Here is a 144,179-nt window from a genome sequence, read left to right as displayed (position 1 = left end):
GTATTGCTATTGGATTAAACTTTCTTATTGATTACAATTCATTAATTAGGGTATTAATGCAGTATTATGTATTATTAATAATTATAGTTTATTTTAATAAATATATGTTAATTATAATTTATGCTTATTCTGGTTGTATATTTTTGGAAGTGTATTATGCTTGTTGTAGTTCTACATTGTAAAGCATTTTGCAGCTGTTCTTAAATCTTAAATCTTTTTCAAGATCTACTTTCCTTACATTCAGGGTTCCATCCTTTCCTTGTCAGTCTCTTCTACTCTTAAATTACAAAAAAAATTATTTTGTCTTTTAAAAACACCATAATTAAGTACAAATCCTTAACCTCTGAAGTAGACCAGAAATGTTATTGACATGGTTTTTTACATCTGTCTGAAAGCAATTAGTATATTTTACTATCATATAAGGTATGCACATTAAGATCAAATTCAAATAGCATGTTACATAAGCTGGATTTTTTGTTTTAATTATTATTATTGTTTGCTGTGTAGTTTGGATTTCTGAACTAAAGTTACACTTCCATTTCCATGTAATTGACAAAACCAAAAATCTAACACCAAAAATTGACACAAAGACTCAAACAAAAGGAGAGTAAGCAGAGAAAAAATATTTCATGGGCCAAGCAAAATATTCTTAAAGATTGTGAGGGTAGAGTTCTTTGCTTTAATAATCAAAAAAACTAACCCCAAATTAGAACTTGCCTTCCATGACAGTTGGAAATACCGCTCCTTCTTATTTTTTTAATAATTTGGTTTTTACCCATTCTTTAAAAATAATTATGCAAAGCTTTATAGACTGTTCTTTTTCTGAGATTACGATAAAAATTGTCTGAAGTGCAATGTATTTTGATTATGTTGTTTGAAATCTCTATAACAGTCTTTGCCTACCAGATCATGAACAATCATGTTAACACCTCTTAAGAAGTTAATATACCTTAGATAAGTAGGACAGCCAGTGGATGTCTCCAGTTCATTATAGAATGAAGTAGTAGAGGTGGCCTTAGCCACTAGGTAAGCCCCCTCTGCTCTGCATTGCATCATGGAACGGGAGAGTGGTCAGTTCTGGCTTGGTTTCTTTGTGGCATATTGCAAGAAATTACTTTTTGTCTGTTGATTATATACTTAATTGGGCATCTAAGAGGCAAGAAAGAATGTTAGGGAAGTTAGATGCTAGCTTTTACAAACATTGATGTTCTCTTAGCCAGACTGATAGCAGTCTCTTTTGCTTTTGAGGATTAAGGCTATAGAAGACTGCTGTATATTATCTTCTGAAAAGAACAGGAATTTTAAAGCACATGTTTGTTGTTTAGCTTCCAGGAATCCATCTGAAATATTTTAATACCATTACCACATGCATATTTTGACATGCCGAATGAGATAATCTGCTATGGACACGCAACTTTTGCAATTTAAACAATAATGTGAAATATAATTACATTTTTCTTTTTTCTAGGCTGAAAGTTTTAATTGGAAGAAATGGACATTAAAGGATTGCAGGGAGAAGATAAAATGAAGATGCTACTTTTGCTAGCATATTTGGTAAGTTAACTCTCCCCCAGGATGACTTGAAGGAATTGTATTGGACACAGTCTGTTGTTTTACACATTAATGCTAATACTAAAACTCTTCAACATATACACAGGCAATTACATATGCATTTTATCAGTTTAAAAGTGAGCGTGGTCAGCTGATTTGTATGATTTCTTCGTGCTTCATATGTGCAGCTACAAAATTTTACCTCATGATTCTCTTTATGGAAGGCCTGGACTAGAGCAGAAAATAGTTAAAATAGAAAAAAAACAGTAAAAATAGAAAACTAAAAATAGTGCTGCGAAGATAATATTGCTTCATTTCAGAGAGACGTCAGGAATTCTTGGCTATTTGTAGTGGTCATTTTCTAGTACAGTGTTCTAAGATGTATAGTTTAGAAGTCTTAAGTATTCTATTTATCCACAGAACATAGCATAGTACACAATTGCATTGCCTACTAAATGTACTTCAACTCTGACTTGCAGAGACAAGCTCTAGAACTAATGGTAATTAATGCTTCGTAGCTATCAGAAAGGCTGTGGTCTTTTTGAAAAGACTAATACACAAAGTAAGAATTTAGTAGCAGTTGTGGAGAGCTCTTGCTGTCAGGGCAGCATGCTAATGTTCTTGGATAGGATACCAGTCATTATAGAGACTTTGCATGGCTGATATTACTGCTTATGGTATTTCTCATAATCTTAGTTTCTGGTTTGGACCGATGATGTATTTAAATGTCTTTGAAGGCAAAAATTGAATTCTCTCTGGTTGGGCCCATTAAAAATGAAGTTATAGTGAAATTTAGAATTAAAAAAGTATTCATGTTGGTTTGAGATATTTTTTAAGTTCCTAAGGGATTTAGTTGACCTTTTAAATTCTAAATATTTATGTTTAAAGGACAAGATTTCAGTTTATTTATTCAATCGTAATAGCATCAAGAAAAAAATTGAAAATCACAAATTTGACTAAACACAGCAGTATGATGGAACGTGATGTAGCTTACTGTCATGAAAACTGCAGCTTCTGTAAATGTTCATATGCATTTTTCATAATGTTGAGTAATGTGTGGAACCTAAACTCAAATGCAAACAAGTGTTTTGACATTATACAGTTGTCAAATATCAAGCAGGTGTTCTAAAACTGTAAAATGGTTGCAAGTCACTGAGATTCTTTAAAATTAAGGCCAAATCCATATTTGGAGATGGTTGGTTAATTTTATATTGCCATATTTAAAGTTTTCTATGAGGCAGAAAGGGTTTTTTAAGGTAGGAGTAGGAATTTATTTCTCAGATTTAGAGTTTATGTAAATTAAATTAATAGAATATTGTTTATATTTTAGTGAGTTTACATTTTTTTATTATTTTTTTTTTAGCTAAGTAGAGTAATTTGTGAGACTGGAGATTGCAGAGAACAAGAATTTAGGGACCATGCTGGAAACTGTATCCTCTGCAAACAGTGCGGGCCTGGAATGGAACTTTCAAAGGTAAGCAAATCATGGTTTCTTCAGTTTACTTCATTTTCAGTAAGTGCATTTATGTATGTGGTTAAAATAATAGATATCTATATTTTTGTGAAATATTTTGTTTATTATGTTGCCATTTGAACCTTGTATAGCTTTTCAAGCACCATGTTTTCCTGCTCTCTTTATTTAAAATATTTGGCTCAGAAAATTATGATGCAATACCATTAGAAGATTTGGGTATGGGCTTTCCAATTAAATTTTTTTAAAAGGTGAGCTAGTGCTACAAAGGGGGGAAAATACAAGGAATTTAGGCTAAATAACTTCAATGTGTAGAGGTCCAACTTGAAACTAATAACCAATGCAGATGACTGAAAAGGTGCCAACTTTCAGAATCAGTTCTGGATTTTAGGTGAAATAGCCACTATAGACAGTGTTTAAGTATCTTCTGTACAATGACTTGACTTAGCATAATTGTTTATAATAAAAATAATGGCATAAACACGTGAATACAGAATAGGATCCAAGTGATAATTGAGTTGCTTTTCTTAGAACAGCTGGGAGATTGGTGATTGCTGTGTTTTAACCAGCTTGGTGACTGGTGTTGGGAAGCTAATTTCTTGTGGGGATCAATTTCTTTGTTTTGCAACTTATTAAAAATGCCATAAACCTCATCCGTATCTCTATGCTGTCTAAAGTAATTGAGATAGTTTAGGGCAAAAAAAATATATAATAATACGTAGAACACCTGTAAGAAGTCCTTGTTAATATCACAGAGAAGGAATGATTGTTATAATGAGTTTTATGTAAATGTTTTTTTCTTTTTTAGAAGATCTGTATTTCATACAAAAGAAAGTCTCCATAAAGATTTTGGAAATAGCAGGTTTTTATGAATGCACAAATGAATCAAGGGAGATGAATGGTGACTGTAGTTATGGACTGGGCTTCAGTAGAAGTAAAAAATTAAGCTGGCAAAATTTCCAGTGAAATTCCAAGTCTGAATGCAAGCCATGAGGGGGATCTTCGTTGCTTTCAACACAGAGAAAGTAGGTGCTGTGTGTGAGCAAGGATTGAGAACAATAAAGGAAGATACAGCTAAAACAAGAGGGGGTGGGGGATATGGTGGTGTTCACTAACTTGGATCACCAGAGGTGGGAGAGAGAACAGAATGAGTTGTGAGTCCTGGGGAGATGGGATAGTTTGGGGGAGCACATGTGCCATGCTAGAGGTGTGAAGATGGTCAGGCAATAACGAGAGGGTGCAAGCTGCTATCATCAAGAGTGAGCAAACTCATGCATAAGGTTCTTTAGTGTCCAGCGAGTATGCCTCCATCTTGTCCAATGTTAGAGTGTAAAACTGTGGCCCAGACAAAACTTCCAGTCTGATGGAAATGTGATGAGTGGGGACATAATGCAAGAGAAAAGTAGCTGCCCTGCCCAGTCAGTGCCTTTACATATAAAAAGGCAAACTGTATTTTATGCCCTTACTGATAGTGATAAAAGGATGATAAAGATTGAATTTAGGGTATTATTTAGGAGGACTGAAATTTAATTTTCTGGGATGCTTTTGTAGGCAAGTATTTTATGTATTTTATGAAATTTGAAATGTTATTTTATACTTTTTTCATAATGAAGCATTACTAAGTCGGGTGTGTATGAGTGTTTAAACAACAGGGGGAAAAGAAGCTTTCAATTTGTGGCTTTGTATTTCTTACTATATCCAGCTCCAAAAAAAAAAAAAAAAAGCAAAAAGCACAAGTACTGTGGTTTTTGGTGGCATAAGAGATCTACTGAAATTGGATGATGTTTTCCCTCTTCCTTCACCACCTGTAGCTAGTGTTCATTACACTAACAAAAATAATTATTTTCACACTTTCTATGTTAGACAGTATTAGTTAAGGTTTAATCATTCAAACAATGCTGTTGAAGTAGAGATTTGAAGATGACTGATGATATGGATATGTTTCTGTTTGGAAGTTTTGGGTTTTTTTCAGATTGGCTTTAAATTTAAGGACTGAAAGGTTTGAAGGTTTTTTATTTATAAATGCACTTGTAAATATGGCACTTCATAACTGACTAAAGCAGTATGATATGCATTGATGTAGCATACTTACCTAGTTGGCAAATAAAACCCAAAAGTGTAAAAAATAATGTCCTAAGTAAATACATGGGTTTTTTCAGTTTAATAAAGAAATGCTAAAATAGTTTACAATTTGCAATAGTACACTATCCAGGTAATTTCTTTTACTTTGACTGTACTTTGCTTACAATCTGATAGTCTTGATTTTTAGGAATATTTTTTTCTGAAAATATGGTTGCTTAATTAGTTTCAACACGTAAGCAGTTACTTCTCCAGGCATGAATAGGCTTTCAAATACTATTTTTTCCACTGCACCAGAACTGAAGTAAGTGAACAGATTTTGCCCAAACTTAAATGTGAGTGGAAGCATTATTTCCTTTGTATAGGTACCATTTTCTGTGAATAGTGAAGGATGTGATGCTGCAGCTTTTGCTGAAATGTGGTTTAGAGCAGCTTTGCTAAACTACAGCTTGAAGCAACACAGTATGTTAAGTCAAAGGAAACACAAAAGGAAAAGGGATTTAATGATATACTTGAAGTCATTTGCAACCCAGGGGGAGTTTTGTTTGCTTGGTTTTTTTACGTGTGAGGAAGCAGTGATACAATTATGCTGTAGTTGAATAACAGGGAGGAGTATCATTCACTGGAAACACACTGGAAAATGTGGTAGAATCTCCATCGCTAGAAGTTTTTAGGATGCATTTGGACAGGGTGCTAGATCAGCTCAGCTCAAGCTCCATGTCCTGTGGAATGTTGGATCAGATGTTCCTTCAAGGTTGCTCCAAACCTGGGCTTTTTTATGATGAGTGTTTAGTTTTAGTTGCAAACTCATGCTCAGTCTGTTGGATTGACCTTTCTGTCTGCAGAGATATGCCACTTCAGACACCCTTTATAGCATGAATCACACAAACAAAAAAAGCCTGCCTCCAAAACCAAGAAGAAAAAACAACAAAAAACCCAAACCAAACAAAATACTACAAAAAAACCCACAGAACAACAAAGTTGAGCCTTATTTCATGTAGTTAGATTGAATCTAGACTATTCAGCCTTTGCTGGAAAAATAATATACCTTCAGCTTCTGCTTTTTGGTTCTCTGTCAACTGTTCTAACAGCAGCACTGCAGGTGTTGCATTAACTTAGAACTAAATTCTGTTGATCATTATGTTAATTGTATTTTTTATAAAGTACTTCTAAGATATCGTACTAAAAAAGCCTTCTTTCTTATAGTATCAACAATTTAGAATTGATGGGGAAGGGTTTGAAAGCTGTTTCTCCTGTTTGCTTCTATTTGTAAACTCTAGAAAAAAAAAAAAAGAAAAATCTGTTTATCCTTTTCTTCTCGTAAACATATGTTCCTGGTAATGTTTATGAAGCCTTTGAACTACTGAAAAAGCTTGATTTTGAGTGTGTGTGGGTTTTGTTTGGGGTTTTGTTGTTGTTGTTCAGTGTGTTGGTTTTTTTTAAGCGGGACTGTCTTCTGGGGTGGGCGACCAATTCAGAAGGATGTGTTTGCTTCATGTGGCTCAGCATTATTTATTTAATATGAAACACAATCAGAGGATCATAGAATGGGTAGGGCTGGAAGGGACTTGAAAGACCATCTAGTTCCAACCCCCCTGCATGGGCAAGTGGTTTAGTATCTTCCATTCTTCAAGTGGTCTCAAGTTGCCAGTGCCTGAATAATCACTGGTGTGGCTTGACAGTAAAAGCCTTTTTTGTCTTTTTTTACCAGTGATGTGTTTGTACAAATAAAACCTTTCTATGATTCAAATTGATATAAATCACAATTAATGCAGAAAAAATAAACTGGGTTATTTTGAGCTTCAACCTTTTCTTGAAAATGTTCCAGTACAAAAATTAGAGTCCTTCTAGTCATTTCATCATAGTTTGGTTTTTTTCCAAAATAAAACACCTCTGTAACTCTCTATAGTTTCCTTATATTATTTTTAGTCATATTTGAAAAAGCAATCCTTATCTCAGCCTCATCAAGCTAAGTTGCAAATTAAAATTTTTACTGCAATTCTAGGTTGTTTTGTCAACAGATCACATCTGAGGTTGTAGTTCAGGAACTCTGAAATGACAGCTTTGGCATCCTAAGTTCTTTCCACAGTGCCCTGCCTGTGCAGTTATGCTGATAGAGTAGATTTGCACAGAGTAGATGTGTACTGTGGAACAGATTACTGAACTGATGATTCTTAACCTGGAGCAGTCCTGTGATCAAATTTACATCTCAGTCTTATCAGCAGTTGTATCCATATAGCTGAGGACAATGTATGACAAGGAAGAAGAAGCAGAGAATACCTTAAGCCAGCATTGCCACCAAATATATGATAGATACTGTGACCAAGAGCCTGCTGCTGTACAGAGAGCTTGTGGGACAGAAGCAGCCTGATGGTTGCTCAGGCAGGGCTATGTGTCATAGGGTGCTGCCTTGCTCCAGGTATATGGTGAAGGAAAAGGAGACCTGCGTGTTGGCTCAGAAAAGGAATTGAGTTAAACAGGAAGGTACTGTTTGAATTTACTCCTGAATGTACCAGTTGTCATGCAGAACATCAAAGGTGGTGTCTCATGTCTGACATCTTGTCCCTGTGAAGTTACCAAGAGCAGCTGCTACCATGGTTAGCAGTCACTTTTTATCTCTTCAAGCTGCTGGGCAGAAAGCCTGCCCTACCTCATCTAAGGGGAGGCTAACACATGCTTCTGGGTCAGTCTTCTACATGCTGCATGTAGGCATGTCAAATCTTAGTGAGCATGAAACTTTTGTGACACTAACTTTGCACTTTGCCACAGCAGCTAAATCTGACATTTGTTGGATATTGCATAATGCATAGTGTGGCAGCTTCTCCTGCTCAGAGACTTCTGCTTATAGAGACAGATGGTTACTGGAGACTAGATGAGCTTGATCCACAGCCTACTGAACTTTTGGAAGCTAGAACTTTATGCTATTCAACAAGGCCATATACTCAAAGGCATTACTAAAAAGTTAATTTCCTAGCACCAGTGTAGTGCTGCAACCTGTTATATGACCTGACATCAGTTAAAAGTCTCAATGATGATTAAAAGTCTTAAATGTCTTAATGACTGGAAGGCTTTTTCTTGAGAATACCCAAATATTCTTGTAATCATCATGGCCTAAGTAGAACTTCTCTGTGCTGTACTGTCTAGGGACTTATGTAGGTTGTGGATAATCAGTGGAACTAGAAACAAATTTTAAACTGCACTTGCAGATTATGATCTTAATAATGCCTGGAAGTATTTCTTAAATGAAATTTGAGGTTATTTTAATTGAAAGAATGTTTAAAATCTAATTTACTGTTCATTTACTTGCTGCATTGCACTCAATTTCTACAGAAAAAACATACCATGTAACTCCTTTACCCTTTTTAGTCTACTATAGTTTTAGTCATCCTTTTTGAGTCAGTGTTTGTGTAGCATGTAACAAAAGAAGCTGTTAACACTGCCAAGGTAATACTTTAAGAGGTATCTTTATTATTGTAAGCTTTTATTATTTTCAGTTTGAAACAAAGCTCTGAGTTTAGTTTACTAGTTTGCTAGGGCTTCTTAGGTGGCTTTGACCAGTCATTTCACTTTATACTCTAGTGAAGGCCACTTCTGAACAAAAATGTTCTGCGTATACATACATAAAAGGTCATGGAATGTTATGATACTGTGATAATGAACATATCTAGAAATGAAAGGGCATTTATATTGTAGGTAACATTGAAAAGGGAAATTGGAAAGGGAATAATGGAAATGTTACTCACAATGTGCTTTCACAGTGAGAGAAATAAATATAGCATGTATTTACATGTATTTGTGTGTTCCTTTTTTTCCTGGAACAAAGATTAATTTATTTATTTTTTTTAATTTATCTCATTCAAATTGTAAGTTTTATTGTTGTTTTCTGCAGTCCCGAGGTGAACTGCCACAGGAGATGAGCCCTCTTTTTAAAATATGGGTGAAAGGGTAGAAGGGGTGAGAGGGCTTGGGAACTATTCAGATCTCACCAGCCATATAACTTGACAGCTTTGTAAATAGAGAACTAAGAAAACTGGTGCAAATCAGTTTTACACGTGTACTGATAAAAGATGACCATTGATTGGTTTTATCTTTGCTGGACTGCTATATTGTGAAGTCCAAGATTCTAAAGGGTTTGAACCCACTGTCTAAATCATATCCTTCAGTTTTGGGAATGTGGTTAATTATGAGTACAGATCTGTTCGAAGTTCTACCTGGTTTACAAGCTTAAATAGTTATTTGCACCTACCAGGCAGTTAACTACCTCAAGTATTACATGAACATAAAAAGCACATAGATAGAGTGTGGTTGTGAATTGTATCTCTAGAATTCCTGGCGAGGATTTAGAAGCCATCTTTGAAAAGTTTGGAGACTGTAAATTCCTTGGGCTGAAGGTTTCTTTACCTTGTCTACACTATTTTTATAGCTTTAAAGTAAACCATTCCACATTGTGAAGGACTTCTAAGATGTGTCCATACATCCAGCTACAGCAAAGCAGATCTGACAAAGGTAGAAACAACTTACTCAAGTAGTTTGGGCCAATGAGTTGGAAGATACTTAATTCTAACTTTATGATGTTTGCTTGTTTTTAATTGAAAACTTCAAAGGTAGTCTGGAAAGAAAAACTTGTAATTAAGTTAATTTAAACCTTATATTTGAAAGTTTACTAGGACTTGAGAGAGACTAATTCCAAGTGATTTATCAAAAGATAAAAACATATGCAGTTTGACTGTGCAAGGGTATTGTTTGGATGATCAAAGCAGGAAAAGTAGATATTTAGAAAGAATGTGTTGAGGAATAATGAGATTCAATGAAAAAGTTTATTTAGGCTTAGGAGGAGCAAAACCTTCTAGCAGAAGTTAGTCTGATTCCAGTCCCTGGTAATAATCATGGAACTTTGTATGGAGATTTAAAATTGCATTAATGAAATTGAGTGTAAATCTGAACACAGTTGGTATTAGATTACATAAAACAGAACTTTTAGAACCTCCATTGTTTTGGTGTTGGTTCCTATCAGAAAGGGGTACATTTGACATAAAATGGTAGAAAGTGTTCTGTGCCTGAAGTAAACACTGAAAAAAAATGAAACAAACAAACCTGAAACATTTGTATCCTCTTTTGCTTACCAGCTTTATTAATGTCGATATTGTGTCAATGTTAGTGTCCCCTTGCAGGAGGACAGTGTATGAAACTGTAGTTTCTTTTTTGTTGTTGTTGCTGCAATGTTCTGTCTGACTGCTTCCTAATCTGAATAGCATACATTACAGCTAAAAAACAAAACAAAAATTATATATATTTTTTTAATTCCATGTTTTAAAGACACAGGAACAATACTATTTTTAGTGTGCATTTGTAGTTGTTTTCTTAGCCTTGTTCATTTTCTGTGCACTCGAGTGCTTTTTCTTCAGAGGACAGTAAAGATTATTTTTAACAAAATGGAAAATTGAAAAATCTTAGAATGTCCAGTAAAATGTATCTGAAGCAATATGAAGTACATATTGGCAATCACAGAGCTTGTTCCATAGATGTTTTCTCAATGCAAAATGTTGGGGAGTTCTGAATGTGTTTCTTAGGTTCAAAGCTTTCTGTAAAGCAGATTTGCTTAGGTGGTGATTTTGGAAAAGGTTGTTTTTATATGCATTGAACATGCATGTGTTGTGGAGGAAAGTGGAGGAAACCGTTTCTTAAGTTGCTCCAGATGAAAATTTCCTTTCATTTTCCCACTGGGAAAGATGCCCTGTCCTTCCACTGAGACTTCCTGGACAAGGAGGTCCCTACATTGAGCATTTTTCAGCTACACTCTTCCCAGCAAGTCTCTAGCAATTTATTGTATTCTCATGCCATTTTGTTAAATTACTAATGTATCAAAACTAACTCCAAAGAACTGCAAAAAATTGTGGGGATATTCAGATGAGGAAAGGGAGCAGTAAATCTTACTAACTTGCTAGCTCTCACAGTGACATAAAAATGAAAATGATAGTTCTTGGTAATAAGTTTGTAGAATTCAGTCCCCAACATAATTGTTGGGTGAAGTGCTTCTCTTTGCAGCCTATCAGTTATGTTAGGTGTCCTTTTGCAAACGAATATAAAATATTTATTTAAACAGCTAAATTTTGGATAAATAACAAACCATAACAGTATTCCTTGTATTGTAAAATACCGTGCCTCTCTGTGATCCACATAGCTATTCAGCTTTTCCAGCAGTTTAAGAACTGTTAGAACTGGAGAGGGTTGAGTTTTTGGAATTCTTAGTGACTAAGCAATGTTTCATGCCTAGCTACTGGTCATTAACCAGCTCTGTTTTATTTGGTAACAGAAATTCTAAGCCTTTGAAGATCAGTGCACTCTCTTTGGCAATTAACTTTGTTCACCTTAGCTATGAACCTTAATATCAAAGTGCTTCTTTGCTGTTTTTGTAACCGAGCAAGTGCCTTTATACTTCCCTTGTCCCAGTTTCTGCACTTTCACATGACTGACCTAATTAAAAAACAGACAGCTCAATAATTCTACCATAAGCTAGTAATAATGAAACTGTGGGAGTCCTTGAAGCCCTTTATCATTCAAATGAACAGTGGTTTCTTGAATAAAGTGAATGACTAAGTATTACTTATACAAGTAAGGGAGATTATTAGCAGTGGAAGACACATTTGAACTTGCTGAAAGGATTGCTTTTGTCTCTAGAAAGACCTATTCTCAGTAATAATTACACTAGGTCTTCATTTTATCCCAGCATTCTTGTTCATGCTTTCAGTGACTGAATAGCTTGCTATTGCTTGTTAATTCCTACAGGAATGTGGATTTGGATATGGGGAGGATGCACAGTGCATGACATGCAGGCCAAACAGATTCAAGGAAGACTGGGGCTTTCAGAAGTGCAAGCCTTGTCTGGATTGTGCATTAGTTAACAGGTTCCAGAAGGCCAACTGTTCTGCAACCAGCAATGCAATATGTGGAGACTGTTTGCCTGGGTAAGTCCATTTTTAAAAATGAGACTTGAACAAATTAAAAACTAGTTTGCATTAATATTTGCTTGTTTGTGTTTTCCAGGTAAGTGATTGTATGCTTTATGTATGTATGAAGGTCCTAGGTTCTAATCTTGACCTTATAATCAATTGCTGTATGATTTTAGCACATAATTTTAGAACTGCAGTCTTAATTATCTCATCTAAAAAAATGGTTTGATTACCCAACTGATCTGTGAGAGTATTGTCTATATAGCACCTGAGCAAAATACTTCAAAGTATTGAGTGTTACTGGTGACTTACTTTATTGTATAAAGAATTAAACATTTGGAAACCTAATACAGTAACCTTCTTGAAGACTGATCACATTATTTGGTTGCTTATTTTCCCCTCCTGAGGTCAATGTTTAGTAATTTTCATACACATATGTATTTAAGTCAAAAGTAGTGGCTGTGGTTTATGTTCCTGAATTTCCTTCACCATGTTCAGAAATGTATAGAGCATGATCCTGGCTGAGAATCATAAATGGATATAAAAGAATTGTTTTGGAACAAATTATAACTGTGTGGAGACTCACTGAAACTACTGTTACAAATCAAGGCCTTAGTTTGTTTTTCAGTCTTCTCAGATCTCTGTTGCTAGTATTATGATCTCTAAAAGGCTATTATTTACATTTTGCCCAAGTTTCACTATTGTAAATACCTGACATGGATCTGTTAAAAGGCATTTCTGATGCTTTTTTGAACTATGGATTAGTAGTTTCAGAGTAGGCTGAGAACTGATTTGCCTTTGTAACAGCCTTTGTATTTTCATGGTGTATATTTCAGAGATGGTATGTTCATTTGGTTCCTATATATCTCAGACCTCTATGTATATATGTCCTTTTTTTGTTGTTTTTTTAATCAAATACCTGAACACTGAAGCCCCTACAGTTACTTGTTTCAAGCTAGAAGTGAGGTCTTTTAGTTAAAAAAAACACTAAAGCTTTGGTAACTAATATTTTAAGTCACAGTGTGAGGAGGTGCAGCCACAGGTGTTGGGTGTTACTCACAGCCACTTCAGATACTACCTGCAGCCACATGGTAGATTAATTTATGCTCTTACTGCATATATGGCAGGGCTCTTTCTTTTGTCAGTAGGGAGAAAAGTTTCTTCTTGTGTGTAAGCAATGTAAGCCAAATTTTGGAAGATGAGAAAGGAAAAAAGAGAAGCCAGAATAGAGCATGAATTAAGGCTAAATCTAAACTGAGGGACCTGGGAATGCTTCTCAGTATTGTAGTCTAGAATGCATTCTAGATACACAAGTTGAATACTTGTTAAAAAAAAGAGCTGTTGCCGTGATGTCCTTTTAGTGACAACAAAGCTGGAAACATGAAGAGGGAGGGAGTCATAGAGGATTCAGAGGTCATCTAGTCTGGACTTTTTGTGTAATACAGCAGTAGAACATGCCACCACTCATACCTCTCCATCACTTTAGCTGCTTCCTAAGCACATGGAGGATATAGCTAGCCAAACCAAATGATTTAGCTAATGTTTTACCTCTCAGTAATCATATTTATTTCTGTTGTGCACCAGTTTTCAACATGCCATTCCCATTGTTCAGCTTCAAAATGCTACAGAGGGAATGAGAGTTAAAAACAAATATTAACACATTTCGTTCAGAGTAAATGATCACAGCAGCCTCTGGGGTCTTGCAGCCTATGAATCCCTCTCTGTTCACATTGTTAAAGCCTGAGTTTCTTGAGCAGTTGGAAAGCTGTTTGCTTTAGCTGATACAGTGTCCACACTTTAACAGCAAATGCACTGCCAGCAGTATCCAATCAGTAGAGTTAGTACCTTTTATTTAATGTCCCACTACCACTACAGGAAAACAGTTCATGTACTCATCTTGAACAGACCACAGCTATTGATTGTAGCATGTGTACTCATGACTGATTAAAAGAAAAACAGACCTGCTTGATTAAGGAGCCATTATAGGCAAGTTCTTTAGAGGATTTCATTTCTCATAAAAAATTGATATACAACATTCTAAACTTCTGTTTTGTCATTTGGTGTTACTGTTGTTCCCTGTTTTAGGAGTGTAGGCTTCTGCCTCAGACTGTAGTCAGTAAACTTTTCAAACACAAGCTCAATAGTAAGGTTCCTGAAGGATCTTTAGAGTAAAATGCCTGCTTGGGCATGACAGACTTTTCTCCTTTCTCCTTTCTCCTTTCTCCTTTCTCCTTTCTCCTTTCTCCTTTCTCCTTTCTCCTTTCTCCTTTCTCCTTTCTCCTTTCTCCTTTCTCCTTTCTCCTTTCTCCTTTCTCCTTTCTCCTTTCTCCTTTCTCCTTTCTCCTTTCTCCTTTCTCCTTTCTCCTTTCTCCTTTCTCCTTTCTCCTTTCTCCTTTCTCCTTTCTCCTTTCTCCTTTCTCCTTTCTCCTTTCTCCTTTCTCCTTTCTCCTTTTTTTTATTATTTTGCATTAATTTCTTTAGGAATAAGTAGCTGGCTGGTTAGTTTGCTTTAGAGTTTTATTTTATCATTCATCTGTTGCTGTTTGTGGCCTCTGCTGTTATTTATCTAAACTAGATGATACTTCTGTTTGTGATACCTTTTTTTTTTGTCACACTTTGAAGTACTTATATTTAGAATTTTTAAATTACATGTTTAAATAAGAATATGAAAACTAAGTGAGGAATTGGATAATGTACATTGGGACTCATGTCACTTTGATAATTTGTCTTTAGAGCCCATGCATGTTGTGATTTTGGTTGGAGGTGAAGATCTTACTGAATGACAGTCAGAAAGAAATTGTGGGTTTGTTACAGTAAAGTTCTAAAAAAACGTTTTTACTGTTATTATCTTGTTTTCTGAACATCTTATCACACTGCATATTAAAATATTTTGAGGGGCATGTCCTTCTGTACAAGTACAGAAATGAACTAATTTATGAGTGACTTTTCCTTCTCCGAGTAAGAGGGTATCTTAGGGATTTTAAGTGAAAAGCACTGATGTCTGGTTCATTATGTATTCTTAGTGGTGATAATTACCTTGTAATATCTTGTTTCTTTTGGGAGACTTAGGTAGATTAATCTTGTTTGATATTTTTTTTAAGGTGTAAATAAGATTGGGTTCTTCATACTTGTATGTTGTGATCTATGTGAAACAGGATATTGATTTCTTCTGAAATCTGCAGAATTGTTTATTTCATTTGTGAATATAATATTATAGTGATTATGCAGTTGGACTAATAGACTTAGAATTTTTCAAGGTACTCTAGAGCTACTGCTGTACTATTAATATCTACTGTGCTTTTGCTTACTTTTATTTTCTGCTATTTCCTAGTAGTTTGTATTGGGACATAGATTGACAGAAGTCTGCAGTTAGAGGATTTTGTTAAAAGACCTGGTTAAGTTTGTGAGGAAAAATGACTGGATTTGATCAACTGTTTTTTTCATTCCTTTGTCTTCTAGATTTTATAGGAAAACAAAGCTTGGAGGGTTTCAAGACATGGAGTGTGTTCCTTGTGGTGATCCTCCTCCTCCCTATGAGCCTCACTGTAAGTGCTCTTTTCCTTCTTTTAGAGTGGGATTAACTTTTTTGATTTAGAATGTTTTCTTTTTTAACTAGAAAGCTTTAAAACAAAAGTCACAGTTATGAAGAATTCTTTTAAAGGCTCATTTCCTTGTTAGTATATTATTTTGTTAATATATTTCAGCAGGTCCAGTTGAAATTGCAAAATTCCCTCTATAAGCAGTCACTTGAGGGTAAACATTCCCATCTTACCACATGATAAGGGAATCTCCAGTCCATTTCTGATCTTGTCATATTAAAGTTCTGGTTTGTGTTGATGACAAAAGAAAGGTACTTTTTCTAAACCCTCTGCCTGCTATCAGATAGACCTCAGTGAATATGAATTCTTTTCTGACACCCCAAAGAGGTAATTTATTTACCTTTAAAAATAACTTTTGTGTAAAGGTTACAACGAGAGAGAACAATATAGATAAATATCTTTATACTGCTGTATACAGTAAGAAGGAAATGAGTAATCAGTTTCTCTATTTGTTTTTGGCCAAGGAGAGGATTAAACTCATTAAAAGCAGAGAACTGATATGAGACTACTATGAGTCTATATATGCTATATATAGTATATGATTCTACATCCCATCAAGTTTTTTAATCTAATCAAAGGATTAAATTATTCTTGTTGCATTGATTAGTGTATATTTTGTAATATGAAAAATATAATTGTTTCAAAAAAATCTTGTGGAAAACCTTGGGTTTACTTGTCTATTTCTGTAAGAGGGAAGTTATGGTTTGGGAGATTTTTTTCCCTTGTTCCAAACAGAAACAATTATCTACAGAAAGAATGAATTGTCAGTTTCCTGAAATGCTTTACTTCACACTAGTTTAATAAGGACACACTGTTTTTTGTAAACATTTAATTGTGCTAAATTAAAATATCACTACATAAACTCCTCCGTTTGTTAAAATTATACTTTTAAGTAGTTTAATATATTGTTAGATTTAATGAAATTATAATTCTTCAGCATTTCATATATTGCTTGGACAGTAATTTTCAAGGGAGAAAGTCTTTCTTGGTTTGGTTATAGTGCCTTTTGGAAAATAAACTTAGTAAACTAGATTCTCAGTATTTTTTATACATATCATAAAATAATATCGTTAATACTAGAAGGTGTTATAAATGTGGCTTCTCCTGCATTTGTCTTATGGTTTGAATTTCATTACATACCTCTGAATCAGAATTTATTTTTTTATCATGAAAGATTGTAACATTGAAAACTAGTAAATCAGATTTCTATTTTAAAAAAAATTTGAGTTAGTGTTTGTAGGAATTACTCCTTCCACTGTATAATGTAAGCCTAGAAAGTAAATTTAAAAAAATTTTAACTATCTTTGTAGTATAGAAAATCTTTTTTCTAGTGATTTGGCCTTTCTAATTGAGCTTGAGCTTGGGTCCTAAACTGAAATGTTAGGAAGCTACTACTAAATGGGCAACTGGCACTCCAGTGGAGAAAAGCATTTTCTCGATAAGAAGCTGCAATGGGAAATCCAGATTGCTGCATTTTTTTGTTCCCTAGTATCATGGCTATGACACAAAATGTTTTGACTAAATAACAGCAGAGGTGTTAACAAGTATTTTCATATTTCTAGTGGCAAATTATGATATTTCCATCTTTAACAGAAACAGTAATAGAAAGTTTGAAATCATTAAAATGTTCTTTGTTTATATACTAATCAGTCAATAAAAAATAACTTAAATAACAAAGAAATGCTACCACAGAGTACAATTAACATTTCACTGTGGTTTTCCAAAGGCTTTTGTTTGGAATTTGTGTATTGATTCTTCAGGTCAATTACAAGCTGTCTCGGTTTAGGAGAGTGTCCATGCCTTCCCCAGGGCAGCCTAGGAAGTGATTCCTACAATAGCATCAAAAAGATGCAAATATCCCAGTTTTAAGCATAAGTCAAAAACATGATTCTGCAAGGAAGTCTAAATAATGCTTTGCAAAAACAAGTATTTCCACCCAGTGCTGAAAATGTTAGCTGTTTATTTCAGTAATTAATATATTTTTATAGTTCAGATGTTTAAGTTAAATGGAGACAGACCTTTAGGTGTATGAGGCAAGTTCTCAATGGTCAGAGGACTTAAGTTCTAATTCTCTGCTTTTCTTATCCTTCTCTTTCCACTGTGAAACAACAGAAAGTCAAATATTAGTGCAGCTCTTATATTACAGATGAAAAGGAAAAGTTTAAATGTCCCGTGTCAATGAATTAATTGTCCTGTGAGGTGTGTGGCAATCTTTTGTTTGCTTAAGAGCATTATCATAAGGGCACAAAGGCTCACAGCCCCCTACCTGCACTAAAGGTTCATGGTAAAGCTGAGACATGGATGAAGCTCTTTCAGCTCTAGTAGCAGTTGATTATTACCCAGTTAGCTATAAATCTAAATACTTGCTTTTATCTTCTTTCTTTCTGTAGACATTTTAAAACAGATCTGGTTTAAATATTTACTCATGGAAAAATGAGTCTGTGAATTGCTAGAGGCAAAGTTGAAAGGATTCTGTAATGAACAAGTAAAGAGAGTACTACAGGGCAGGAGAATTGCTATCACCACCTTTGTGTAAACTTTAAGAGGACACAATGACTTATGTGTATTTTTAGGATGTCAAAAAAGTAAATACACACTGATACAGTTATATTTTAATTTTCTTAGTTCAGGTGAATAAACTGTAAATAGCAATCCTATACATAGGGTCAGCATCTAAACATTAGATTAGAAATTAAAGCATGTTTTTAAAATTACTATGCTCACTTTCTAAACCAAAGACATATTTCTCACCTGAAGACAATTTTTTCTCAACTGAATGACAGAAAAAGACTCCTTTGAAGTGGAAAATAGAGTCAAAACCCAATCAATCAAAGGTGTAATTTCTTAAATGGAAGGTACCATAGGATGTCCCACAATGGTATCTGTTCAGCACACAAAGTGTGACATAGATACAATTCAGTTCTTTTTTTCTCAGCACCAACTTAGGATTGCAGAGTTTTCTCCAGTCAGCTCAGGCCAGTGTTGTGCTGCCCAATGGTTATGCTTCAACTGTTATTGAAACTTTTCAGTAAAGAGATCATTATAAAAAGAATTACACTAAACCTTAAGGTTACTTTTAAAACTGAGAAGTTTAACCCCCGAAATACTTGTGGTGGCACAGCTGAAGGATAGATGTGGTAAAGGCTGGGTGGGATAAAGAGTAGATGTTCCACAGATATCATTGCTTTCTTTGATCAAGCGTAATTTTGATTATATTTTTAGATAGCCTGTCATATCAAATAAACTAAAAAAACATTAGAAACTATACTCTTCATCTTCTTTCAGTCATAAGACAATGGTAGATGACAATTCAAGCGAAGCTGATAAAATAATTCTATGTCAGCTGTTCTTCCACATGGTTCCTGTTGTATTGTTCAGTCCACTAGAAAAGAGGATTGTGACCTGTGACATTGAATTTTTTGGGACTGTATTAAAAAATAGTTCCTAACACTTCCACATGACTATTCCTTTCTGGACTAGCCTGCAGCCAGCGTGTTCCTCTGTTATGTGCAAAGTCAGCCTAGAATGTGGCTGTAGAAATAGTTAAATTTTAAATTTGAATAAACTGTGGGAGTTGAGATGAAATGAAGACCTAGGCAACCAAAGCATTTTACAGCCAAACCACCACCAAAGGAAGAGATTAGTCTTTTTTTTTTTTTTAATTATCTGCACTGCCATATTAAATAATAATAATAATAGCACAGTATGTCCAGTCAAACTAATTTTTCCTTCTCCAGGACTATTTCTGCTTGTCATCATGATATAAAGCAATGAGCATGGGAAGAGGGACAGGACTGGGATGATAAACCATTCATGTGGAGCTTGGGAAGCCAGCTTCTACATGTTCCAGGAAATAAATGCATTCTTTGCTTCAATGAAGCAGAAATGTTTTGTTGAGAAAGTCACAGCAGAGGAAGTATCTACAGCTGGATTGTAACATTAAGGGCATTTGAAATAAACCTGCACTTGGGAGTAAAATTGCTACATTTTGTCATGAGCTGTGTTTTGAGATACTGATTTCAGTGGTAGTGGTTTCAAATATTAAAAAATATCTCAAACTAGGCAATAAACAGTTTTTGCTTAGGTGGGGAACACAAGTGAAGAGTATGCTTGTTGAAACAAATACTTGTAGCATATGATAGTAAAAATACTAAATTTACACGTGAAAATTTTCATTTTCATATGTTACCTGCCTTAAATTTTGTTTGTTTAAGGAAGTTCTGCATCTCTTTGACTATTTCCACTAAGACTGATCACAGAGCTTCCTTTACGGTTTTCTTATTTCTGTATTTTTCAAAAATTAGTTTGCTTCTGTATGTTAACAGAATTGTTTCTCTGAGAATTAAATGCCAATGTCTTAGACTGTAGCTGAATCTCCCTCTTTAAATCTATATGGTATGTTGTTTCATTAATGAAAGTTGCTGTTTAAGGGATAAAATGTGTGGTGCTATTTCAGTCTTCCTGGTGTTAAAAGTATCTAGTAAAGGAGAAGTAAGATTTGGTATAAATCTTCTTATTTACACTTACAAAATTAGGATCTGTGATTATTTAAACTTTCCTGTGATTCTAAAGGGTATTTGCAGTATGCAAGGACAATACTTCAGAGCAAAGCCAATGAAATACTAGAAATCTGCAGGGAATTACTGTAAGGTGACAAAAGACATGATTGAAAGTAAGGAGGGGGCTGGAAGCTTGCTGGCTACGTGTGTATTCTGTAAAACACATTTGCTGGTGGCAAAAGAGAAAAATTCCCACTGTTGCAGCCTTGCTGGATTTTTTTGGGTTGGTTTGTTTTGGGGTTTTTTTTTTGCATTATTTCATTAAACAAAAATGTAGCATTTTAACTTGAGAGGAATTTTTGGATGACTTTCAGTTCCACATTAGTTCCTCTGTTTACATGGTGGAATTTTAACTTACTGGTGTCACTTTCTTCTTTCTGTTTACAGTATTTTGTTACTTGAAAGCTGTCAGACTCCAGATAATGTTTTTTAAGCTGTTAAGTTTTTATGTAATTTTCATTTGGTTACTTTATATAACAAACTTTATTACTAATGCAAAGTAGTCTTTGAAGGTGTATATGTGTATGAGGTAACTGGTAGCTAAACGTATATAAAAAGTGAAACCAATCCTAATTATTTGATTCCTTTCCAACATATATGCCCATCTTATTTCAGGATTTTTTCTGATTTGCAGTAACCACACAGCATCTCTCATAATCCTCTTTACCATTTTGGACACTGTGATAGAAAGCAGCTGGAATATTGTATAAACCTTTCACAAAAGTCTTAAGGAGTGACAGCTAATTTAAATACAGCTAATAGCATCACTAGCTTACAAATATCAGTACTGTTTTATTACAGAGAAATTAGCTTTCTGGCATCTCATGACAGAAATGTACACTTCTGTAAAAATGTAATAAGACAGTCTGATATTTTCCATATGTGACCTGATGGTAGAATTGCTTATCTTCAGGAAACCTGAAACAAATTTGACTAGGTGTTTCAGAGGCATGAGAATTGCTATTCATGTCTTGTAAAGTTATATTACAATATTATTTTTTTCAGTCATCACAGATCAAAGGGAATTAACCTAGAAAACCTAAATGTGTTCAATTCTTTGCCCTTGGCAATTGTGATGCTTCTGACCCCCTGGGGAAAGATTGAAACAGCTCCTTTTCTTTCTGCTCTCAAATTGCTTTACATGCTGGGCTCTCCTTCTAAAATGAAAAGTTGCAAGCAAACAGGGGGCAGGTTTTTTCTTCTATTAATACCAGAGATGTTGCCAAGAAAATCAGTTATAAAATTTCTGAAAAATTAATGAAGAGGAAATTTAGATTCCTTGTACAGTTTAGTCATGTTCTAAAACTTTCTCTTTTCCTAGCTCAAAATAGTCTTTTTTACATGAGCATTCCCAGCTTGCTTTCACTAGTTCCTGTAGTCTGTACCTTTGATTTCTGTGTCTACACTAATATTTCATTACGTATCTTGTTATCACTGAATTTGTATCATGGTTGATAGACCAAATTACTGAGTATGCCAAAACAAGAGGGGGAGGAGGGGTGGACACACCCAGCAAACCAACAAATTTTCCGTAGAAGAAAATTGAGCTTATAAATGTTGAAAGAACATTGTGAGGAGGTGCTATTCCCAAACCAAACATAATTTTTTTTGTAACCAGCCAGCCACTTTGCCAAGGAATCAAAACTTGGAGGCCAGATCTCTCGAACCTTCCAGTCAGTCTAAGCTGCTGGACTTTTGTCCACTTTCTTATACTATCCTTAAATATTGTGTTATGTGCAGTTTACTTTTTACAGGGGAAAATATGTTCTATCAGAAAGATTTCCAACGGCATGTGATGTAGCTTAGTGCTGCAAAGCTGCAGGTGTGAGGGCTTTCCTAATGAATTTATTAACTTACTAGTAACTTCTGTAGAACAGGAGTACTCAGTGTAACACGTCTGCTATGCTATGAAAGGTTTATCATTTGAGTCTAGAGTAAAAGAACAGTAACCTAAACAACTTCAGCAGTTCTAATTAGTGTTTGGAATTTCCAAATCTTCATTAAAACTCTTATAATGGCGGTAAGCAAAGTCACTTATTTTGTATCTGTTACTTCAAATCTAACTTAGATTTCTTTGCACAGTGAAAATTTATTTCACTAAGCATGTTTCAGGTAACACAGATCAAGCTATAAACTAAAAAAACTTGGCTTGTAGTGTATGCTTTAGAAATATACTACAGTATAGGCAGCATTAGCCTTGTCAAGTATTGAGAAGTATTTAAGGCTTAACTATACACGTACGCCCAGGATCCTGGCTCCAAAATTGCATCACCAGCTGTCCTGCTTGACAGATACCTAACTGTGCTAACACTTAAAAGCCCAAGGTATGTACAACCGTTCCTAGACCATGATTTACAGGAATATTCCATTGATTCTGGGTTTGGGTAGCTCAGATACATTGCAGCTCTAGATAGGCTAAAAGGATTGCGAGTCACTTGCCATTGAAGGAAACAGATGAACTGGGCAAGATACTCCCTATAGATCTCTAATCAGAGGATACAGACCCTGTTCTCTAATGACAGTCAATCCAAGAGGTAATGGAATTGGAATTTAAGGAGGCACCTAGGAGGTTCTCCGTATTCTTTAGTGGTCATCCCAAAATGTTTCAACATCAAGCAGCTATGTGCCCAGCTGGCACTGAAATGGTCAGGATTTACAAGCAAATCAGTCTGTTGCCCATCTCTGGACAATCTGTGCTATGATGTCTCCATATATACAAGATGAAGGTATGGTTCACTAACAGAGACCTTGCAGTAACAGTGCAAAGCCAAACAAAATTTGGATTTAATGCATATATTTTGGTAGTATTTCTTTATGAAGGCCCTACAGAAGGATGTGCTTTGAATCCTCCTTTTCTGTGTGCTATTTTTCAAGAAGTTAAGGCTTTCCTTTTATTACATATGATAATTATAGTATCTGGTTTTTCTTCTGGCAAATTGTGTTATGTTAGAGTGATTGCAAACATGTTACCATAATTAAGGCTGTGTGAGTTGGATTATGAAACTTTATTCTGGATCAAAATGTAGATATAAAGTTCCATAGCAAAGAACTTCTTTTGTATGCAAAAATCTGTCTGAGGTAGTACTTAATGGAAGAAGGAAGCCCAAACTGATACACCAAGAGTGAAAACCATCCATCTTTCAGTAAGTAAACTATTGAAACCTCACTTTGTCCTGGCAAATATAAAGGTTAAGAGTTTTTATGTGGGTCTGGAATACTTTTTTCTTCAATGTAAAGGCAGTCATATATATATACATTTTATGCAAAAAGTGCTGTTGGTGCTGTTAAGTGATAAATGAGGAGGTAGAATACCTATTTTAACAATACACTGGTACTAGTTAAGAGTTTGCATTTTACTCTTATGGCAGAAACTCATGAAGATCTCTGCTTCAGTTCCAAGCTGACAGATGAAGGAATGCTGTAGCTCTTCTAATAGAGAAAAAATACCAAACCAAAACAACCCTTTCTAGTTATGTCCTGCTGTTACATTGTGCAAACCTGTGAAGTAACACAGATGGGATATGCTGCCATAAAGTTTCTTTGTCCAGAATTTTTGGACATGTGTCCTGTTCTTGTGCTGATTGACCTTCACAGACATTCCTGAGGCATTAAGAGGCTATTGATGGGAAGTGGACTTTTTTATGCCATATGTTGCCTATCATTTTGTATCATTGCCATTTCAATTCTAGATTTGGATTGGGCTGAATTTTGCTTGTAGAGGGAACACCTGTCAGTGTGTTTGGTATTTATCTTTGAGCACATGGTTCATTTCTTCAATTCCTGCATCATACTAGTCTCTGGATCGGTGAAAGAATTTTCCTTCTTGGAAAATTCAGCATTCTTTGGGAGGAAACTCCTTTTTTCTTCCTAGCCACTGAAGGCCAGGTTTCTGAGAACAGATAATTTGTCTTTAATTGTTTTTAACTATTACATATTTGAAGCAAGCTGAATCATACCAGTGGCCCTTAGGTGTGACAGCTTTCATTTTTGTCTGCTAAAAATAATTTCAGAAATGTAAATTTAAGTGTTACTGCAAACATCATAGGATACATGACAAGATTAGAATTATGTCTTCTTCAGTTTGGTTTCCTAAGTGAACACAGTATGTACAATAATACTGTTGTAATTTATTATCCTCTTTAAATCTATTTGTCCCTGATAACTAATTCTGTCCATGCTGGCAGAGTAACAGAGACCTCAGACAAGAAGACTTCTGATTCTTACAGCAACAAGTGATCTAGTAGTGAACAGGAGTTACATTAGTGCACATACTGAGATGGATCCAGCATAGGTTCTTACCATATTCATCAACAACAGAAAGTCTACAGAAAGGAAAATAATGTAAAATAAATGGTAATTTCATAGAATCATAGAATTGGCTGGGTTGGAAGGGACCTCAGAGATCATCGAGTCCAACCCTTGAACCACCGTTGCGGTTTCTAGACTATGGCACTGAGTGCCACATCCAGTCTCTTTTTAAATACATCCAGGGATGGAGAATCCACTACTTCCCTGGGCAGCCCATTCCAATGCCTGATCACTCTCTTCGTAAAGAAATTCTTTCTAATATCTAACCTAAACTTCCCCTGGCACAACTTAAGACCATGCCCTCTTGTCTTGTTGAAAGTCGTTTGGCACAAGACCAACCCCCACCTGGCTACACCCCCCTTTCAGGTAGTTGTAGAGAGCGATGAGGTCTCCCCTGAGCCTCCTCTTCTCCGGGCTGAACAGCCCCAGCTCCCTCAGCCTCTCCTCACAGGGTCTGTGTTCGAGTCCCTTCACCAGCCTGGTTGCCCTCCTCTGGACCTGAAACATTTCTGAACATCCTGAAAGTACTTGCTTACTATGATTGGAGGAGGAACAGGAAAATCTGAATACTAGAAGTCTGTAAGTTTTAAAAATCATCTGCTCAAATATAAAATCTAGAACATCGATATTAGTAGTACCTACTTAGAAAGCTGCTAGCAATGTAAGTGTTAAAATTATTTTCAGAGTGAGCAGATGTCATGTAAATGGCTTCCATCATACAAATGGAGATGATAGAACAAATTAAGAACAGAAATGTTGTTTTTCAAAGCTATTTGTTTATGACATTCAGTAAATGAAAATGGAAATGTCAACACGTGACTTTAAAATAAATTGAATCAAATTTCATTTATTTCATTAATCACATCATAAGCTCATGGAACTGTTAACAGGAGTTTACATAAGTGGTATCCATCTGGCAGTCAAAAGGTTAAATTGAATCAGTATATCATAATGGATAGATTTTGTATCTTTATTCAGTTCAAATCTGACAACTCTTATCTGCTAGTCCTTGTGAAACCTTCAGTTTGAAATAGGAAACTACTTTTGAACTTGCATATCCTACATCCCACATTTGTCCAGTGATTTTTCTTTTATGACTCCTTTTAAATCAGGGAATGTGTAAGAGTGAACTTAGGGATTCATGGCCTGACAATGCAATAATCCTTAAATATACATTTAGGAGCTAGGAGTGACAAATTATTAGTTTTGCATAGTAAAAATTCGCTTAGAGACCTCACTTTTTTCTCAGGCTAAAATATTCCTGTATATAGAATGATGAAGACTGTACTTCACTTTTAGCTTGTTCATCTAAAATTTGAACAAGAATCTGCAGTTAGCAATCATATTTAGTTTTGTTTCTTGACACTGCTAAGTAGAGTTAGAAAATGAAATTCTTGTCTTAACTGTGGAGTATGAGAATTTCAATGTTTTTCCAAACCAGTTTACCATACTTTTGTTTCTAGTAGTAACTTGTGCAACCTTTCATCTTATGAGTCAATCCTATAATTAGTATCCTTCTTTGCCAGAGGCATACTGCATGTTTGTTTTAGGTACAGAATGTCTGCAAGAAATTTAACTTAATCATTACTTTTTAATGTAAGAGCTGGTTAGCTCAATTACACTAGATTAAAGTGAACTTGAAATTCCTGAGTTACAGAGAAGGGGCTAATCATTGACCTGTACTGAATAAATACTATTTCCTATAATTTTTTTCTTATGTGTACTTACTAATGTGGCTAGCCCTCTAGCCCAATCTTGCAGGGACTATAAGCAATTATTTGTTCTTTGTAGGAACTGGGTTTGCAAATTCTTACTTAACTTAGCCATTAGATTGATCAAAATTATTCCAGTATTGCATACATTGCTGCAAGGCTGCAAAATACATTTTCAGTTAACTTTTGCCTCATTGTGTTTGGGGATAATCTGAAAAAAGGAGTAGTAGTTACAGCTTTCAAGCTGGTTTTTGGGTTGTTTTTTTTTTTTTTTAAGATTCTTAAGACACTTTCTAATTACAAAAATGTGTGACAATTCTAAATTATTAATTTATTAACATGCTTTTCCTCTGTGTTCTGTCTGAAAATATTAGTTTACATTTATCTCATGCAACAAACCAGCTAATTCTGGGAATAGATGCATTAGCACTACTTCTATGGTATAAATACATGCTGACTGCTGTGGCTTTTGGGTACAGAGAGTCCAAGTTGTGACTGACATGTGAGTATAAAATACTGCTAAACAAATGCACAACAGTGGTTTGGGGTTTTTTCTTCTACTTTGTGCTGCTAGATTTTCTTTACCATGTCGCTTGGCTACAAAATACTTGGGCTGTGTTTCTATTAAATACCTTTTTTTTAAAAAAAAATACAGTAGAAAATGAGGAATCTGTATAAGCTGAAAGTTTCCATATTGCCAACTCTTTTAAGAAAACTATTGTCAAGCAAAAGGACACTGACATTTCACTCCAGAGGACTGGACTTGCCTGGAGAACTGGAATGTATTTGAAAGTTGTGATAGGCTTAAAAGAGGAGTTGTGCACTAAGGGCCATAGCAGAAATCATTCACTATAAACTAACACCTTATGAGCTAGAAACAGCCTAACAGAAAAAAAGCCCTACTGTTCCTACTGGTTACTTGTATCCTTCCAGTTGTTGTCCTTTGCTTTGCTCACCTTTAATTTGTTAGGTGATAGACCTTACGCGTTCTTACCCTTACTGGTTCACTTGTGCTTAAGTAGTGATAATAGAGCAATTTCATGTGTTATTTTGGGCAGTGACATGTGCCTTTGAGGTACAGGCTGTGACCGTTCCTTAGAAAGATTCACTCTTTGTTACAGCTTTTTTAACTAAAAGGTTATATCCACCAGTTTTAATAAAGTATCTTTCAAGTTCAGTGGTATAATTGTTCCGTGCTTACTACTAAAGGTAATTTATAGTTAGTGTATCTGCACGTAGAAATTTAAGATGCAATTTATGCAGTGTAATTTTGGCATAGGAGAGTGAATACTTAACACTGAAGTTGTGAGGCCAAGCTCCCACTGATTAGCAGTGCAGAGAATTAAATACCTCAAGAATTCAAGCAAGCCAGATAAGGTAAGCTTCAATGACTAGCACTAAGCAGCCTTTCAAGCCACTTCAGATTCATTACTTCTCTGAAGATTTCTATTTCTGGGTCTGTTTTAGAAAGAGAGCCTAAGGTGAATAGCTCTGATTTTTGTCTTTAGACCTTCTGACTTCTGAAATGAGTTTTATTTAGATGCCATCAGGTTAGATGAAAAGTACAAATTCAACATTGAATGACTGTATCTGTCTTCCTAAAATCTTATTTTCCTCTTACCTTTGAAGTCAATTTTGAGGAAAATTGAGTTTTAAGAGTATAGTTGGGGTTTTTTTTTCCCTCCTGCTACATAAGTAAAAAATTAATTAAAAAAAATTAAGTACAACACTTTTCATATTCTCTGAATTTCTTTCTCAGAAACCAAAGCCCTCTTTCTAAGAAAACTTGCCGAACTTAGAATATGTGGCCTTCAACAGAAATTAGATCCTTTCATCTATAGTCACTCTGATACAGGTTCTATTTACATTTGTTTTCATGTTATTTCCCACTGGCTTTTGTTCATTTAAAGCACAGGAGAACCAAAACCTATAATTCCATGTCTGACTTTGTTTGCTAAGTGCTGTTTTATCTTCCATGCAGAATGGGAGTTGCTAATTACCACTGGGCTTTTCTGTGGTTCTGACACTGTAAATCAGTAAAAATTTGCCAGGTGTTACTGACCTTACTTACAGTGAAGTCCATACATAAAATGTATGGAGTCTGTTATACAGTTAATTAACTGGAACAGAGAAAAGAAAGTCAAAATACTTGAAGGTATCCAGAACTCTGAGTCCTTACTTAATAAACCTGGAGTTTGATGCCTTCTTGACTGTGGATGTCTATATTGTCCCCATCTATAAGCTGGTGACTTTAGGCTCCCTATGTATTTGGTGGGGAGAAACAGTCAAAAGAGGGGCTTAAAACACAACAGAATAATTGCACCTTAAAAGAGAATTTCTCCCCCCCAAACACCACTGTGTACAAAAAGTTCAGGTGATGCCCTCAGAAGCAGATCTTTGCTTTGGTCAGAAGAATCTCACCAGTAGAGCTTAGCTTTTTCAAAGGTAACATTTCAAATGGTTTTTGTATTCTGACTTAGTTCCTATTGACTTCTCTTAAAGAGGGGAGATGCTGTGTTTCAGATTAGGAATGTAACAAAGCAAGGATCTTGTGCATGGCAGTCTCTTTTGTTCTGTGTGACTTGACTTTATCCTCAGAGCTTTAAGTGGTGAGTTAAAAACTCCTTTTTATAATCTGTGTTACTATTTTTGGTTTCAAAGCTACAGCTTCTTCATCATTATTATAGTTTCCATGTATGTGCTTATTGTTGCACAGTCAGTAACTGTCTTTGCAATAAATCATGACATTTACTTTGTTATTTGCAGATTTACTATAACTTGGTGATAAACATCCAGCTTCTGAAGGTGTTAAGGCCATATATTATGAAATTATGAAGATTTATATTTAATCCCATGTATTTAAGATTACCTCCCCCCAAAAAAGTGTTTTTAAAAAGTTGAACATTAAGAAATTAGAAAATACTAGTGGGGTTAGTTATGCAACTTTTAACTTCTACCTTAATTCAGGATCATAATTCAGTCCAGTTGTATGGAAGTATTATGAAAGAGTCTTAATTGCATAAATGCACTCTGTTTTCCACAGTACAGACATATTTTCCAATCAGTATGTGGAAATGGTTAGCAGTTACGTTTTTAAAAAAACAAAAAAACAACCACCAGTAACACTCCCCCCCTGCCAAAAAAAGAAAAAAAACAGTAAGCCAAAAATAAAACAAAACAAAAAATCGGCAACCACCCCACATTAAGAAGTAGTTCCATTGCCCATAGAGTTTAGCCTAAATTAGTGATATTTTAACATAATTATAAACAAGAAAAAAGTAAGTGGTGAGCAAGCCTGAGTATGGTTTCTGTAATTTTGTTGAATTCCACAGATGTATTTTAAGTGACTGTTGATTACATGATGAGGGGTCCTAACTGCTTTTGCTGAAGCTTTGTAACTTGACAAATTCAAATAGAGAGATAAAGTAAGCTTTACTTTGTAGTGTATTTGTAGTGTAGTAACTACAAAAAAAATCTCCGTGGATGTGGCAGAGGAGGCAACTGAGCCTCTTACCCTTCTTGGCAAAGGGCTCTCTCTCATGCTTTTACAAAAGGCAGAAGCTCCATTGTTATCTCCTCTTTCAATAGTTGCATCTGAAAGGTGTTACAAGCCATGCTTGTGGTTTCTTTGCCCTCAATTTAATTTTAAAATAAGGTTGTTTACCACTGCTGGAACATCTAGCTCTCTGGACTATATAGATTATCTTATATTGGGTCAGAACAATCTGCACTATCAGCACAGGCTTGGGGATGAGGTTTTAGAAAGCAGCCCTGCAGAAAGGACTTAGGGATGCTGGTGGACAAAAAGCTGGACATGAGCCAGCAGTGCATGCTTGCAGCCCAGAAGGCCAATTGCGTCCTGGGTTGCATCAAAAGAAGCATGGCCAGCAGATTGAGAAAGGTGATTCTGCCACTTTATTCTGCTGGTAAGACCTCACCTGGAGTATTGCATCCAGCTCTGTAACAGACACCTCTCCTAGGAAGATAGGCTGAGGGAGCTGGGGTTGTCGAGCCTGGAGAAAAGAAGGCTCCAGGAAGACCTAATAGCAACCTTTTGGTAGCTGGAGGGGGCCTACAAGAAGGCTGAAGATTGACTGTTTGCAAGGGCCTGTAATGGTAGGATGACAGACAATGTTAGAGAAAAATAGATTTAGATTGTATTTTAGGAAAAAATTCTTTGCCATGATGGTGGTGGAAAAATGGAATAGATTGCAGGGAGGTAGTTCCTGGGGATATTCATGGTGAAGCTTGACAAGGCTCTGAGTAACCTGATTTAGCTGTGGGTGTCCCTGCTTACTGCAGGGGGATTGGGCTAGATGACCTTCAGAGGCCCCTTCCAACCCAAATTATTCTATGATTCTGTGATTCTATTTGCCCAATTCAAGAATTCACTTTTTAAGCAGAATAGGCAAATGATCTTGCAAATAATTTGATGATCAAATATAGTATGTCTGTAATACATCACTCATTTATATAATTTTTCATTTGAGTCCACAATTCCTATTGCCTAAAACTATGGAAACTTTGTGACTGAAAATTATAACATATACCATGTGATTCTGATGACAAAGCAGGTATCCAGTCTGCAGACACAAGTGAGGTAGCTGAGTACTCATATTGTCTTTACAAAATGTTTTTAAAGCAAGAAAAAAAACCCACACTCTAAAGAAGATATTGCATAGACTAATAATGAAATTTGTCAACATTTGGATTAATAAATTAAAAATACAGGCTTGCAATTGTCTTGCAAGCTTTTGCTTTACTCCCTCACTTTTGTCACAGCTGAACCATGCCATAGAGGGAAATCACTGGAGTAGAAAGTGAAGTGTTCGAAGTTACTTCTCATCGAATCAGAGGGACACAATTATTTTCGACTGAGTTTAAATTCACTTCTTGGTTTACTGGGATTTATACAGACATATATATAGTACTTTAGTAACATCAGAAATTGTGGGTATACATGACAATTGCACTTGAGATAGATACAGTGTACCAGCAGTGCAGAGCTGGAAGACCACATATATTCACTGTCTGGGTGAGGACATGAAGTGTCATGGGTACCTTGCCAGCCCTTGGTGGTCCTGGTTACAGGATGGAGCTTTCCACACTGGAATGTTTCAGTCCATACTGGAAACTATTTCTTGTACCAACCTATAAGCTCATCACACAGCAGCTATAAAGTCTTGTCTGAACCTTTTGGAACAGATCTGTAACCAGTAAACATGGGATTGACTATGTTCAATTACACTGTTCATTAATGAAAGAGGGTTACTCTCTTGTTGGCTACTGAAACAGCCTTCAGACATGCTTATTCTTGTATTTACATGAATGCCATTGTCATTAAGCTAGTGAATATATCATTATATTCTAAGGGCTATATAGTCTTCCTCTCCCCTTTTAGAAAACAGGAAATGGCAGTAGTTCCCCACTTGAAAATGGTGTGTATTTAGGCAATGCAAACTCTTCTGCTTATGTGGGTAATGCCTTGTATAAGCATTTTGGAACTGAGAGTGATAGCATGTGTATACAGGCAGTAACTGCCATAAACAGACTAAATTGACTCAAATACTGCACCAGGTTGTTTTTATTCTGTAACTGAGTTGTCTGAGAAACAAAATAGGATTGCACATACAGAATACAAAGCAGATGGTTTCTACTTTCATCTACTTTCTACTTTCATCTACTTTCATCTTTCATATTCTGGGTGGGATGAATGCATTAAGTCATTGGATTTGAAGAAGAGAATATTTGAAAATATTGTGTTTCTGTTCCCAGAACATGTCTGGAAAATAACACAATATAGTTAAAAGGACAAGTTAGAAGTAAAGTTAGAGAAAAAGGTTTCCTGCTGTACTTAGCAATCTTGTATCTTCTGACACAAACTTAGTGATTTAGCACATGAAAACACCTGAGAAAGTGCATTTTCTGCACCATCATCTGTCAAGTGCAAAGTGAGCTGCTAGAAGCAAGTCAGGAACCTGACTGCTGACACCACCACAGTCACACTAACAGCAATGCGTGCTTTGTGCCACCAGATCATGCAAAGTATCTGTTTATGAAGGACAAACATACTGTCTTTACACCATGATAACCATTATATGCTGTGCTGCAGGGGGAAGAATTTTTAAGTCTGCAGTGACACAGATTTTATCCCACTTCCTCTGATCTTTTGCTTGCTTTCTTGTGTTTTTGTTTTGTTTGGTTTTTCAGGTTATTTAAGGGTACCAGTGATTTGTGCCTTTATTCTCATGTTGCAGTATTTTATATGACTAGACAGTTCTCAGGGGTGAAAGTTTTGTGCATGAAACAATGTCATTTTCTGCCTATATATCAATTCAGTTTAGGTGACAGTAGTAGCACCAAGAATTAACATCTCTTAATTACTAAAAGAAAAATGTGTTCCACAGGTTAATTCTGCCTTACAGACATAGTTGTATGTATCCAGTACATTTGAGTTCATACATATTTTAAATTCACATATGCAGTGTAATTTTTCTTCCATTTTAAACATAAAAGGCTGTCAGCACTTGGAGTCTGTGAAAGTGTGCAATGCAACATAAATGGTCTTAGAAATTATAAATTAAATGCCAAAGGTTTTAATTTATAAGCACATTTCTCAGGATTTCCAAACAATAGATAAATACTGAATAGTCATTTTCTCCCCTGGGGCTTATTTATTTATTAACAAAATAACAGAACCAGAAAAATAAAACAAAAAAGTTGTAGGGCACTAACTTTGAAACTAAAGGCTTTAAAGTCAGCACTTGGAGCACATTTGAAAAATGTGGTTTGACATGAATAACTTTTGGGTGTTGGCCATGCACGCAAATGGACGTCCTTTTACAGACACTGGGAGACTTTCCCTCTGTGTTTACCACAGTCTCCAACATTAATGTTTAATAAAGTTTCTTACCTCCTACTTAAAAGATGAGGGGAAGGGAGGCACTCTACTGCTTTGTAAAGAGTCAGAAATATACTCAAGATTTCCCCTTGATGTTAATGCTCAGTAGTATATATTACACATGTATTTTATATATATAATATATACATATACACACACAAATACATGTATCTGAATTATATGTGCACACATGTTTATACACAATACATTCTTCTGCATGTTAGGGACTAGGTTGAGTTACTGTCTTTGTACTTTTAAATTAACATAAACAGCTTTTTAACTTTTTAAAAATGAAGGGTTTTTAAGATAAGACATTACCTTGCACTTTCCGTGGATCAAGGGTACACATACAGATAGCCACTGCAATTCAGCTGACAGGCAGTAACTTGTTGAATTATTGTAACTCGAGGGTATGTCTGAGCCCTTAAGTCTTGTAAAATTAAGGCTGATAGCACTGGCTCTGACCAGTCAGCATAAAGGTAGTGGGCAAAGACTTTTTATAATATCCAAATGCTCCTTTCCCCTCTCTTGACCAGAAATACTCACATTCTAGTGAGTAACATAATTTTCATTTACTTTTGGGCTTTATTTTCAACCCTGGTCATAAAAGATGGGGCTCTGTCCATTGTTACCATGTTATCACTCTCTAAATGGAATTTTGATTAGCTTTGTTTTACTGATTAAACCTTTTTTGGATCAGCATTGAGTCGACATGATAAGAAAGAAACAATCTATATTTTATCCTCCTAGTAGTGGTAGTAATATATTTATTATATTCATGGAAAGAACATAAAATGTTTCAAGTTCTGTTTTCGTATTTTTAATTTACAACAGAAAGCTTTCTTTTAGGCATTCTGATTCCAGTAGTGATTGTATTAATCATGGTTCTGGGGGGGAAAAAAAAAAAGAAAAAAAAAAAAGGAAAAAAAAAGAAAGGAGAAAAAAAAGAAAAAAGGAAGATAAGGAAAAAAAGAGGGGGGAAAAAAATAAAGAAGAGAGAAAAATGGAAGGAAAAAAATGAAGAAAGAGAAAGCTAAGTGATAAAGAAAGTAATTTTGTCCTGTCTCCGGCTGTTGGGAATGATAGGCTGGAAATTCAACTATTCTGTTTATTGGCAGAAGATAGAGTGTTACAGCTTGGATTCACATGTACACTGTTAGCTGAGTTATTGCTTTTTAACATCTTGGATTAATAGAAACTTTACTTGCTTTTGAGAACCACACCTTTGCATATACTGACATTAAGAGGCACTGGCACTACTGGTTAATTATGGGAAGAATGTGTATTTAGGCTTATTGCTCAAAATTATGCAAGACACAGCTTGGTATTTTGGGTAATTTAGCACTAGTACATTTCCAGAATGTGTTTGAACTAAGAAAAAGAAACCTGTGTTTTAAATAAAAAAATTTTTTTTGTTATTTATGATGCATAACATGAACATGCTTTCCAAAATCATAAACCTCTGCCCTCCTTTCTTAATGTATCACATCAAATTCACAAAGTGTTTAATTACATATTTAAATTTCATCATGTAATCACATAATAGATGTAAATCCAGGGTTAAAGTTCAGAATGCACCTCCTTGCTTTACTGAAACGGGACCATTAAGTCTGTGAGCCTGAAAAGAAAGAAAGAGTTTATGAAAATGCATAAATATCTGAGTAACACTGAAAGCAGAGTTCAGCAATGCCCAACGGGCCACTTGTACAATAGCAATGTGCTTCTGGGCTGTGGGTCTCTGCAGGGAAGATCTCTATCATTATAATTAGAGCTGCACTACAATGGCCTGCACACAGTAGCTATTCCAAAAAGTTCTTTGAAGGTGAAGATGAGTGGTGAGCGTTCTCAGGAATAGAAAATTGCTTTCTCAAGGATAAAAAAAAAAAAAAATCTTAAATGACCAGATGGCTAAAATAAATATTTTTTTTTTTGCTATCCCCGTGTAAAATAAAATGGCTGTATTTCCAGTTTGGATGTGGCTGATGAGCACTAAAGAAATATGTGTAGTTTATAATTTCCCAAAATGTGAAATTAGACTTGCAAATAGATAAATTTTGTGAGGGGACCAAACTGTAACAGCTCCACCTACAGTGTTTTTGTTCTGTTTTTGCTTTCAAAGTTAACATTTTTCTACTAATTACGACAGTCTAATTTCTAAGAATTATTACTGTTAGGTAGGTACATTGATGCAGATATTTGTATTAAAAATATTTTTTAAAATATTCTCATAATTGTTTTTATTGTCTTTTTTTTATATACTTGTCCAGGCTGTATCTAACCTTCTAACCACTAGATCAGGACTAAAATTGAAAGCCTGTTATCAAAGGACAGTCCTTGGTTTTTCTCACCAAAGCCAGCACATACTGATGCAGAGAGAGCTTTTTTTAAATATGATTTCACTGTTTCCCACAAAGTTATGTCCTGGAAGTTAACATACCATGCAGAATACTCTGCAGTCTGTTAAAACTGTAAACTACAGCTCCAAGAATCCTAGAAACTGAGTGAAAAGTTTTCCCTGTGGACGATTGCAATGCTGCTGCCAAAAGCATTGAAGTTATGACAAAAAGATTATGACACTGGTTGATTTTTCTTTTAAAGAGCAATTAAGATCTGGAAAAGAGGTCATAGAACTTGGCTTTGTGAGAAGTAGGGATTATACAAGAACATAAAGAGAAGGACAGGTAATAATTACTTAAGAGGAAAAAGTACCTGAGACCCAGATTTGGAATTTTATTCTGTTATCTGGAATACAAAGAATAGACCTTATGCTATGATAATAACAATGATAAACCTCCAGTACAAGGACAGTTTGAAAATGTTTTTCTAGTTCATGTAGGAGACTTCAGCCTTTTTACTGACAAGTCAGGAGATCTGCTCTTTTTTATTATCTCAGGATCACTGAATGGTTGAGGTAGGAAGGGAGCTATGGAGATCATCTGGTTCAAGCCCTCTGCTAAAGCAGAGTCACCTGGAGCACCCATGCTCAGCACCATGTCCAGGTGGCTTTTAAGCATCTCCAAGGAGGGAGACTCCACAACGACTTAGATCAATCCATGCCAGTGCTCAGTCACCCTCACAGTTAAAAAAAGTGTTTCCTGACATTCAGAAGGAACATTCTGTGTTTCAGTTTGTGCCCATTTCCTCTGGTTATGAAGAGGATGTTCTATAAATTTACTCTCCACACTTCCAGTGTGACAGTGGAACATAACAGTACCAATCAAAACTAAATAGAAATATTCAAGCAGATGCAAATGCAGTAGCACTTGTTTTTCTTCACAGTGAAAGCAGGAAATTAACAACCAAACACTCTTTCTTCTGAATAATAGCTGTGATCTGACCTCTTCACTTTTTTGTATTCCTCTACTTATCAGCAATTACATGATATTATAATCCACAAATAGCTCTGTTATCTGTGTGTCGTTTTTTTTTTTCTTTTTCTTTTTAATTGTTGATTCTTTGTTTCTCAGAAGTTAATATTTTCTTTGGCATAAGAGGTCTGAAGTCTTAGAAGTGGATGTAATAAAGCTGATTTTCAAATACCTAGCTTTTTGGCCATCTGCCCATTATAACAATCCAGTATAGTGTTGAAAACACTTTGCTCCCCATGTTTGCTGTGTGTAGAGGAAATACCATACTAAGTATTGAGAAAAGTGTCCTGAGTAATACAATTCCATTGAATGCACTAAGTAGGTAAATTCTCCCCTGGTTTTTTGTATTTCAATGAGAATATAAAAATTTTTATGTATGTACAATATGATTAGTGATTTTAATATGCTCTGGAAGATATTTATCTTCCAATTTAAACTTATGACTGCATGGACCATTTCTTAGGAATTATAGTCTTTAGGTTTTAACCAAAGATTTTCAGGGGGTAGTAGGCACCTGTAACTTACTTTTTATAAGTTAAAATATGATTTATGGTCTTTTATTAAAAAAAAGAAATGCTGTCAGAACAACTCAATGTTTTGGTCCTTTTCTCTTAAAATTTTGTTGAATTGATGTGAACTTCAAAGTAGACTGAAACAAATGAGGTTTTAGAATTCATTTGTTGTTCAAAAACAAGAGCATTCCAAGAATAGCTTGAGAAGGGTCTAGATAACAGATCTCATGAGGAGCAGTTGATGGAACTTGAGTTGTTTGTGTGGAGAAGGAAGCTGAGGGGACCTTATTGCACTACAACTACCTGAGAGGAGGTTCTAGCAAGCTGGCTGTTGGTCTTTCTACCCAAGCACCCAAGATAGGATGAGAGGAAATGGCTTCAAGTCATCCCAGGGGAGGTTTAGATTGGGTATTAGAAAAACTTTCTTCACCGAAGGGATTTTCAGGCCCTGGCACAGGCAGCCCAGGGAAGTGGATGTTACCATCCCTGGGGATATTTAAAGGAATGTGGATGTGGTGCTAAGGGTCATGGTTTAGTGGTGGAGTTGGTAGTGTTAGGTTAACAGCTGGACTTGATGATATGAAGGGTCTTTTTCAAACTAAATGATTCTGTGGATTTATACTTAAAAGACCATTCATGATTTAAGATCGTTTCAATAGCTGTTGCTAAATTTCTGATACTTTTTCACTTTCCATGTAAAAATAAGAATGTCTGTCAAAGCTGGAAACATTAATAACTTACTAATATGGCTGTGAAGTCAATTAACTGAATTTTTAGTAGAGGTATTGTCTGTATTAAAAAACTGTCACTACATAATCCTAGGTTTGATCCCAGAAATTACTGTGGTGTCATGACAATAGAATTGAGCAAAATGGTACCTTTGACAGCATTTGACCTTGTGTGGGTGTTAGTTGTTTCCTTGTTAAGGGAAGTTCATGTATTTTTGACTCCCTCTAGTGGATAGCTTTCTGAATTATATTCTAGGAAATATTCTCCATCTTAGAATAACCTGAGATTAAAAATTGAGAGGCCTTTGTTTTCATGGTGAAGATCTTATTCCATTTGCATAGATGGAAGGAATGCTTTTGTGTTACCATTTATTTTGCAATATATTTTTTAAGGATTCTATCATAATATGGATGCTGCTGAATCATACCTGTTTATACATGCAACTAATGGTTATATATTAACAAAAGGAATATCCTTTTCTTTCTGTGCCACAAACCCCTTCTGTTTCCCAGACTGATTTCATGAGTGTATATCCTTGAAGTGTTTAGAATTCGCCTTAATTCTTATTTAATTTTATTTCAGGTACCACCAAAGTAAACCTTGTAAAGATCCCATCAACAGCTTCCAGTCCTCGAGACACTGCTCTGGCAGCAGTTATATGCAGTGCACTTGCAACAGTGCTCTTAGCTCTCCTTATTCTTTGTGTTATCTATTGTAAAAGGCAGTTTATGGAGAAGAAACCAACCTGTAAGTTTTCAGTTATTGCTGTGTCTTTGTAACATTCATATACCAATATTAGTTTTCGTATGTCATTGTAGATAAACAAATGAAATTTCTACAACATTCAAGCAAGTTTAGCACTTAGATGAACAAGCTAGCAGAAGCCCAAGACTTAATCCATACACATTTACCAGCATACCAATGTAGATGCTCCATCTTCTAGAGAGAAAATTCTATACAGATGTCTAGAAATAAGCCCTGAAAGGAGGTTGTAGCCAGGTGGGGTTGGTCTCTTTTCCCAGACGACTTTCACCAAGACAAGAGGGCATGGTCTTAAGTTGTGCCAGGGGAAGTTTAGGTTGGATATTAGAAAGAATTTCTTTACGGAGAGAGTGATCAGGCATTGGAATGGGCTGCCCAGGGAAGTAGTGGATTCTCCATCCCTGGAGATATTTAAAAAGAGACTGGATGTGGCACTCAGTGCCATGGTCTGGTAACCGCAACGGTGGTTCAGGGGTTGGACTCAATGATCTCTGGGGTCCCTTCCAACCCAGCCAATTCTATGATTCTATGATTCTATGAATTCTGTGCCATAGACTGCTGCACAGACATATGAGGACCACTAGGGATCCAAACTGGGATTGACATTAGAGTTGCAGTGCCAGTGCCAGTGTGGAAACCAGCTTGGAGAATCTGTCCATCACATGCCACTGTTAAACATCTTAGTTCAAGATAATGAATGTGGGCATTGTAGACAGCAGATATTTCGTTAAAAATTGTGGGGTTATGGGCACATGCAAGGTGAATTAAATGCCTAAACCACTTGCATTTGTAAATGTAAAATAAAATAAAATCCATTACAGCTCATCAATGTAATTTACAGTGCTTATAATAAACATTTTCTGTCCCTTAAATTAAGAAAGAGAAAAGTCAAAAGCACTCTAGTTCCTATTTATAGTTTTAAAAACTTTTACTGAAATATGTTTATAGCATCTAATGAACTCTGTCTAGCAAGAATAATAAGTAGGATGAATTGATGTTATCACTGTTTAAAGCACAAGCAAAAATAAAGAGGGGCACTGTAAGAATCATTCCTAGTTTAGAAGATGCTTTACAATGTAAATTTTAAGAAATTCAGACACAGAGAAATTCAAACTTCAGTTATTGACATTTAGTAACTCATTTGTCTAGGTCCACCACTATACAGTTTAAAGGAATTCTGCTGTTAATATGAAACTCTTTAAAATAACATAAACAAAATCCCAGTGGTTGAAAGTGGAAAATTTCGGATGGGAATCACTGAGAATCATTAAACACTGAGAAAATTTAACAGTGAATAAGATGTACTCTCAAATCACCATCAAAATAAAAGCAGATGTCTTCCTAGAAGAGGCTGTAGTTAAACCAGCTGTTTTAGGGTTTGTTGAAAAATCTGTGGTTTGCATTATATGAAACCACATGATCATCATTGTGGATTTTTCAGTTGGTAAAAGTATGGAAATGCTGTATTGTATGACACTTAAGTATACTAAGAAAACAGGAGGCTCTGAACAAGAAAAAGAGTATAATTTACTAATATATATTTCTATTCATTTTCTCCAAAGGGTCTCTGAGATCACAAGACATTCACTACAATGGCTCTGAACTGTCATGTTTTGATAGACCACGGCTAAATGACTATGACCACAGAACTTGCTGCCAGTGCCAGAGGAGCACAACACAAACATGTGGTATGTTAGGTCTACTTAAAAGTGACTTTATGGCATAACGAGCATTCATCTACCACTTGAGTTGTGACATTTAACTACAAAGCTCACATTGTGAAACTACCCCATGTCCTGGACTAATTTCTCAATAAGCACATAGAATTTCTAAGTAGTTATTTGGTTTTGATCTCTTTTTTCTGTTTTCTCTCCAATGACCCTTCACTTAAAAATAGCTTTTAACGTCTGTCGCATTTCTTTCTGATAAAAATAGCACTGCATCTAGCTTTGAGACTTAACTTGATGTGAAGGATTTACCAGACAATGTCTAAGAACATGATATGAACTCTGGAGGACGTTAAAAACCTGAGCAATTCAAACTGTGAATCAGTGAAGTAGTAACAGAACAGATGCATTTATGAATTAAACAAATATGTAACTTTTAAGAAAAGAACACAGGCTTAAATACCATCCTAATTCCATTAGCTCAGAATATGGTACTTCCTTCCACACCTTTACCTAACTTAAAACCACATTAATGTTTAAGATTCATGACTGGCATCTGTATTACTCCTGGAGAACTGTTTTGGCGTTTTTAATAATTTGACTTGAAAATAATAAATTATTTTTTGCAATGAGAAATCTCTTTCCATAATCCAGGCATTATAATGTAACTCTCTAATACTGAAGTTTAAAACAGTAAGTTTATACAAAGCTTTAATACTTTTAACATTACTAAATAAATTTTATTTTCCTAGGACCAGTTCACTTGATTCCATCCCTGTGCTGTGATGAAACCTGTAGCATTGAGCATAGCAGTCACAGTTGTGCTTTCCATTCACATACAACACTTAATGAAAGGTAAATTTATTTTTGTTTAATATCTCTTAAATATTAATTAATTCTTCTGCAGTCAGTCTTTAGACAGACACAATAACTGTTTGGACTGGAATGAGGAATTTTGGTGAACTGTAGCCATATAGTCCTGTTTTGTGCAAAACAAGGTTTATGGTGAAAAAATCAGTTTTAAGTTTGTCTCAATAAATGTTGGCATGATGTATCAGTTTCTCTGACTGAGTTATTCCTCTCACAAGCAGGTAGTTTTCCTCTTACTCTATGGTACCTTAGAGGCTTTGGTGACCCCCTCTTCCACTGTGGATTAGCAAAGTTCTGCAAAAACCTGTGAATCTAGGGATATTAAGTTATGGTTTGGAAGTGAAAAGATTTTCTTTTTTTAGAAGCTCTGAATGATCGTGAGATTTGCAATATCTAATATTAATACATTTCCTCCAGATCATAACAATTAGATGTGTCTGATCAGCTGAATATAAATACAGTAGTAGTTACTTTTACAGCAGTACCATGAGCTAAATATGTAATATTTATGGTATCATTCAGAGTTTCCTGGTTACAGAGTTTAACACAGGATGTATTTATTTCTTCTAGCTAGAATTGTTTTCCATATAAGGTTTAAACTGGTCTCCAGCTGTTTTGTTCTTATGGCCAAATGTAACAAAATATGTAGAGACAGCTTCTTCATAGGTATTGTTTATGCAAGGTGACTTTGTGACCTAAGTGCAAGATATAAAATACCTACATTTTCTATAATAACTTGTTTAAATACCAGCAAGCTTGACTCATCCTTTTATACCACTAAGGCTAACAAATTGAGAGTTGTGTATTTTGTGAGGGCTCTTTTGGTTAAGGCTTTAAAAATAAATGTCATATCCATGCTATGTGGACATCAAAGATCCTGTGGTTCCTTGCAATAGAAATTGAGTTTGCTTCCATTTCCTTTGCCAAAATAATGTATTTCCTTCAATTGTGGTGTAATGTCCTGACTTTTGGCCTCCTCTATAAAAATGCTTTGTGTGTATATCAAAGCTGTTAAAGCATCATGTTTTGAAAATGCATAAGGCTGCTTGAAGCCTGTTACAGGAAATGTTAGTGTGGGATTCATTTTGTTGCACAAATTATTGCTGTATATCAGATTTGATACAGCCCTTGCAGCTCTATAAATATGTAGAGAGCTTTTGGAAATAAAATGTATTAGTAAATCTTTTTCAGTTACTTATTTTGGTATACTATAGTAGACCTTACTGGGCTTTCAACAGAGAGAGGCAAATACAGTGCACTTAGACATGTCAGTATCATTGTGCACCTGAAATAAATTTGAGGTAGATGATACTGAGTTACAACTTCCACTTTTTTCTATTTTCTGTAAAATAAAAATTATCCTTGTGAGAACTAAAAATCCTTGCCTTTCATTAATTTCTGTCCTTTCCACATGAAAGAAAATAGGAAAGAACTTCACATTTTGAAGTCCAGACAGAATAAATTGAAAAATGTGAAGTGAATGCATGCTCAGTATGAAATCATACAGAGTGGAATCTCAAGCAGTCTTGTTGTCTATCCCCTTTTCCAAGTCTGAACCCACTATGTGTTTTACTCCCATTTAGGTATTTGTCTAGCCTGGTTTGGTTGTTAAAAAAACAAGCAAACAAACAAAAAAAACAACCAAAAAAACCCCCAGCAATCCACCAGTCTTGGAGATTCCCATTTTCCCAAACATCTTTCTTGCTGCAATTCAAGCTTGTTATTTCTTGGTTTAATTCCCACCCCATACTGAGAACAAATAAATTCCTTCCTCTCTGAAAATCTTTGTGTCTGAACACTCCTATGTAATTTTTATCATATTTCTGCTTTTTAGTCTATAAACAACCCCAACTGCTGTTCACATTTTCTAAAACCCTGAATTTCCAGTATGAAAGGCTTTAGGCATCCTCTTGTGCCTCTGGTAGTGTTCTCCAGAACTTTCTTCATTTCTATATGAGGAACAAACTGTATCCCTTTTCAAAATAATTATTTGTATGCAGTTCCTCTAGAGTATTACCCTGTTAAACCTCCATAAAATACCTATAATTATTAATCTCAATTATTACAATACTGATAATATTTTCTAGAATGCTTTTGAAGCTATATGGGTTTTATCCTTTTTCAGGGCTTCTGATTCTGTTGGAGAAATGATTCCTGCCTTCCTTGGTTCTCTTTCACACTCAGCCTGTGGAGACATTTCAGATGCTTGGCCTCTTATGCAAAACTCAGCTTGTTGTGACAGCATTTCTTTCTGTGAATCATATTCAGAACTGGCTGGAGGATCTGCAAAATCCTGCAGTCCCAAGACTGAAAACACAGCCAGTGTTGAGTTGGATAATAATCAGGATCTAAGTGAAGTACTTATTTCAGCTGAGACTCTTGATGGAAACATTGCAAAGTCCTTTGAAATCTCCAAACATAGAACATGCATAGAAGTTTCATCACTTCAGAACTCAGTAGCTGCTGAGACCCAGCCAAAAACAAAGCGTAATGGAACAGCAAATGACTCTACAGACTGATAATGAGGTAAAAAAAAACTAACTACAAAGGGGGGAGAATGAGAATTCAAGGCACGTAGAGCTAGATAAAAATAGAATGGTAAAAAGTTGTAGTGTTATGTTTCTCCATAGGTTACGCCTACCTATTGCAGAAACAAATTAAAACTCTACAAAAGATCCAACAGTTTCACATTTTTGTGTTATTGATTGGATTTGAAAGGTATATTAACTCAAACTGTATCGCTGAGATAATGTGAACCAGAACACCAAGTCTCTACTTTTACCAGAGTGGGGTTTTTTTCATCAAATTTCAAGAGAAAAGGAATCAGTTTAACAGCATTGTGACCAAACTATTATGTGAGGCTAATCCTTTTTTATGAGGGAAAAACTGAGGACTTGTCTTTGCTCATTGTAAACAAAGCAGGAAAGATATGCAGGTGTTAGTCTAAAAATACTTCAAAAGCCTTCTCTGAGAAGTTGCTACAGTAGTAGCAGAAATGAGGGAATCTCACTGTTCAGTGCCATCTATATTCCTGTGTTATCAGATAAAATATTCCCTAAGTTCATCCATTAAATATAAATAAATACATGAAAGCTCAGCGTTCCCATTCTTGGGCATAATGTAGGTCTGAGGTCAAAATGAAGAGTGAAAAACAAGAATCTTTACTGCATGACAATATAATTGTGCCATAAAGTCACTCTGTTACTGCTTCATCATCATATCTTTCTGTCTATTAGATGTGCTCTGTATTTTTAAAATGGCATTTTCTCCTTTTAAAGTAACTTGGAGCAACAAGTGGCTAATTTGTGAAAGGATCCCAAAGTATGGCAGGTGTCCTGGTGTTGTTACTCAAGGGTTATGCAGGCTGTGGCTCGGAAGCTGACAGTCTCCCATGCATGTACACAGAAGTAGAAACAGAATCAGTTGCCATGAATATTAGTAGCCCACCTTACTTAATCAAGAAAATTATGCTATCTGTAATTATGAAAACTTTGGATCATCTGCAGAAAGAAAACTGACTTCTTTTGATCCTCTGCCATTTGGTTTACATGACACTTTCATGTTGTTCTTAATTAAGAAGTAGAAAGTAATATTTAACAAAAAAAAAAAGAGCATATCCTGACAACATGCAAGTGCAATAGTTAATTTATTGTAAAACAAGCCTTAATTCTCTAGGTGATGTTTTTCAAGAGGTGGAAAGTGAGGTAAACAAATCACCAAGTTAAATCTTTTGCAATTGATTTCAATGGAACTCATAAATCACCATGACAATCTACTGCTGTCACTGAAAGTATCAGCCTGTCTAGGTCACAAGGATTGCTTGCACTATATTATTTACAGTCTGTAGTTTTGTTTGTAACAATGTCTGGCATTCTCCTGGTTTCCTTTTGGTATATGCCAAATATCACAAGGTGGTAATCATATTCTCTAGGAATATATAGGAAGAGAAAATGACATGGCTGTGACTGCAAATCTTGACACTGCTTGTTCCCTGTTTTTCAGCAGTCATCAGTGTAACTTGAATGATGTCTTGATATTTTAAGGGAATATATTTCTGTATTAAAAGATTTCAAAAATCAAAAGCTTGCATTTTTTTCCCACTAAACCATGTATCAGCTTCAGAGGTATGTGATTAGAAAAACTCTAAATAATATTAGATGAAAGGAACCACAGAACTTCAAAATACCACTAAAAAAAGTTAGTAAAAACTAACTTACATTTTACCATATTTGTTAATGATTCATATTTATATGTAGACATCTTTTCTGATATTTCAACATGTAACCATTGTTCTGTTACTTTCTTTTAGGAAACAAAGCTATTTCTCTCAGCACTGAAGTTGAATGCTTTGCTGATGCACCTCTGCTAATTCTCATCAACTTTAGACTGGTCTTGAATGTTGCATGGTTTCAAAATCAGATGGAAAAAATGGCATCATTTCACACCTTCTGAGCAGTTGCATCTGAGATGTGACAGCTGTAAAGTGAAACTTCAAAGAGAATCCTAGGACAGCCCTGAAAGTGGATTTATGACCTTTTGCATCTCTTTTGAAAAAAGAACCTTCTGTTCCCTCAGATTCTCAAAATGTCTAATGGAGTGAGCTTAAAAGTATATGTAAATACAGCAAGAAATATAAATACTTAAGTGTGTTTAGGTAGGCATCTTATATATGGCTACAGATGTCAGAAGGCATGGGACAAGATGTTGCCAGTTATTCTGCTTGCAGATTTATGCATGCGTTAGGATTTTTTTTTGGCTGGTTCTAATTTTAAATCCATTTCCTGCTGTTGAAGGACTTAAAAACCCAAACATTTCTATTGATGCAGGGATCATCTATTGATAAACTGAAGCTTTTATTATATATTACATTATAGTCAGTAAGCTAGATTGGAAAGAATTTGCATGTTTCGATATGTGTGGTTGAAATCCCCTCCATCCAATTATTAGATTTGTGAGAGGGGGCTTTGTTTTGTTAAATATAGCAGGAGATTAGCTCTAAATTAGGTTTAGTTTAATGGAAGTCAGCTGTACAGATAGGGGTGTTGTGTTCAATTGGTCGTCACAGTATTGGAATACAAGCACTTGCTGTTATAGCATGTAAATAATTTTGGACACTGAATTAAAGGTAAGCAACTGGCATGTCAAAATGTCAAGCCATAGCAGATGTGCCATGGGGCTGTTCATACAATGAGACTATCACAAATATTTTCTAGTAATGCTAGAAAGGGTCAAGCTTCATGGTGATCTGTTTCATTCATTTTGTTTCATTCATGTCACTCTTTCTCACTGTAATACTAAAAAATTAATTCACAACATTTTAAAAAACTCCACAAGCCTCTGAATCAAAGTCATCTGCATGCCTAGTAAATTACCAGCTCTCTGCCCTCACTGCTGTCCTTTAAAATTTTTGAGCTGTACTTTGTTGCACTACATTTCATGGTAACGTTTATCATTTATTCTGCAGCTGGTTTTATCCCCAAAAAAAGTTTTCACTTCTGTGAGTAATCCCAGCAACCTGGACTGATTCATTACATTCAACAGGCTCAAACCTGCCAGTGATGAACTCCAGCAATTACTCTTAAAGTACCCAATGTGCCTTGACAAAAGGAAAGCAATCAGCAAAACAGATGTAAATTTGCAACAAATATTACTCATCTTTCCACACATGGTTTGTGTGGCAATGGCCTTGTTGAGACAGTATTCATATTCCATAATGGAAAAAGACTTTTGCTTTGAAGCACCCAGCAGAAAGTTGAACTTGCACCAGAAGAGCTGAAGCCAGTGCAGGCAACCAAGGAGGTAAAATGCTTCAGCTGAAACAGTGAGATGATTCTGTGTGCACAGATCATGAGTAACAGTTATCGAGCTGACTGTTGTCAAATGAGAGTATTTTGAATCATTTCTTTGGATACTTTCATACATTTAAGAAGTGACAAAATGTTTTCACCAGGTGTACGTGAAAAGATGTGTGCTTCTTTGTATATACTTTGTAAATAGGAAAAATCCAATGTGCATTTCAGTATGTGGCAAGATATTTTTAGAACATATGGAGGGTTAGCTTTTCACTAATAACAGTTCTTTAAAATGCTATGTTCAAAATTGTGCCAGCATCTGCCATAGTAAGTATGTTTTCCCCTTGGAATTTATACTTTGTGTAATTGTTTTTGTCCGGCAACTCTAAAGAAAAATATTCCTTTCTTTAAATGAATGACAGCTTGAGAGAAAATTGGGAGGAAAAAGAATGAAGAGAGAGTGCTTTTTAAATATATCTGTATATTATGTATATACTTTTTTCCTTAATTTAACCAAATTGGTCTTTTATATATTGCCTGTGGCAAGCAATGTTGTACATGCCAATAGAAAACATACACTACCACTGCATTTAGACTGCCTGCATATCACACCTAGGGACTTACAGTGCTGTTTTAAATACTCCTTTAAGGATTGTAAATTAAAATCTTGTATAAATCATTTTGTAATACTTTTTCTACTTGTGAATAAAATGTTATGTGAACTAGTCTTGGTTTGTTGATTTCAAATTAATAATAGCATTTAATAGCAATTAGTAATAGCAAAGTTAGCGATCAATTCTTTTATTATTTTTAAAATGCTGTAATGGTTTAATTGTATTAAAGTTATGGTATGAATTGGTACATCTTGGTCTTAAGATGGTTGCTATTTAACAGTAGCATCATTCTTTAAGCTGGAAGACCTCGAAGAAGCAGCACATTAACATCAATCTTTAAAATTAGAAGTGCTCCAAAACCTCTTCAAAATTTTGCTTCTCAAGACAGGAAAAAAACCACTCCTAAGCACCACAGATTGCTGTCTGTATGATGTCTTTGAAAAGAAAACCAAGTACTCCATACAGTAGATTGTTCCAATCAAGGTAGATATGCACATAACAAGATTAGCTGTATTTTGAAAGGAGAAAACGATGCCCTAATCATGGCCCCTGATCAATACCAACAGAGCCTGCACTTGTGTCACACTGCGGCAGCCAAGAGTGGCATCAAACTTTGATTGAAGAAAGGAAATACCAATAGAGAAGACTAAATACCCAAAATTTAGGCCATTTTTCAAATGTTGTCCAAAAGGTTGATATGTTGAAAAGATTCAGGACAACGTTACTCAACTGTGATGCTATGCAATTTAAGTGATTAAGGGACGGTGCACTCTGACTGACAAGAGCAGAGGACTGAGAAGAAAGAGTAATATGATAATTACATATAATTACATGACTTCTTATGGTAAAGACATAAGAAGCAGTGAGTGGAAATTGAATCCACATACGGATGGTAGGGAACACAAACCCATGTTGTTTGTGGTGGAGAATTTGTAGTATTGTTGAGTTCTATGGAAAAGTTTGGGAGAAACTGAAAACTGTCCCTGTAGTTAGGTTATTCCAGCCAGTGTCACCTTAGCTCTTGTCCATCTATTGCTGTTATTTCTCCAGCCTTTAAGGATGTAACTCAGAGCTTGCCTAGGGAACAGCCCCCCAGAACAGCAAGCTCCTGTATGACTCTGCCCGTGTGCTGCCTTCCTGAGTAGCCCTCAACTTGAGTTCTGCTGCAGCTCCCCAGCGTGTGGCACCTTTGGGAGTTCAGTTTGTGCCAACAAAGGCAGTGACTCCCAGCACTACTAGGATGACAGTAGTGTGTCCCTGCCTAAGAATAAAAAAATAAATCAAGAAAAAAAACAGGAATCAAAACTCAGGTATTTATTCTACTTAATATGTATAAACAACATACAATTTGTAACAAAGTACATAATCAGAAAACTTGCATAGATGTTTGATCATCTTAGATACAAACTTCTATCCATCTATCTAAGAGGTCTGGGGAGGGAGGAGGTTGAAGCCACCACAAATCTCCTCCCTGTTTGCATTTCTTTCCAGTCCAGCAGTGTTTGTTTCCTGCCTTTTCTACAAGGCAGACCAAGCCCTTATTCCAACACTCCTCATCCTACTGTGTGTTTGAGTTCCAATGGCTTTGCCCTTTGTTGTGGCCTCTTTGAGGGCCCTTGCTTTGCTTTCCTGTGAAGTCCCTCCAAGCAACAACCTTCATGCATTAACTTAATCCTCTTGCTGAGTTCAGTGATGGAGGTTTAGATTGCTACCTGCAGCACATTCCAGAGCAGACACTGCTGCTTTGTTTTGCCAGTTTAAATAAAAAACTATTGAAGGGAGCGTGCAGTGTTTTATCAGGCACAAACCAAGCTGAGGTTGGGTATTGCAGAACAAAGCCACACAATGCACACTTTGTGCTGGCTGGGTGCAATTTAATCCATATTTAGTTTTGGCCTGAGTATTGGTAAAACCCACTTGCTCTTCAGATTGCACATGAGCCAGTTTGATGATATCTGATAAGACTGAGCATGCACAAGGGTAAAAATAGCAGCTGGTGGATTTGCTGGTGAGGCTGCTGGTTTCCACAGCAGCACTGAATGATGGGATTAGTGGAAATGTTTTCTAATAGCACAGTGTTAGGGCGGGTGGATGGATGAGGGCACACTGAGGCTTCTAGCAAGCATCACAGCTTCAACAGCAGGAGTAGGTGAGAAAGGTGGAGATATTTTATCCTGTCATCCCATTTGCTAAATCTTTACTTACTACAGTTGGATTTCTCTATTATTATTTGTTGTTGACCTGACAAAGGGAGATTTGGTCTGTTCAAAAGCTTATAAGTTACATTTTTCTAATGTATTTATGGAAAAGCACACCAAAAAAAAGTGCTTTCTCTGAACCTCGGTCTGTGAAGTTTTCCATTTCTTCTACCTAGGTCCCAGCTTCAGTTTGTGGACGGGCAATTCATGTGCTATTCAGCACGCAAAAATTCTCCTAAATACAGGATACTATGCCAAAATCTAGTCAGTAACCAACAGTTTAAAGGAGCACACTGATTTAAAGCTTTGCAAAATTAAACCACTAGAAATCAAGAAATCACCTACCTTGCTTTGCCCAATAACTATCAGGCAGCTTACTGGAACATAATTATTAGCATATAAAAATAGTGAATATATATATATGTACATAAAGATACATTCTACAGTAGAATAAAGTCACTAATTTTATTTTTTTTTTTAATTATCACCTTGCATGTGATCTGAGGAAGGGCATTGTCCTGGCCAGTTACAATAAGGAAATTACAGAACACTATGGACCATTTCAGATGATACCTGTACAATGTACAAGGATTGATTCTGCGTCTGCCAGAGGCTATGAAATTGAGAAATTTATTTTAAAATAGCAAGGGCTCTAATCCAATTGTTTTAATGCCTTTCAGTCCAGAAATCAAAGTGCCCTGGATGTTTTGTGGGTCAATGTGGAAGCCATAGGGAAAAAAAACAAAAGCAAACAAAAAAAACAAAACAAAAAACAAACCTCCAAAAACTACTTTAAACAACAAAATAAACCATTTAGGACCTACTGATCATTACATTGTGAAATAATCATATTTTAAAAGCCACTTGTCTAGTCTACAGCCAGCTAACTTCTGTAACTTCATGTTCACTTAAATTCACATAAACTCTGCCACAGCAAAACAAGGAAGATCTGGAATCAGCAGAATAACAGCATTTGCCACACCAGTTTTGTTCATCCCTTGCAAATGTGTTTTCTTATAGGTTTATGTATATTGACTCCTGCTACACCTGGTACTGAATGTCCACCTTTGGAAATTCAGTGCTCAGCCACTTGGTTCACTCTGTACCAAGAGAAAAAAAAATGTTGACCAACCTGATGCCCTTCTGTATTGTTAGGCCCAACAATAGTTGTGTTCTTTGTAGAACTCCAGCTTTATTAAAGCTTGTTCCTAAGGATGTTCAACAATAAAAGTTAAAATTACATCATATCTGTTCAAGAGCAAGATATCTTTCCTACTAAGGTACAAAAAAACCCCATAATATTCCACCAAATAAGAATTACAATTTGATTTTGTAAAAATTAATCCATTTTTCTGAAATTTTCATAGAACTGTTTAGCTTGGAAAAGACCTTTAAGATCATTGAGTCAAACAGTAAACCTGATACTGCCAACTGCACCTCTAACCTACATCCCCAAGTGCCACATCTACACATTTTGATGCTATCAAAATATTCCTTGTTCAAAAAAAAAATCACATTATGAAAACAAATGCAGTGAAATCTCATCTAAGTGGATTTTTTTTTTTTTCAGGAGGATTTGTGCAGTTTCCCTCAGTGTTGAATCCTCAATAAACTGAAACCCTCAATACTAATTTATATTGTATGTTTAAATATATTTTAAACTTTGGATGATTAGTTGCTTACTCCTGGGGGACTAGTCCATTTGTATGGGCAAGAACTGCCCAAAGTTAGTTTCATACACCAGTTTTTAACTAGCAAGATGGATGAGTTGAGGCACGAGAAACACAGCATCCTTCAGATGATAAATTACTGGTGGATTCGGAGAGGCAAACCATGAGGGTTGTAGCCTTCTATCTCACTAGTTCACACAGGGTATGGGATCTGCAGGGAAGAGCTTAAGAATGCCATAAATTATATCTCCTGTGGCTTCCAACAACAAATAGATAGCACTGGAGTTTACTCAAGGTATTGGCAAGTGCCATATTATGGATTCCTGAAAATATCTGTCTGCCAGATGATGTTCCCTAATACACAGAATGTCATTGACAAACTCTTACTGTTTCTACAGCCAGATGCCTTCTTTTCCTCGATAGGAAGCCTTTTTATTGCCTTTCTGCCACAGGTGAATTGGGGTAGAAGGGAAGCAGCAAAACCTGCAGAAGAGGAGAGCAGGGAGCAGGGCTGGTGTGCCCAGCACACACTTCACCAGCCTCTTAGAGCTGATTTCCCTCTGCAAGGCTCCTAGCTGTACAGAGATAAGCAGCGAATCTGAATGGAAGACTAAATATGCCCAGAGTTCATAGAATCACAGAATGGTTTGGGTTGAAAGGGGCCTTAAAGCTCATATAGTTCCAATCCCCCTGCCCTGGGCAGGGACACCTCCCCCCAGACCAGGTTGCTCAAGGCCCCATCCAACCTGGCCTTGAACACTTCCAGGGAGGGGGCAGCCACAGCTTCCTGGGACAACCTGTGCCAGTGTCTCACCACCCTCAGAGGAAAGAATTTCTTCCTCATGTCTAACCTAAATCTCCCCTCTTCAAGTTTTAAACCATTTCCCCTTGTCCTCTCACTACACACCCATGAAAAACCCCTACCCCAGCTTTCTTGTAGATCCCCTTCAGATATTGGAAAGTCACTATAAGGTCACCTCAGAGCCTCCTCTTCTCCAGGCTGAACAACCCCAACTTCCTCAGCCTGTCTTCACAGGGGAGGTGCTCCAGCCCTCTGATCACTTTAGTGGCTCTCACTTAAAGCTGGGCTAGCCAGGAACTTGGTTGGATTCCTACCAGTGAGCAGCTCTCTGAAACAGATGATAACGGCTGAGTGCTGGAACCAGTGGTTTTTAAGCAGCTCTGCATCTGGATTTTTCTCCTAGAACTCTGTTAGTGTTTGCCCAGTGAGTGAAGGGATTTTACTGGAGACATAAGTAGCTTTTCAATGTACTGTGTTACTATGGTGTTTGGCCATAAAGGAACATTTCCAGTTGGTCTGTTCAGCACTGGCACTTCATTTGTGATGCAATGGGAAACTGCAAACTCCTTTCAGTGAGTGAGCCCTTTTCTTAGCACTGCTCATGGACTTACAGCAGCTGGCTGAATCAATTCAGTCTGCAGTATGTGAAAACCCAGATTCAGAAATAGCTGACAACGTTGACACCTGTGTGTTGTAAGTTCTTGCAGTTTCCCTCTGGATGGGGATTTCTTAGTAACAGCTTTTTGCTGGGACACTCCAGATGGGGATCCATCATCTGTTTCTAAAACCCACTAAGTGGGCACTGATATGCTGGACCACCTGATGCATGGGTCAGGATGCAGCAGGTCATACACTTGCACCAAGTATCCCTCCTATGGCATCTGTGCACGGGTTTTGGGCAACAAAAGAGGCAAATCAGATTCAGGCCAACAAGCTATAGAAGATGCCCATGCACTTGGAGCTTTCATGCTAAAGTCACACAGCTGAGCAGCCCCCACTGTGCAGGAGCCAAGCCAGCCCACCAGGTACAGAACATCCTAGAAAAGCCACCAGTTACTGATGTCTTCATCCCTTCTGTGCTGCCAATGCCCAGCTTCTTCCAAACATCTTCCAGCCCTTGCAGGAGGAATGGGATTTCAGCAGCCTCATTGGTGATGATCCTGAAAGTGGAACAAGACACAGAGGCCACAGCTGCTGCCAACCACCCCAGTGTCCCTGAACAGTAAGAAAATACCAGTTTGGCTGCTGTGTGCCCTTCCAAGGAATGTTATGGGACTACTAGTTGCCTCAAATGACCTCTGGGAATATTAACACCTACTCCTTCCCAAACAGTGGCCATTGCTGGATCCAATGCCTGCTTCCACTGTGAGCTGGTTTACTCACATTTCAATTGCTCCAGTCTATGGACAGGAATTTGTCATCTTCCTCCACAGATGAAACCACATCTTCTCAATCCCACTGGCAGGTGCTGGCAGCTTGTTGGCAATGTGCTGCCAGCCCAGTCCCTGGACAAGTGATGTAGGTCTGCAGCAAAATGTTGCCTTCTCAAAGGGATTCAGAAAGGAGAAACTTGGATCAGCCACCTCGTTTCATTGCTTGAGTCTGTTGCACCACAGAAATACTCCTACCAGACACATTCATTCTCATCTGCTGCATGCACTGTCTAGCAGAGGGGACAGTCCTGCTCACAGCCTGCTCTGGGATAGTCTGGTGTGAGCTACAGCATACTGCAGCCAACCAAGTTGCCTGCTCAGGGAGCACCTGCAAAATATGTCTGCAACTCCTTACACCCCGGCATTCTTTTCTATATTGAGGAGGTTCCCAGATACATGACAACCAAACAAAACATGGGAAGGGGAAGAAAATATGAAGACACGAGTTTGAGTTCAGGAATCCCTAGGGACTGTTAACATGTCACAGGGAGGTGCATGATGGAAGCTGTAGCTACAATGATTCTGTCCCAAGGAGCAAATGGTTATAAACTTTGACTTCTAAAGACATACTTGAGTTCATCACATTGGGTAGAGCTTTCAAAGTCCCACCTGCAGAAATAACTTGGGCATTAGCAACTCTTTAGGCTCCCATGCCATGAGGCTCATCACTCCTGAGCCTAAGGTAGGAAGGGAACTGTCTTGAGGTGAGTGATCAAACAGACAACTCTCCATGAACAAGAAACCTCAAAGTGAGTTTAAATCCTGCATATCAGTTATCCCCAGTCTCCAGCAGCTGCTAGAGGGAGCTGGGAATGAGCTAGAGGAATGCTGCAGCAGCCTTGATGCTGGCCAGGGTTAGAGCATAACTGTGATGCTGTAGGCAAGATGCAGCAGCTCTAAAGAGGGAGCACGGGCAGCAGGGCAGGGCTGGCTTGCTGCACACCTTCCCCTGGCCCATCCCATCTCTCTACTGGGACTTGGAAATCTGTGCTCATACAAACAAGGCACCCTCAGGTGTCACCTACCAGCCAGGCTGTGGCAGCACACAGAGCAGCTCAGCCACTGGAATGATGCTGAGTTTCCCTATCTGTAGTTGTGGGTGGGCTTCAGTCACAGTAGAAAATCTGCAGAAAATGTGAAATGCCAAAAAAGAGCTACAACACATCTAGGGGGGAAAAAAAAACCAAAACCAACCAAACAAAAAAGGAAACAAAAAGAGTCAACTGATTTAACACATTTACAAAAATATTTATTAGAAATTTAATTTTAAGAAAACTTCATATTTTACTAAAGTACTAATACTGATATTACAGTACCTTTTGCATTATCCAAATAGAAATCCTTCCAGTGAACTCCACCCATCCTCACAGTTTGTGCCTGGAAATGCTTCTACACACACACAAAGATAACATAATCATGCATCCACAGAAAAGAAATTTTGATGCACATAATCCCACATACATGTGTTCATAAAAATGGAATTTTTATCTTGATCCATCAAGCAATGACCTTAATACAAATCAAATAGTTGTCCCATAACAGCATCTGAAATATCCTTACAAGTAAATGTCAGTACAATGTCCTCACTGCTAAAATCCAAACATTTCAGGGCTCTCTGAAGCCCCTTTGCAGTAAGACACCACCCTTCTACTTGTACTGTTTTAGTTCTGCTATACTTCTGACCTGAATGTCACCAACGTTTCTGGAAATCAGATCACCAGTTAAAATATCTTTGATACTCTGTACATAAGACAGTACTAACAAAGAGAGAGACTACAGACAGCTGTATTTATGTCTTGCTGGACACTTGCCTACCCTGCTGATGGTATTTGTACAAACAGCAGCAAGTGGGAGAGTGTGGGATTTATGGCATAAGTAGAAAAAAAACAAATAAAAGGTGGACAGTGAGTTGCCCTGGGAGCTGGGGTTTGCCTCTCATAAGGGGGCCGGGAGAGCAGCATCCCAAATTTCAATGGAATTCCCTGGTAGGGCAGGTCAGTGTAAATGGGGTTAAATTAGCTGGGGAATTTCCTGCAACCAGGTATTCCCAAGCAGGAAGAAGTTAAACCCTTCTCTGAATGCACGCTGAAAGAAAAAACATTCAAATATAACCTAAAAGATAAACAAAATACAGGTGTCAGGTAAGTGGAGGTTGGAGATAAAAAGCAGCAATATAAAAGGGAGGGCTCTAAGCTGACTCAGATGACTTGGAGTAACAAGAACTTCTCCAATACACAGAAACACAAAACTTTTCACAGCCCTCCATCACTTGCCCCAGCATTTATGGGGAGATGTACATATGAAACTGTTGTTTCAGGTCTTGACACATAAATAAGTTATCCAGGCAGCTTCTCAAGAAAGTGCAAAAGCACCACACTAACTTTGTTCCTTAAACATTTTTCAGAGGATCAGTGCTAAGCAGATACACTGGTGTGTCCTTTGGTTGACTGAGAGCACTGATGATCTTCCACCCAATGTCTGAGCACCAAATAAGATAATGTGACCTCAGACAGTGACTTTCCCCACTCTTGGCTTTGGCATGAGGTGCACAGTCTGATCTCTCCAGCCTAAAAACCTGGGTGAAAAAAGAAAAAAGTAAGAGAAAAGCTCAAGGGTTCCATTAACTGAAACAAGCCCTGCACTTCTGAAGGGGTTGCACCTAAGTGACCTGTTAGGTAGGGAGCAGTGGCTGTGATTTGTGGTAGTTTTAGTTGGCACCTGATACACAGAGGAGTTACAAGAAGAGTTTAGGTTTTACTGACCATTTCAATTGTGGAATGTCTTTTTTGTCAAATAAAATGGCTAAAGCTGGAGACGTAAGATGGGATGAGAAAAAAACATGAAGCAGGGAAGCGGGGAAAAAACATCAGAGTGAAGGCAGCAAGGCACAGGCTTCTGACCACCTAACAGACACTCCTGATACCAAGCAGAAGGTGTGGAAAACAGAATAGCTGACAGCCAAAGTAAGAAGCTGAATGTCAAATTAGCCATTTCCCTGTACTCAGCCAGCCTACATCAGTTTTTCACACATACTTGAGATTGTCAGAAACCGAGGAAAGAAAAAAAAAAGTAAATTTTGATAGAAAACAGATTACAAAATAAAACCACTTTGTTTTGGGAATTTGGCTTAAACACCAGATTGAATCAAAGATAACTAATATGATTAAGTAGAACAAGTTATCTAAATCCCTACTTAGGGGAAACACCTCCAGCAAGTCAGCAAAAGTTTTGCAAAAGGCCTTGGATGTTAAATCCAGCAAAAGCAGTAACTACACAGATGTGGCACTTCTCAATGTGTGCCAGACGTGTTGGGCAGACATCAGGGCAAAATGGCCCATTAAGCATAGAGGAAAATGCCAGGGTGGTGAGGAATGAGGCTGGATCAGAACTTACCAGCTCTCTGATAGCTGAGTTCTGTTATGGATACTAAAAGTATTGCCTCTTCCTTACAGCATGTAATGATATCTCCAATGCTTAGGGAATTCCCTTTTCAACCCCACTGGGCCACTCCATGCCATTCGTGCAGATATTAAGAGACAGCCAACTGCAATTTCAACTCTTCACTTGTAATGAATGGGATTTATACTATGGCTAGCATGAATCATTTTGATAACACATATAATTAGTTTTATAGATGTTTTAGTATGCTGTAAAAGTTATGGTATCACTTGCATTCCCCCAGGGCCCTCATTTTTGTTACAACTGTATTCTCTGGGAACCACAGTGTAGACAACTAAGCACATCTCTGTGTCAGAAAAAGCACTGTAAACCAATGCCTTTTTCATGTCTGAAATCCATGCAAAGGAATGCCATCACTTCTGGACTACACCATGATCAGCTTTTGAAAGCTGAAGACGCTCACTTCCTCCCAGGCCACCAATAAACTGCAGATGCTGCAGCTCAGCCACCACAAGCTGGGATGGCTGTAAAACAACCCTGGGGAAAAATGCTCAACAAGTATAAAAAATGTAGGTCTTTAATAACTTCATCTGAATTGTGGAAATTTATCCTGGATGAGGATTTGGCTCTGTACAGCGGGCAGCAAGGTGGAGTTAACTGGATTCCACCTTCATGTGCAGGAAAAGCAGTTTGGTAGGAGCATGCACTTTTTGACATCAACAGCTCTCTGACTTCATAAACTTCAGGTACTTTGAACACCCAAAGTGGGCTATGATTGAGCCCTTGTTACTGCCTCTGAAGGGTACTGCCAATAAACAGACTTTAACAACTGCCCTGGTAACCCACTGTGAACATTCTAGAGGAGCTCGATGAACTTGCTCGACTCTTCAATTAAGAGATGTTGCAATCAGCCAAACACGGGCTTCAGGCTGTGCTTCAGCAATGAGCCAGCACTCAAACACCTGCTTGATAAATCACTGTTATTCCTGAGGAGGAGCTGCCTGCAGTGTATGCAGAGCTGCTGTTCCGTGCTGGGCAGCCTAAGGGTGCTGGTCCATCCTGACTTGCCCTGCCTTGGCAATGCTTTGCCTTCTCAGTGGGTCCCCCAGGCCTGGCTCTCCCAGCACTCCCCTCCTGTGGGCTGGGGAAGGTGGATGGATGTTCCAGCAGGAGTTACACTTCAGGCTCTGGGCATGTGCCAGCAGCAGCCCTGGGCAGGGTGGGAAGAAGCTGCCGTGCTGCCTTTTTGACACCTCCTCTGACAACCACCTGCTCAGGGGCTCAGCACAGATCACCCCTCAACTCCTCCTGTACTCTGGGTCATGCCCCACTGCAGCTGTAAAAGCAGAGGGAAAAGGGGGCATTTGAAGGAGACTCTAAGGAGCTGGGGGGTCAACTGCCAGAAGCCACTTTTTAAATGCCAATGTGTTCTGAAGATTAATTAAAAGCATCTTCTGCAACTAGTCTAATCTTGTATGACACTATAGTGTCATTAATGTATAAACTCGGCTATAAGGACAGCCTGAAAAAGTGAATTATTGTGGCATCTGACTACTCAAAAATGGTAATACCAAAGAAAAGAGTAAGTTTGGTGCTTTGAGGTGTTCTGAATTTAAAACAGGATTCCTGACACTCCTATTCCAGCCATCTGTGCTCTCTCTGTAGTTACTGGAGCAACAAGAGGCATGTGCAAGAGCTGGGCCAACCCACCCTAGGACAGGTAGGATTTGTCCCATTTTGAAGGCAACCATTTCACTAAGCATGAAGGCAGCTGGGGTGACAAGTTCTGCCCATCTTCAAGTTGCCTTAGAGGCTACAGGTTCATAGGCAACCACTTGGTAAGAGGCATCCCACCCTCAGTCCTCCATGGTTTTAAATCTAAACACCAGCAGAGCACCAGCCAGTCTTTCTGTCAGATCTTTATCAGTGCTTTTCTTCTGGTTTAAGTATTTTGTCTTTAACAAATTTTTGGATACTTCCTCTGAGTTACAGCCATTTCCTACAACCGGGCAGCTCCAGCTGCAGCACTGGGTTTAAAGAGCCATCTGCTGAAGAGCAGCCACAGTAGACATAAAAGGTAAACAAATCTCAGCCTGGGGAAGATCAGAGGGGCCGCCAGGCAGTCCTGCTGGTGCTGATTTATACTTCCTTATCTTTTATCTGCTTCCCTCTCCTCCCGGAGCACACTGGCTGTTCTCCCACGGTCCCTCTCCCAGGAAAATCCATGTGCTTGCTTTCTGCCATCATGCATTTTCAATTCTCAAGTTCTTCAGGTCTTCTAATTTTAATGTAATATTCCCCTTTTTGGTATAAGGCAATTCCGCCAGGGTAAAGCACTCACTTGAACTCATTCCCAACACCATGTAAATACATCCCTGGCTCTGGGAACATAAAATCTCCAGTACTTTGCCCAGAAGCAACCTGGAACAGCAGATGCACAGTGCCTCCCACTTCAGTGAGCAGAGGAGGTGCTTTGGCTCACACTGCTTTTCCAGCTCTCAGCTCACAAATTCCTCCCCATCCATGAAGCCTCAGCAGGACAGCCACCCAGTGAGTGTGGCCCTGCTGCACGTGGGGCAAAATGTCCTTCCAAAGACACTCTATTCATTCATGACTCATTCGACCAGAAAAGACAGCTGTCCCCTAGCATAACTAAGGCTACAGGATTTCTCTGAATTGATCTGAACTGGGACATATAATATTTTTGAGAAAATTGTCCAGCTTTGATTTCTCTAATGCCCATCAGTCAGCCCCACCACTATCATTCAAGTGTGTTCCAGTGTTTAGTTGTGACCTACTAGCAAAAAAATAAGCTAGAAATAAGCTTGAAATTTGCCTAATTTCAATGGCCAATAATGAACTCTTGTTAAACACTTGCCAGCCTAATGCTCAACTTTTCAAATTTCTGCTTTTGTACGACAGATTTTTTTCTCAGTCATCAATACTGCTGTTACAATGAGCTCTTCATTTCCATCCTAGTATCATCTGTGATACTAAGCTCCATTAATTTTGATACTTTTGCACACTCATTAAAGTCTGAGCAACTGTACAAGCTGCTACTTAACACCTTTAGAATTAGGAAGTATTTTATCAACATACAATATCATGACTCATACAACAGTTACAGTTGGAAGGGACCTTAAAGATAATCTAGAATATATGAATTCTTCTATCAGGTTTTTCACTTAAAAGCAGAAATCTTTAGAAAACTTCAGCCTTTTCTCTTACTAACAATTTTCATGTTAAGCTTATGCTTTGGAAAGAAAACCCTCCCCAAGTTTGTAACTCAGAAGTCATTTTGCTTCTGTATCAACTGTTCTTCAGGACTGGTTTCCAATCTATATTCAATCCTTCCTTGCCCTATTTCATTTCTCTTCCTTGCTTTCTCTACTTAACTGCTGCCCTCTGCTTCTGTTATCTTTGTTGCTAAGGTGTTTAGAGAACCCTGTGCAGCACCAGCAAAGTCACCAGAAAGCAATTATTAAGCAACATTTTAGTCTATCTTAAGTGAATCAGAACAATAATCACATCAAACATGAAAAAAAGCAGAGCTGACACGTCAGACTATCAAATGTAATCCACATGTGTTTTTCTGATGTGTCTTAATTATGTGTTATTACTTCAGGATTGCATAAGGGTGTAATTTCTTCTGATGTTCACTACTTATTTTCTATAGCAGCTAAAATCCAAAACATAGTACAATTTCAGATTAGAAGTATGACGCTGAGTTACAGTATTATAAAACCAACTTATGGAGAGCTGGTTCAGCAGCCCCAGTGGGAAAATATGGAATGCTGGAAAAGGATTACAGTGGTTTTAACATCTAAGAAGAGCTACACTGCTGGTCACAAGAGAGGTCTCACATTACTGAAAGTACACATATTTGCTGGAAAATAAGTATCTCAAAAAGAAAAAAAGGAAAAAGCATCAGACATTTTAACAGCTGGAAGCATTTTTAGAAACTACCAAAAAAAAAAGAGAAAAAAAAAAGCATTTAGAATAATATTTTCCTTTCTGTAGTAAGCATTGTAGTGGCAATATAATACATTCTCAGGAGGCTTAATTGCATCTACTGTTCAGTCCTCAAAGGTTATTTCATAAAACAAAAACTAGTGGAGTCAGAGTTTCTTCACAAAGGAAAAAAAAAAAAAAGCAAAAAAAAAAAAGCTGTTGGACTGAGTTCTGTTTATTTTCCTACCAGCTCCCAACTTTTTCAAATGTTCCAAGACCTATAAACCTGTGACAATAAGCTGAAGTCAACTGTATTTTGGCAAGAATCTGGAAGATTTTCTTCCTTTCTTTGTCTATATCTGATTTCAGTATTAGGAAGATGTTGTTTGACACCACTATGGTAAAAATTTGAAAAGCCTGTTGTTTACAGAAGGATCAAATGAGACAGCGAATTAAGGAAGTAATCACAGCTGTGGGCATAAACCAGCATGACTACTACACATATTTTGCTGAAGTATCTATGCTTTAGAAACAACATCACTTGAATTTCTTCCAAATTAAAATCTAGGGGCAATCTTTTAATTTTAAATGCTTTGTTTATTCCTTCAATTATGATGCTTTATTTTCTTCACCATGGCGCTCCCAGGGCCGTGTCAGTACTAGGATTTCCTTTTTCTAAGTTCTTTTTGTCACAATGAATCTTTCAACATGTGCTAACTCCAGATAAACATTCTTGGTAGCTTGCTCCAGTACAAAAACCAGACAACAAAAACCACACCCCCCCTTAAGAATATATGTCTGAATTCCTTTTAAAGCAGATTTCCATTAAATTTTCTACAAGAGGCTGTTAAATTTATGTTCATGAGCTACTGTATCCTTTTGAGAACTTCCCATCTTCACAATGTGTTTTCACTCATATCTGAACTTAAAATTGTTTCGTTTTTGTGGGTTTTGTAATGACTTAACAATCACTTATGCAGCAAAATACCCACCTAGTTTGTTAAGTGAAACCATTCATTATTTCCTCCCAGGGACCAACAGCAGACACAGACTGCAGTCAGTCAGAAGCCTCGCAGGGGTACACGTCTGAAAACATTCCTGCTACTGTTTAATGAAAACATTTAATTTCTATAAATGTCTAAACCCAGCTCTAACAGAATGGCAGTGTTATTCACACAAGACAAATTCCCACCATGCAAAAGCACACAAAATGAAAAATAGGGTCAAATACTGTTCGATACTCGGCAGCACAAATTCTGCTAAAACAAAAGGACAATCATCCCATCAGCTCACATTCTTATTTATGCTTTCCCAAACATCCAATTATTCTATATTCTATATTCTTTTATTTTTATTCTTTACTTCTTCTGTCCCAGCTATCTGCCCTCATCTCTCAAATTTGATTCTCTTTCTCTCTTGCTTCTTACTGCATTTCCACTGAGCAGGACACTTAACGATAACTTTTATAACAACCTACAGAGGAACTCTAAAAGACAAGTCCATTTCTAGTGAAAAAAAAATCATCACTTTTTTTTTTTTTCCCCCCCAATAGGTACTCAAATACCATTTCATAACTTACTTGAAGAGAAAAAGAGAACTCCACTGATAACATTTTCTTTGTTCATCCTCCACAACATAATGCACAACCTTATCTGCTTCACACTATCCTGGAGAAAACCTTTTTATTTGAACTATTTCCCGCCCCAAAAAAAACTGTCCTACTATACTTTAAATAGTTCCCCAACACTTATCTGCTTGTCATCAAAAGGAATTTCCATGTGAACAAGCACACAGGGACCAGACTCATGCTGTACCCATGCAGCATAAATACTAATATATATTTAAGCTAAACTAAACCACCACTACAGAACAAAACAAACACACCCAGATAACAGATGAAAGGACAAAAGGACCCAGGTAATGGAAAAGTATTTTTTGGAAAACAACTGCTGACCCTGGAGCAGTGAAGGTCAACAGAAGATCTGCAAAAGATTAGCCTAAAAACTAAAATTCTAACTCTGCTGGATATTTAAAAAAATACTTATTCAACAGCAAGATCAGTTTTATGGCAGCTTGTAAATTCCAGTCCTCCTCTCAACCATTTTATGCCCCACATACAATGAACAGTCCATCTTTTGTATTTATCTTTAAAGTTTGGTACTCTATTCCAAATCTAGAGATCTGCTCAATGGCTTCCTATAACAAGATACTATTTTTACTTACAAAAGTGGCCACAAATACACCCCTTGGATAACTGCAGCTATAGAACTATGACTAATTTCCATGTTAACCACTAGGAAACATTTGTGGGCTACTTATTTTACTCCTTTGTCTCTTCTTTCTTTTTGTGTTGCAAGTTACCTTTCCTCCACAACCGAACATTTTCTATCACATCCCTGTACAACTTCAGTTTCTCTTCCCCCATCTTTTTGTTTCCTATCTCAAATACTGTTCCTAGGTTTCCATTTCATCTTTGCATCCAATTTCCCCTTCCTTGCAAACTCAATTTGCTTTTCCCCAGTGAAGAACTCCTGAAAGGAATACAGTTACAATTTTAAAGAATATTCATAAGCATGTAAGAAAGATCCACACAAATAGTTCTGGGTATGACACTTGACAGGTATGTCCTAATACTGAGTCCAACATGCACACCAGAAGACCTTTCATATGACTCCATTCAACCTGAAGATAAGTTCAATTCTCATTTAATCAGATATTCCAACAAGATCGAATTTGTAACATGTTAGAGGATCTGTTCCCTCAAATTCCATGCTTAATTAAGCTCCCCTGCAACAGAAAGCCATCATCTTCATGAATGAAACCAGGTGATCCAATGAAATTATTTATTACTGTTTCACCAACATGAATATTACAAGTGTTGACCAAGGAGCAAAACCAGCCGTAACAATATTTTATCCACAATTATTAAGACAAATGCAAGCTTCCATATAAGAATTCAGTTCTGTTGGACATCTTTATGAGTCCATGATAAAAGTTTCAAAGTCCTGGTCTAGGTCTGAAACAAGGGCATCCACAAAATCTTCAACTGAAGGTGATTTCTGAAGCATAGCTGCAAAACCAAGAGAACAAAATCTTAGCAAGAATACATGAACTTGAAAGCTTTGTCAATATTAACATTGCTAAATAACTTTTAATGTCACAATATGACAGAACCAGCTATTATGTTTCTTTGTCAAGAAATACATGCAGTCATAATGTATAAGGATTATTTGATTTCTTCAAGCTATCCGTTACGTGTTATCACTGAATTCACAAGACTGAATTTTCAAGATTGTTAACTGCTTTTATCATCACAATCTTGCTTAAACATGGAATTATATCCATTTTAAAGCAATGTAACCATGGACTCAGTAATTTCCTAATGAGTGGAATAAATCAGTGATTCAGTGGGTATCTAAATCCTCATCTGCTGAGTCTCAGGTCTGACAGAGCCAGTAAAAACAAGGTATTTTCTCAAAGTGTTACACAACTTAAAAGCATTTAATTTCGTATTTAAAGTACAAATAGGAAGCTTTTCACAAGGCATGAAACATACCCAAACAAAAGCACTTTCAGTTTTAGCTTTGCTTTTTTAAAGTATCAGGACTAAACTTTTATTAAGCATTTGAACCAGCTCATCTGTTAACTCCAGCAAATTGCTCAGAATAACAAACAGGAAGATTAGCATAGTGAAGAACTGTGTTCAAGTACTGTCAGAAAATACTATAAACAGAGCAGCTACAAATCTTACATCTTCCTCCCCCAAATCCCAGTTTTTAGGAAGCATGAAAATATGCCCTGTAAATTATTTTCAGATGTCTCTTTGTACTTAGCATTACGCTAATGCTGTTCTTTTCCCTGTTATTAACATTTTCAAGACGACACAGGGTAATTTACTGCATTACTTGTACCAGAAAAAAACCCAACAACTAACAATACAGCTGCCAAATAATGTAAAATTTAATCTTCAGACTTCTTTGAAGTGATCTGTTCTTTCTGACAACTGCCAAGGTAAATATAACCTTGTTCTACTCTTTCTGATTGGTGCTCCTACTGAACTTAACTTTATATTCTTTCACATCCTCAACAATATTTGCTTTTAGTGAAATTATAATTGCATGCTGCTAAAAGACCGGAATCTTTCACTGTAACACAATGATTCAAAACCTGTCAGGAAACAGACCAGCTTGAGGTAATTTTGCATGAGAAACCAGAAAGAATTTTCTTGTGAAGACCTCACAGAATCACATTTCAATCTGATTTAAAGCCATGTTGCAAGTGTCAACACAAACACCCCTGACCCAGTAGATTAGTACTGAGCACTAAAAGGAAATAAACCTTGTCCCCTAAACGTCTTGACTGAAATGCTGTTGTATGAAGTTTGTATCAAGCTCTTTTCAAAATGAAAGAGAATGGAACTGAAATTTCCAAATACTTAGTAAACTTGTAATCTAATGTTAGTAAGATTTCTGTGGAATTACTTCCAGTTCACAGTGAAAAATGGCTTCCTATGTGCTGGGCTGAGAAACAGATGTGTCCAGATGCCAGCTCCTGAACTAACCTTGCCAGAGATCCATGACCTCTTGCAGGCTCCCACTCTCACATTTTTCAGTGGGCTGGTTGGGCACATTTGCTCTGCAACAACCTTGGAAAAACTCCAGTTTAAACTCATTATTTTACTGTAGTTCTCTTAGGAGTGGAGAGGATGAAGAATTCCTTAAGAAGGTGACAGGGATGGGAGCCCACTGGATCACATACTGTCATGCATGACTATGGAGCTTCATCTTAGACTCAGCTGGAGCAGTCCAGTCCCAACAATGCAATTCAGTTTGCTGGGTTTCTTTGTTTGTTTTTCCCCTAATTTTGTCTCAGACATTTAGTAACAAAACTTACTGGCCCTGGTCCTAGTGACTGAGCAGGAAGTAGGAAGACCTTCATGAGTGTCACTGACCAGACCTTTTCCCACTTTGAAATGAGATGTGCCTATGATGACTGTACTTTTCCCTGTGTCCCAGAAAGGAAGCCTGGATGACTAGTCAGTTAAAAATATCTGATGTTGGTGAAATTATTCCCTCCTTCCATTTTTTAAGATGTGACTCTATAAAAAAAAATCAAAATATTTTTTTACAGTCAATGTGCCCTTTGATATGGTGGGATGACTGCAGTGCAGCACAGACATTTTATAAAGATGTCCTTAACAAGCATAAATGCCACTCTTCAAGCCCCCAAAATACAAAACCTTCCTTCCAATACTAACTTAATTAAAAACAGCCATGCCAGATGATGTTTAGCCAATTCTTTTGACACATTAAGCTTTATTCTGCTGTCAACAATTCTTAAAACTATGATTATCAACATGTTGCAAGAGAAGAAAAGCCAACAGTATAATGATTGGGGGAAGAGAGGAGAATGATGCTATGATTTTCTTCAAGTAGACTAAATTCCCCTCTTACACAAAAATGACAAATCATAACAAAGACATCCCAACCCTGGATACTACGAAATGAATAAAAGAAACACAATTAACTACAGTACTCTGAGATGTATTTTAGTGCAACTGAATACAATCTTACTAAATTTCACTCAAAACTTGTATTTATTACTATTGTACTCATTCATTGCATTCTTACAAATTGTATTCATTTAGAATACCCAGGAGAATTCAAAATCATTCTGCAATAGTGACATCAAATTACTTCTTACCCAGCACTTCCCACTTTTGAGAACACAAGCATATTTCAGATTTCCTGCATTAGTGGTCTGTTGCAATGATACTTGCCCATCACTGTCAATAAAAGCAGACACTACCAGAATTTGTTTTTCCAAGGGCAAGATGAAGAATAACTGAGGTCATTGCTTAAGAACTCCTACTGCAGCAAAATGATTATGCCCCGACGAAATAAATAACTACAGATTTTAGAGTAGACAACTCCAAAATAAACAGACACTGATGGTATTTCCATGTTTTAACCTCTTACTCTACACAGAAGTGTTAAGAACAGTCATGTCTCCCTTTAAACTCCATTAAAATTTATCTAAACAGGATCAGCTTTGATATATTGTAAGTACTCAGCACTTCAGTCTAAATGATTTAGTAAGATGTCCACAAGGTCTGATGGTTGCAGTTTTAGAATCCAGGAGTGTGTTTTATACATTCAGCCCAACTCTTATTTCAGCTCAGTCTCTCCCAAGCCTAAGGCAACTGCATAGCTTATCTTCTCTGCTTTGAAGTTTTCTTTCACATTACAGCACTGTGGTTAACCACACCCTTTTGAGAGATGGTTAGCTATAACCTACAATCACAAGAAACTGGGAGAAGAATAAAGCCTGTGGCAAAATTTGGCCTCTGCCCCTTTGGAACACTAATTATTTTGGTCCACGTAGTTTGAGTTAACACATGTTGCCATTCACATCATCCTTTAGGATTTATACTTTCAAAGACAGATACAATCATTATCTGAAGATCTTTATGGCCTCTTCAAATCCTAATTACTCTATGAAGTACAATCTGGTGGAAATGGAAAACAAATTTTCAAACTGCATTGGAGCAAATGTGTGTTTATTTACAGATTCAGCTGGTTTGATTACCATGTATGCAAACAGCTGAGTATGCCTGTCCACAATATAGTACAGCATCCACAAAACAAGGACAAAACTGCACGTGTATTTTGCACAAGGACTCCTTCAGAAACCCAAAGGGACTGCAACAAAACTGCATGAGAAGTGCACTTCAGAATATGTTTCATGGTCTCAGTTCCCAGATCACCCAACCCAGTACTTTTCACACTACAATTCACTTTCTGCCTTTGCACCTGGGTTTCTTTCCACTCAGGGAGTGCCAAGGGAGAGGGGGAGGGATGGTGCACACCTAAATCTTGTTCAGACTTGCAACCAGCACACAACTGGACCTGGAAGGGACACCTGGGTTACAGATCTTTGAAGGAATCTGGAAACCCTAATGTAAGGTAGTGCTGGGAAGGAGAGAGGGTCTGAGAGAGCCATGTGGCCAACCCACAATGACAGAGGAATCAGGTTCTTCTCAAACTGTATTTTCTCTCAAAACCCCTTACACAAAGAATTGCTCACACACTATTTAATTGCCCCTGCTATCCAAATTCGTGGCTATTTCTGTATTTTGTAAATTATTAAAGGGTTAAGATAAAAGGGGTCACATCAAAAAATGTTAAAAGGTTTCATTAAGCCTTCATCATTTTGTTTTGTGTTTTTTTCTTTTTAAATGGAAACAAATGCCAAGAGAATCAAATCCAAATACACAAAGTATATCCTATTTTCTAATTAAAGACTAGTCCAAACAGGAATCATGTCAGTAGCTCCACTGGATGGCAGGTCAGATCCTTTATCTTTCCTAATCAGTACATCTATGGAATCATTGTGGGAGAAAGATAAAAAGGTAGGGTCATATCAAACACAAAAGAAAGACAATAGAAAGCTGCTGAGAAGAAAATCACAACAAAGAAACAGAATAAATGAAATGGGCTTGTGAATTTATCTGTTATCAGTCAATGAATGTGGCTAACTTCACAATGAGATACGGAAGCACTTCAAGGGTGAGGCTACGTATGTGCATCCAGAAGTCAGACCTGGGCAAGCTTATTTCTTTAGATTAAAAAAAAAAGTCTGAAATAGTCAGGACATTTACAAACACATTTCTTTAGATAAAAAAAAATTGCCTGAAATAACAGCCTACAAAGTCAAGGTTTTTGAAATATGACACTAGAGAACACAGAAACACGTGTTTCCCTGAAGAGGAGTACAAGCTTTTAAGTCTGGTGGAATCTGTCATTAACCAGGAATCTGTTGGGTATCTGCTAGGGGACTGCAGGTTTGCAACTGATGAAAATAAAAAGATGGAAAGTAACTATTCTGAAACATCCATAGTGAAATGGACAAAATGCAGCAAAAGGAGTCAGAAGCTGATTGAACCTAAACAAGTTAAAGAACAAGTAACTGTCCTTACTTTCATCCTTAAATTCTCAATTTTTGTAATAAATACAGAGCAATAAAGTAGAAACATATAGTAAGCTTTTCCATCATACGTGTTCTACCATTTAACCTGAAATAATCCCCCAAAAGCAAATTTAACTTGTAAGAAGGCTCGAGTCACTTTAATTTAATTTTTCAGGAAGTCAGGGAAGCATAGTTGCTTATGTTTTGCACTGTCTACAGATGAGCATCACAGTATGCACAGGCTAGCAATCTGCTCATTAATTTTGGTCACTTTTATGATACTGAGTCTCTTCTAAAATTTTTGTTTAAAGTAACATTAAAGAAATTTGGAGAACAAAAGTGAAAATCATGATATAAAAGTGGCCAGGAAGATAATTTAAAGTAAGGAAGATGTATCCTTGGTGAAAGCAGATCAGATCATAGAATACTTCAGCTGTCTGGACATACATAAGCTCAGAGGCCCTGATGGGATGCTGAGCACTGAAGGTGCTGGCAGATGGCATTGCAAAGCGACTTTCAGTAACCTTTGATCAATCATGGCCACTAGGAGAAATGCCAAAAGACTGCAGAAAAGCAAATGTCACGCCTACCTTCAAGAAAGGCAAAAAGGAGAACCCAGGAAACTACAGGCTGGTTAGTCTCCCCTAGGAGCAGCTAATCCTAGACAACACTTCCAGGCTAATGAGTGAAAAAACCCAAAAAACATCAGGAACAGTCAGCACAGACTGATCAAGGGCAAGTCACACTCAATCATCTCCATAATATCCATGGTATGATGAAACAATGGGCCTGGTAAGATGAGGGGAGACCACTGATGTTGTCTACTCAGACTTCAGCAAGGTTTTTGACACTGTCTCCCTTAAGATACCCACAGAGAAGCTGTTGCTGTACATGCTGGATGGACAGGTAGGTGGGCTGAAAACTGGGTGAACAACCAGGTTCATGGGGAGGTGATCAGTGTCATAGCATCTATTTGAGACCAGTAACCAGTGGTGTACCTTGGGGCCAATACTGGGTCCAGTCCTATTTAACATCTTCATTAACGAACTAAATGATGGGGCAGAGTGATCCCAGAATCACAGAATGGTTTGGGTTGGAAGGCACCTCGTTCAAACCCTCCTGCCATGGGCAGGGACACCTTCCACTAGACCAGGTTTCTTAAAGCCAGATCCACTTCCAGAGGTGAGGCATTTACAGCTTCTCTGGGCAACCTCTTCCGGTGTCTCACACCCTCACAGTAAACAATTTCTTCCTAATATCTGACATAAATCTACTCTCTTTCCATTCCTCCTCATCCTATCACTACACGCCCCGCTCCAGCTTCCTTGTAGGTCTGCTTCAGGTACTGGAAGGCTGCTATAAGCTTTCTCTGGAGCCTCCTCTTCTTCAAGCTGAACAACTCCAACTCTTTCAGCCTGTCTTCATAGGAGAGGTGCTCCAGCCATCTGATCATCTTTGTGGCCCTCCCCTGGACTTGCCCCTGGGCTCCAGAGTTCAAAAAAAAGAAGGTCAAAGTCCTGCACCTGAGGAGGAGCAACACCAGGCACCAATATATGCTGGGGGCCACCCAGCAAGAAAACAGCTTGGCCAACAAGGACCTGGGGGTCCAGGGGGGCAGCAAATTGAACATAATCTAGCAGTGGGCCCTTGCCACAAAGAAAGCAAAGGGCAAGCTGTGCTGCATTAGGCAAAGCACTGCCAGCAGATGATCCTTTCCCTCTGCTCAGCACTGGTAAAGCTACCCCTGGAGTGCTGTGTCCAGTGCTGAGTTCCTCAGTACAAGAGACAAAAGGACGAAATGGAGAGAATCCAACTATGAGCCACAAAGATAAGGAAAGAATGCGAGCATCTCTGCTATCAGGAAGGGCTGAGATAGCAGAGACTGTTCAGCTTGGAGATGTGGAGGGGTCTTATTAACGTGTATAAATACTTGAAGGGAAGGTACAAAGAAGACTGAATTAGCCTCTGTTCAGTAGTGCCCAATGACAGGATCAGAGGCATTTTGCACAAGCTGAGACACAGAAGGTTCCCTCTGAACATAAAGAAACACTTCTCCCTTGCAAGGGTGATCAAGCACTAGCACAGGTTGTCTGGACAGACTCTGGAGTCTCCACCTTTGGACATGGACCTGGTCAACCAGCTCCAGGTGGCCCTGCTTGAGCAAGGGGGTGGACCAGATGTTCTCCAAAGGTCCCTTCCAACCTCAGCTATTCTATGATTCTGTAAAAACATCCTGAAAACTGACGTTTTATTGCTCTTATCCCCATTATCCCTCATATTAATGCTGACACAGAGTAGTTAGTGCTGTCTGGTTCTCCTACAAATTTGAACAAACACACCAGAAGGTTCACTAGAGTTACAGTGACCTTACAGTGCTACACAGTTCTGTTCAGGGATTATGAATTAATCGATCTAAACAAAAAAATTTCAAAAATCAAACTGTACATGAGATTTTTTTGTCACATCAAAAAGATACCATGATTCTACCATTAGCACCAACTTCACTGTCCTGCAGTATGCACAACTATTCCTTAAATAGCTCACCCTCTTCTTCAAACCCCCAGCTGCACATCTATCACTTCTTCATCACTCACCACTGGTCCTGAGGACTCAGTGTTGAACTATCTGCACTAAATGAATTGAGGACTATAAGCAAGAGGATGCTGAGTATTGAAATGCTTAGAACATCTAATTATCACATTACAAGACAGCGAAACATGTTTGTTTGCTTTCAATGTGGCTTGCCATAATTTCTCATATTTGGATTTCCTTTAAACTTAAAATAAACATGGAATTTTCTGGACTACCATGCCACTTTTTCAAGTTAATATCAGTAACAGGTTTTACCCAAAATAACTGATGCATACTCTCAGCCACAAACTGATTGTACCCTATTCCACTCCATTTTCTCAAATGCAAGGGAGAAAGCCACCTGTAGCTCCACAGATTTTATATAAGTTCATCCAGAGATGTATTTTGCAAATTTCATTCAAATATTTGCTTCAAGGGAGCACACTGCCAGCAATTTCAACATATCTTCTAGGACATATCTTCAACATATTTTCTAGGAGGATTCCATGCTCAGTAAAATTAAAAAATTATTTCAGAAACAAAAGAGATGATAAGCGTAAGTGATGTTTAAAAACATTATTTCTCTACTATGTGACTTCCAATATAATGGATTTTCTTATAAAGATGTATGTTCCTGTCTTGCAACTCCTTAATCCACACTCTTGTGCTGCAGTTTTTTGAGTTTGAGGTTATAAACACAGGCTCTTCAATAGCAGTAAAGAAAAGTAAGTTTGCAAAGTCATGCTGAAGGAAAAGCCACGCTGTAGATGAGAAATATAAATAGACTAATCTAGAGAATATATAGTTGCTTAATACATGATGAGTCTAAGGAGAGCAGAGGTTATAGCCTCAAATGTAAACAAGTGGGTCAAAGAACTGCAATGTTCTAGTTATGAAACTGCGCCAAGTTCATGATGAAATACAGACACATTATCACTGCCTCCCTTATCTGTAGAAAAAAACCCCACAACTTCCTGTCTCCCTAACTGGAGTGATCAGAGGACAGTGAATTAATATTTTCAATATTAACAATTCTGTAGCAAACTGAAGGATGTCCCACTAGATGAAGTACTTAGCAGTGCTCCTACCAGGAACAGTGACACCAACACAAAATTGTTTGGTTTGAACACAGCAATGTTACAGAGGGAATTCTTTATCCTGCTCTCACTGACAGATCTGAGGTAAAGTCAGCAGTTTCTCAAACTTGTTTCATTCTTGTAACATTACTTTTTAATATATGAAGTATAACTAATGAACCATGTATTTTTAATCAGCAAACTTCCACTTCACGGGAATGTATAATCAAAGTACTTATTCAACCAAAGCTATTTTGATAATGGTAAAATGACATGGCTAAAACAAGGTAAAATACCTGTATACCAAATAAAGAAGTCTATTATAAACTCCATGTATGTAAAAGTTATTCAATTATTGTATCCAAAAATGGTATCATCTATCTTCCTTCAAATGTGGGATACTCTTACTCTTAATTCTTCAGACAGCCTTTTAATGCAACCCCTCCCAACACTTCACCTCCTCTACCTGTGTCTTTTATTCTGTATATCAAAAGAAATTCTACTGACCATGACACAAAGCTGATAATTGGTCCACTTAACATCATAAAAGAGCAAGTCTTCTTTCATAAATCCAATGAAAACCATAATTAAACTCAAAAGTTAAAATTGGGAAATGCATTTAAATTATTTCTTCCCTGAGCAGCCAAATAAAACACTTCATTTTTCTACCTTGAACCATAAGTATGGGCTCTTTTCCACCGCCGTGTGCCAGCATCTCTCTGCGATAACGTTCACCCATGGCCCTGAAGAAACATGTGTGTTAGAACCAGCTGCAAAAAACCTGCTCAGCTTTCAGTCAGATTTACTTCTAAGATCTCTACTGAACTCAGAGACAGAGATCTAATTAAATCTTCCATGTAGAAGCAATGATTGCCTTGATTTTATGTTGAGTCCTCAAATTCATTACATTACATTTAAAATTACACTATAAGTAACTGAAGTAGACATATGTTATATACATGAATACGTGTTGGCACTTACAGAAGTTATTTTGCAAATAACAAAGCATAGAATCATAGAATCATAGAATAGGCTGGGTTGGAAGGGACCTCAGAGATCATCGAGTCCAACCCTTGATCAGCTACCGCCACAGTCACTAGACCATGGCACTGAGTGCCATATCGAGTCGCTTTTTAAATGTCTCCAGGGACGAAGAGTCCACCACCTCCCCAGGCAGTCCGTTCCAATGTCTGATCACCCTTAAACATTTTAGCCTTCATTGTTCAAAGGTGAAAAGTTGCTGTTTCGATGCTCTGAATGTTAACCTAAGCTATAAAAAACTTATAATTTGTGATCTCAAAATTTACTTTTTAATTTCACAAAGCAAAACGACTAGGATAGATATACTCAGCTTTAAGGTTGGTGACATGAAGCTTGTTTAATACCACAGTTACATTTGATGTCAATAGAAAATTACTAGTAATTAGGCATCTATGAAAATCAAGCTCTCTAATTACATACAAATACGGATTTTGGTGCCTCCCAACTGGCACACCTGTATTTTAAAACATCAACACATATTTTTTACACCAATTAACATGTCTCAAAGTACACTTCATACCTGTGGGCATTTCCTATTCTGTAATCCTCTCAAAATCAAGAAAAAGGCTAAAAACTAACTGTCATTAAAAGACCACTAAGCTACATGGCCCCATTTGTTTCATGCTTTCCAGAAGCAAGAAGCATGACATTTCATTCTACTTCATATTTTCTCTGTTTTTACCTATCAAATGGGTCCTGAGCAAAACACTGTTTCCACACCATGGAGGCAACAGCCCTAGACATGAGGTAGGAGTAGTACTTGGCACCGTAGCCCACGAGATGACTGAATCGCAGCTGCCAGGCCTGTAAGGAGAAAAAAAAAAAGAAAAATAGAACAAAAAGTAGTCTTTTAAATCTTTTAACTTGTTCAGCATATTCTGAAGTATGATGAAATATATCTGATACTATAAATGATGGTTTAAGAGAAAAAAAAAAAAAGGCCAACAGAAATCCCACAATGAACATATCCTTTGTTGTAAGGAGCATTTTTCATCCAAATACTGCATATCCAATATGCTGATGATCCCAACTGAAATTATACATAAATAGGGTAAGAAGGAGTAAAGCTATGTAGTAAAACTACGCAGTAAAAAAAATGTACTCATATGCAGTAGAAGCTGCATCGTTCTACTAATCTTGAAAGAAAACCACAATTACCTTACTACGAGTTACACAACATTTTATCATCATCCAAGTGGCTAAGTGCAGTGTCACACTGGGTAAAGCTCCATCAAAAAACTCCAGCCACAAAAAAATTATAACAGGGACTTGGAAAATTGTAAGACTAGATCTTCCTATATGCCAAAGAACTTGAAGGTATACAAATTACATCCACACGCAATCTCGCCTTTCGTGGGTTTGCTTGCACATTTTAAAATGCATATAAACGGCAGATTATCATCCCTGATTATATTATTACTCATTTATGTATTGCTAATTGGCTTTGTGATTCATTCCAGTGATGATGGACTCCTGTTTTAATGCTGTTTATATTGACCGTTTACTTTCATTTCCTTAGCAGAGAAAATTGTAAGTATCAGCCTTACTTTCACAGAAATATTTTTTTCCTAACTGTAACAGAATGATTCAAATTATTGACAGGGAGAGAGTTCTGAAAATCACCTAAGTTCCATATCTCATTTGTCTAAAGTCTAAACTCAACATTCTGGTGATATGACTGTTGTCAAGATTTTTGTAGGTACTATGGAAAACAAGAAAAACAATAAAGTAGAGTAACAGATGTTTTAAGTTTAAAATCCATGGCATGTCATAGGCATGTTCTTATCCTAGAGTCAATGGCTGGAATTCTGAGGCAGCCAAAGGGGAAAGCGAAGGGGTATTAGCAGTTTTCAAGAGCTATTTATCTTCAACCATGATCCTTTCTCACACAGTAAGTAATAATTTCCTGATTCTGACAGCTGAAGTAAACTCCATTTCTTATTCAAGAAAGTTCTGATCATCATCTAATTATCCATTAGCCAAGTCAAAGACGTATGTTTAAAAAAAATGATCAACTGAAAATGTGAAAAAGAAAGTATCTGGCATTTAATCAGTCTTTCTGCCTCAAAAAAGGTAGGACATAGTGGTCTAAAATCTAGATTAGCAGCTTACGAGAAACAAAGTTGTTAGCTTCCTTTTCTGAGCAACATCTACAAATAAAGTTCTCAAAGTTACCAGCAATTCAGCCATTCAAATGCTACTTTTCACAAGGTAGCTGTTTCCACCCTACAACAGGTGTCCAGAACAGACAGAATTTGCCAAGGGTGAGCAATCCAGCCTGTACCAGTAGCTCATACAACAAACTTAATGTAGGAGCAGCAAAGTCAGAGGATGTGAAAAAATGTCTCCAGTCTTCAGTCTTCCTGTGGGTCCTGATGCATTATGCAAATTCTTATGAACTATCAACTTTTTTTTTTCTTTTCTTTAAAGTAAACACCAACTGTAACGTATTTTAATGCAAGCATGTAAAAGTATTCAGCTTGGATCCAGAGTCTCCAGTTTGCTCTGAAAAGTACAGTGGTTGCAGTGCTTATACTTTTTAGCTGCAGTTTTTCTAGTCCCTTAATTATAACCATAATCACTAAACTAAAAGCACATTTTGAAATAGATCAGAAAGCATACATTATTAGAAGACTGAGCAGGAAAACATGTCTGCTTTTATTTTATTGTACAGTTAGTTTTCCAAGTTAGGATTAAAAGTTTCAACTTGGAAGTACAACTCTCTCAGGAATGTGGAAAGCTTTACTGATGAATTGGTTTCACATACTCAGAAATTTGAATTATTTCCAAATAGATAATTTCAGTGAAAAATCCAAGTTGCTTCTTCTGCGACAAACAAAAATAATTTCCATGAGCTTGAAACAGGGAAGAATATTTCTACCTCTCCCATCAGAAAGAAATTATATAAGCTTTAACTAGGACAGTGTGTCTTCCTGAACAGCTCAGACTACGTTGGTTACATCAAATGCTCTTGCACTTAAAGGTCTGTACCTAAATCAGCTCACCTGCATTATGATCAAATATTCCATTCACTCGGTTTGTTGAAACTCTCTGGCACAAGCAAGGAAGGAGAAAACATTCTCTTAGCAACCTGTCTAAGACCAAAGGTTTGTTTCAGAGTCTGCACCTAAAACAGTTCCCTCTGTTCCCTCTGGACATTTTGTTTGACCTTAGCTGATTTGCTAATTAGCAAATTTAGTCTATTTGCTAATAGACTTAAATAAGAAACTTCATACTGCTTCCTTTCCAAAGAGGAAAGGAAAGGATATAGAAAGACCAAGGAAAGACACTCATCACCTCTCTCCCTGCATTTGGGGAGAGATCTCAAGTATGATGAAGTTGTGAATTCAACAATTCATTTTCAACATGACAGTCTCCAAAACAGGAAAAAGAAACAGAGGATGAGTCAATTAATCTTAAGATACATGCCTAAGACAGTTAAGGTATAGATGAGACTTCCTTCATTGGAATACAAAAAGAAGCTACTTTTAGATAGCTCGAGTTACATGACTATACTGTTCTCAAAGGCATCCTGTAACATGTCACAAACAGCAGTCAAGGAAATCTGATTATAAACACTCTTATTCCCTAATGAAGTTGGAAGCCTATATTTGATTTGAAAATATTTTTTTTAACCAGTACAGATATTCCCACTCTAGAGTATGAATAACTTGAGCATGTCATCCCCTGGCACTATTTTTTTCAGTCCTCACTCAAAATTTCTGGCCGGGAAGCCCCAGCATTCAATACTTCACCATTACCCACTATATATGACATTACTCAAGTACATTTTCTGACCCTGTACCATCCTAGCAATTACCTTGCCAAAACTTAACTTTGCTGCATGTAAACAAATATTTAAACATTAAGCCACATCCTCTACCCTAATACACAAGGAGCTACCTGCTTGCATTAAAAAACTCTTCATACTTTAAACAGATGAGATTACAATCTAGGCAACAAAATGTTCAAAAAGCCCAAAAATATATAAGTTAATACTCCTTTAAAAATTTATATGCTCAATAAAAGATAAAAACATCACTCTAAATGTATTTAAAACTAAAAAGTTCATAATTTTACATAAAACATTTCCCTAAAATTACTTATAGATGCAAAATGACACGATTTCTTGTGTTATTTCCAATGCAATGATTTTTCCATGTTAAAAAAAAAAACAAATCAAAAACCAAGACCAAAAAAGAAGAAGAAGAAAAAAACCAACCTAAACAAAAAAGCCAAACCAAAAAAATTAAAAACAACAGGAAAAAAGACATAATTTCCCCTTTGGAAAGGGTGAAGGCTAGACATGTAGAACTAGGGCTGTCTCCTTATTACATGTCATATTTTTGGTAAGCAGCTAGGAATTTAATGAAGACTCCTAGCAATCACCTACTTCAAAAAGTTCTGTGAACCCGTTCCTGGCATTTATAAACTACAGCATAGCCCATGGGTTCTTACAATATGCCATCCACAGGTCATGTTCATGCCTGCTTTTTATCCAACACAACAGACTGAAATAAAGGTGCATGACTGATCCACTGCAGTTACTAAAGAGGCATTTTTTCCACCAACATTATTAATCTTCTCGCAACACCTGAAGTATTTCCAAAAGTCCACATGCAATGGCTTTCTATCCCATTGTAAAGACTCTTAAGATTATCATAAAAATAATAGGATATGAAAATTAAGATGTCATTCTAAAAAGACAAAAAAAAAAAACCAAAAAAACCAAAAAACCTACAGGAAGCTTAATATATACTAACCCAGCTTTTGTTTGGTGTAGGTAATCTTTGTTCTATGGAGCTCCTCAGATTACAAGGACAGAGTGCTAAAAAACTACAACATTTTGGAGGGGAAAAAACCCCCCATTCTTGACTAGTACTCTGATTTTTCAAAATGCTCTTTTCACAGTTTCTGCTGTGATTTTAACTACTTTAAAGTGTATTTAAATCCATTTTACTTTGCATCCTAAGTAAAAAAAATACAAGTGAAAATCTGAAAAGACCTAACACTAAGTTAAGAAAAGTATTTTCAACACTTAAGTGTTATAAAATGTGTGCTACAGCAAGTTGTTGAACAGTTTCCACAAGGAACAATATTTGATGGAGATTATATTTGGTGCCCTCCCTCTTCTTAATTAAACTCTTATTCTGGCAGGAAACCCCATAAAGGAGCTGCCAACTTATCTCCTTCAGAGGCTACTGGGTGGAAAACCCCTGGGTTTGGCACTAACTTGGTACTATTGCTCCAAATGCCCTTGGATTTAGCTATCAGCACAGGTGGAAAACTCCTGAGAGCTGTAGAGAAGCTGCAGGCTTCTGGTAAGTTGGGAGCCAGGAGAGAATGGCAATTAGGACAGAAATCAGTACAGGGTATTATTTGCCTGTGCTGAGACCAAGGTTTACCATGGCAAGTGGAACTCCAGGACCACACTGCTGCAAACACACCAAAAAGAAGCACAGGCATTTTCCTGACACTGTGTCAGCTCTCGTACAGCTGGAGACGGGACGTAAAGAGCTGCAGGTTAAAGGTGAAGGGCTCTGAGGACACTTTCAGCAGAGAAAAATTGTGAATTGACTGCAGGGTGCAGATCAGAGGGATGTTCCACATTTAGCTTCCTAAGTTTCCCATTCGGATGTACTGGCTGTGCATGCATTGTTTTAAAATACCAGTGGGAAAAAGTGCTTTAGTAAAAGAAGAACTGTTGTTATCTGACAATCAGATCTGGTCTCATTTTTTTCCTTCATCTCCGCTATGTTTTCATCCTTTTCATTCCCATAGTCTCACTCAGATGGAAACTTAAGACCACTTCACTTGAATCTAAAGGAAGATACTCCAGAGGTTTCACATCACAGAACTACAACAACATCATGTACAGAATAATTCAGCCTTGTTCATTCAAAACAGTGACTCCCAGAATTAGTGTGCTAATCGGACTCTTGCAGCTTAAAAATTTTTCTCTTTAATTCTGAAACAAATCTCCAATTTCTTTTCCTTATTACATTAGTTTGTTACTTAAGTTTACAGCATGCTTTGATGACATCCTCATTCATTCTCACTTGAAGAAACAATTTAATGAGTTTTGGAGCAGAGAGATGACAAACTATTTGTGCCAGTGGCTACCTCTGGGGAAAATCCAGACCACTCACTGACTGGCAGAAACAACTCCCCATAGGTATGCAGCAGCTGGCTCAGTTAACTTTATTTTTGGCCTGAGCCCCTCTAAATTTTATAGAATTACATCATCACCATTCCAGAGTTTCACAATAATAAAAATCCAATAAAGATCTTTAAAACCACTTCCTTTCCTGCAGTTTCTAATCTTGTTTAGAATAACAGAAAGTTGACTTTAAGAACTCACATCTTGTGCTGTGCCCCTAATTTGCTTAGTACTCTTCAGTGGTTCACTGTTGTGCATTTCTGGAGTTAGGAGTGGGAAAGCACAGAAAGTAAACCAACCCAAACACATCACTGGCATTTTACAAAGCAAGTCAAGCAAGAGATTAAGATTTCAATTTATAACACTTCAGTGTTTTTATTATAAAACGATAAATAAATCTAGCAAGGCAGGGAATGTAAATATTTTTGCATTTGTTTACACTAGGGAAGAGGAAAGGAATTTAACATGCAATTAACCACTTAGGTGACTCTAGATATGTACCATATGGTCTTCTAATTACCTAAATGAAAAAATATTTCATTCTTATTTATAAACAATTAATGCATTTGAGCTGCTACAGCAAAGTAATTTAAAACTATTTGCTTTTCACCCTCTGCTCTCCTCCTCAAAAAGGGACCAAGGGAAAAGGGACATGGGAGCTAACAAAGAATGCTGGCATCAAAAAGCTGTAAGCATGATCTGCATTGTTCTACAATCCTTAAAACTTGGATTAAAATACATGGAGACATGAAATTTTATTTTATAATGTGTCCTTTTTCTGACCTTATTTGGACAAGTTGACAGACAGTCCTACTTGTAAACATTATAACTAGTCTTTAAAGTAAAATATAATAAATATTGAAACAGACAATTTACCAGCAAGTCCTTCACCTTGTAAGATGTAACTCTACAAATGTACATCCATGCATAATACACACACACACCATTCTATCACCAATTAACACTAATTGCTGCCTAAGCCTTAGCTAATGAAAGCTGCCTAAGCTAATGAATCATTGCCGGGCCCAGAGAGTGGTGCTGAACGGGGCTGCATCCAGTTGGCGGCCGGTCACTAGTGGTGTCCCCCAGGGATCAGTGTTGGGCCCAGTTCTGTTCAACATCTTCATTGATGATTTAGATGAGGGGATTGAGTCCATCATCAGCAAATTCGCAGACGACACTAAGCTGGGGGGGAGTGTTGATCAACTAGAAGGCAGGAGGGCTCTGCAGAGGGACCTGGACAGACTGGAGAGTTGGGCTGATTCCAACGGGATGAGGTTTAACACGGCCAAGTGCCGGGTCCTGCACTTTGGCCACAACAACCCCATGCAGCGCTACAGGCTGGGGACAGAGTGGCTGGAGAGCAGCCAGGCAGAAAAGGACCTGGGAGTCTGGATCGACAAGAAGCTGAACATGAGCCAGCAGTGTGCCCAGGTGGCCAAGAAAGCCAATGGCATCCTGGCCTGTATCCGGAACAGCATTGCCAGCAGGTCCAAGGAAGTGATTCTGCCCCTGTACTCAGCCCTCGTGAGGCCACACCTTGAGTACTGTGTCCAGTTCTGGGCCCCCCAGTTCAGGAAGGATATCGAGGTCCTGGAGCAGGTCCAAAGGAGGGCAACCAGGCTGGTGAAGGGACTCGAGCATAGACCCTACGAGGAGAGGCTGAGAGAACTGGGGTTGTTCAGCCTAAAGAAGAGGCGGCTCAGGGGAGACCTCATCGCTCTCTACAACTACCTGAAAGGAGGGTGTAGCCAGGTGGGGGTTGGGCTCTTTTACCAAACGACTTTCAACAAGACAAGAGGGCATGGACTTAAGTTGTGCCAGGGGAAGTTTAGGTTAGATATTAGAAAGAATTTCTTTACGGAAAGAGTGATCCGTCATTGGAATGGGCTGCCCACTGAAGTGGTGGATTCTCCGTCCCTGGAGATATTTAAAAAAAGACTGGACGTGGCACTCAGTGCCATGGTCTAGCAACCGCAACGGTGGTTCAAGGGTTGGACTTGATGATCTCTGAGGTCCCTTCCAACCCAGCCAATTCTATGATTCTATGATTCTAAGATAACTAGAATCCGATTATCATGGTTTCCTTGGGGTACAGACTCACACTGAAGCCCAAGATTTTTATTCTATTTTACCAATTAAACCACATTTTAAGTATAGACCTTTTCTTTAAAAAAAAATAATGAGTGCTGCTTAAGGAAAGCTCTTACAAAAAAAGGAGAAATATTTTAAGCACTGTTAGAACTACAAAAATTATTTGCCAGTACAACTTAATCGTGTAAATGATCTGAATCTACACTAGAAAATGACAGCTACTGCTTTACAGCAATGATCATTACTATCTTTTGCCAGAGCCATTCCAGACAAGAATTTAGGAGATCAAGATTCTTATCCCAGATCTGCTACAAACTGCAATACAAACTTAACAAAACTACTTTTTCTCCCCTCTTAGTCTAGATGCCACCTCCTCTTTTCTGTTTTGACTGCAAGCTTGTCACAGAAAGGACAATCTCACACTACCTTTGATGAGCATCTCATTTCAGGCACTCTACCCTGTACTTATGGCAATGATACATTCAGTTACATATACCACTATCAAATATAGCTTCAGTACTACAATCCTGAGGGAAAAAAAGGAACCATAAGATTTAAGAACAGAAATATGTAAAACTAAACAAAGCTATCTGCATCTTTATATATATATATCTAAAGCACACACACATCTGTTTAAAAATGTTACCAAGAGATGTATGCAACTACTTCCTGCACTGTTCCTTAAAATGCTCTGCTACATGTAAATACTATCACTAAAGTATGTTTGAGTTTCATGAGGCTAACACTTACAAAAAGAATTTCCTTAAAAGTGCTTCATATCTCATGATATGTGTAAACACTCTGCTCCTGTAGATAGTTGCCCTGAGAATAGTGTCATGTTACCACTGGAAAACAAATCTTGACAATATTTGCTATCAGCATTTTCTTTATCATTCAATGACTTCAACTCCAGAAAGACAGAAACCTAAACAAACCTTGAAGGGTGACTTTAAGAGCTTTTGAAAGTCCCAGCTTCTACTATAATACTGACCTCAGCAGGGCACCAATCTTTCTGAAATGGCTTTTAGCTATTAATTATTTATAGAACTATCACTTCCCTTGAGTTCACTATGCACTCCTTTATTAATCTTTTCCTCAGACTCAGACTCTTCAACTTGATTTTATAGTATACTTTTAAGAAGGTTCATATGAAAGCTAATCCAGGGATTTGCACTTTGTGTAAACAACTTTGGTTTCCAACATGGTAAGGTAAAAAATTACTTTGAAGGGGTTACACAAACTTCAAGAGGTTGAGTAATGACATATGACTTCATCTCTCTTCAAAACACTCCAAAAAGTGGAATATGAGCAACACCAGTGCCTCTTCAAGTAACTGAAGAGAAAGAAAAAGTGGAAATGCAATCAACTATGAAGGCTCTCTGCTTTTACTATGAAATCTGTTTCTGTGACCTACAACTGTGGCTTTTTTAAAACTCCCTGTAAGGGAGATCCTAGATCTACTGGCTATCTCCTTCCCTCTTCCATAAAGGAAAAGACTGACAAGAGTTTAAAAGATTATGTACTAACCATAATCATATTTACAGTAAATAAAAGCAAATTTTCCCATCCTACTATTTGCTTACTCATAAGAAACAAATAATCACACTCATTTTCAATTATATTTTTTCATAAAAGGTTTCAAACACCAGACCATCCACTCTCACGTGTGCCCACATAATTTTCTCTTTGCTTGCCCTATAAGCTTGATTTCCTAAACTTTCTTCATAGGTCATGTTTCCAAACCTACAACCTTCCCAAAACCACTCCTCTGTTTTTCTACATCTCTTTAAGGTGTAGATACATACTGTAGGACACAGCACTGCCTACTCACTGCTACATTCCCATCATCAAGTACTAAAATGTATATAAAAAAAACAGGTATGTTTTCCTTTAACAGCAGCCCACAAATAAAAGCATGCTCTTTGGGCTTTTCTTCTTTAAATACTTACGGATTTAATTTCTTTTCTAATTCAAACTACTTTGGATTATTTTTGAAAGGACAAAATTCCTGACATTTTGAACAAGCCCTCCAAATTATCTGTATCATTTGAATTCTACCATTCGTGATTTCTGCAGCCTTTGTCAATTAAAGGATACTCTATAAATATTTTAAACCAATTCTCATCCAAATCATTAAAAAAACACTGAAGTGCAGTAATTCCTGGACATAACCCTGGTGCCTTCCAATGTCCCAGATTGAAACTAAGCTTTCACCTGCCCTTTCAGTATGTTTTCTATATGTTGCCTCAGCCATAGCTCCACAGATTGCTTATAGAATTACTATTTCCAAGTGTCAGAAAGCTTGCTAGTTCTAGATTTATGTTATTGACCACCTTCTTCCTATTTCCAAAGTCAACCAATTTCTTAAGAAGAAAGGTAAACTTTTTCAATCTCTCATTATTCTAAACAAAACCACATTTTGCTCACTTGATTGTTCTCAAGGTACAAATGAGATGCTTAATAATTGGTTATACTGCTTATTGAGTGACACAGTCCAAATTATTAGTCTACAGTTCCCAAGCTCTCCTCTCTTCAGAAAAGTAGCTATTATAACAGCACTACCACGTTTTCATAGGTTTGTGAGTCAGTGACTGCTTTCACAGATCAATTGACTGCTTTCACAAACTTAAATATTCTGACAACCTGGCTACACCTCATCTAATTGTACTCTAAATTTCTATTCTTTAATCTCAGTTGTATTTCTATCCCTCCCAAAAAACTGAGGCATTACTTACCTAATCAAAACTATTTCATTTAAAAAAAAAAACAAAAAACCCAATGCTGAGGCAGAGACATGGAGTGTTTCTGCTTTGTTTGACATTTGCATCCTGGCTTGTGCCAGGATTAGTGTGGTCAGCAGGAGAAGGGAAGGAATTGTGCCTCTGTACTCAGCACTGGTGAGGCTGCACCTGGAATACTGAGTTCAGTTCTGAGCCCCTCACAAAAGGACACTGAGGTGCTGAAACTTGTCCAGAGGGGAGATATCAAGCTGGTGATGGGCCTAGAGAACAAGTCCTACGAGAAGCAGCAGAGGGAACTGGGCATGTTTAGTTTGGAGAACAGGAAGCTGAGGAGACCTCATTGCCCTCTACAACTACCTGGGGGGGGGGGCTGTAGGATGGTGGGTGCTGGCCTCTTCTCCCAAGTGAATAATGACAAGAACAAAGGAAATGGTCTGAAATTGCAGCAGGGGAGGTTTAGATTAGATATTAGGAACAATTTTTTTACTGAAAGTGGTCAGGCACTAGCACAGCCTGCCCAGAAAGGTGGTTGAGTCACCATCCTTGAAGGTATTTAAGAAAAGTGTAGCTGTGGCACTTCAGGACTTGCTCTAGTGGCTGAGATTGTAGGGGTTTGGGTTTTTTGCTTGCTGTGTGTATGGTTGGACTCTGTGACCTCAGAGGTCCTTTCCAACCACGACAATTCTGTGATTCTTCTGTCTCCCACTCTCCTCTTCTTTCTTCAGCAATTATGGAAGTTTATTTACCATCACGAATTGTATTTTGCAGCTTAGCATTTCTAGCCTTTATTCTTCTGAGTTATTTTAGTATTCTTTAAGCAATGGTCTCCAGTCATACAACGATCTTTATTTTAATTATCTTAGTTAGGTCTTTAAAGGGCTCGGTTCCTTATTTCCAAGTCTTCTTTGAACACTAGTTTGTGTCATCCTTTCAGTCTCTTTGAGTCATCATACTTAGCTAATTTTTGAGTTTCAGCAATTTAAAAAAAAAAAACTTTTTGGTTTTTAAACTCCTTGAAAATTCCACAGTTTTACATTAGGCTTACCAGAGCTTACTCTGTCTTCTCTTTCTTTTCACTTTTATAAGGCTTCTACTTTTTTAATAGCATCTTTTTCTCAGACATTAAAATGTACAGACTTTTTTGCCAAGTTAGTTCTTTTCAGCATCTGATTTTACTAGCCTCATAATTTTTACTCCCTCATCCTGAACCCAGTAGAGGCCATTTAAAAACTCTTTGCCTACAGCAACAATTCTACCTTTTAGCTGCTTTCTTTAATTTTCTTTAATCTAACTTTCAGTTCTGCTTAAGCTCCAAGATGAAATGTTTAACTTAATAAATCTAAGACAAATTTGGAAAGATTTGGATAAAATAAGTGTGAAGTGAAATCACAGTTTAAATTTAATAGGCAGCCACTACTTAGCATTCCTTGCAAATAACTTCAAGATTCATGTTCACCACTTCAATCAAGTTTTCAGAATTTAAAACCACTTTTACCTTCAGAGGTTATCGCTTATTTATCTAAAGACAGCTGCCTCATCTCTTGCCCAGTCTATTTATTTTCTTTATATGGTGTTACTGACATTCACAGGAAATGTTACAGAGGATCACAGGTATAACTACACATCATTAGTCACTCCAAAGACCCAACAAGAAATCCTAAGACAACAGATGCCACAATGACATGGACAGCAGATTTAATAAGAAGATACTTCAGAGTGCCAACCAACCCTCACAGGAGTCTGAGGATTAGGCCTGGTAAAAAATGCGTTCTCTTCTTCACTGTGGCACCACAACACCAAGAGTGACCATGATCAGTACAAGACTGATACAGAACTTTAGAAACAACACTGTCTCCATTTTTGGCCCCTTGGCTTACCCAGCACAACTAAGCATGAGGTCAGGCCAACTTCAAACTCTTAAATAAAGGCCCCTAAGAAGGAAAAAAGAGTCATACAGTTGCAACCTGAATTGCTCTCAGGTGTTCTTCAACAAAATGAAAAGGGGACATGGTCACATGGTGACAATGTGTGATGCAGAAACTACTTCCCCTTTACAGACAAGCTAGTTCTCTCCATCTAGTGACACCAACTCCTCTTCAACTGACCACCCTCCCAAATGCCTTTATAAGCATCCTGGTAACAAAAACCTTGTGTTCTCAGCACCCATGGCAAGCCATGTCTTCCTGTAGTGCCTGACAGCCTTCCTGAGCAAGTACTCCAAATGTTAGGTTGCATCTCATCCACAGATTTCCTTTGTCAGGAACACGACAGACAAATCCCAGCAAGTTAAGACAAGGATCTAGGTGGAGCCTTTCAAGGTCAGGATCCCTGTCTGGGCAGAGTCCCCCCAGCTGCAGGAAGAAGAAAGACTAACAACCACTTTGGTGATACACCTTTTTTTCATACACTTCTTCCCTCTAGGGTATCTATAACAATACCTGCCTTGTTTTCCCTTGGCAAACTTGGCTGGCTAATGTATTTGGTCTCACAGGTGTTTTGGTCTCTCCCAACACTACCAACCATAGACCATGAAGAAGTTCTCATGCTGCCAAAGAAACCTGCACTCTGAACAAACATATATGAGCATAATGAAATCTATAACCTGATGTAAATTTTACAGCACCAGTAGAGGTGGTCCTTCTGAACTAATATGTACTTAACAGGCTAGAGCAAAAAGATACATAGCAAATTATTTAGTATTCCAAAAATACCAAAAAGCTCCCTGCATAGCAACATGTTTCCTCTTATGAATTGTAATTATAGTGATGTATGTGCATTAATTCCTACGTTACACTTTGTATTCAAGTACCACAAAAGAAATTAATTTTTTTTTCTAGAAAAACAGCTTAATGGAAGACCATGTAATTTCAAAAAAATGCGAAATGTACTATTTGGCAGCAATCTGAAAAAGAACCCACATTCACTGTGCCTCACCCTTCAAAATCAAAATCACTTTTTCTCAAAACCACACATCAAATCAGCATCTCCCAACAAATTTCCTGAATAGAATGACAGAAAGTTAATACTTAAGTTAATAACAATTTTTTGGAAAAAAGTATCAATAATTCAAATCTATACTATTTTCCCAAACCAAACTCAGGCATGATGATTTGGACAGCTGGTGCTTATTGTAAAACCACTTCATTATTGGGAGCTCTTTAATGTAATTGCAGGAAACTGCAATCTCCACTATCAATTCAGAGCCTGTTTACCCTCTCTCTCATTTTTTGTTGCCATACTGAACCAAAACCCACAGCAGGAGATAGCAATTATTATGCTTGGTGCAGAACTAAAAATGGTGTATTGGGAAGTTCTGATGACTGTCTTAAAGGAAAGTAGTTTTCAAGTCTGTACTTGGGGGACAGACAGGGGACTAAGCAACAGATCACGGGAAGAAACTTTGATCACATATCAGGTTGATCAAAGCGTCACCTGATCCCTTTTTAAAAAAATCTCTCTGGGCACCCTGGAGACAAAGGTAGAGGATACCAGGAGAGATACTCTAAAAGCAGACTGTTTTCAATTGCAAGGCAAGCCTCTCTTGGCTTCACAAGAAATGCAAAAGAAGCAATCATTTGAAGAAAAGTTTTAAGCAGGAGTAGAATAAGTACTGAATTCCCCCAGTGCACACAGATTTCAACACCAAGTACATCCAGGAAGAAAGAGAAGGAAAATGTGTAGTCATTATTATTTGGTTTATTTTGCTTTCTTAGAAGAGTCTAAAGGAAGACTGATTGCTTTTTAAAGGCATCAGAAGGACTGAAGAATCCAGCCTGTGCAAAATTTCTATTCATCTTCCAAATTCAGAACACAGACCTTCTCTGGCAACAAAACCACCAGACACTACAAAAACAGGCAAGCAGATGCATTTCCCTGCCTCCTGCCTGGCAACAGTCAGCTTCTGGATTCAGTAACAGATTACAGAAATCCCACTGGAATTCTATCCTCCATGAGCCAGCAGTAAACCCTCTGTGCTTTTCAACAGATAAGCAATGGCCAGACAGAAATTAAGATTTGCATTCTTCAGGAAAACAAGGTCTTATGGAGTGCTGTTCCTGTGCTTCCATCTGTCCACAGTCTGCTCCATCCTTCCTTTTTGCCTTGCATGTGGCACCAGCTGCTGTGACTGCCTGTGTCAACACAGCCAATGCAAATACTACTGCATGCAAAGCAAACTGTCCCAATGCCTGCAAAACATCTGAATGGCAAATACAGACTTTGAAAGCCTCTTCTTCCCTCTTAATGTTGGCACATAAGACTTGATATTTGCAGAGGATGATGCTTCAGTTTACTTTAAAATACACAGCACTGCATAGGTACAGCACCGTTTACTTATTAGGTGTAGTTCATGTGCCTCATTTTGGACATACTATAACAAAAAGATGCATACAAATTGTCCTGTTATCTGAGCTGTACCTTGGGATGACAGAAATTCATCTGCTAAGATACCTGCTGTGTCATTACTTCAGAAAATGAGTCTGCACAATGGAACCAAAGCCCAAGTACATCCAGAGGATACTTACTAAGTTTACTTGCTTGTCAAGAACACTAAGAGAGAATTAAGAGAATCATCCATTATAATAATGGATGTTTGTGCAGCCCTGGCAGACCATGCTGCCACAGAAAATCATATTAATGCATTAAGATCTTCACCAAGGAAGAATTATTTTTACCCAAAAACACTAAGTTAAGGTATACAGCCTGACTTAGCAATTCATAATTGAATCTAAAAATACTGAGAGTAGATAAAATTGAAATAATCAAAATACCTTGTTTTCCCTGCCAGCCCTGTATGTACCTAGCCAAATGACAGACAAAAATGAAAGCTGGTCTCTCTTACCATATTTCAATGTCTAGCTCAGAAGTGAAATGAGAGGGAGGAATGTGCTCTCCTCACTTAAATAAAAAACCTTTTACTTTGAAAACATTGTGGTTTTTTTACCTACACTGAAAACTTTGGAAGAAAGAGCAGCAAAGGACAGCAAGGCAAATTAGACATTAATTACATAGCAGTAACATTCTTTTAATGTAATTTTACTGAAATTTAAATTGTATTACAATTTTTTACTAGACTTACTAATTTACATTAAAAAATGTATAGAACATGTACTATCTGACAATTCAAAAGCTCAAAAGCTCACAGTACATTTTGCTTGGACAAAGTTCCAGGCCAAAACTTGATGTCCCTTTTCATATTGAGGCTCTGCTTAATACCAGATGTTACACTCTTTTAAAGGTAATAGCTTGACAAAAAAAATATTTTAATGGAACAAAAAATGCAGCCTAACTTTCAAAGCAGGAAACTTTTGTTCACTGCTGGAGAGCTGGGCCAAGAGGAACCGACAGAGGTTCAATAAGAACAAGTGCAGAGTCCTGCACCTGGGAAGGAACAACAAAATGCACCAGTACAGGTTAGGAAACAATCTGCTAGAGAGGAGAAGGACCTTGGAGTCATGGTGGACAACAAGTTATACATGGGACAGCAATGTGCCCTTGTGGCCAAGAAGGCTAATGGTATCCTGGGGTGCATCAAGAAGAGTGTGTCCAGCAGATGGAGGGAGATTCTCCTCCTGCTCTACTCTGCCCTAGTGAGACCTCACCTAGAGTACTGCATCCCACTATGGGCTCTCAGTTCAAGAGGGACAGAGATTTACTAGAAAGAGTACAATAGAGGGCTACGAGGATGATTAAGGGACTGGAACACCTGCCTTATGAAGAAAGGCTGAGAGACCTGGAGCTTTTTAGTCTGGAGAGGAAAAGACTGAGAGGGGATCTAATTAACATGTATAAATATATGAGGACTGGGCATCAAGAAGGAAGGGACAACCTCTTCTCACTTGTGCCCTGTGATAGGATAAGGGGCAAAGGATTCAAGACAGAGCACAAGAAGTTCCACCCCAACATGAAGAAGAATTTCTTTACTGTAAGGGTTACAGAGCCCTGCAACAGGCTCCCCAGCAAGGTTGTAGAATCTCCTTCTCTGGAAACATTCAAGACCTGTTTTGGATGCACCTGAGTGACCTCCCCTTGTTTTGGTCCTGCTCTGGCAGATGAACTGGACTCGATGATCTTCAAAGGTATCTTTCAACCCCTGACATTCTGTGATTCTGTGATAACACCTACAGAGGAGCAATGTAAAACAACACTTTGAAAAATACTAAGTCAGACATTGTATTCTGAAGATATCTTGCTTCTATTTGGTTGACTTCACCAGGCTAGCAGAGGCAGTACAGTTTCAGTGAGGAAAAGGCTGAAGCAAGGATCTCTTAACACCCTTCTCAGAGAACTAAAGTCACGTTTTTGCTAAGAGAAAAACACATTTCCTGAGAAGCAGAAAACAAACACAGGATCTTGGTATTCTAACTAAAGCATCAAACACTTCAGTGATTTGGGCCATGTTGTGGCTGGAATTCAGCTCCAGAAAGCCCAGGATGATTTTCACCTATGCAGACTGCACCTTTTCATGTCACACAAAGTACAGAACACATGCATAATTAGTCATGATGCAGACCAAAATTATGTAGTTCAGTAGAACTCAAGGCTTTAACACTTTCAGCTACCACATGACAGGATAAATAAGTGACATGCTGAAGGTTACAGCAGTACAGTGAGAAAAAGTCACTCCCAAGTCCTATTTCACACTGACTTGCCCTCACATGCTGACACTAGCAGTATACAAACACCAACATGCACAGTGCTTTGTAGCCTTTTACAAGCAGTCCTTTGCAAAGCTAGAACAAATTCTCTTTCTAATATATTGTTTCCAGTGTCTGCCTTAATAAAAAAATAAAAGAAAATATAATCAAGTTCAGCATGCAAGACTACACCTGTGCAAAACCAGGTACACGTTATATTTTTACTTTCAGCTGAAAATTTCCAACACCTTACTCTCTCTGGATAAAGCAGCTAAAAGAAAGAAAACTCTTTCAACATAACAATACAAGAGTAAGCATGAGAGCATGCAGGGCAAGGGGCAGGGAAAGGTAGGGGTACTAATATGCTACCAAAGAAAAGGTGTAGCTTATAAAGACAGTATGTTTCTACTCACTGTATTAGGTACATATGGCAATCCATAAATTTTCTCCTGTGTTTCTTTTAAAATTTCAGTAGTTGATTTTTTAAGAGGATGTTTCCCATGGTAGATTTGGTCCAAGGCAGCATAAAATACCTGAAGATATAAAATACATGTTCATCTTTGGCACATGGCATTGGCATTTGACAAACTAAAAAAAAATTTTTAAAGACAAACAGAAGAACAGGAGATAGACAATGTGTAGAGGAAAGAGTTGAAATAGATATGATTGAGTAAATCTTCCGGTTTTAGTAAAGGAGAGAAACACGATTTTTGAGCCACTTACCACCATCATGACCTGTGACAAATCCATATTAAGGTCACTGAGAACACTGGCAGTACTAAGTTGTCTGATTAAAAAAAAAATTATGACCTTTCTCTAAATCCTTTTAGTGATTCTCATAGAATAGGCTGGGTTGGAAGGGACCTCAGAGATCATCGAGTCCAACCCTTAAGTCCAACTCTTTTTTAAAAAGAGTATTTAAAAGCTGCACATGGACCAGTTGATGCCCCCAAGTTTCTGCAAGAGCTCTTGAACAGTGTAGTACTTAGGCAGATGCTTCCTTTGTTTTACCTCTCCCAGTGAGAGCAATAAATTGCTGCAGCACAACCTTCGCCTGACACCAGACTGCACAAGGAGGGTGCTCTGCCCCAGAGGCAAGAACTGGTTCATAGGCAATTCCTGTACAGAAGTATGTGAGCTAAAGCAGAACACAGACACATGACTAAATCTCTGAAATGTCTGGAGATGAGGAAAGCAGCACCAATAAAAAGACTTTTCTGATAAAGCTAGAAAGGCAGATTATCTGGCACTTCAACAGGAAACAAGAAATCAGTATGGATGGAAGACTATGCCAGGCCTCAAAGGATGCCATCACTGAAAAAAAGGCAGATTGTTGTTTGTTTTTTTTCTTAATATAAAGATTTCCTGTTCCATGGAAGTACAGGAAAGACGTAAGAAGAAGATACTCACTGCTGTGCAGCACAAGATAGTTTTTGAGGAGTTTGATGGATCCAGATATTTTAAGCCAAAGAGATCCTTTCAGGCCATTCTGTGGTTGGCACATTTCATAGGAAAACTGACAGCAGGGAGCCTCAAAAATGATGAAGCAAATAATTTGGCTAGAGATCTGAGCCCAGTGACACTCCTAGAGATACTGCAATGCATCCCCAATGGGATAAACAAAGTGCTTCAGGAATTATAAACACACAATGCTAAATTTTTCTGGAGAAAAAGCTGTTTGTCAGCATTCTCCATGCATGGAGAATGTTCTATGTGATCTAAAAAAACACTATCCCCTCTACCTGTGAAAAAAATCTTTAATGTGAAACTTGAGTACAGGAACATTTTGAACTCTTTAAATAATTATTAGATTTCAATATTAGAGAGGAGTTGGATACAACACATACACCACAAATGTGATGGTTTCTAAAGGACTATAAAGCATACAGAATCTTGATAAATCCTTTGGTAGGGTTTTCAAATTATAAACATATTATAAATGTGACAATATAATATTAAAAAAAAAAAAAACAAGCTGAGGGTAATAAGGAGGGGGATGAAGAAGCCACAACTTGCAGGACCTCCTGACAAATTTCCTGGATCCTTTGGCATCTTGCTTCAGCCCACCTTTGATCCTCTGTTTTCTATCTCCCAGCAATATTAGGACCCATTTGGGGCTGCTCTTCAGTGTTCCTTACAAGATGGATCTGACTGCTCTGCAGTGGACTTTCTATAAAGTAAAATTTGTAGCTAAGTAGTCTGTGGTCAGGGAGCTGGAGCAAAAGCCTAGCAGACAAGTAGTGGGGAAACAAGGGCAAATGAAATGGGCTGCCTGAAGAACATAAGCTTTCCCTCAATCCTGGCACATGGAAAGCATGGGAAGAAATCTATAAGCCAGGCCACCTGGACGGCACAGTTAACAAAAACAAAACAAAACAAAACCATCCCTGAAAATAAACTTGAACAAACTTTATACCCATAAGCATTCCCATCTACAAACCACAGTTCTGTGGGTTTACCCAGGCCTTTAAAAGAGGATGCGAAAAGGAGACACATCCCAGGACTACCAGATTTTAGGTGATACTGCTGAGGTCCATGCTAGCACTTAATCAGTGGTTAGAAGATGATTTTTAGTTCCACTAAAACACATTTTGCAAAAGACCTAAAAATATAAAAAGGCCATAAAATAGTTACCTATCTTCATACTACCTATTTTGCACTGGCATTGGTATTTATTAGTTTCATTTCATTTTTGTTCTTTCTAGCTCCTTGACTGCTTAGTAGTATTATTACAGATTCATAAAATAGTTGGGGTTGGAAGGGACCTTTAACAGTTACTTAGTTCAACCCCCCTGCAGCATGCAGGGACATCTTCAACTATATCAGGTTTTTCAGAGCCTTGTCCAACCTGACCTTGAACATTTCCAGGGACTGGCATTTACCACCTCCTTCAGCAACCTGTTTCAGTGTTTCATCACTTATTAATACTGCATTTTCCAGTGAAGTTACTACTGACTAAAAGACACTGGGACCTAATCTGCATGGCAAAAGCTTTATGAGAAGGGTGTATTCCTGTATCATTCCTCAAGCAACTGACAGCAGTAGGAGCTGGAAACAAATGCAGAGGTATCTTCAGACTGAAATGTGTGTTTTCCTTCAATTAATTATTATACTTTTACATCTCCTCACAATGGACAACAATACACACTTCTATAAAGGAATTTGTGAACTTTCTATCTGCCATGGAATCAACTTTTCTGGGACATTTTTCTGAATTAATAAACAGAATGGCCAGCCAGTCTCTTTGAAATGAGTGCATATTTCTGCAGGCATTACATCTGAAATTTCAATAAATATGGTGCTGAAAGTAAGAAATGAATAATACTATTCAGTGTGGCATTGTGGTCATTTGGCACGAGCTGAAACTGGTTGAACTTTAGTTACACAAGAGTAATTTGAGGGAAACCAGCCTGCAGAATCACAGCACTATTGCCAACACCAGTCAATTATTAGGCACCCACATAAATCTGATCCCACCAGAAGTGGGTGTTTTCTTCCCAGTTCTAAAGCTATGAGATCTGGAGTCACTTAGAAACAGACACTACTGAGACCCCAGGTGCAGCTGAGGGCCAACAGCAGCAGAAGGAATTGCACAGCCCACCCCATGGCACTGATGCAATGAACCCTCCTTGACTGACTTCTGGAGCACAACCATTTCTCCCACCTCAAGAACAGGAAGGGCCATGTCAACTGTAACCTGTGACTTAAAGCATTCTTGGTATCCAAGCCCATTTAGCCCTTACTGCCAAATTGGTCTCAAACCTTGATAAGATTATAGCAAATATATACTAAAAGCTGAAGGGAAACCTGCCAGATCTGTATTTCATCGAATCATAGAATGGTTTTGGTTGGAAGGGATATTAGAGGGCATCTCGTTCCAACCCTTCTGCATGGGGGAGAAATGTTCAAAGTTCCACCCATCCTAATCTTGAACTCCTCCAGGGAGGAGGCATCCACAACTTCTCCTGGCTAGTCCATATAGCTGTTATGGACACATGAGAAATGAAGATGTGCATATGAAAGCATTTAAGCATCACTGGTGGTTACTAGACTGCACACTGGCAAATCATTCTGTGTTGGTAAATTTCATGAATAGACGTCCAGCACTCAGCATTCTCAGGATAAATTTTATTTCAATCTAGGAGTGGTTTTCTCCCCCAAAAACCCTCCCTTATGAATTAATTATATTCCTGCCCACATTCTTTCTGTACTCTCAGCTATCCCTATATGTGGTTTTTAGAGCCAGCAATATACATTTCAAAATCAGACTGGCAGAGAGGGTGCAGTTATTTTCATGTCACAGAGGTGTAGCCACAGCCAGCACCCTTCTTGTTCACACCTCCTGTACAACCAATGCTGGCCACTGGCAACCAACACCACACAGAATTTAAAAATCCATTAAGTTTAACCAATGAAAAAACACACATCCACACTGAAAACAGTGTTATGTCTGGCTTTGATTAGTGTAACTGAACATTTACACATTTGCAGGTCCACACTGTATTCTGACAGTTTTAAATCACTATAAATAACTGCACAGAGGAAACTGCAAATACTTAACCAAGTTTTTGGTTTTAATCAACTTCAGTTAACCAGCACACCCCATGTTTGTAGACAGGGCTGCAGTCATATGGGAACTTTTCAAAATGAAGAATTACGAAGATCTAATCTATAAATTTGTTCCTATCTACATCTCAAAAATAATGATTAATCTTTATGATGGTACTTTATCATAGTATCATAGGTGAGAGTTATCTCACCTAAACACTAGGCCAACTGTAAAAAGAAGAATTATATGCATCTATCTTAAGGCAAAACAAAGAAAATGAAATCCCAAAAATCACACAGCAGAAGCTTGCAGGATACTTGGTGCAGCCAAACTCACTGTAAAAAAACTTGGCTGGATGCTGCTGCTACTGTTCACATCTGAGTAGTGCTGTTGCAGGACCGAAAATACCCATTTTAGAAAGAACCCTCATTTCCTTTACTTAAAGAATTTCATAAAAACATAGAATTTTCAGGGTTGGAAGGAATCTTTAAGATCATCCAGTTCCAACCCCCTTGCCATGGGCAGGGACACCTCCCACCAGATCAGGTTGCTCAGAGCCCTGTCCAGCCTGGCCTTAAAAACTTCCAGGGATGGGGCTTCCACCACCTCTCTGGCGAACCTGTGCCAGTGTCTCATCACCCTCATGGTGAAGAACTTCGTCCTAACATCTAATCTAAATCTGCCCTCCTCTAGTTCGAATCCATTCCTCCTAGTCCTATCACTACCTGACATACTACTTCCTTTAAGAAAAGCAGCTCTGATATTTTGTTTATGACTGATGATTCACACCTACCCACAGAGAAGAAAAGTTTATGAATATAATTGCATAAATATTATTATATTTATGAATCTAATTACTGGCACTGTGAGAGAGAAGTCTTACAGCTTTATAAGTCAGACACCAATTCTGATGGCAGTAGCAAGTTTCCCCTTTATAATGGAACTGCAGAAGAGAAGGAGTTCAAATCATACTCCAGGAAATAAACAATCAGGTTTGGTTTTACTAAGGTGACCCATATCTCTCAGTACTGCTACACTTCAATGATCCAAAGCTCCATGATAATTCCTTTCCTTCAAGTTCTCCTTAAACAAGTCCAGTAATTTAACAACAATCTTAAATTCTGATAATCCAAAAATTTTCAAAAGCTGTGGTTCTTATTTTCCTGCAGATTTAGACATTTAGTTTTAAGCAGACAGAACAGAATATGTTCACAAAAAGAAACACAAAAATAATATAAAAAATGAAATTATTTTCACCAATTTATATATAACTTGTTTCTACATTAAAATAAATATTTGGTAAAATTTTAAGAATTAAATAAGTTCTGTAAGTTCTACACAGAGACTAGAATGAAAAGAACATACCTGGAGTTGCATATCAGCTGCAGCACACACCTTTTTAGACTCACATAGTCTTGACACCATGTTTTTTGGTAGTGGCTTGAATAAAAAAGTCAGAACATACTTAGAATTGTTGCATATTTTTAAATAGCATGCTTAATGCTATAAAAGGCTGAAGACTCCTTCCCCCCCAGAAAAAGACTCCTGGTGGTAACAAAAACTTATTTGAAATGCTTTGCATTGAGGAAGAAATTCTGACTTGCTAAACTAAGCATCAAACAGACAATTAAAAAATCAGGAATAATTTATAAAAACAATCAAGACACCACTTCATCTTGGTTTTTTTCTATAAATTGATACCATGTTACCTTAGATGCCTGTTAAAATATTACAACCTTCTTTAGGAATAAAGAACATATGGGGCAGTTGAAGTCCTTCCAGGTAATCCTGTCTCATCTTCAAAAGCAGATTATTATACCATATTCTCCTGTTGGTCTTTGAGCACAGTTCACCTAGACTTACACAGAGGGCCCCATAACTCTCCTTGAGCTGGCAGGGTTTTTATAATTTTTTGTAACAACTGTGAAAGCATCAGGCCTTCTACCCTAGCCCACATAAAATGCTTGGTTGTAGGGAACAGTAAATATCTGCACTTTGAAATTCTTAACAAAGTTGAATTTATTCCACATCTATGGCAACAAAACTGTGTGTGCTGCCACAGGCTGAAACTCAGAGATAATTTCCAAGTCATTAAGCAAACTCTATTTTGTCTTTCTATCCAGACAAGTATATACAAAGACATTTCTTTGTCTACAAGTACATCCAAAGACTTTAATGCCAGATTTTTAAGAATATCTGTATATGATTGATTTTACACTTCTTCTGTGCTTCCTGAAGCTTTTCAATAGATGTCCCTCTAGTAAGTATATTCTTTTCCTTTTGCTATGTTTCATAAACTGAAAATATTCAATATATATTAAAATAATAGGACTCATAATATAGAATATCAGAAAGCTAATAACAGTGGTACAATATAATACAGATGTTTGGCATTTCATTGAAATCTAAAAGTACAACCTGCACTTTTACAGTGTGTTGAGGTGCTTATGAAATTATACATGAAAGTCTATAGATCCTGATGGAAGAAGCACACATTTAGATTCTGTGATTCTGTGCAAATGATACAACTTGGAGACAAACTGTTAATGTTCACAGATTAAAAAACAAACTCCAGAGAAGTTATACATAAGTGAGGAAAATGTTACCAATTAACTCTGTGAAATCTGGAAGTAAAGACAAATAAGAAAACCTCTCAAGTTGTGCAGCTGTTTTATTCACCAGCTTGCCAAGGCTTGTAACCTCTTAACCAAGACAAATGTTAGCTGGGTCAAGAATGAGATACAACAACATCCACTACTCTGCCTGTCATAAATGTGCACAGCTGTTAAATTTCAATACAGGAAAAATGAACCAAGGAGCATGAAGTTTGTCCTAAAGTATATCCTTGTTAGGTCAGTATTTACCTAAATACGAAAATTCTCTTCAAATTACCTGGTAACTTTGGACTAAGGGTGAGAATAATGAGCAGCTACCCATAGTAATAAATATGACTACCTTGAGGTTCCATACTGGTTTTAGTATTGTTGAAAATACTACTTAATTATGTGTAAAAGTTACTGAGGCAAGAATCAAAGTAGAAAAAAAATTACAAAGGGTAAAAAGCATTTTGCTTCTCCCAGCTCCATGAACAACTAGTTTTATTCTCTTATACAGAGTGAGGCATGAACTTCAATGACTTTTCATTGTGGAACTAAAGCACATGTGCGTTTACAATAACACATTCTAGTTGTTATGCAAGAAAACCTTTGCATAAGGAAACCTGCAGAATTGTGAACAGATTTCATTATTAAGCACCAAACCTATCAGCAAGTGTTGGCTGCTTTTTGGAGGCTTTAATTTCCTAGTGCAGTAGTTCAGTAGTGAATTAAACAAAACTGATTTCTTCTAGGGACACCTGTATTTTGGATCCAGTAAAACAGGAGATCATTGGGTGGGAATTCTTAAATTGTACTTTGGTCAATTCTAAAAAGGCAGAACAACTAAAAGCTTGGCAACAGCAAAGATGCATATTTTACTCAGATACAATTTAAGAGAACTCAAGCCAAGAGCACTCCTACCAGTAAGGTCAAGCCAGTTCTTTCAACAGAATGGATTTCTGTATAATATCCTGGTTATATTAAACCACAGTAAGGGCACAGGCATTCAGATGGTACACAAAATAAATCAAACAAAAGGCACTACATTTTTTTTCTAATTGGCATTTTGGGAAACCACTGTCCCACAGATCCTGAAATGAAATGGGAAATCCAAGTCTGCAGTTCACTGGAGGCACAGAGCAGCAGGGTTCAGTGATGCAGACAAACTTTGTAAGCTCGCTGGGAAAGGTGGTCACATCCAGCCCAGCACAAGAAACAACTGAAGCAGGTCTAATTCTCAGTTCAGAGCTAAACATTTCTTACAGACTCCCCAGCTAAGAAAGTATTGTGTTCTTTTGACTGTACTACAAATAGATGTCCTCCAGCCAGAGGTCTGCTGAGAAGGCAGCCTCTGCATCCACCCGTTTCTTCCTTCTGTTCTGCTACAAGCATTTATCCAATTCTAAATTGAATTCTTAAGGGGAGACAGAGAATGATCATTAATACTGTACTGACATTTCTTCATTTAGGAGAGGATTAGCCCCACCTTTTAGAGACCAAGCTAAATGCAGGTAATACCAAGAGTGTCCAAGAAAATCTTTTTATATTTTTTGCAGCCACATGAATACCAAACAATGTAGTTCTACTCTGCCCTGAAGATCAAGCTGTACTGTTTGAACAGATTAAAATCAACATGAAATTACAAATCATTCTTATGACAATACCTATTGACAAAACGGCAAAGGAGAAAGACAGGAGAAGTTCTTTCGTTTACACCTATCAGTGCTACTGATCTGGCTCAAAGATTGTGCAATGATAATTCACAAGCCGAGTAAAATTTGGCACCAGAAAAACATTGCCAAAATCAGATTAAATTGAAAGAGCGATAAAAAGAAGATCACTTATTTATCCCAAAGCACCTTTGGGATTTTAAAATTTAAGTTTTCAAGGAACTAAAATTAGACTTCAGAGGGTTCTTCAAAGATCACCCCTCATGTTCAAAGTTCGTTTGTGTAAACACCAGGCACAGATACTATGAGGTCTCAAATATACTGAGGAAGACCTACTGCTTCAGACAATAGAAACTCTTTCTCTTTGCTCATTACAATCTCATAAAGCCCCTTAATAAGCAACTGAGTGCAGGAAAAAATGCAGCAGCATGATTACTTGACATATCCTGAAAGATGAGCTTTCTGATAAAACCAGAATCAAATTGTCATCCTCCTTCTAAAAGAAAGACTTCAGAGAGCTTTAGCTAAAACTATGTTTAATGGAATAACCATTCAAATTTTTTAAATTTAAACACTTCCATGCTTTACTTCAGGTTCCCTTTTTCCATCCTTCTATAAGAAACTTTAAAATCTTGGCATGAATTTTTCAGCAGGAATTCCCTGAGTCCCAAAACACATTTAACTCCTTACTGCTGCGTAGTAGCCATGACACATTATGACTCTTTATTATCTGTGGGCTTACTCTTGTAATCATGCTCATACAATACTGCCTTTGGAATTCCATCTCTGTGAAAAATGAAGTCAGTTCAAATTTGAACAGCTGAAATTCTGACCTTTGTTAAAAAGAGCCTCCAAAGACACACAAACTTAAATATATTTAGCTTAAGAGACCTACCACATATCTGTGCACTTAGGAAACGAATTAAACCAACACAGTGATACAAAATGGTAAGTATGGACCAGATTGTCTGCTTAAGCTTAATTATAACCTCATTTTGGCACTGCTTGACTTCATGAGCTTACCTGAGTAATTCAACTTCAGTGACTAATTAGCACAGCCCTCTTCATTCTTTTTCTTTTCCTCAAGGATTTTCTGTTATGAGTTATCCTTAAGATGAAAGGAAAACTAGGCTTGCTACTTTCTTGGAACGAATATTTTTGTGCTGGCCAGCTTTTTGAACTAAATTCACAAAACTTGTTCATTTTGCCAGAAAAGCTTGCAAGCTTTTTTACTTCTCGGTACTTAACAGTACAACCACCCAAAATGCACAGAAAGTAGAGACGAGCTTTCTACAAACTTCAAGATATTTCGGATCAGATATTCATGATCCACATCTCTATGCATAATGCATTCTGATCTTTGAAACCCTGCCCACCAAATCTTTTTTCTGCAACCCTACTAAAAAGCAGTATTCAATAGCTCATATGCTTTAATAATCAAAACAACAGTCCTTTCCCCTACTCTTCCCATAAGCATAAGCACTGATCTTAAGGATCCTAAGGACTACTCCTTCTACAACTGGCTTTTATGGCAAAGGCAATTGTAAAATGAGACTATGCTATCAAGTTTTTTCAAACATAATTATGCTCAGTGGGAGTGTTAAAAATCACACCACCTAAAATTTACATGCAAAAACTATAGCATGTTGCTACTATAGTAGCAACACTGAAAGAAGGATGCTTTTCCAAATTATCTGCACTGCCCCCTCAACAATCTGTGCCAGTAAGAAGCCCTCCATCTGTCAACTATACTAACGTCGTTCTACCAGATGTTGTTGTACTCTTACACAGAAAAACTCTGTCTCTTTATTCATAAGAAGAAACTTAACTAAAGTTCGGAACAACATTTGGATTAAATGGTTTTATGAATTTTGTATTCTAGCTTTTTCATGAGGACTAATTTGTTTTTCACATAAGTGAAAAACTGGAGAAGAAAATAATAAAATCAGAAAATGGTTTGGGTTGAAAGGAACATTAAAGATCATCTCGTTCCAGCCTCCCTTCCATGGGCAGGGACAAATGTTGATTCACATTTCTATTTGCACACCAAAAAAATTAGTCAGGGAACAAGCACAGAAATAAAAGCCCCAAGAGGATTTTTGTGAAGTTGCAAGTGTAAAAGATCAGGGATTTTCTATTAGAAGTATTTTGTAACATATACACATAGATAAACCATATACAAATAGATAAAAGTAATTGCTTTAACAATCACTAAGTTTCAAGAAGAGAAAATATTACTTCAATCTATTTCTATTTAAAAGACAGTAAAAAATCTGGTATCAGATTCTGAAATGATAAATCAACATTCTTCATAGATGAATCAACATAAGCAAAACCAGATTTATATATGTTGGCTAATGCTGTCAAAATACATTCAAATTTTTTTAAAGTAATTAAAAGGAAGCTGTCTAAAGCCCTCAAAAGCCACACAACAGTTTCAGGCTCTTTTTGTCATCTTTCAGCATAATCCTTCCTTGCCCCCTTCAAGACTGAATTTCTGCATTCAACCTCTTCCAATAGCTCTCTGAAAGGGCAAGATTTCACCACCAATAAATAGAAGTAGTTTATGGAAATGCCAAAATGGGACACCATGTCTGGTTCTTAGCTTTTGCACTGCAACTAAAGATGGTTTAGATTTGTTAAGCCATTTTGAAAATACAAAGACATACATAATGTTCTGCAAATCTCTTTCAGATGTTTTACTCAAGCTCATTCTTTGAACTCATATGCAATCAGATTAACTCCACAATGTTTAAATACAACATGAACTTTATAGGGAACACTAGCAAGAAGTATGTGAACTTGAAACATATAAATAATGAACACTCCTGAGCTGAGTACCTTTAAATGCCAGGTTTCAAGGAGACTTTCTTTATGCAATCAGTTCTGCAGAAATGATTGCTCTGATTAAAAAAAAAAAAATTAAAAAGGCAGATTTACAGAGCAAATTTCTTAGACATTATCTATTAAAACAGAAGTTAAGCAATGCACATTTCTCAATGTACAATGAAGGCAAACTGAAATACACTCAATATTTGGATTGGATAAAAAGCTTCAATTAAGTGTAATGCTACAAAACACAATAGGCTTTCTTGGGTGTGCATCAATGGGTAGTCTGCTCTTCAGTCACAACAAAAGAGTACACTGAAACTTGCCTCGATGAAAATCACCAGAAAGATCTTTGGTTATTGTTTACTGGTTTGTGTATTTTTGAAATGGCTGTGCAAATATAAATCAAGTTCTTATGCCACATGTTGATGCAGCCACCAGAAGTCCCCTTGTTCAAATAATACCATTTTCTAAATTTCCCATAGAAAATCATTCTCCTTGCAGTAGAGTGGCATAATTTTATGTAAAAAAGGGATCAGAATTTTAATGCATATTCATGAATGCCAGTATCTAACTAATCCTAACCTAATGCTAAATAAACCACTTGTCACCACCAAATACTGCTACCCTAGTCTCTGCTAAAAATGGGACTTTTAAAACATGGCAGATAATTTCCATTTATTTCCATGATTTGGTACCCGAGCTTTATTTTAAGAAAGAGTTTATAAAGTTCAGTGATGCATTACTACTTTTGTCATACCTTACCCATAACCCATAATTAAATTAAATATTCCACACAGCTTGATTCACATAGAAGTTGTTCATCTAGTAAACTAAGTCTGTGTAGTGTAGAACCTACACAACCTTTGTAGGAAAAAAATGGAAATTTTAAATATGTAATTTGAACCTTGTATATAAAGACTTTTACAGATTACATTTATCTTTTCAGCAATGACAGTACTAAAATTTTTTTCTGAATAACCAAAATTTTCATGTAAAAATAATTTGTATACATTTTTATTTCTTCTTCAAAAATTCTTCACAACACATGAAAATATGATTCTTTTCCTGGATACATTTGTTACTATTTTCAATATTTTACATATTAATTTTCCCTACCTGTCCTGTTTTATAATGTCTTGCAAACTGGTTAACCACTCGATAGTCATTAGCAAAGTACTCCATCAGAATTGAGGGAACTTCAGCAAAATCAGTAGAACATCTGGTTCCTAGAGGTAGAATAATTGAACACATTAACATTTGCTATTTTCATTAACACAAATAGTTAACTTTTCCCAAAAGGTTTAGCAACTTTCAGTTTGGACTTTTGGTGAACTGTAATGTTCTTTCATTTATTAAGTCAATATTTTTTTTCCATAGCATTATTGTACATATTGCCAGAAAAGCCTCATTGTAATCCTACACATTTTACTACAAATAACAAAGTAAAACAAAATATTTGAACAGCTGGGTGAGGCACCTTATAAAGCTCTGGGTCACACCCTTTTTAAACTAAACCAGACTGCAGCCAAACTGCCCTTATGTGAAACACCAAATCTATTTGTGTCCTAAAAATCAAATCACAATGTAAATAAAACTCTGCCTTAATCCCATTCACAGTTACAATTTTTAGCTTCCATCTGTTTGCTGAGCTTATTTATGCTTTATATTAACCTTGTTTCATAATACCATCATTCATCCAAGGAACACTTTTACAGATTGAAGAGCTGTTCTAAATGCACTGATGTAATATCTTAGCAGTTGGTATTTTCAAAATGTATTTTCCCAAAAACCTTACTTAAACTTTATCACCACCTCACACAATGAAAGTTACTAAGAACTGTAACACATCACCAAATCAAAGCTGCATTTCTAATTTCCATAATTAAGTTAGGGATGTACAAAGTGGTTGCTTTAATAACAGCCACACTGGGTCATCACCTCTATCCCTGCTGCTAGAGACCATGTCAACATTCAAAACTAGTCTTAAATAAAAGTATGGGTTTTGCTTCTACTTATATTATTCTTTCTTGAAGACTATGTTATAAAATCACAAATCTTTCTCTAATTTTTAATCTGAATTCATAATCTGTTTATGCTCAATGTATCCTGATCAATAATGCTTTTCACTATAAATAGCATTTCTCACACTGTTTTTAACATCCTAAATTGAGGGTACCTATCTTATCTCTCAGTCACAGGCAACTATAGGCAACATACAGTTATCTGCACCTGCTTCAGTCTGAATTCACCTTCAGAGCAGAGACACAAAACCATGCCCAAGCACTGCAAGAGGTTTCACCAGCATCTTTCTTAAGTGTTCTAACACTTATTGTTGTTAGATGTACCTGATGTAATTTCACATCACATTCACTCCTTTTAAAGACATATTAGCTATTTGTAGTTCTGCATCAACACATGAAACTGTTCTGTTCCTCCACCACTGTTAGAATACTCATTTATTAGCAAAAAATCTTTCTACTTTTAAATGCACTGCATAGTTCTAAATTGTGTTTTATTAACTCTGCAGTACCCAGTCATTCAGTTCTTAGAGAATACTCCAAACCTTTTGTGCCAGAACATTTCATTAGTAGTCCTCTTTAAGATCATTTGAAAATAATTTTAAAAAAACCTAAAACAACTACGCCCAAGGCAAATGCCTGCAGAACTATACTGATTTTTTCCACAGCCATTTATGTTTTCTTAGTGCTCCTTAATAAACTGTCGTAATCCTTTTAATAACCATTAAAAAGACTTCCAAAAATTATGGCATCTGAAAGTCAGAAAGGTAAAAGGCTGGGCAGTTATCTGGGATAAGTTAGACCACCTTTAAAACAAGTGTAGGTATTCCCTACGGCATGATAAACCAAAAAGGAATACAGGTCAGGTTTTACAAAAATCATATGCACACGCATATATTAAACAATCAATAAATGCATATAGTAAAATAACAGATTAAAAGATATATTAAGTCATAACCATACAATACTATCCAAGTTTTGAGCCCATTAGCTGCAGAACTGGCTCTGGATTATTTGGTAATATTAATCAGAACAGGGAAACAAGGGAGAGTGGAAAAAATGTCAAATACTCCTCGGTTCATCTTAACTAGAATGTCAAAATCTTTGTTCTCACAATAGCCTGTAGCCAACTTGTTTCCAGACTTTGCCATTCTAGTGTCTCATGAGAGCAGATGGCCTAACAGACATCCCTCAAATGACTGTCACACATTCCAAACCCTAAAAAAAGGATACTTTGCAGAAGGAACATGACTTAACTCTGACACTACAGCAGTACCAGATCTGCTGTGAAATCCCCTTGGGACACAGGATGGCCTGGAGTTAAGGCAACCCCAAAACCATACACCAGGACTCATGGGAAGTCAGACGCCCAGAATTAACCACTTCCTGTCCCTTCAAGACTTGGACATGCAGATACATATGATTCATCACAAGAGAACCCCACCAAAGCAGTTACTTTGGACATATAAGTACTCCTGGAGGTGAAGATGAGCAAGGCCATTTGAACAGAAGGAGCTGGAGCAGAGCAATTGACCATTCCAAGAAGTATACCCAGCTTCTGCTGAAAGAGCTACAGTTCAGTCTGTTTGGTTGTGGTATTTTGTTTTCTTTAATAAGTGACTACTGCAAATGGTATTTCCAGCATGTTACTGTAGAAGAGGATATACTACAAGCTGTCCACAGGTAAAAGAAGGAGCATGCCAACCAAATGCCTTTGAACCATTTGCCACAACTATAGAAGGTCATAGCAGCCTGCTTAGGTGAATACACTCACTGCCACTGCTTAAGAAGGACTAAATGAAAAAAGCAAATATTCCTTCTACATGTACCCACTAAACTGTGATTGCGTATTTGTTCATGTTCATTTATGTTACATAAAAAGCGCCTACCAGTTAATCATGCTTCCCAACACAATACATATTTAATTTCTCAACTTTGCTTTAATCAGAATCGACTAGAAAAGGCCTGGCTTTACAGATTTTCCATATTGTCAGTGCATGCTCTTTGCAAGAACCTATTTCCTGATTCTCCTTAATCAATTTCCCAAATAATTTCCAGCCCAGGATTCAGCATGTTTTTGCAGTAAGTAGAAGTTTAGCTCAGTTTCTTTTCAGTCCACCGATGAATCCATTATGAGAACCTCTACATAAGGCTAACTCACAAGAGCATATACAACAAATGATCAGCAGTACAGAAAGAAGAGACAGAAATGCCTAATTCTTAATGGGAGAAAAAGAATATTCAGGTGGTGTTTGGCTGGATTTTTTATAAAATGTTGGGATCTGTCATTGTATTTTCAAGTTTTTACTAATGTAGAAAAACCAACCTGACTCAAGCATTTCTGGTTTTCACCTTTTCCTTTTTTTTTTTTTTTTTAATTTACTTACTTCTTCCAGAAATTAACCATTTAACTAAAACAAAAAAACACTGTTTCTCACCAGTGACATGCTGGTACCGAGTTCTTCCTAGCATAGAATGCATAGCATGTCCCATTTCATGGAATAGATTCTCCATCATGCCAGGACTTAGCAGAGTTGGTGCACCCCTTGCTGAACGGGGCAGGCTAAGCATTAGAACAACTACAGGCAGCTGATACTCCCCATTTTCCTTTAGCCGGCCTCCACGAACTGTGAAGTGACAATCCTAAAAGCAAACATTTGGACAACCATTGTCATTGTACCAATGATATTAAAACAACTATGATATTTTAAAATTAAAATATTAAATCGAACCCAAATATATATTCATTTACACAAGCTGAATTCAAAGATCATTAGCAGTGCTGTTCAGTAGCAGCACACTGTTTTTCATTATTTGCTTCATAATCAAAGAAACTACGCTGTTCCACAAAGAACTGCTTTACTTCTAGAAAATGCTGTAGTTTTTTTTAGAATTATTAAAACCTCTTATTTTTTTCTAAAACAAATATCACTAGCACAAATTTACTGATGTGCCAAATCCATAATTTCTAAATTCTCTGCTCATTCTTCAGCAGTAACTTCTTTATACTCATACTCATGCACAGCACTCATACTCTACTGTGAAATATTAGCAAAACAGAGTAGCACATTAAACTAATGTATATTTAACATTTGTCCACTTACCACCTCATTAAAGGTGAAATTTTTGCAGCTGCCTCTGCAGAGCGGAGAGTCTATTTTATTGCACCATATAGTTAATATACTGGCACTGGGCACCATGAGTAACTGAGCCACAACAGCTGAAACCATCAACTATTTTATATAGAATTTCAAATACAATTAGTTGTCTTTGTGAGCTTTCATCCTTACAGTGTATTGAAATATCAGATTGTTTTTACTTGTAAATAGTAGGCCAGAAAATGTTTAAAAATCTACCATTTCTCTAAACAGAGTTCTTTGACATTTCACAGTGCCTATCATTCTGCAGAACAGGTTATACTTCAGCCCACTGGATGCCATTTTTTAAACTAAAGGTTACAATAATATTTTATCCAAAACCACATTTGAAATTACAGCCTTTCGCTGTTTAAATTTAATTTATTTTAAATCAAGATAACTTTTCCTACACTTATATTGAATAATTACTCAAATAAAACCCACATTAGAATCAGATCATAAATGTTACCTGATGTGGTTTATCAGGTCGCTGAAAGAAGTCACAATAGATGTATCCTAGCAAGCCTTCAGTTTCATGAACAACAGCCTAAAGAAAAAAGAAGTATTTATGCAGTGAAAGCACTGTTAAAATGTAGATACAGTATTATAATCCAAAGATTTATAATGACCAACTTATAGACAAACTAGGAAGAATATACGTAAGATCTGTTCATCATTTCAGCTGACAAATATATATATATGATTCACAATTTGTTGCTCAAACTACAGCCATTTCTGCATTTCACTCAAAACTAATGCGTAAAAGTTTACTATTAAAAGTAATGCTGTTTGTAGCCCCTAAACTACTTCAGAGAAGCCAGCAGTAATGGAAGCTGATTTACCATGAAAATATATACAGAAAGTGTAAGGAGTAACTATAAATTGACCCACACGATTTAGTGAACAGCAGCTCTAGATGGAGGTGGAAGAGCAGTAAAGATCTGACAGTGAATATGTGGACGGAAGACAACAGAGGAAACCTGGGAACCTGACAGGGAAACTATTGGCCAAGTTTTTATTACTACCCTCTCCTAAAAGACAGCAGACAACTAAAGATGTAAAAACCAATCTCAAAGATGAGATGTCATACAGAACAGAAATTAAAATATGAGAGAAGGATATGACAGCTAGAATATGCAGCTATAGTGTTCTGGTCATCTACAGTCATCTGCATATTGAAACAAAAAAAAACCTGGCAGGGCTCTTTCAGGAGGATGGTTTGAGTGGCACAACAACAAACTCTGAACACAGAAATTACTTCTGATTCAGGCACCCTTTTAATAAATGCCATAAAATACCAAAAGGCACTCAGAGAGTATAAAGCTCATGAAATTTAATTTCAACTAAAATTAGACAACTAATGTATGCTTTTGATACTCAATTTAAAAACAAAATCTGATTCCTGGCTTAGAGGAACAAATCTTAACTTCCCTTTGCTGTTTCAGATGCTGGAAACAAGAATACTTACCAACTTTCTAACATCTTCAGACCAAACCTCTCCTCTCTGTGTCTGTTCAGCATATAGGGAGATTCCTAGGAGCTGACTGAACAAAGAGTTCAATCCTTCCATGCATGCTCCAAGAGAGAAAAATGGACAGTACAAGCCAGGATCAATGTTGTACCTGAGGAAACATGAGAACCCCAAGACAGTGAGTTACTTGAGCTCGCAAACTACAGTCTTTCAACTCACAGGATGTGACCAAACACACCAGATAAGCCTCAAGGCCTCCATATTCGGCCTTGTATTTCAAACAGCAAAACTAAGTCACAGACCAGTTATGGCACAGTGCTACATAGTAAATTGTTTTTTCTAACAGAATCATAGAATGGTTCGGGTTGGAAGGGACCTTGAAGATCATCTAGTTTCAACACCCTAGCCATGGGCACGGACATCTCCCACTAGACCAGGCTGCTCAAGGCCCCATCCAACCTGGCCTTCAACACTTACAGGGAGGGGGTATCCACATATATTCAAATTTGGATACTAAATTCAGCAGATGTTTATCATGATTTTCAGAGATGTGGTTAACACATAACTCAAACAGACCATGGTAGACCCCATGGGTGGCCAATCTGCAGCTTTTGACCTGGAAGAGGTCACAGGAATGCAAGCACCACTTCCCGGTGCTACTGTGTGTCTGCTTTATCAGAACAGTACAACACTTCATGTTAACTGCAATGAATCACCACTATAGTTGAAATACCAAATTAACACCCCTGTTTGCTGGGGGGCACAGAGGAAGAACTCTGAAACAACTTTATGTTATGTTTTGTTTCTGTAAAAAACACAGATACATACTAGCAAGAGAAAACTGATATTTCTTTATGGATAGGAGAGCTAACATTAATGTATTACAGGGAGAAGGTAAGGGTCTATTTCTTCCTCATTTCTCAGCACTTCTTGAACATGTGCATCATCTCCATGAATTTAGCCCATGATGAAGAAAAGAACATTTTCTGACAGGTATTTTATCACACACTGTCACTATCCAAAGTGAGAGGTAGAGGGGGAAATCAGTCTGCAATAGTTTCATCTTTTGGAAAAGCAGGATACTTATCCCTCCGTGACTGAAAATAGCAGTAACAGACTAGACTGTCTTAAGGCAGGCTCTGCAGGAGAACCAGTCCCCTCCCCTGGCTAATGTTTGAAGATGTCACTCTTGGCATTTTTAGTACAACGATGTACTGATTAAACAACCATTTTAATAGTAACCACACAAAGTTAATGTCAGCCATTTCTGGTAGAATATTGTCAGGATCAAACCTCTCCCATATTTAATGAAAGATATGTGTTAATATTCCTCCTGACAACAGAAAATTGCAAAAAAAAAAATTGAAAAAGAATATTTTGTTATACAGAATGCCAAAAAAAAAATGTTTCTAATTTTGATCTCACATATGTCTCCATTTCTACCTTGTCTACTAAACCAGCAAACAAAGATCAAAGATGCAGACACTGACAAATCCTCAAATATCACTACTGTCTTATAACACAAGACTGGTATTTAATTTACTTTTGGATGATCCTGAAAGTAGACAGTGGAGACTATTATAACTTATTTGGCATGCATGGTTTGTCTGTTTTTTTCTAGCCACTGCAACATCATAGGAATTATGATGAAAGTGATTAAAATATGATACTATAAAGCAATTTTCACAGATTAAAATAATCAATGGCACTTTTAAAAATAAGTATTGGGTACTGAAAATAAGCTACTGCTCCAGGAAGTGGAGAGACAGTACATCTTCAGAAATCTTTCTCTAATGCCAGTCTATACCCACTAAGCAGTAATCATTCCAGCCACTGAAACACAGATTTCATTCACAAGTTTTGAGTTTGTTACCATCTCATACATGAACTCTCTTTTCACAAATGAAGACCAACTATCACTGAAGAAAGCCTAACCCCAGACTTGCACCGATTCCAGGAAAACTTTCTCTTTGGGCTTAATTTAGGAATAGAAATTAGCCAAAACCTCAGCTATCTGAAGCTGTCCTATAACCAAAAAGTTACTGGAATTATTAATAGATGATCTTGCGTTTCAGTGGCAAGAGCAACTGTAAGACTGACTCTTTTCTGAGGTCCCACCTTCAAGATTCAATGTTACCCACTGCAGAATGAAAAGTGTAACACTAGGTAAGATTAGAGAACAATGGGGAAAGGGAAGACATTAATTAAAAAGCCATGAAGATTTCACAAAAACAAAGAATACTCAATAAGCAGAACAGGAAATTCTACAATCTCGAGTAGATCTGTAAAACTGAAATCTGGCTGAAGGGTGTGGGTGGAAAAGTATTTGGAAGAGTTTACAGACAAACTACATGCTCCCTTATTGAAGGTTTTTGCTCGATTCCAGGCATTCAAACGGTAGCAGCCATTAGCAACTTCATAGTTTCCAGATGATAGGGAAAAAAGCATCTGTTTGCCAGCAAATGATTACCCAACCTCAGTTATTCACAGCTTCATTACCTTAGTGAAACTGCAAAAAGACAACATTTCCCAGGCACAGCATTTCAGCCTTCAGATTCATGCTAATCTAAAACACTGTAGCACTACTTCTTGGCAGCAGCTGGGACTGTGATTATGACAGCAAGCCAAACTTCTCCTCCCTCAGCCCTGGGAATGAAATTTCTGATGCTTTTCAGGGGTCTCAGGTTGTATCTTCAAAACACACTCTGATCCAGGTCAGATTATCTAGAAGACGACAAAAAAACTTTGGGAAGAAGACTTCTCTCAATACACTCCTTTAGCACTTTAAACTGCCCTGTAACAAAAACAGAACTTGTCTGTGTAGGATGCAGAACCTTTTTGAGGGCTGATCCAAGACTGTAAAATTAATTTCTCCTGAAGCTAAAGGGGAAACTCAGTTCATCATCTTCTAACCCAGGTGTATGGTGTTTCTTTGATCATTTTTTTTCAAATGTGAACCAAGCGTAATTGAAAATGCACACAACATGTGCAACACACAAATTGAAAATGCTTACCAACAAGACCCTACCAGAACAAGGCTTTCAGCTGCTTCTCTATTGATAGAATAAAAGGACAAAAACTTCAGTTAATGAACTAGCTGTAGAGATAGAATTTATAGAAAAAGGAACAGAGTATCCAAAGTACTAGAGCTTAGCCCTGAACTGGTGAGAGCAAAGCAATCTTCATAATCTACATGTCAATAGCTGTTGACAATCCTACTGTGCATATAATTATTTTTATTATACTACCCTTTCACTTAGCAGCATTTCAAATAATTACTTTATGCATTCTTTTCCATCTATTATCAACTGTGGACTTGGATAACTCTTTAACTTTGTTCCTTCCATTTAAAACAAACACCAAAACATTTAAATAAAACTGCAAGAAATAGCTGTTTTAATATGAGCACACTCTTTCTGGTCACTCATTGGCAAGCTGCCTCTGCACTTATTCAGCCAACTTACAATTTTATCTCCAACAGGAACTGCATACAACTATTTTTGGGAGATCAGAAAGGAAGTTATTACAACCTATACTGAACTATACTACCAGGCATTCTGCTACCAGTAAAACTGCTGCTATGGTTTACTGCTCCTAGCAAGAAAGGTTAATGTTCTGGAGACAGACTGCCAAACCTGAATTAGAAACCAAATAGAACTCTATTTAGTGACAACACACAGGAAGAGAAAGCATTGAAGTCAGCTAATCAAGACAGCAAAAGAACTAAACATCCTGTATGGATACTCTTTCACTTAAAATGTGAATTCTGGGCCCTGGCAAGTGTTTTTCAAACAGGCACCTAGGATGAAGGCAGACACAAATATAATGCCTCTCTCAGGCATAGCAAGGTAGTAAAAAGAGCTGAGAACTACGAGCTACTGCTCCTCTCTGGAATTTAGGCTTCCTTGACAGAACTGCATGTTGCATACCTGAATCTCAAGTAAATCAAGAGGATGGCCTTTTCTATAGGAAGGTGCCTGTGAAAATGTAGGCGATGGATGGAAGAATGGAGATCCGATGAATATCAACAGGAATTCGCAGACAGCTACGTACTCCAGTCAAAAAAAAAGACAAAGACCTTTAAAAAGGTTTTACCATAAAACCTTTATTCTAGGCTATCTGTGGACAGAAAAATTCTTTTTGATCATTGCAGTGCTACAGAAAGCTTTACCAGCTACTCTTGAACTTGAGCATGTATATTTTCTTAAGCCCTGGTGTGAAACTTAAAAGGATCTGAATGCACTTTTGGAAGAGAAAGAAAAGGAAATACCAACATTTCTGCTAAATACACACACAGAGTAGTAAACACAATTATTAATCTAAAAGATGAGGTCCCAAAATCAAGAAAGCATTTTTTGCATGACTGGATACTAAACAAAAACATTAAAAGAGTGCTTTTAGTTTAACAGGATTATAGAATGGGTTGCACTGGAAGGGACCTTAAAGATCATCTAGTTCCAAACCTCTGCCATGGGGAGGGACACTCTCCACCAGATCAGGTTGCTCAAAGCCCCATCCAACCGGTCCCTGAACACTTTCAGGGAGGGAGCATCCACAACTTTTCTGGGCAACCTGTTCCAGTGTCTCCCCACCCTCACACTAAAGAACTTCTCCCTAACATCTAAACCAAATCTACCCTTTTCTATTTCAAAACCATTCCCTCTCATCCTATCACTACAAACATTCATAAAAAGTCCTTCCTCAGCTTTCCTGTAGGTCCCCTTCAGTACTGGAAGGCTGCTATAAGGTCTCCCTGGAGCCTCCTTTTCTGCAGGCTGAACAGCCCCGACTCTCCAACCTGGAGTCATAGAAGAGGTGGGAGGTTGATCATCTTCATGACCCTCCTCTGCACTTGCTCCAACAGCTCCATGTTCTCCCTATGTTGGGGGCTCCAGAACTGAACACAGCACTCCAGGTGGGGTCTCATGAAAGCAGAGCAGAGGGGAAGAATCACCTCCCCTGACCTGCTGTTGTTTGGCTTTCTGGGTTGCACTCAGTGCTCATATTGAGCTTCTAATCAACCAGCAGCCCAAGCCCTTTTCTTCAGCACTGTTCTCAATCCATGCTCTGCCCAGCCTGTAACTGTGCCTGGGATTGCCCTGACCCAGGTGCAGGACCTTGCACTTGGCATTACTGAACTTCACGAGGCTGGCATGGGGCCATCTCTCAAGATCCCTCTGGCTGCTGTCCCTTCCCCCAGCTTGCCAACCACACAACACAGTTTGGTGTCACAAAACCTGCTGAAAGTGCACTCAAGTCCACTCTCCATGTCACTGACAAAGACATAAAAACAACACTGGACCCAGTCCTGACCACTGAGGTATACAAGATGTAGGAAATAAAGGGACACCAGTATATAAATCTCACTCTGAACAAATTAGAAACAGCATAAACTAATACAAAAATGAACTCATCCACCGTGCAAAGAAGTATTTTGCTCTGTACCAAACTTCCAGTTAGTTAGTTTGACTCAAAGAAAAAAAAATTTTTTTTAAAAAATCAGGAATAAAAAGTAGACCCTTTTATTGTAATAACAAACCTTAAACTATTTCATTATTCCTGTAGAACTGCATAACTCATATGCTTAAATGTCCAAAGCATTGAGAGACTGAGAAGCACACAAATGAAAAAAAGATTGTTCTGCTTTCATTTTGTCTTAAAATGAATTCCAGTGTCTTAATTCACTCAGAGTAGTTGATTTCAAAAGCAAACACTTCTTTATTTATAACACAGCCCAGGAAAGAATGAAAAATTTCTTATCTACTTTAGAATGTGAGCTCAGAAACTTTACAAAGAGAAATCTCAGTACCCTCCTGAAGAAAGCAGGAATATCAAAGAAAACAATAGGTTCTTTGATATAAACTCCTGCTTTATATTAAAAGATAAAACATGTTAAAAAATCCAGACACCTTACTTTTACAGTATGCAGCTCAGCACTATTTTTAAAAGTAATGAAGCCAAACCAGTTTAAAAACCAATTTGAAAAAGAAGTTAACTGAGACAGTGAGGTTTAGTTATTCTTCAAGAACAGCAGGGTTCAAACAAAAAAGCTGTGTCCCTGCGAAGAACAAAGACGTAGTTTGTGATTATAAATATTTCTTAGCTTGTGTGACTTCACTGAGTAAAAATAAAGTGCAGACTTCTAAAATCGCTTTCATTTAGGCTGTATATTTGGAAGAAAACTAAGACTTTTTTGTGTAGCATAATTTTAATCTACTCCATTAAGAATGTTTTTTATAAACTTGTCCATTAGAGATATTTGAGTAAGGATCACTGCTCTTCAGAACATGAGCATTTAAGACTCAATCACTGCAAATTATCTGCCTGGTTAAGAATTCTTATTGGTGGCTCCTAAATGTAGTCCCTGATATATCCTGACTCCTTTTTTTGAGAAAAATCATTATCCTGTTGACATCCACGAAAATATAGAACACTAAGTTAACCATCTCTAATAAAACACATTCTGTCAAAACTTTCAAAGAATCTTGTTACTGGAAGATAAAAGTGAGCTGAAACCCTCAGGTTAACCTAAAAGATATTAAGACAAGGAAAACCCCTTCCAATTTTCATTACATGCCAGACTATGACATTTAATTCTTTACCTGGAGGGAGAATCTAAATTATGATTTATAGAAGACTCTGGAGTTCTTAAAAATTATACTAATAGTAATAATAATAGAAAACCTTTGTACTCTCATCAACCATAAAGTAGCACCTGTATCTCATATTCCTTCTTTCTTTCTTTTACTTGTACTTTGTAGAATATTTTGGAGGAGGTCAGGGGGTAATTCAGAATATTGGTTTGGTATTGACACTGGACACAATTTTTATATTTCACTTTGTTTTCAAAGGAAAACCAATTTCTTTGTCCTTCCACAACATTTTCAATAAATAATTCTTGAAATCTGAATTCTGCAAGCCTTTTCAATTGGCTTCCAGGTTTTCCTCCAGAAAGCTTAGCCCACTGGATCAGTAACTTGCAAGTTAAATGGACTTTTTGCACCTACAGTAGCTGACTTAAAAAAGGCATGCTTTCCCTTGTTACATACAGTTAAAGTTTTCCTTCTATATGAATGCTTTGGTTGAAAGATTTTCTGGTTTTTTTTTAAATTTTGCTTTATTTTTCCACTTCAGTTTTCAATTTGAACAGAGTGGTTGTATTCCCACATATTCCACAAAAGGTCTGGGCTATTTTTCCATGTGGTGTTCCCAACAGAGAACAATCTTCTGTAAAACTAAAAATGACCAAAAAAAAAAGCAGCAATAAACAATTTTGTTTACAACTTGCACACCTCAACATAAGTTGCAGCTTTTAGCAACTTGAGAAATATCCATTCATTCAGTGCTTTGGTTATTGAACCTATTCTCTAGAAAAACAGAAATGCTGCCCACTCTCCCCTGAAGCCAGCAGCCTATGTACAGTCCCAACAAGAAAGAAGATGACTTATTTCTAACTTCTGCTATGCTGGTCACCCCAGGATCCAAAAACGCCTGTAGCTGCTGTGGTGGCTTCTCTTTCCTACACAGCAGGAAACTAGCTCATTTTGGCATTGATTTGTTCATCCCCAATGCCAGCCTTATTTATTTCTGTAGTACCAAAGAGACCAGCACAGAGCACACTGCTGTGCAAGCACATCCCAGTCACAAGTTGAATAAAATCTATGACATTTTGGTAAAAATCCCAACAGTGAATTAATAGCCAGTAAAGTCAGCCCAGCTTGGTAGTACCAGAGGTTAGGGGAAGAGGAGTCAACACCAACCACAAAGCTCACCACCAGTGGTTCTCAAGAACAGCTCTGTTACTCTGTCAGATGTGGCTTGAGCACAGCCAACACCACCTTCAAGGCAAAAGGTTGACCTCAGAAGGTCTCTTCCAGCATTTCAGTGTTTCTTTTCTTTTAATGACCCAGAAAAAGCCAGCAAGACTACACCACCTTTGAAAATCAGGGCCTTGCGGATTATTTATAACTGCAGCTGCACTTACTTAAAAGTAAAGGATTTTAATTAATACTTTGGTACTTGCCTGCCCTAAAACTCAAACATATTATTTTTATAATATACATATTAGACATCTTCTTACTTGTTAGATGTTGAAGCATGTTCTAGCATTCACTGTTTTATTACCCTTAACCTGCCAAAATTCTTGAGGTTCTCCTAATTACTCTATCTTCTTTTAAGCTACTATTACCATGAATTTCAGACTTCTGTCTCCAGTTTCCCTTAAATGTAGGTTTATACTGACATCTATTTTTCCTGCCACTGAAACTATAGCTACAAAAACATTACAGTCTCGTGTGTGTTTAAAGCCAGAGAGGCTACATATTAAAAAAAAAAAAAAAAAAAAAAAAAGTAATCTATCCTGTCACCATCAAGGGAAGACTTACACTTTTGAAGCTGGATCAAGTTTCCAGGGTAAAGACTTAGTGAAAGCTGGAAGAAACAAAGCTATTGTGGCTCAGTTTACAAAACGAAAAAAAATTCTCCTTTGTGAACTGAGTCTGGAGCTCCTCCTGCTGCTCAGCTTACAAAACAGCAGAAATGGTAAGTAACAACTGTAGAAGAGTGAAAATAAAGGCACTCCGATATGACAGCAAATGTCACTACAATTCAATAGTTCAGACATATGTGAACATCCTAGATTCTTCAAAACTGAAATCCAGCCCTTAAAATTAATTATGAGGAATTCAGTGTTTCCTTAGTCCTTTTCTAGTAGAGTTAATATATATTTAGAATATAAAATACATAAACACATTTTTAAGATACAAAATACAGACATAAAACAGATGCATCAAAAATATGTCATGAGTTTCACTGTAACTGGAAAAAATTAATGCCTAAAATTTTGGGCCCAATCCTGCACTGTAATCAGGAGATTCTTCATACTGATGTAGCTGCCAGACTTGGTGCTCAAATAAATACAAAAACTAGGAAAGATACACTGCCAATGTCTTGGTCTATTTTGTCTTTAGGTCTCCAAAAAGCAACCATGAAATTCTTACAGCAAAGTGACTTTATTGGGTCTTTTACAAAGCCCCACATGGACAGGAAATATTTTTCTTCCTAATACCAAAATGAGCAGAATAATCTGATTGTGATTGTCAGCAACTCAATTACAATATGGTTCACCCCATAAGATGGTCTAGGAAGGACAGTACCATAGGATCAGAAGACACTCCTCCATGGAGAGAAACAAACACAGAGCCTTCTACACCTAATACTCTAATACTTATGGGGCACACCAATTCTGAAAAGGAACACAGACACTACAGAAAATGTAGCAAATAAATGAATTCAATAATTTTCACCAACATTTGACAGTAATGTTGAGCATTATTTACCAGAATGTAATTCTTGAAGAAGGCACTATACAGGCAAGGTAATGGGAGAACTATAAGCTACAAGACAGTATCTTGAGCAAGGATGACAGAGCTCTTCCACAGACTGCTAAAGGTGGAAGCTGGAGAGAGATGGACCTTGACTCTCCTCCAGTATAATCACTACTTCATTCCCACTTTCAAAGCAGCATGTCTGCTACCTGACCAGTTTGAAACAAAAGGAGCCACTCCCAGGATGTGCAACAAACAAGCAATCCATGTACACACTCAGTGTTCTGGCACTGGCTACTGGGAGCAGATCAAGCAGCTGGACATCCCTCTCCCTCCTCTGCACAGCAAGTTCTGAGCACGCAGTGCTGGCACTGCTTCATATACATAACTCAGTTTCATTCTGGGCCTACAGTAGATGAAGACAAGGTTAATATTAGGGCTACTGCTCATAAAACTACTGCCTCAGCAACAAAGTACAAGAAAGCAGCAGAACAGCCAGGCCAACTGCTTGGCAATCCTTCCATGCCTCTGTTAACCATAGCTTTCTGTTCCAGAGTGAACTACTACTCTAATCGTATACATACACTCTTAAATTTGCTTAAAAACAACAAACACAGACCTACAAATCTGCAGAGAAGGAAGACATTTCATCCTTCTCTTGTGAGAGAAGCACAATTTAAAACTCTTTTTTCCAACACGAACCTAAAAGGTCACTGGTGCTGATCTAATAAAGGCAACATGCAGGGCTCATGTCTTTCATAGCAGGCATTTCATTATGTGCACAGTTTTTGTGCACTGTTTAAGTCTGTGCAGAGGATTTATTTCTCAGTCTTTCCAGGAGAAATGAGAATGAATTCTGCCCCTAAACAGTGAAGATCTCCTCAAGAAGTTGCTACTTCAAGCCTGTAGAAGGGGATGATAATGCATGTTCAGCAAAAAGTAAAATAGAGATGAATTATGAAGAGTTTGATTGCATTCAGTGATCAAAATTTATTTAAAACATTACTGCAGCTCAGCTAAGAGCTAAAAATCAAAACAAGAACAAGCATTCCCTAGCTGTTTTGAAACTGTTTCATCTTTTTATATCTTCAAAAAGTGCCAATACTTCTCTGTAAAACAAGAGAGGAACAAAAAAATTCTAGAGGCATTCCAGCTAAGAAATGTTACAAACAACTGCCCCACCAGATACTCTTTATTTTTTCATATTGAAGTACATCTTCAAAGAAGGAAATCGTATTTACACTGAGGACTTTCTTTATCCTTATTGCAAGGAATAAAATAAAGACACTCATTTACATTACAATCATGAACATAAGGAGCTTACCTCTCAGCACGAAGGGCACCACTATAGTAAGGGTGATCCCATGGCATCAGCTTCTGAAAGGGAATTCCAGCTTATAATTACAATAATGGACAAGTGAACGCAAACTAAAAGGTTTGTTTCCTTTTAAGTATTTTTGCAGTTTCAACAAGTCACAACTTTAAAACTCAATGGCAAACATTTAGTACTAAAAACATAATAAGAAATAGCACACATATAACTTGAAACCTTTTCTTAACATATGCTTGAAGATGGTACTTCTTATTCTAATATATAATGGGACTTAATACCAGGTTTCAAGAAATACACTCAATTAAAATAAAATTTTAAACTTAATTATGTACAGAATTAGAATACATACAATACAGTATACAAACTAGACATGCATCTAACCTAAAATACAGCATTTATTTTTCAAATGAGTCAATGAATTCAAAACAAAGTAATATTCACTTTCACAACTTTATGTATTGGTTACCTCAGTATCACTTTGTACAAACCAAGAGCTATCTTGCACTCAATGCTTGGTTTTAATGCAAGCAGAAGTTAAGCAGTCAAAAAGCACTCAAAGGCAGAAGACTGTTTCTTTTCCTAATTATTTCACATGTTGTGCATCAAAATTCAGTTATTTTTTCTTGTAGAACAAGGTAAGCTTATGCTATATTTTTAGAAGAAACAAAAAAGAAAACCATACATGAAAATTTAACTTACTGAATTCTGGGGGTTGAGTTTCATTTTCATTTTTGTCATCATTTCAAAATCTTTTTGAGTCCTAAAAAATATTTTTATCATGAAAGTTTTAGTGAAAGATTTCTGAGCACTGTAATACAATACACAATAATGCCCATCCTAAAACAATATCCACCATCAGAAACTAAAAGTACTCTACAAAATAGCAGGCCCATATGCTGCAATAGAATTTTCCCTTCTGCTTCTGTGATTAAGGTACCTTCAAATCAAGTCCCTTTTACTCTGAGTGTACAGGTCCAAAGCATTTTCTTTCTTACAACACAACCCATTTATACAGAGTGATGAAGCTGGTTTGTGCTGTGTGGAACTAAGGGAGGTGAGAAGGACAAACAAAGAAATTTGCTAGTGGACATAAAAGACACAGAATTGTGCATATGGGGAGAAGACCAAGAGAGGTGCTCCACATTTAAATTTGGTCTTCCTGTTTGCTGTTGGCACACCACTTGCTGCATTCAGGGTGCTCTCTGATGACAGACACTGAATTTATTCTAAGGTGACAGCTCCCCTCAAAACTCAGAAAGTTTTACTTTTTGTTTCATCAGAACACATAATAAGCAGAAGTAACTGACATAGTGCACAAGACCTTGTACTCTTGAAATAGAACATGATTAGGAAAGTAAATTAGTAAAGAAGACATACCTTTTGGACAACTGGTCAGAAAGCTTCTCCAGAAATTGTCTTACTGTCTCTAAATGTAAATCAGGAAAAAAAAAAAAAAAAAAAAAAAAAGGTAATTTCTTCCCTTAAAAGATGTAAAGGTCACACCAAAACATGATGACCACTATGCCATCATTTCAAGAGAATGTAGTACCCTATTTACTTTGCTACATGCCGGGATTATGGCAATTTCATAATCTAAAGAGTAGTGACTCTGTACAAAAGCACTGGTTCCTGCTCACAGTCTTGCCATTTACAGAAAGCACAAGTATTGCATACAGCAAAATTCAACTGCAATAAAATACTTGAAGAAGAATGTGTAAACCTAGCAAAAGAAACTAACAACTTTTGACCTCATATCTAAAACAGTGCCTTTGATTTCTCAGAATGTCCTTCCACACATGCCTTCTACCTGGATCTTTGGCCATTGTTCCCTGAAGAGCTCTGTGGGCAAAGGTGTTGTACCCAACCAACTGTGCCAGACTGTTTCGGCTAGCAAGCAGTTCTTCCAAACGACCCAACTGCTCAGCATTTGGGTAAAGAAAAATCTTGTAAGCAGCTTCTCGCACCTAATAGGGGGGGAAAAAAAAAAATCACATCACTACAGATTACTACAGTGCAGTTTTTAAGGGAAAACAAGTGATGCAACTGCAGATCTAGCATTACAACTGTATTTCATAGATATTGTTGGGAAAAGGCCTAAATCCTTTCAAAAATATTTAACATAATAATTATGACTGCCTGAAAATTACAGCATTAAAGATGGAATGAGGAAATGTAATGAGACAACCTGACAGATAAACACTACTAAAAAGGGTCCTGTTCACTGCTCCTGTCAACAGTCCCCTCTCTGTTCATTGCCTCCCTCCTTCTGCCAACATCTGTGCTTCTCAGATAATTCTGTGGGCTGTATTAACTCACTAAAACCCCTGAAAACAAATGCAAAAGAAAGCTAAATTGTTCTCTCTACATCAGCTAAGATGGTGTATAGAAGGATCTGATAAAAACCAGAGACAAGGTTGGGGGGGAAGGAGAGAAAGTGAAAAGCCTTATTTCTTTTGAAGTTGCAAGCTATTACTCTGGACATCTGCACACAGACAATGAGTCTTTCTCCTCTCTCTGGTTAGTTTTATTTTTTCCGTAAGACTCAAAAAAAAAAAAAAAAAAATTCACCTCAAGCCTCAAAAAATTTGGTAAAATGCTTTTTGTGTTTCACAAACCAATTGAATATAATCTTTACTTTGTGTACACAGAATAGGCTTGATAAACCCAGCAATAACTTATATTTGCCCTCACTTGAAACAAGCTTCTCTTCAAAATATGACTAGAATAATACACAAATAATTTTGCACCTGTTATGTTTCCCCAGGCTTTCATTTTTAAAAAAGCAAATAAAGTAAGAGAGATGATTCCCTTTCCTTGAACATAGTTCAGCAGTGTGTCCTTGCAGCCAAGGCCAATAGCATACTGAGGTCTATTAGAAAGAGCATGGCTATCTGGTCCATGGATGCAGTTGTTTCCTTCTACTTAGTACCATCCAGATAACATTTGAAGTACTATGTCCTGATTTGGGTTCCACAGGACAAGAAAGACACTGACATTCTGAAATAGGTCCAGCATAGGGCCAAGATGTTTCGGGTATGGAGAACACACAGAGAGGGGCTGAAAGAGCTGGGTTTGTACAGGCTAAAGAAGAAAATGCTCAGAGGAGATCTCAGTCTTTATCTACTTAACTACTGCTGTCAGGAATAGAGAACATGCAGCACAACTGTTCTTGGAGGTGCAGAGGAAGAGAAGGTGATGTAGTGGACACAAGCTGGAAGATGAAAAATTCCAACTTGGTACCAGAAGACAAAAAAACGAAACTGAACATGGTCTAACAGGTAGCACTGGAAAGTAATGGAATCCCCATCCTTGGAAAGTGCTCAAAAACTCAACTGGACATCACTGAGAAACTTGGTCATGCTCTGAACAGAATCAGACTCAAAGTGACAAGTTCAAGTGATCCCTTCCAACCTAAATGATATGATTTCTAGAGAGCCTCTTCAAAGATCTGACTCAGAGAATTGCCTTCTTTAACTGATACATTACTCATACCTTCAGTAGCAATTCTACAGACCACACAATTTTCAGGACACGACTTTATATATATCATACAGTAAGTATTATTGCTTTATTTACATCCTATCAGTGCCTAATTTAACTAATGTTTTATTTCTTACAGAAAATAAACATTACAGCTTGGGTTCTAGCACAGTAAGCTTTTCTCTTTTTCATGACAAACAAGACTTCAAAGTCATCTTGATTATTTAAGTATATGCTATGTGAAAACAGAAAACTTCTTGCAATACACTTATGAACCTAGAGCCATATCTAAAGGACTAAGGAACCACTGTCATATTTGGAAGAGTCTAAATTAATTTTCCATTTATAAACAAATTTTAAATTAGTTATTTTTAGAAAAGCATCATTAAAATGTAAATAAGATTAGTCAGAATAACTCAGGCTGGTTTCTAATACTGCACTAAGCAGGGTCAGAGGGTCAGCTATGAGGCAAGACCAAGTTGCACGAAGTTTTTTCCAGTCAGGTCCTGAAACCCTGCTCAGATGGGTAACACATTTCACTGCTTGGGCATGGTCATCAAAAAAACTTCTCTAACTGGCACTTCTCACTTCAACTTGTGCCTGTTGCTATTTGTCCTCCTCTTATGCACCACTCTGAAGAGTCTGGCTCTCTCTTCTTCATGATAGGTAGGTACTGGCAGGCTGCTGTCAGGTTTGTCCCAAAGCCACCTCTGCCACAGGGTGAACAACTCCAGATCCTCAGCCTCTCCTCACAGTGCAAGCACCAAGTTTCTGGTCATCTTAGTGGCCTCTGTTGAAGTCACTCCTAAAGCATGATGGGCAATGAGCTATAATCCCTTCCCTCAGCCTCTGGCTCTGCCCCTTTCATGCAGCTCAGGATGCTGCTGGCTGCCTTTGCTGCCAGATGGTCATGCTCAGCTTGTTGCTCACCAACCTTCTGGGCCTTTTCCACACATCAGACTCATCCAGACAGTCCCAGCCTGTATATTGCCACAAACTCTTCCTTTCCAGCTGCAGGACTTTGCATCTGTCCCTCTAGAAGGTTCCTCAGGCCACTCTGAATGTCAGCCCTGCCCTTCAGTGTATGGATTACTCCTCCCAGTTTCCTATCACCTGCAAATACAGTAGGCAAGCACCCTGTCACTTTTTCTAGGTCATTGATGAAGGTGTGTTAAATTTAAGAGGTCTCAAGACAGATCCTTGCAAACACTTCTTTCATTACAAGCCTTCCATCACAGTATAATACTTGAACAACTCTTCTCTAAATCTGGTAATAAATAAGGTTTTTTTACCAACCTGGCTGTCCACCAATCCAGACTGTGATCTCCTAACTTGGATTGCTCCCTAACTTTCCTAGCGAGCTGAAGCTAAATTGAATGTAGCTCCTTAATTTGAGGTTTTTTGGCCTTTCTGAAGCTGAGTGGAACACATTATTTCCCAGTCATTAGTATTCTTTCCTGGTTTTCACAGCCTACCTTCACAGTAAGGCTTTCAACAATAACCAGTTCTTTCTGGACCCTTGGATGCAGTCTGTCAGGCCCCGAGAACTTGTATAGGTTGATTCCCTCAAGGAATCCCAGACTGGATACAAACCTACAACTGACCTTTTTTCAACCTGTTCACTCATCACAGTGGGCTTGGAGAACTCACTGGTGAACACTGAGGCAAAGAAAGCAATCAGCATCTCAGCCTTATCTGGGCCTGCTGCCACTTGGCACTGAGTCCACTTTTTCATTGTCCAGTCTTTCAGTACTAATGAAGCAGGAGCTGCTCTTCTTATTGCCTTTGCTATCCCTTCCAAGTGGCAACTGCAGCTGAGACTTGACCTGACATCACCCCTACATGTACAGGCATGCACAGATTCCTAAAGATGATGGTGCACTGATACCAAGTATCTCAGTATCCCTGTGTACTTGCAGGATGTAAACAACTGCCAGCTTTCTTGAGCTCCTTAGTCCTTCAGAGCTGCACCCCACAGGATTCCACCTTCCAGTTTATTGAATGAGCTGAAGTCTGCTACCCTGAAACTGAAGGTCTATATTCTGCCCCTCATCTCCTTCAATCCATCAGGTTTATCTCCATTGTTTCATAGCTGCTACAGTCAAGGCTGCCATTGATCACTATGTTCTAAAACAGTTCTTCCTTGTTAGTCATAACACCATCATCATAAACCATATGCATTTGCTTCAATAATAAGCAAAATAACTGGCATGCACTTTGTTATAAAGTATGCCAAAGCATACACAGGGAATACACACCAGATCATCAGGACAATCAGCATGCAGACCAGCAACTTGTAGGTAATTGCCTTCAGCTGTAAAATTATACCGAATATGCTCTGGCAAAACATGTTTGTCAATCTTGTTGGGAAGGTGAGTTCCTGTCAGAAATTCGTTACATAAATCCAATATTCTCACATTGAGGTTCACTGCCTTCTTACGCTGTAAGAAAAATAAAATACAAAATATATAACATCCCCAGGCATAGTACAAACAGTACTTAAAAGTTTATAAAACTTTACAGGACTCTTCCAGAAATTAAGCAGAAAACACAACATTTAAGATCAGACCTACAGCATCAACGAAATTACAATGCAATGCTGAAGTCAACAAGATCAGATGCTCACACAGATCTATAATTTCATATAGGACTTAAATTTGAAATAAAATGCCTAGTAAGTGGAGTTTAAGTAAAATTTACATTAGCTTTGCTAGGTCTTTGGGAAGCATTTATAAAACTATGCCTAATATGATTGCATTGTAACACAAAGGAGAAACACCATTGAGATGGATAAATCCTACTAGCATCCTCAAATAGAGAATTACAGTTGTTACTCTTTGTATCACATTATTTTATGGAGATTGTAAACTGTTTGTGGTATTTCAGCCTTTCCCTGAGAAGCTTTTGATTTAGGGTTTTATCACCATCATTACAATACTTCACACATTTAACCTTACTGTAAGATTTGCTTTAGCAAGCTTGTTCATGTTTGTAGAGCATGCTCCCTATTACCTGTGGGTACATAGCTGAAAAGAAAAGGCTGAGAGTACAAATACAACATACTAATAAAGTCCAAAGAATGATAAAACCTGCAGATCTCTATCTCTGTTGCCCCATTCCACCCCTAATCTTTAAAACACATCTTTTGAGTTTTATCATAAAAGGCAGAAATTCTTTGTAGCACTTATGGAAGTGAAGGATTTCTAAAGTCTGAAATGAGACCTGAAAAGTAATACTGAGCAGCAAGCAGTAAAAGAAAAGTGGAAAAGGCAAAGAGGGAGAGGAAAACGTGCAAAAATAAGGGGCAAGCAGTCTAGGTATTAACTTCATGCAGGGACACGAGCTATGAACAGACAGCCAAGAGAGTATGTATACCAACAAAGTATGGTGAAAGCTGGTGGATTTTGGCAAGACAATCACTAACTACTGCAAAAACTACAAAAATTTCAAGAGATAATTAGACCAGGCCAGGACATTCAATTTTGAAAAAGATTTACAACTTCTGGTTATGCAAGCACCAAAGGAGAGCCTGGACACATCCCCTCTAAAACACTCTGCTTGATTAACCTGTCATTACAGTGTCCAGAGTGCTGCTTTTCCCTCTCTGTAAATAGGCTGCTCAGACAGCCAAGCAGCTATTTTAAGTATCTGATGCAGACACCAGTCAAAGAAAGCAGGACCCCAGATCTTGCTTTTAACTCTTCAGAACAGACAAAGGCATTATGAAAGCCAACTTGTAAGAACAGCCAAATAACATCAAAAACAACATTAAAAATATACTTCAGAAGTGACTTAAAATACACAAAGTTAATCACTTCTGAGAAGACAAAAATTCCACAGAGGACAACGGGGATCTTGGAGAACTGGCCCAGAATCGTATTATTCAAGTCCCACATATTTCATTCTTTGGTCTTTGAAAGTCAGACAAATTTCTGTTTACATTTTTTAGCCAAAAATTACCTTTTCTTCATCCAAATGTATGCCACTGATCTCAAAATCAAACATAAAAAGTTCTGCCACTCGCCTAAAAATACAGTAAATCCCCGTTAAAACAGCCTCATTTGATAGTATGCATGATTTCTTAACAGATTTTGCCCTTAGTAGTTATTTAGGTTTTCTGTCTTTCACAGAGAATAACAATACAGTTACATGAGCATTGTCACTATGCACACAGACTTCCTATGTTTTAGGTCCTTAACAGTTTACTTAGTGAAACAGAATTTTTCCTTTCTAGTTATTTTAGTCACCTGTATTTAATCCTTCGTGATAATTTCACTATATTTATCTAGATGTTTTTAAAAATTACCATTTTAATTTGACACATTTTATTCTAACAGACCAGAAAAAGACTCCTTCAAATCTAACATCTTTGATCGTGAGGAAACAAGGAAGAAGGAAGTAACTTAGCCAAACATTAAGTTTGTCTAACCATGTCAGCAAAGAAATAATTCAGAACTATAACCGAATAAGCAGCTAATAAAAAGATTTTACAGCAAACAAAATAAACATACTCATATGATTTTCAAAGATAAAAGTTTCTATAAACACAAATCAAGTTATATAGTTATAAACATAACACAAATCAAGTTATATAGTCTGTTCCCTACTTTTAGTGGTAAAAATGCTGACCATACAGCTCACAGTACAGCACCTCATTTTAATCAAAATGGTGTAAATTAAGAAAATCTTCAGTTCGTTTTTTTGTTTGTTTTTTTTTACTGATGTGTTATTCAGCTCAGGTATATCTTGCTCTCTACAGTCACAGAGACATCCTACACAACTACAAACTTCCTAACTCCTGTGCATATAATTTAGTAGTGACTAATAAATTAAAGACAGCCATGTAGTATGTTTTCCTGTTGCATTTAGTAAATCTTTCATTTAATATAATAAAAAAAATATAAGCAAAATGAAGAATTATATATACAATCTAAAAATCTTAGTCTATAAGCATATAAGTACCTGGTTTCTGGATCTAGTGAACTCATAACAACTTCATCAGCTAGCAGACGTCTCAAGCTCTGACACAGTTCAACATCTGTATTTAATCTGGAAAGATACAGAGTAAGAGAATCACAGATTAGCAAAAAACAACAGTATTTCAGTCTCTCAATATTATTAAAAGGCAGAGCTTAATATTAACAGAAACACCATTATAAACCAAGGACTGTGTTTTTCAAAATGCTTTCCAGTTTACCATCACACTTAATAACTACACAAAGGTGATGACAAGCTGGCATGGAAACAGGTTGTAGCAGTCCACTCTGCCTCAGTGGGCCTACCTCATTTTCCATCTTACAATTCAATTGCTCTTTGTGTCTCAGATTTACATTCTTTTGTCTCAGCTGTCACTGCCCTTAGCTGGGAGTTGGAGAGTTTCCATGAAAAGCAAAGGGCATGGCAGAGTCTGAACTGGTAAAAACCTTGGAAGTACCAACAGAAGGCCAAGATGGTATCTGTGGCTCCAGCTGCTCTACTGTGTTGAAAAACTCATAGCCCAGTTTGGGTCCATCTAGGCCAAAGACCAAACATGAATGGACTTAGGAGTTTGTGTAATGAAGGAACTTTGTTTCTTCACTCTTCCTTCATTTTCCTTTTGTTCTCCAATAGAGGATTTTGGAGGTAAGGCTAAGTAGTCAAATGATAGCAGCCAATCACTTTATTCTAAAGAAGTCTAGTCCCATCTCCTGACCAGAGAGACTCCTGTACACTTTCCCTAGCAGGTGTGCTAGACCTTCTCCCTCCAGTGGGGACGCCTCCTCAAGATGCTGAGAGCAAGCAAAGGGACACTCGGTCATAGCCATAAAAGAGTAAGAAGTATCAAATCCCTATATATGAATTCTTAACTTTAAGACTTTAGGATACTTTAAAAAACTGCAATCATTGTCTTATCGTACTGCCTGTAGGTATTGTTTTAATAATTGTTCTAGAACTAGTATATGACTACTGATAAGTAATTTGCAAGCACTCCAACAACTAGTCCTGTGTAACAGTTACTCTGATTATTTTGTTATCTGCATATTTTATTAAGATATCTTCTTGTTTGTTATCCTGACACCTTGTTTTGCTATCCTAGTATCTTAACATTCATATAATCCAATTTTCACTTTTTCAGTCTAATTTTTAAGCTCCTTTGTTATTTACAATAAACTCTATTTGTACATATGCTTCTTGTCTGCTATCTTTCCCCATAAGGAACACAGGTCTTATGTTTCCAATAGCAAAATACTTTTGGATGGCATTTTGTGGCAGATACAAGCAAGCCTAAGACTGAGAGTTTATTTTTTATGCACAAAGATAATCACAGGGGCAGCCCCTAGTCTTGAGTACTGGAAGTCTTGAGTACCAAGTCCTTAAATAAGCTGAGGTGCAGGAAATGGCAGTGCCATTTGTAAAATTAAGTTAATAACTACCAATACCCAATTCAGAGACAGAAAAAGACATTGCACCATCACTGTAGTTCAGAAAAGACTGTACAGAAGACACTGAATAAGAAGCACAGCACTCTGTCAAAAAGTTTTGGAGTATTTGCAATGGTTTATGCACATCCCATGTTAATTTGTGAATACCTTCTTCTTTCTACACATTTTCCAAGTCTTGAAAAAAACAGCTGCAACTTAAAAGTTTTCCCAAACACGCTGGCAAGACCAAAGCAACACTTTCTGCTGAATTTCATCTTAGAATTCTCTTTTTAGTCAGCCATGTCACAAGATTTACTGAACAAACTGACACACTGCTATCCTCCTCAGAGTACAAAAGCTTCACTGCTGCTGCAACTTACTGTGGGATAACAGGTCAACAAGTCATTGCCTCCACTCTTATTAGGAATCTTGAGGGAAGCAGCAAACTCTGGGTCACTTTCACAGCACTGCTTGGGAAAGCTATCACTTCTGAAGGCTGTTCCTGAATGCCATAGTAAGATACTGAAAGGACACTGTATTTGGACATTAAAGATCATATCTCTTTACGAGATACTATAATGAAGCTCAATACTTAAATATCTGCAACAGCAAGACTGACACTTTGTTACCTCATGCAAATCCTTCCCACATGTATTTTTGATCACTATTTTCATAGATGTTCATAAAGTAACTTTTAAAAATGCACATGGAAATAGCTATTTAAAACAAACAAACAAAGAAAAAAACAGCAATGAAAAACAAACACAAAAAGAAGACAAAAACATACTTCTCTACCATAGTACCAATGTTCCTGCAAGCTTCTTCAGCAGCCTCTCTGAAAGCATAGTCAGGATGGGCAATTTTCACAAAATCAGCCTGTCATTATAAAAGAAAAAAATAGTGAGGCAAGAAGACAAATTACAAAATCTTGAATTATAAACAAAGTTGCACTCACTAGTCTAATTTACATTAACATTTATTTCTGCAGTTCTGTGCAATCTATTTGCAGAATATGCACTTTTTTTTCTAAAACAAAGCTTATTGAAAAACTGGGCTTACAACTATTAAACCAGGCAATGAATTTGTCTTTCCAAAATACATCTTTTACCCATACTCTTCTTTATAACATTATTAGCATGGTTTGTATCTTCGAGTTCTTACAACACAGAGATACCCTAATGTATTTGTTATTACAAAAGATTTTTTAATCTTTTTAAAATTAATTAAACTTAATTTCACAGTTAAAAAGAAAACACACAATTAAATATGTACGGAGAGTTTGGTTTGTGGCCAAGAAGGCCAGAGGCATCCTGGGGTGCATTAGAAGGGGTGTGGTTCGTAGGTCAAGAGAGGTTCTCCTGTCCCTCTACTCTGCCCTGGTGAGGCCACATCTGGAACATTGTGTCCAGTTCTCAGCCCCTCAGTTCAAGAGGGACAGGGAGCTGCTTGAAAGAGTCCAGTGCAGAGCCACAAAGATGATTAAGGGAGCGGAACATCTCCCTTATGAGGGAAGGCTGAGGGAGGTGGTCCTCTAGCTTGGAGGAGACTGAGGGGTGACCTCATTAATGTTTACAAATATGGAAAGGGTGAGGGTCAGGAGGATGGAGCCAGGGCCTTCTCAGTGATGACCAATGGTAGGACAAGGGGTAAATGGATGCAAGTTGAAGCACAGGAGGTTCGTGTAAACATAAGAAAAAGCTTTTTCAGAGGGTGACAGAGCACCGGAACAGGCTGCCCAGTTGTGGAGTTTCCTTCTCTGGGGACATTCAAAACCCACCTGGACAAGTTTCTGTGTGACCTACACTAAGTGGTCCTGTGAGGTCCTTTCCAACCCTTAACACTCTGTGATTTGTGTGATTTTTTTGTGTTAATAAAAGGCCATACTTTCATCTGCTGCTTTTAATCTTTAAGTTCTTTATAAACCTTCAACCATAAGCTGTTGTAACTTAAAAATGTGTATTGCAACTCTAGCTTTAACTTTGAGAGCAATCCCTTTTTTCCATAGCATAGCTGATATCGGAAAGCATATATATCTGTATTGGAGCAGAAATACAATTCTGATTTTGCTGTTATTTTTCTTGTTCTGGCCTTTATGCAATTTATATTGTCCTGAAATTAAGTGGACAGTTTGACAGCATTTGTAGTTTCCTATCATTCAGTAAAAGTCTTTGCAATTAACTTTTAGTCAATTTAATTACCTGTCTTAACACAAAATTTAACAGAGCTGACCTGTTATTTACTGCAGCGCAGAAAATCATAAAATGGAACAACACGGTGTGAGGTTATTAAGACAGTCAACTTAAAAGAAACTGCTGCAAACAACAGTAAAAAAAGTTACTTACCAAGTCCGCTACTCTACATAAGGCATCTGAAAGCTGATCAAAGATCATTACGGTCTCTGCCCCAGGAGGTGTTGAACATGCCTTCTGGACTAGCTGTTCTGATTCTTGCAATGCTTTGTCCTGTGCTTCTTGAAATCCCTCTGGACAGCTCAGTTCTGGAACACCAAACAGACCCTGCAGTGCAGAACACAACAAAAACACATCCCTATTACCCTCCTCGATTTCTGCCCCTTTGCTTCAGGGTAGAATTATCACCACAAAAATTCACCTAAACAACCCTAGCTACCACACTGTGACACTTCACTAAAACATTCCCGCGTGGGCATCTTCACAGACATGAGATCATCCCGCATGCACTGTGCCACTGAGAGCACATGTGCTGTGCTGTCCAGGAACTTGTTTAGATTTCCAGGCCTCTCAATTACAAAAGCACCCGAGTTACCCTAAAAAGAAATAAATAAAAAAGCCCGAGTGTTACCAACCCGCTAAACAAATGCCTTTTTTTGCCGCAAGCAGCGAAATCCACGCCGGAGGATGTCAGCAGCCTGATCCTTTCTGAACCACTCATTGCCTTAGTCACGACACTGAGAGAATAGAACAGCCACAGCCAGGTAAGAGCTGAGAGTGGAAGGAGCAGTGCACATCAATACACACATGATCCCTACTGAGGCCCTAAGCAAATGTTACAATAAACAAGGCCCTGATTTTCAAACTCCTGGGTGTACAGCAGACAGAACGGCTTGGCTCGTCAGCACCAAAACAAACCCTTACAAAGATGAAACCGCCTCAGCTCTGCCACCAGCCCGGCTGTCCCCGCCACGGCGATCTAAAAGTCCTGAAATAAAACATTAGGCACAAGAAAAACAAAACGCAAGGCCGCGGCAGCCAGGGCCGCCTCCTGCCCGCAGCCCTTCCCCTCCCGCCGCTTACCGTCTCCCTGCCCCGTGGCTGCTGCTGCTGCTTCGCATCGAAAGCGGCTCCCACGGGGCACCAGCTGGTGCTGACGGCCCGGCGGCCCGGCCCCGCCGTCCGGCCCCGCAGCGCCCGGCCCAGCACCGCCGGCAGCGCCCGCCAGCAGCCGCCCAGCATGGCGGAGCGCTGCGGAGCAGAGCGAACTCTCCAACAGTCCCAGGCGAACCCCGCCGGGCCACGACCTCCGAGACCCCGGGCCGTGCGGAGGAGGAGGAGCGACGGCGGCCACGGCGAGGTCGGAGGCGGAGCTCCCTAGCGCCCCTCCCGCTCAGGCCGCTCGCAGTGTGTGCCGTGGTTCCGGGGTGGCCCGACCCAGTGTGTCCCGGTGCTAAGGGGAGAGAAACGGAGAGTTGGCCGCGCTGCCCGCGTTTTGCCGTGGGGCTGCGGAGGTCTAAGGGGCGGCTTCGCCAAATGAAACTCCTCTGTCGTGTTTTCCAGTTAAACCGAAATCCACTCTAAATGTTTTTTTGCGCTAGCCTATTAAATGACGCGATATCTCCTCTCCTTGACTGAAGTGCAGATGTTTTCCCCTGAAGAAATCCACCCCCGTTTGTGATCTGAAGTCGGGGTTCAACAACTGAGGGGCTTTGTCCGTGTTTCCTCACTGCCTCAGCAGCGTGCAGGGTGATGAGAAGTCCATTACCATGCTCCAACATTGCATCTGCATGGAATTTCATGAGTCTGACTCATGCCAATTCTCATCTCTCCTTAATTCTCTTTTAAGATGGGGGAGTGAAACCCTCCCATATTTTGTTATAGTTTTGAGGTTTAGAGGGGAAAGGTAAAAATTAAAACAATCTGAGAAAAATCACAAAAAAAATGGAAGTTTTATGGCACATGAAATATCTTTTGATCAGTTTTCCAGTGTCCTTTTCATTGTCAGTTAAAGACTATATTTTTGGGGGGGGAGAGAGTTTGTTTTGCACTGGCTAATCCTGATGTACAGTAGCATTTGCTATATTTTTGCACTGGCATTTAATGTCTGCCCTCCTCAGAGAATCCACATGGCACTTCCTTTTGTCACTCCATTTGGCTCTATTTCAGACTTTCCACTACACAAAGAGCAAAGAACAGTATTTGAAAGCTGTAAAATTCACCCAGCTGCAGCATACATCACTTGTGCCACAGAGCAAGCAGCCCCTGTGGAGGGATCAAACTATGACAAAGCTCAAGCAGCCCTCGTGGAGGCATAAAACTATATGAATTCCAAGTTTAAAAATTATTTTGAAGTGGTTGGGTGAAAGCTAACAAAGTTTCTGGACCATCTACATGTGCAACCTAGAAAGATATGAACTGGCTTGGAAATAACTGCTACTCGATGTTTACACAGGGTGGCAGGGACTTGTCATGATTCCACAACTTGAAATGCTATCTTTTCTTTTGTCCCACATTCTTTTAAAACATTTGTCCTTCAGGACAGGCAGATGTACCCCTGTATAACTTCAGTAAATGACCAAATCAGTAGTTTGTCAAGTCCAGCACTGTATCTTAAGAGCTGCCCCGCATTGTGCAGGATGTGTCTGGAACCATCTGTCCTGCAGCTGCAGCCATAAGAACATTTTATGCACATTAGTTTTTGGGTTTTTTAAATTTTATTTAGTTTTAAAAAAAGAAAACTGACAACAATAGATTAGGACAGTTTAATACCTTGTACCCGGTGACTGACACAAGGCAGCTTTTAATTCAAATTCTTCTGAGTGTGACTGTGAAGCCTTGAGCAGCTGGTCATGAAAACTTCAGCACAATAAGTTGTGCAGTGAGCAGCTGTGTGCATAATGAGGCCTGATCTCCTACAGATGCAGGCAGTCTGATCCTACACCTTCTTACTGTGCCGACCAGTAAAAAAAAAAAAAAAAAAAAAATTTACTCAGCTTGGTCTAAAGCTGCCCTGCCATCCTATATGTCCCTTTAAGCTCTCAGCGTATGTCTCTTTTCTGTTGAATCTGGTAGAAATTGGCCAGCAGATAACTTTATTAGGGAGGCTGAAAGCCAGGGACACACAGCATTCACAGATAACGTGGAGTTACATGGCAGGCGATGGCAGTGGCTCCAACAGGTCAGAGGTGCTGAACAGAAGGAACCCAGAGAAGGTGGTGTCATCATCACCATCTGCAAACAACCCATTGAAAGACTCTCCTTGGTGAGCCTGCAGCCACACCTCATCTCCTCCCTGTAGCTCAAGGATGGCAGCTCCTGAGGCCTGGTCCTCTCCACCCTGGTACCGGTCCACTGTGTGCAGCATCTTGATGCCGTTTTTAACTAGAGCTACTCGGACGTTCCTTGAGTAGACAGTGATGTGGTAGGTGAAGTAGTAAACACCAGGGTATTTACAGGTGAATTTACCAGTATCTGAGCTGTAGTCATTTAGACTGTTATACAGCACCTTGTCAAACTTGATCGGGCGATTCGGGGGAGGAAATTTGGTGGTGATTGTAAGACCAACACTGAAAGCACTCCGTGGCAGGACTCCTGGAGCACCTGTATTACCTTTATCTCCTCTGTCTCCTTTCAAGCCTCTTTCCCCCTGAATTCCTTGACTACCCTGTGGTCCTCTGTCTCCAGTTTCACCTTTAGGACCTACATTACCAGGCGGGCCAATTGGCCCTGGGAAACCAACTCTTCCAGGATGGCCAAGCTCACCCTTTGTCCCTTTTGGACCTATGGGCCCAATGTCTCCTTTTAAACCTTTTTGTCCTGGCAGTCCCAGCTCTCCCTTCTGACCTTTGTAACCCACTGACCCTATAATTCCTTTTGGTCCCAGTTTCCCAGGTCGGCCTCTTTCTCCTTTATCTCCTTTGTTCCCCTTCTCTTCAACAGTCCCATTGGCTCCTAAATAAAAAAAATAAAGAACAAAAAATAATAATAAAAATCAATAAAACAAAAAAACAGTAAGACATTTTCTTGATTTTCTTGTGACTTTCCACTGGATTAGTAGGGCACAACAGAGTTTCAGCATGAAATGTGTACATATGTGTAGGTGTATGTCACTACTGTACATACTGTGTTCACTTGACATAAAATTCTCATATATTAAAGTGGAGGATAAGCATAACACCTGAAGAACTGGCTGTTGTCTTAGAAAACAGGTGTCCTGGATGAGAGGAGCAAGAATAAACTCAAAGAAAGGAATGTGATTTGCCTACAGGCTGATGCTACAATCAACTAACAGCTTACATCATTTCAGGTGTAAACAGCATCTGTGCAGACACTTTTTTTCCATCTTTGGTATATAAAATTGGGGAAACGGTACACAATAAAATCAGAGGAAGGTTCTATATGTACAACACCCAGACTTTGCTTGCCATGTGTTTATATAAATTCTGTATGATGCCTGGGTTAACAACTAGATTGCTACTACAATGCAACTAAGGTCTATTTGTCCTTGATATGTCCACATACAGCTGGTAGACAAAAGATACCATAGTGACAATATATTCTGTCAATCAGGAAAATATTCTATGCCCTTTCGTGTCCAGAAGAGGGCAACAAAGCTCATTAAGGGCCTGGAGCACAAATCCTATGCGGAGCAGCTGAGGGAGCTGGGGGTGTTTAGACTGGAGAAGAGGAGACTGAGAGGAGACCTTACGGCTCTCTTCAACCACCTCAAGCTGAGCAGGCTGAGCAAACAAGTTGTAGGACATCAGCAGCAGAGGAATGATTTCAGTTAACAAATTGCTTTTATGTTCTCAACATATGTGTGCAGCCTCTATTACTTCTGGAAAAAGGTTTTTTAACCTTCATGGTACTTTTGCCACAGCAAGAATGTATAGAATGTCCAGTGCTAACAAACACAAGGGCAACAGCAGAATGACAAATAAGAAATTTAAATGCTTCTCCAACCTCGTTCGCCTTTCTCTCCATCTGCACCATCTTTTCCTGGACTTCCTGGAAGTCCTGCTTCACCTAGTACAGAAGAAAAAAAATTTCATTATGCAATTGAATAACAAGAAAACTTGAGATTAATCCTTCTTTAACCCTTCCTCTTCGAGCGTGGTTAAACAGTAATGCAAAGAGTGATCTTATTCCTGACTTTCAGTGGGTACCACTAATGGTACTTTTATCTTAAGGACAGATTGACAGAGAGCACAGAAACTCAGCTTGAGGACAGTGCTTTTTAAGACAGAGGAAATTCTTGGCATAAAGAGATGGGTTGTTCAGATATCATAGGATCATAGAATCATAGAATCATAGAATAGGCTGGGTTGGAAGGGACCTCAGAGATCATCGAGTCCAACCCTTGATCAACTACTGCCACAGTCACTAGACTATGGCACTGAGTGCCATATCGAGTCGCTTTTTAAATGTCTCCAGGGACGAAGAGTCCACCACCTCCCCAGGCAGCCCGTTCCAATGTCTGATCACCCTTTCCATGAAAAAATTCTTTCTAATATCCAATCTGAACTTCCCCCGGCACAATTTATATGTAGAGAAACTATACCCTGGTCAGGACCACCCACTTGAAAACCTCTTGTCCTTGTGTTGCCTGTATCCATGGAAGATACTGAAGCCCAAAAAGGCCAAGCAAAACTGTTTAGAGACAGAGTTTTGAGTCTTTAAACAGCAAAGGTATTTATTTTCGGATCCGGGGAACTCCCAGCTTGGGCTGGACAAAGAGTTCCCCCTGCTAAGGGAAAGGGTCAGGGTATTTATACAGTAAAAGGGGAGGTTACAACATCATTACATTCTCAATTCTTGCTGACTTCATTATACTGTTATTAGGCAATATCAGACCCTAGCCATATCTTTCTTCTTATCTGTTGGTGGTGACATCTTTATGTTCTTCTTGTGCAGATGTTCACATTCTTTGGTGCCCAGCTGACGCCTACATGGCCTTGGCAGTGTCTTGTTTTAAGAACAAGACTTGTTTTAAGAACAAGACTTACACTTTTAATTATCTCCAAGATAGAAGTTAATCCCGTTAGGGCCTTGTATTGGTTACATGGTTCTAGTGGAAAATGACATGTCTCAGCTGCTTTGTTCACTTCTTTCTCAGTTTAACCCTGAATTTTACTGGTTATGAATACAAATTCATTAACATATACTACAAGTTTTAAACAGCTTGGCCTGATCTCCTCTCCTTACAGGAGTTAATCCTGTCAGGATCTTTCTCTTTTTCAATACCAGGAGGAAAAGGAGAGGAAGGCCACATTCAGCCAGAAGCTTTGCAGGAACAGGAGGCCTGGTAGGGAAACAGTGGTAAACTCCCCTTTCATTAAGAGACATCTGTAGGGGTCTGGCCAATGCTAATGAAATTTTACAGTGAATAATGTTGCTTAAAGATCTGAGGAGGGCATTCACACTCTTGAGCCCTGTATCTAGCATGACATGGCCTTTCCACTGCTCCAAACAGAACAACTGTAGAAGTAATTTTTGCAGTAACATCACCAGGTGACCAGGAGGTGTGTGATCAAATTCCTGGATTTGAATCCAGAATGCAACAGAAGGAAAAAGAGGTGGCATTTGGGATGGAACCATATTCCAGGAGTAGCTCTCCAGCCACAGGGACTGGAGAACAGTTCTATAGCAGTTTACTGCACAGTAGGCGCAGTCCAGCATCTGCTGAAATTGGGTGAGGATCAAAACTAATTCTCATGTATTTAACTGCAAAGGTGTGTGTACATACAATATAAATATATAGTATAAAGAATGGTACAGTCTCCCCAGTCTGTTCAAAGAAAGAATAGTCAGTAAAGTCATCATAATATCTTAATTTTGGAAAAATTTGGGGGACTTTATCAGAAACCATTGATATCATGTGGTAACGCACTGGACTAAAGTGAGAAATTTTTTATAAGATAAATGGAAAAAACTAAGCTTCATATTTTCCATTTTTTAAACTTTCATGGATCTCTGCACATAGAGAAAGAATTAAATTTAATTGTATGTATCTACTACAAAGCAAATGGATTTTTTTTCTCTTTGTTTCTAGATTTTAAAAGGTCTTGATTTTAGCCAGACTATGGCACTGGAGGCAGAAGGAGCATGCACATGGTTGCTTGACACAGAACTCTTTTATAAAACAGAATTATTTTATGAACAGGAAAGTTCAAAATAACTCTTTAGCAATCATAGAATCATAGAATTGGCTGGGTTGGAAGGGACCTCAGAGATTATCAAGTCCAACCCTTGATCCACTACCACTGCAGTCACTAGACCATGGCACTGAGTGCCACATCCAGTCTCTTTTTAAATATCTCCAGGGACAGAGAATCCACTAATTCCCTGGGCAGCCCATTCCAATGCTTGATCACCCTCTCAGTAAAGAAATTCTTTCTAATGTCCAACCTAAAAATCACTAAGTACCTCATTGAATAGCCCTGTCTTTCAGTAGTCCAGGGCAAGCCATCAGCTGTGACTAACTCTTCATTGCCCAAATTATAAGTACTGGTTACTTTTCAGCTTATCTAGTTTACAGTATAGCCATGCAAGCAGTTGTGATGTGTTAAGAGAGAAGAGTCAAGTGGTAGGAAAAAGATCTGGTAGAGGATCTTCCCTGTGCCAGCACAACCATCAAAGAACCGTGGTTCAAATGATACTTTCAACACTGATTCTGCAGCAGTTCTGTGGAGGCACAAAGCTTTGCTGGTGGAGCAGGTAACTCATTAGCTTAGTACCCTAGCCTGTTAAAGGCAGACATTTCCACTAGCTTGAAAGATAGAGTAAAACTTTTTAGCTCATTGTAAGTTAATTTCTTTTAGATGATTGACCTCAGCTTGGTTTATGGGTTATATACTCCATCAAAAATGTTTAAGATCAGCACTCAGTAGAAAGCTTTATCTGATAAGTACAAGTTTGATCAGGATTGGTTTGTGCAGCTGAGTTAGACAAGCCCACAATAACAGTGTTTATGACAGGTTTATGCACTGAGCCCAAATGCCACCTGCATGATACTGCACAACAGCTGACCTAACACAAAGCCTGTTGGGGAGAAGTTCCCCCTCTAAATTTTTTTAACAGATTTGAAGCAGCAGATTTGCACGTGTCCTGTGCTTTGCATTCTGGAGTTGTGACACTTCAGATGAAGTGTTATATATGTCCACATGCCCATAGATTTATCATCTTCTGCAACCTTTGATATTCCAGCATGGATACAGAGGCCATCATCATGCCAAGACTTAAAGTACTATGGGAATTATTAGCTTTAGGATTCCAAGATTACCTCTCTCTGCAGTATCACACACAAACCTCTAGAATTCTGTACTGTTTTTCAATAGTGTCCATTCCTGAACTTCCCTCTAGTCTCTTGAGTAAAGCAACTACACACACTCAGAAGCAAGTCCTATAATTGTAAAATTTAGATAAGAAAGAGATATCTTATCACTGTGCACTTCTAACTATACCAAACAAAGTTGTTACAGGTTTTTATACTGGACTCAAAGGTCCGTGAAAAAATATAGTTGCTACCTTAGAGACATCAGAGTAGGTTTGCAGGTGTTAAAGTTTTCAAATACATATGAAAATATTCCCAAACTAGAAGGTAAATTCGTTCTCTTCTTCTTTTTTTTTTTCTTTTCCCACGGTCCCAGTCTCTCCGTAGTATTAGACACCTTGCTTTCATTGTTAACTCTTTCTTTATATTTCCTTCTTCAATCAAGTACATTACAGATGTCTGAACTGTTTTCTGAAGGGTAGGCAGAATAAACTCATTAATGCAGAGTGACTACAGAGAACTTCAGGAACTAATGGTATTGTATTTATTACACAAAATAATTTATTCTTCTCATAGTACCTGTATCTCCCTTGTCGCCTTTCGTACCGTCACGTCCATCACGTCCAGGTATGCCATTGTGCCCAGGATTGCCAGGGATGCCAGGATACCCTTGGGTACATATATCCTGGGTTTGAGTTTCTGCTGTGCTGATGATGAAAGTCAGCAGTATAATCCAGTTTTTCATTCTTTATATAGGTTATATGATATTGCCTGAAAGATTCAAGAAAGCAAATGTATATCTGCCCAAGTCTAGCTTAGAAAGGGATGCTGAGGGAGGGAGAAAAGAGGAAATCAGTTTTTACCATGTCTGATTTTTTGTTTTTTTAGTTATAGGTTTTTATGTAGCATTAAGTACAATCCTGGAGACTATTGGGTACTATTAGAAATAATGAGTTAATGAGAATATCAGCTATAGTGTCATTATACATTTGAAACATGAACTCAGCTTTGTGCAACTGAAATTGTGCCTTAATTCCCTGTGATTTGGAGCATCAGGTCCTGGTTTTTATTTTCTTTTGCACTATGACTTGTGGAAACCTCTCTTACTCCGCCCAAAACCATGAGACCCCGATGTCTGGCAAGTCTACAAGAAAGTGTGCAAATCATAAGGTTTTTGCTGTCTCTCTTCTCCCAGGAGTGGCCTCTGGTGACACAGGAGGTGAGCTAGAGCAATTCAGTCTATATAATTCCTTTTAATATAGGCCCACCAAAATACATTAATACTTAATCTGTACACAACTGGTTTAAATGAGTGTGAAATCAATTAGTGGGAAGAGATTGAGGAACAAAAATCAAACAGAAAAAAATAATGTCCACTGCATTTTAAATGTCTAATGTGAAGAAGCTTGGGCTATGTTAGTTAAGTACTTATGTAGGTAAAAGTGATAGAACACATGAAGTTTATATGACTGACTTTTTAATTGCTTCTTTTACTAATAAGAACTTCATTCTAAGATCAGTATTCCTTTTGAAATATTGACTAGCACTGACTAAAAAAATGCTGTTTAATCTCTTCACCATCATGTCTCAGTCTTATGAAACAATGCACACAAATGCCAAGCGGAGAGAGATGAGTATGTTCTCAGTAAGAATAATTAAACTCTGTTAGCAATATTGAATCTAAACATTTTTTAACCTAATTATAGAGAGATACCTTTATTTTGGAATATGTTCCTTAATCTTTTTATTCTGTCTTCAGAAAAGCTCCCCATTTTGCAACAATTATTGGAAATTTATGGTGCCTTTGACAATACTCTGCAGAGAAATTCTGATCACCTACCAGCGAAATCCCACTTTGTCTGCTGCTGCTGGTTGTCATTAAAGAAAGATGAAAGTAGACTAAACACTTGCTACTTCTCAGCTAAGTAAACATTTGCTGCCCTAATCAAAGGACTCTGGAGGAGTGCAAGAGGAATAAGTGCTCTGTATGATGCTGTTAGGATATGGTGCACCCCATGGAGAAGTTTGATAGACCTTGTTCACTGAGAGAAAACATATTCCCAATTGCCTAAGGCAGTCTGTCTTGTGTAAGGAATAGACACTTTGTTCCCCATATATGCACTCCTCTCCACAAGCTGACAACATCAATATCATCATCATCATCATCATCATCATCATCATCATCATCATCACTACCATCATCACATATATAGGATCCTTGGTCTTACCTCATTCACTTTGTACTTGCAGCGTTCTTGGGCATCTTTAACCTGAGTATAAAAACTTCATGTAAAGGAATGCACGCTTCAGATATGTGCCTTGAGGACAAGCACTTGTTTGGTCACTAAATTCTCAAAGGTCAGTGATTTAATTTTGAGAGCTGTTCAATAATTAAAACAGAGGTTTAAACTGGAATCTTCCTATTTATTCCAATATTAAGCTGAAGCGCTCTGTACTTTGTCTTTTACCACTATTACATGAAAAAAAGTTGTTACAAAGGATTAATAAACTTTGATTTTCCTGTGCCATAATACCAATATGTTACACAAGTGCTAGCCTTCGACAGTTTGCTTGGTTTGTAAAATGGAAGGCACATCTCAAACCATTATTTTGCTGCAAAAAAATCTGTTAACAAAGTTAGTTTCTGAATCAAGCAGTTTAAAATGGAATTAGGGACAAAAAAAGACTATAGAAAATTAAAATAAAAATGCTTTGAATGTAGCATTACAAACATAAGGTGACTGTTGAAATATAGTAACAAGATTGATTTAAAGTAAATAAATTGAATGACAAACAGAGCTTTTCCTATGTAATTAGCAGGCTCCCATCTAGACATTCGAACAGCAGTCAAAGCTATTGTGCTACTAAATTATGAATTATTGCTCTCAAAATTCGAAGAAGCCATAATTTGATACTTAACTGTGTCTTGAAACTACTGAAACTGTTGCTGTCTAAGGATTAGTGGAAGGCAAGCAACTGAGTGTCTCATGAACTCCTTAACTGCTGATCGTGAACAGTGAAGGATAAAACCAATAGTAACAGGAGTTAATGTGTTATCAAAAGTGTCCTTAATTCACCCCTGTTGGTGCAAGTGACTGAAACACTGCAAGGGTATGACATGTGGTCTGCATAGCAAACAGCTTATCCTCAGCACAGCCGAGCAATGAATGGTTTTCACCAAGGTCTTCACCACCCCCGTATGGTAATAACAAATATTGCAAGTGTTCAGGTGGCCTGGTTTGAATCTGGGACATCGTATGTGCCAGGCTCTGAGTAAAAGAGGGGACAATGTGCAGCAATGAACTGCTCTACTTTAATGAACTTTTGTAGCCAAATTAGCCTCACTGTTATGGTAGCTGAGAAGAAATGAGAACCGTGAAAAACAATTTTTTTCTCTTCTTGGTCAACATCTGAAATTTTCTAAGCCTGTTTATAATCAGCCTCCTCTCACACTTTGAAAGTTTGGGTCATTAGAAGAACAGCCCACCCTGCCAGCTTAGTGCTGGGCCCTCAGGGATGTGTCCTGCCATGCAGAAAACTTGGATTTATTGATGAATTCTCGGCTGCAGTGCTTAGAGAGCCAGTGACTGGGCACAGCAGGGGCTCTTGGGGACGCAGCAGCAGCAGCAGCAGCAGCAGCAGCAGCAGCAGCAGCAGCAGGGCCTGCAGGGGCAGCAGGGTCCTTCCACTGAGCCAAAAGAGGCTGTGAATTTTACAG

The 144,179-nt window shown here is 37.7% G+C and overlaps 3 protein-coding genes across 4 annotated transcripts in view; 1 reads left to right on the top strand and 2 right to left on the bottom strand.

Annotated features, from left to right (window-relative positions):
- TNFRSF19 (TNF receptor superfamily member 19) overlaps positions 1–45,734 on the top strand; it is a 52,316-nt gene extending 6,582 nt beyond the window's left edge. Inside the window, exons 2-10 of the mRNA XM_030459509.1 lie at positions 1,469–1,554; positions 2,915–3,025; positions 11,888–12,066; positions 15,511–15,596; positions 38,322–38,486; positions 40,064–40,189; positions 40,921–41,023; positions 43,164–43,564; positions 45,348–45,734. Of these exons, the coding sequence (XP_030315369.1) occupies positions 1,492–1,554; positions 2,915–3,025; positions 11,888–12,066; positions 15,511–15,596; positions 38,322–38,486; positions 40,064–40,189; positions 40,921–41,023; positions 43,164–43,557 (1,227 nt within the window). The 5' untranslated portion in view covers positions 1,469–1,491 and the 3' untranslated portion in view covers positions 43,558–43,564; positions 45,348–45,734. The remainder of the gene's footprint in view (positions 1–1,468; positions 1,555–2,914; positions 3,026–11,887; positions 12,067–15,510; positions 15,597–38,321; positions 38,487–40,063; positions 40,190–40,920; positions 41,024–43,163; positions 43,565–45,347) is intronic.
- A 16,242-nt stretch (positions 45,735–61,976) lies between these two features.
- Positions 61,977–133,492, bottom strand: MIPEP (mitochondrial intermediate peptidase). 2 transcript variants are annotated; one of them, XR_003988656.1, is made up of 20 exons: positions 133,270–133,492; positions 132,340–132,513; positions 130,785–130,873; positions 128,559–128,645; positions 127,557–127,620; positions 125,855–126,037; positions 121,924–122,080; positions 121,494–121,542; positions 120,816–120,876; positions 120,108–120,160; positions 109,455–109,608; positions 108,456–108,533; positions 107,288–107,492; positions 103,948–104,057; positions 97,098–97,172; positions 91,597–91,716; positions 74,236–74,357; positions 73,182–73,255; positions 63,173–63,967; positions 61,977–63,142 (listed from the first exon to the last, which is right to left on the bottom strand). XR_003988656.1 is itself a non-coding variant. In XM_030466834.1 (19 exons), exons 1-19 carry the CDS (start codon positions 133,426–133,428, stop codon positions 63,873–63,875), a joined length of 2,109 nt encoding a protein of 702 aa, XP_030322694.1. In that variant the 5' UTR covers positions 133,429–133,492; the 3' UTR covers positions 61,977–63,872. The 2 variants fall into 2 exon arrangements, 1 of the variants encoding a protein (XP_030322694.1); XM_030466834.1 differs by having other exon boundaries at positions 61,977–63,967.
- Positions 133,493–135,334: 1,842 nt separating this feature from the next.
- On the bottom strand, positions 135,335–141,206 carry LOC103536219 (complement C1q and tumor necrosis factor-related protein 9A). Its single transcript, XM_008502361.2, has 3 exons — positions 141,041–141,206; positions 137,152–137,214; positions 135,335–136,140 (listed from the first exon to the last, which is right to left on the bottom strand). Exons 1-3 carry the CDS (start codon positions 141,204–141,206, stop codon positions 135,335–135,337), a joined length of 1,035 nt encoding a protein of 344 aa, XP_008500583.2.
- Between the last annotated feature and the right edge of the window lie 2,973 nt (positions 141,207–144,179).

This window comes from Calypte anna, chromosome 1, assembly GCF_003957555.1.
Source record: "Calypte anna isolate BGI_N300 chromosome 1, bCalAnn1_v1.p, whole genome shotgun sequence".
NCBI lineage: Eukaryota > Metazoa > Chordata > Aves > Apodiformes > Trochilidae > Calypte > Calypte anna.
The sequence above is the reverse complement of the archived record's forward strand: the minus strand, read 5'-3'. Positions and strand labels throughout refer to the sequence as shown.

Excerpts from the sequence above, each read along its gene's own strand:
- MIPEP (XM_030466834.1), bottom strand. The coding sequence starts at position 133,428 with ATGCTGGGCGGCTGCTGGCGGGCGCTGCCGGCGGTGCTGGGCCGGGCG. Across the intron at positions 127,621-128,558 it reads TCACTAGATCCAGAAACCAG|GCGAGTGGCAGAACTTTTTA; the intron begins GTACTTATATGC and ends CTGTATTTTTAG. Across the intron at positions 122,081-125,854 it reads CTGATTGTCCTGATGATCTG|GTGCGAGAAGCTGCTTACAA; the intron begins GTGTGTATTCCC and ends CCCCCCTATTAG.
- LOC103536219 (XM_008502361.2), bottom strand. The coding sequence starts at position 141,206 with ATGAAAAACTGGATTATACTGCTGACTTTCATCATCAGCACAGCAGAA. Across the intron at positions 137,215-141,040 it reads AGGCGACAAGGGAGATACAG|GTGAAGCAGGACTTCCAGGA; the intron begins GTACTATGAGAA and ends CTTCTGTACTAG. Across the intron at positions 136,141-137,151 it reads TGGAGAGAAAGGCGAACGAG|GAGCCAATGGGACTGTTGAA; the intron begins GTTGGAGAAGCA and ends TTTTTTATTTAG.